Genomic DNA, 144,179 nt, shown 5'->3' on the forward strand with positions numbered 1-144,179 from the left:
AATTTTGCCAGTGTATATAATGGGACTTGAGCATTCATAGATTTTGGTAACTCCAAGGGTTCCTGGATACCAAGAGTCCACAGTACTTTAAGCACCTGAACTCTCAGTGAAACTTACATATAGTGATATGAAGTAGATAAAGATCTGTAGCAGAGTCAGTGTAGGAAGCACATACATTCTCAGTAGTTAGAATAATTTAGTTGCTAATAATGTTGAAAAGCTAATTCATTATTAATTTCCGTCTCAAAAATTAGATTTTCTGATCATCTGCAAATCCTATGGCTTTAGGGGCTGTGGGGTGGGAATGTGGGGGGATGGGTCTGTTTGTGATGTGTGCTGGGGAAAGTATTTAATTTTGTTGTACAATGCACAATGACAATAATGTTTTCTATTATATTCTATTAAGAATAGACCGGTTTTATGGTGGGATGATGTGGCACTTTAGACTTCTAGTTTCCCACAAACATACCTAGAAGCAAGTCCTGCTGAAATCAGGGATGCTTACTTCTAAATAGACTAGGCTACATGGTAAATCACTGGTGCTTCCACTTTGAAATATAAACAAGTGTTCCATATTCATTTGAAGTTTAATTTTCAGGGCTAGTTTTGTTGCAGAAGCTATACATGGCTGGAGACCCACTGACTTTAATACATTTACTTGAGATGGGACTAACATTGGATTTAGACCTATATTCTATTGTTTTAGATACTGAAGTCCAAAGACACCTTAAATTGGCAGAACTGGTTGAGGAGTTCTCTGGACCCAGTTGTCCAACCGAAATCCCGATGTATATACTGGTTATTAGGTTCCTCAATGTCCTAAAGGCACCAAATCCAAGCTGATCTTGGAAACTATGGTTGTTCCATCCCAATGAGTACTTGGATGGGAGACTGACAATGAATACTGGATAATATATGCTATATTTCAGACAAAGGGAATGACAAAACTCCCTCTGAGTAGTCCTTGTGTTAAGAATTCCCTATGGGATCATCATTAAGTTGACAGATGACTTGAAGACACAGAGTGGATAGGTATGTACCTAATTCAAGTGAAATTCTGAAAATAACTGTATTGTCTCCTAAATAGGAGAAGAGGAGCAAAGAAGCATAACTTTATTTTCGCTTGGGAGAAAAAGGATACCAACCTTAGGAGTGCCAATGTGTAGCAGAATAAGTTTGAAGATTTCCTGTCTGATGTTCTGACTAGTGCTTGGGTTTATTTGCTGTGCAAGTACATTGAACAAGATGCTGCTGCCATTTTCCATTAGCATCAAAGATATCGTGTTGCAACTATTTGGAGCTGGAATGTAGCACTGTGCATGCCGTCCATTGTTGCCTAATATTTGAGGAAATTGGGCAATTTGTGTTTATGCAAGGAATAGTCAACCACTTAGCTGTTAGCATCTAAAAGTGCTTTTTTGTCACGATCTCAATGATGCCTGCTATAGGAAACTGAAAAATGTCCTCCCCCACTTTTTTTTATGAGACAGCCGGGGATATTCTCTGCTATTTGTATGAATTCCACATGTTAAACAAAAAAGTTAAACACAACCTTTTCCTAAATGTTAATATTTATTAGAAGCAAATTTTAAAACATCAAATTTCACCAAAATACAGTAGGCTGGTTAGAAAAACCGTTTCTTGATAAAATACACAGTGCGGTGACATTTCCAAACAAGTACCAGAAACCGGAAACATACTTTGTGCAATGATCTTGCAATATCGTGGAATAATGTGTTCCATTTAAATTTCATGCAATTTGATCCTGTGAATGTTTATTTAGAGACAATGCCACAGAGTTCAGTGGGAGTTATTCCAATGTAACAATGCACAGAACAGCAGCCTTAATCCCTTATTTTAAGGCATGAGACACAAAACATTCTATGTATTTCCTACGTATAATCCCCTTCACATCTGCCATGAAATAATCAGGTTTCTTTATCTAAACAGTAGTCATGGTAAGCCCCATTTTGAAAAGTATATTCGTTTTACACTGCATCCATCTGCTAAAAAGAAATAATGTTTGAATAACTCGTAACTGATTCCTGTATTAAATTTATTATCCATGAATGCATGTCAAAATCACCTTCCCTCCCTTTATGCCCTTTCCTTCTCTAATGCATTGCTATCATCTAGGAAAGAAATTTAACAGATGAGTATATATGTAAATTAATGTAACAATGAAACACCACATTTTGCACATCCAATCACAACCCATAAATGTTATTAATCACTTTGGAAAATATATGCATTTGTAAGAACAGCTATTAAAAATGACTTCTAAATATCTTTCCCGCACTCCGGGCACAGGATATCGTCTCTTTCAGTAAGAAAACCACGGCCCACTAACGACAGGGAGCACTTCTTACAATTGAAGCAATCGTTGTGCCATTGGCGTTCCTCAAAGGAGATATATTTGGTACCCCCAAGTCCTGAAAAAGCAAAATAGGTTATTAGAAGGAACCATGATACATCTCCGTCTGAAACCATGTTGGATAATGACTCACCTAATTTTTGTTGATATGAAAATTATGTAATCGTAAATGTGTAGTATTGCAGTTAGGACTGTGTAACCTAGTATTGCACACTTGTGACTCTTAAATACGGTATTTATGATCCCTATGTATTCTTTAGGGGCTATGTAGGGACTGGGAAAGTCCTCCTTTTTTCACTTACTAGGCAGCAGCCACCTCAGTCAACAGTGGTCTGTTTCCCCTGTCATTTGGGAAGTATCTTCCTGTCATTTACAATTTCACATATGTGAAAGAACTCCAGTAAGGGCGAACTGCAACAAGGTTTCTGCCTGTCACACCAGATATTGGTCACTTGGTTGGTATGGAAAAGGTAGCTGCTTCCCAAGTGATGGAGAATGGATCTCCATGCATTACAGCAGTTGCTTCCTGATAGGTGTGAATTTAGGTTAGCTCAGAATCAATGAGTACCATCATAACTGCAGTGCTTACATATCTGTAAATGCAATATAGGATTCCAGCTGTTGTTTCTCAATTAGACACCCACAGAGTATCCATGGATAATAATTCTATATTCAGGATCCTGGACTCCAGTCATTCCCACCCAGATCAAAGTATTGGAATAATCTATTTTGTTAGAAGTCACTGCTTCACATTATATTAAGTCATTCTAATTTTGATCATGGAGGTTTCCAACAGAATTTGAGACACAGTTTGCTAATAGTGCCAAATCTTTTAGCCTTTTTTGGGCTTTTGTAATTTTTGGAGAGTACCTCATATATTGGTGCATCATCATCATTCCAAGAATAACAAAAAACTGAATAGAAATAATTTTATAATTTAAAAATATGGCATTCATAAAATGTCATATTTTGATTGCTAAACATATCTACCTTTTTGTTTGCCTAATGTTTTCCTCAGGCTCTCAGAATGAAGTATCTGCATTAAACAGTCATTTTGACTAGCGATAATCGGTGGCCTTATAAGTTTATTTTACCTCTTTTTAATTGGTAACCATTGCTACAACAGGACATTCTTGAAAAAAAGTAAAACTAACTCAAAAGTTATCCTTGTGGTCAGGTTTTTGCAAAGTCTTGCATCAGCATTTGTAGAACAACATCTGAAGTCTTTTTATTTTATCTGGTTCTTTGAAGTCAACCCAAATTTAATGCACCTTGGGTTTTCAAAGTAATAAAAAATGGAGAGTTTTTGTCATTTTAATTTTTTACACTTTCTTCTGTATTGTTGCATTGTTCTGTATAGTGAGGCTGTGATGACTTCATGACTTAAACATTAAGTGATTCAGCTCAATTTCCTTCTTTCACAACCCTAAACATTGCCAAAGTCAGTTGTAATAATTTATTGTACATTCTGCTCTCTATGTTGAACTGCTTTATTGATTATTTTTTTTGTGATGTTGATGATTCTTTCTCCTTTTGAAGAAGGTGATAGGAAGATACTTACCACTTATTGGATTAGTGCATCCAGCACACTTCTTAGCATAGAGGCTGCAAAAGCAGTTCAGGCAATAGGCAAACTCATCCCGGGAAGTAAAACGTTGTCCGGACAACTGTTTTTTACACCCAGTACATACAAAGCACTCCTTGTGCCATGGTTGCTCCCGGTAAGTAATTCCTCCTGTAGTGATTGGCTGTTTAATTATATTTTTTAAAGAAATAAACAAATTAGTTTGCTGCTTATGTACTGTTCACCTAACCTATCCACTCCGTGCTTCTTATAAGCAATATTTTATAAGATTGCATTCAGACTAAAATCTTGAAGTGGAGTTTTTGGTTTTTTTTTACCAGGTTTTAATCCAAAAGCACTATTCTTGGAGATTTCCAGGAGCATAACTGGATTATTTTTTATGGGGGCAGAGGCAGGAAGGGAGTTACATTAATGCATCTAAGTCCTTAGGTAGAAAATAACCAGAGAGGGGCTATATGTGGCCTACAGTCTGTTTTTTTATTATCGCTTGTTAGCAAATTTATATTGTCTTTCTAATAATCTCAACACAACATCTGAAAACAAATGGCCTTCTAAACAGCTGAAGTGTAAATCATGTACCATAGAAAAATGGCAGCACAGCACTGTAAATTTAAACTTCAGAACTATTGGCTCAAAGTAGAAGTAGATATAGAGTTAGTTTTCAATTTTTGTTCCAAACTAAAGTGGACTATTTTGGTTTAATATCAAAATGGGAATAGATATGGTGCTGCTTATGCCTTATCATAGTTTCCCACATTACATAGAATAAACAAACCATACCTTCTTGCACTGGACACATTGCATAGCAAACTGCTTCTCATAGCAGGGGACGCAGAAATTTTGATTGTCTTTGGGGATGAAACTCTTTGTTCCAATGGGCTGTTGGCACCGATGGCAGATGAAGCAAGTCTCGTGCCAGCTATTTCCTTTATATTCCATCTTGCGTGTACCTACGGGGGGTGACAACAATGTGAAATTCTGATTCAACTTTCATGTTAACTGTCATAAAAGGGGAAGTAGCAATCTGTCTTTCATTCCCAGTTAGTTTTCCAGGAAATACTGGAGGGGGAGGGCTAGAGCTTAGACAATGTCCTTCCTTCCTTCCTTAAATTGGACCTCCCAGAGTGTTCCAGTCAGCATGACCACTGAACACACTGTTTGGGAACTCCTATATTATATATATTTATATTATATTATATTATATTTATATTTAGACAATTTCTACACCGCCCTTCTCACCCCCGAGGGGGGACTTAGGGCAGCTAACACAGGCAACAATTCAATGCCAACAGTATCAAAACAACAATATAAAACAGTAATATAAAATCCCTTACATAACAATTAAACAGTGATATTAATTAAAATTACATAGTCACATAAAACAAATCACATAATCACAGGTCATAAAGCCATTTCCAATTTTCAAACAATCCTGTTGTCCGAGTTCAGTGCCTAAAGTGCTGCTGTGCCCACTAGCCAAAGGCCTGGCTCCAAAACCACATCTTTAGTTTTTTCCTAAAAGTAAGGAGGGGGGACAGCAATCTAATCTCGCTGGGGAGCGAATTCCATAAGTGAGGGGTCATCACCGAGAAGGCTCTGTCCCTCATCCCCACCAGACACATTTGAGACGTTGGTGGGACTGAGAGCAGGGCCTCCCCAGTAGATCTTATATTACAAGGTGGAACGTAGAGATAGATACGTTCGGATAATTAAGTAACTCCTTTCTCCTTGTGGGATGGAAGGCCATTTTCCAAAGAGATGGTCTCTAGGATTTTGCTCGGTCTTCTAACACAACTTTATAGTAACTTGCGGATTATGTATTTCATCAAATCATCTGAAGGTCGTAGCAACTTCTTATACAATATTTTTCCTGGTGAGAGTAAATGAAACCATGGATATAGGTTTCATGGTTACAGGGTCTTACTATTTCTTATATGTCCTTAATCTGCTACTAATTAGGTTCAACAGATTAAACTGGGTTATAATATTCTAAGGGTGGGGAATCCCTTCTTATTTACGTTCTCCCACTATACAATTTTATACTTTTTTCAACACTACTAGTGTATTCTAAGGACCAACCAAACTAAAAATCCCAGAATCCCATAGGATGGCACCATTGCACTTAAAATGAAATCAAATGCTATTATTGCAAAATGTGAACACACTCTTAAACTGTGAGTCCAGATCCCAAATGGGGTCCCTTTAGTTCAATGTAGGGGTCTCAAAAAATCTGAACATCATCTAGTGTCTGTTTTAGACATTTATGTGAATCTGCTGTGCAGTGTTTACCGTGGACTCTGCAAAGGTGCTTTTGTACTTCATAAAAAGAAAAATCAGCTTGTTTAGCAAGCCTTGCAAACCCTGGTTGTTATCAGCAAATGTTAATCTTTATACCTATTTTATGTACTTATATACCCAGGGTAATGTAAATATTTCTTGGGCCAAAAGGGGTCCTGAGTGGAGAAATATAAGAAGCTCTGCTCTATGATCTGAGAAAAAAACAAAGATGTCATTGGCCCTTTCAGTTAGCATGAGCTCCTGTCCCATGAACTCTTGAAGTTATAAAGAGGACACATAACACCTTTAAAAATATTGAATGCATGCTGAAAAATTTAGGCTTGAACTAGGTCAAGAGGTTGGGGAAAAAAATAAAATCAAGGGCAGTAAAATAATGTATGACAGGAAAGGGAAGATGTCTGGAGGGCAGGGAAGAAGAAAAGTCTGTGTTTTCTCCATGTGTATAGTAGCCTAGGGCACGCAAAATCTAGGGCATTTTCTTTCATATGAAGTGAGGTAGAGGAAAGGTCAGAGAGGTTCCTGTCTCCTCCGCAACAACATGATGGATTCTGGCCATCTGCTTTGAATATATTGCATAATTGTGGTTTATACTTTCCTACCTTGTAACCAGAACCTCTCCAATTTTAATGTCATGGCTCATCAAGCATAAAAATTAGCTTGAGGATAAGTGACATGCGAAGCAATTCAAAAAGGTTTTTTTAATTACCAATGATGATCACTGATTACACACCGACTTCCTGACTTGTAAGAGTTGCAAACTTTTTTTGGGAAGGGGTGGGGGGTTAATTTTCATCTCTTTTCTCTAGTTCATCCAGTATAAATATAGAACTAAGTGATTTCATTCTGTTCAACAAAAGAGATCAAAGCAGATTTAATTGGACTTTGAATCCGTGATTTGGAAAGTTGAACAGCTGCTAGCTTTTGATAGAGTATGATTGAAAATGAAGCAGTGGTGCGAACAATCAAGCTTTCAGAGATCAGGAGATCACTTCTTTTGTTCTACTTTCAAAAGTGGATCAGTTGTATGCATTTCAGTATCTGCTCTGCTCCAAATTTTAGAAGTTTCCAAGACATATGAAGAAGATAAAGGTGCCACTATCTCAGCCACCAATATGGACAGTTTTGGATACTGGATTATTTTGGATTTCAGAATTCTGGGTAAGAGATGTTCAACCTGTATCAAGATGCCTTGAGTCTAAGGATTGGGGGAAAAGAATTCAATTCCACATATACATACATAGGGTAAAATCAACACATATACATTAAAATCAAGAATTAAAACATAATCTTAAAACCAATTACTTAAAAACCACGCAGTCCAAAGACATATTCCAGGAGCCATTCCAACCATAAATTGCACTATCCCATAGCTATTTATTGCATTGCAGATTATTGTCCAAAGGCTTGGTCCCATATCCATGTCTTCACTTTCTTTCTGAAGGTCAGGAGGGAGGTAGATGATCTAATTGATATCGGATTGTGGGTTTGACGATGAGACGACACGGAATGGCTTTTCTAGTAATGTTTGATGTTTTTGATGTTTTGATTAGGATGTTTTTGATAATGATAATGTTTTTGATAATGATGAATTATTTTTACACTATGTCTTGTATTTTGCACCTGTTTTTCTATGTTGTACACCGCAGTGAGTCGCCCCTGGGCTGAGAATTGCGGTATATAAGCGCAGTAAATAAATAAATACATAAATAATTTCACTGGGGAAGGAGTTCCATAGTTCCATAGCCAAGGGGCTACCAGTAAGAAGACCCTGTCTCTCGTCCCCACCAGTCGTGTCTGCAAAGGAGGCAAGATCAAGAGCAGGGCCTCCCCAGAGAATCTGAACCTCTGAAATGATTCATAGAGGGAGATACTTTTAGACAGGAGTTGCTACAACCTTGCAGAATGTCACATTGAAAATTGGAGTTGGGTAATGTATAGAATGTTTTATAGTAGAGGAAACTTCAGCAGGTGTTTCTAGCTGTATGAGAAGCAACACCTGCTGAAATATCTCTTCAACATAGCTGTTAAAGGTATAGGAACTGTTTCCAGTTTTCACTCTGGCAACTTCATTCCTAGCCAACATTTATGCCAACAAGAAGTTAGGATAACCGACATGCAAAAACATCTGGAGAAATGTATTCTGCCTATTCCTGCAATTGTCCATTCCAACTTTTGAATCGATGGGATTCCAAAGTATTGATACACCATTCAATAAATGGGCTTTGTTTAAGTAATAGGGTCATCAGGGAAGAAAGAGGATTGTGATAGGAGAGGGGATGAAGAAGACCAAAGGAATATACCCACAATGGAATCAGAGAATCCATAGATGGGAAGAGGCCACAAGGGCCATTTAGACAAACCCTCTACCATGCAGGAATGCACAACTAAAACACTCCTGAAAGATGCCCATCCAGCCCATTTAAAGGCCTCCAAAGGAGGAGAATCCAGCACTCTCTGACGCAGCCCATTCCATTGCCAGGCTGCTCTTAAATCCTTTCCAGTGTAATGTGGATTCATTGGTTCATATTCTAATGTCCAAAGCAGAAAAAAAACTTGCTTCATCTTCCACATAGCATCCCCTCAGATATTAAAAACTGGTTAATAGCAGTCTTCTCCAAGCTAAAAGTACTAGCTACTGGGTACTATTGCAAGTTACAAACACAGTGGGAATCTATTAGAATGTGAAGAAATGTTTAGGAAAACCATAGGCACTCATGTTTTATATCTTGTAGCAGGGTCAAAGGCAAGTTTAAAACAAAAGAGTTTAGGAGGTCTTAGATTGGATGATTTAAAGCCAGAGCTTTAAATCATCCTCAAATACCAATATTTTACAAAAAGCCCATTCTGAAAGCAGACAAGTTCTAACCTGGCATGATGGTCTTCTTGCACTCGTTACACTTGGAGGAATATTCATTTGAGTAACATTCGGTACAGAGAAGTTGCTCTTCTTTTGCAGCAAATGGTTTGTCCACCAAAGAGTTTTTACACTGAAAGCAGTGGAAACAGGTTTCATGCCAGTGTCGGTCCTTGTAAGATAGATCCTGAAGAAAACCCAAAGCACAGAATGTCCTTAGCAAATTGGCTGCAGTGTTAAGAGAACTATGAGAGAATGCAGAAGGACTGAGCAATCAAGACAGAAAAAAATAGTAGAAGCCATATTCAAATAAAATTAAATTCAGTCTCCAGTTTTGCCAAGCCAAAAGGGAAAAAGACAACATAAAACTTAGTGAATGCATGGAGCAGGGCCATGAATCTATCATTCGTCTTGCTTTTTTGAATACACAGTGTGCAGTATTATAGTCCCGTCCTGACACTGATCCAAAAACAGCATGCAGGGAAATGGCATGTGCTAATTTACAAGTTTAGATGTAAATTTAGATATCATTTCTGGTTAGCTGCCATAAATGTTGACTTGAATTATGGTGACCCTATGAATGAAAGACCTCCAAGTCACTCAGTAATCAACAGCACATCTTAAGTCCTGCAAACTCAGGCTGGTTCTACACTGCCATATAATCCAGTTTCAGACTGCAGATTAATTGTTTTGAACTAGGTTATATGAATCTACACTGCCATACTGTCCAGTTCAGTGTAGTTAATCTGCATTCAGAAACTGGATTATATGGCAGTGTAGCTGGGGTTTCAGGCCACCTGTGGCTTCCTTGATTGAGTCTGTACATCTGGAAAGTGGTCTTTTTTCCCCTACTACCTTTTTCATTGTCAGACCCTCATCTTAAAATTTTGTGATTGGGGCCGGTCTTCTAGCTCCAGCGCAACCCTATGGCATTCTTGTGACAGAAATTCTTCATGTTAATGGGGTTTTCTATTATCCATTTTTTGCATATCCACACAAAGTTTGAGACTATATCCCTCATGGATAGAGAGATTGTACTGTATTTCCCATCAGCCTCGGTCACCATAGCCAAATGGTGAGGGATGATGGAGCTGAAGTCCAACAATTGGAGGACCACCAATTGTGCAAACCTACTTCTTGAAGAACAAATGATTACTGCAGTTTCATATACCTAAATTTATTGACAGAAATACTGGCATGTTTTGTTAATGTATGCAGTGTGAATATTTAAAGGGGGAAAAAGAAAAATAAGCAGTGCTTAGAACAAAGAGACAAAAATATCTAAATAGTTTAATCTTGTTCACTTTTAAATGGCATGATAAACACTTGTTTTTCTAGAACTTAGTTTTCATAAACAGCCAGAACCCTTATTATTTGCTCTGTTCTGTATTATCCTTCCTTCTCAATTTCTCTTCCTTCTATTTTTTGGTTATTTATAGAACTCCCAACCCAAATAGTAAAACTTGGTTTTAAAAACATAAACTAAGAACTAGTGCTCCATGCAGGCCCGTAGCCAGGATTTCGATTTTTTTTTGGGGGGGGGGCTGAGTTTTTTTCAGGGGGGGTTCGGGGGGGCTGAGTTTCAGGGGGGGCTGAGTCTGAGTGAAAGAGGGTCTACCCTAGCAAACCTTTTGTATCATTACCCCCATACCCCCATGCATATGGGATATATTGAGTATGGTGATCAGATCACGATATAAATAAACATAACAGTTTAAATAATGCACCAGTAAGGCCTTTTCACGAACCACCATGAGAATTTGGGGGGGGGGGGGGGGGGGACATGCCTGGCTCCATGCCAGTTCCATTTCCTCTTTTTCATGTGTCTTTTGTACACTTGCCCTTTATTTGACTGTTGCTAAACAGAATGTAGGAAAAAGCACACTGTTTTTGGTTCTTTGCATAGGATTTCATTTTTTCTGCCAAAGTGGAGTATCTTGCATTTGTTCAACAGTGACAAATGCAAGATACTCCACTTTGGCAGGAAAAACGAAATGCAAAGATACAGAATGGGTGACGCCTGGCTCGAGAGCAGTACGTGTGAAAAAGATCTTGGAGTCCTCGTGGACAACAAGTTAAACATGAGCCAACAATGTGATGTGGCGGCAAAAAAAGCCAGTGGGATTTTGGCCTGCATCAATAGGAGCATAGTGTCTAGATCTAAGGAAGTAATGCTACCCCTCTATTCTGCTTTGGTTAGACCACACCTGGAATATTGTGTCCAATTCTGGGCACCACAATTCAAGAGAGATATTGACAAGCTGGAATGTGTCCAGAGGAGGGCGACTAAAATGATCAAGGGTCTGGAGAACAAGCCCTATGAGGAGCGGCTTAGGGAACTGGGCATGTTTAGCCTGAAGAAGAGAAGGCTGAGAGGAGATATGATAGCCATGTATAAATATGTGAGAGGAAGCCACAGGGAGGAGGGAGCAAGCTTGTTTTCTGCTTCCTTGGAGACTAGGACGCGGAACAATGGCTTCAAACTACAAGAGAGGAGATTCCATCTGAACATGAGGAAGAACTTCCTGACTGTGAGAGCCGTTCAGCAGTGGAACTCTCTGCCCCTGAGTGTGGTGGAGGCTCCTTCTCTGGAAGCTTTTAAGCAGAGACTGGATGGCCATTTGGCAGGGGTGATTTGAATGCAATATTCCTGCTTCTTGGCAGGGGGTTGGACTGGATGGCCCATGAGGTCTCTTCCAACTCTTTGATTCTATGATTCTATGATTCTATGATCCTTGACTTTTATGAGACTCAGGCCCCATCAATAATGATATATAACCCAGTTTCCGAATCCAGATTATTTGCTTTGAACTGGATTATCTGGCAGTGTGGACTCATATAATCAAGTTTAAAGTAGATAATCTGGATTCAGAAACTAGGTTATATATTTATTTATTTACCTTACTTATATACTGCTGTTCTCAGCCCGAAGGCGACTCACAGCGGTTCACAACAAATACGAACAGCAAAAATTCAGTGCTACAGTATAGAAACAGTTAACAACCTAACACATTACACAATTAATAAACAGTTACTACAATACCCATTCACTGTCGTCTTGTCATCAAAAACATGTTCCAGACTCGTCATCCATTGTTCCATTCCAGTGTTCATTAACCAATCATTGCACTAATTATTGGAACGCCTGCTCAAACAGCCAGGTCTTCACTTTTTTGCGGAATACCATTAGAGATGGTGCTAGTCTAATGTCCGTAGGAAGGGCGTTCCACAGCCAAGGAGCCACCACCGAGAAGGCCCTATCTCTCGTCCCTGCCAGCCGAGCTTGAGAAGCAGGCGGGATCGAGAGCAGGGTCTCCCTGGAAGATCTCAAAGTCCTGGTGGGTTCATAGGCAGAGATGCGGTCGGATAGGTAGCTTGGGCCAGAACTGTTTAGGGCTTTAAAGGCCAACGCCAGCACTTTGAATTCAGCCCGGTAGCAGATCGGTAGCCAGTGGAGTTGGCGCAACAGGGGGGTTGTATGCTCCCTGCGCTCTGCTCCTGTTAAAATCATGGCTGCTGAGCGTTGGACTAGTTGGAGCTTCCGAGCTGTCTTCAAAGGCAACCCCACGTAGAGAGCGTTGCAGTAGTCTAAACGGGATGTAACCAGAGCGTGGACTACCGTGGCCAAGTCAGACTTCCCAAGGTACGGGCGCAGCTGGCGCACAGTGTAGATCCAGCCTCATTGACATGGAATTTTCTAAAGGACAGCGATCGTTGGTGAATTTGGAAAGGGATCTTAAAATGAGTGAGCGATCAAAAATAAGTTGGCCATGCTACACACACACACACACATAGACTGTGGTGGACAACTCTGGCAGGTCACACATTGGAATGCACAATGGAGGACCTTCTTGCAGCAACACCAGAGGCACTCCAAGTGGCCAGCTCCTGATCAAAGGACATTTAATCAACTACAAACCTTGCAAACTTTGTGTTTTGTCTGTCTGTCTGTCTGTTTGTTTGTTTGTTAAAAAATACAATGCAACTGTCTGGTCTGCCCCTGACATGATAAATAAATACACATTGGAATGAATTTAACACCCACAGCAGCTCACTGGTTGCAACAGACACACACATATACACAACATGCCATTAAAAACTACTGAAAAGTGGAGGTGTACTTCCAGCAATGCAACAACACTGAATTGTGTTGTTGCACTGCTGGAAGTACACCTCCACTTTTCAGTACTGTGACTAGCAAGCAAACACCTTGATTTAAAACATAAATTCTTTTAAAGAGGTATGCATTGTCTTGAAAACATGATGCACACTTCCCATGCACTTTTGTTTTAAAATATAGGAGATGTTTTGCTGCTAAATTTGGAAGTAAGATCCACAGAAACCATGAAAAATGGGTGGGCAGAATGCATCAGAGCCATTACCCATTCTTGGTGCATGGTAGCACCATCAGGCATAAAGAGTCTTCCCTTACAACATACATACGCAGAAGAGTGGGTATTTATTGACAAATGCTTGGGTATCACAATATTTTGATAGTTCTAAACGTGTCATTACAAAGATAATAGTATACTGGAGCATATATGCTTTTTATTCTTCCCTTACTGTTATCAGTTTTCTTGTGCTGTGTGAGTCAGGCTGCAAGCAAGCATGTATGTGTGCCGTTCTTCGCACAGGAATATTTTCTTAATCCTTCACAAGAAAAACACCCTCCAACAACTTCTGGCATATAAAAATGCTATCCCATATTTCATCTGCCCTTGTAGAAAACCTTGTTTAAAAACACGGAGACATCAGATAACATTACTCTCCCCAAATCCATCCATCAGAGTTGAAAAGTTCATCTGATTAATTTCGTGCTCTGAGATTTTGTTGAAGTTGGGCCAAGCTTAGAGATTCTTGAGTGTCAAAAAGTAAACTTTGGAGAGAAATTGCTACCTCCTTTTTTGCCTGCTAGCTCCAGGAATTGTTGCACAGTACTGGTTTGTTTCTGGTTCTATTTTGGTTTTCTTCGGATTTACTTCTGTGTAGTGCAAAACATCAGGGAGATGTACAGATGAAGTAGAACCTTCTGCCAGTATTTAGTGTAAAGTCCTTATTTTTGTAATACACAAAATTATCTTGCAAGCTTTGACCAACACAGCTTTCTTTTTTAAAAAACTTGCATAGATTGTGCTTTTCTATTTGCCTTAAGAAGAGCAATGCCACAATATGGGCTTTGGAATTTATCTTGGGCTCCTTCCACACAGCTGAATAAAACCCCACATTTTCTGCTTTGAACTGGAATATATGGCAGTGTGGACTCAGATAATCCAGTTCAAAGCAGATATTGTGGGATTTTCTGCCTTGATATTCTGGTACTAGAGTGTTTCGCTGATTAGTTATTGGACAGATCCACACAAGATATGAGAAATCTGTGAGCAGATTGCCTGAGATTGTTGTTGTTGTTTTTATTTTAAAGGCATCAAACCAAAATTGATGTGGGAGATGAAAGAATTCACACTTTTGCTAGAATTATTTTTCTTGCTCCACCTTACCCTTCCAAACCAGTTCCTAAACTTGGGGTGGGGGTTCATTGTTAGTCTTGGAGCTTTGGAGGCCAGTTGACGTAAAGTACCTTGGAGTTCAGTTTTAAAAAAACCTCAGGGTGCTTCCACACTGTAGAAAATGTGAAGTGAACCAGAATTGAAATATCCAGTTCCCTGCATATTTGCTGTCCACACGGGGCCAAAACCTCACCTTTTGGTGAGGGGATGACCATATTCCCATCTGTGCCGATTCACAATACTCACCAGGCCTCTGCCCTCCCTCACCCTCATTTAGTGTTTAAAATATTTTGAAAAATAGGCTCCTTAAGCCTGGAGTTTTTAGTTTTTAAAATATTTTTAAAAATAGGCTCCTTACCAACCCTTTGCCTCTAAATGATATATGGAGCTTTCAAGGGGGAATTTCCCCCTCCACTCTCAAAACCTCAGTTGTGTCCTTTAGAATGACAATAGAGTAAAGAGAACCCACCAAGCTTGGTAAGCAGCCTATTTCTAATATTTTAAGGCTAAAGGGGGAGAGAAGAATGGAAGGATAAAACCCACCATTCCTCCTCCATGGGTTTCATGAGCCCACAGAGACAGGATTTCTGTGTGGACTGGTCCTGGGATCATGGATGGTGATCCCATGGGCAGTCCACACCTCCCACAACTGCAAAGATCCAGACCTTACTGAAAAGTCTAGATCTTTGGAGGTTTTTAAAACATAAAATAAACCTGGATTTCCAAATATCCTACATGGGTAATTGAAATAGTGTAACCAATGCTTTCTAATGGTTTACTGTACCCAGACTTTTTTTAATACACCAAATTATTTAAATTATTGTATATAAAATTACCATTGGGATATGTGTATAAGGTATATAAGAACCATAAATGAATGTTTGTGGATTAGTCTTGGGTCCCGTCTCCAATAAATCTATTTATGTATGTGTAAATATTCCAAAATCTGAAAACAATCTGATCCCAAGCATTTTGGATAAGGGATATTCAGCCTGTATTTGTGTTTCCCAGTATTGATGGTGGCAGTCAATAAATTCTTTGAGGCCAAAAATTCAGAGCAGCAAATAAATTATTCAGAGAGAAGGGGAAAATCCAGAAAGAAAGAAAGAAAGAAAGAAGACAAGAAAAGAAAAGAAAAGAAAAGAAAAGAAAAGAAAAGAAAGGGAGAATATTTTCACCAACAAGATTATCTCAGTGTAAAACAAGTATACATTGCAATCCCTATACCCGTAGGACCAGTACCTGTGGTTCTACAGACCCAAATCTGAAAACATACATCTTCTCAATGAATTTTCTAGGTCTGTAAAAACACCCAATAAATCTGCAACATCACATAGGGTTGAGTTGTTCCACAGGTGATTTAGCCAACATGTGTGCAGTGTAAGACATTTGACCAAAGAATTAGTTCAGTGAAAGGCACATTCCAGGTACCTTACAATCACAGCCAATTGGCTTTTTACATTCCTCACAGGTGTTGGAGTACAGGCTCTCGTAGCACTTGATGCAATAGGGGTTGTCCTCCCTCAGGATATACTTCTTGCCAAACAGAGTCTCCTTGCAGTAATGGCAGTCAAAGCGTTCTGTCATTTTGACGTCTAGGATTTCGCCAGCCTGTCACTGAGAAAAAGAGGCAGCCACAGGTTAAAATGATGTTACCCTAAATATATCAAGAAAAGGTATAGAACTTTTATGCATGCAATATCATTATCCTTGGTATGCATGAAAGAGAAACAAAGCAGTTTTTGTAGGAGTAAAAGCTATTGGTGTTATGTCACATTTCCAACTAATGGTGACCTTCCTTCAGGAGTTGGCTATTGCCTTCCTCTGAGGCTGAGAGATTCTGACTCGCCCAAGCTCACCCAGTGGATTTCCATGGCTGAATGGGGATTAGAACCCTAGCCTTCCAGACTCCTAGTCCAATAGTCAAATTAACACACCAAGTCAGCTCTATACTATTAATACTGATGATTCTGCGTATAAGTAGGGGTAGTCCTCCCCAGCCCCCAATTGTATAGTATTAATGAAAAAACAGCAACTTCTAACAGTAAAATGTTATCTTCAGATATCATATAGTTCTTGTAGTTGTGCACCCTCAAGTCATTTCTGACTTATAGTGACCCTAAGATGAACCTATAAAGGGATTTTCTGGGGCTGAAAATGTGTGACTTGACCAAAGAACTCGGTGGATTTCCTTAGCCAAATGGTGAATTGAACCCTGCTAAAGATTTTGTCTGATGCTCAAACCACCCTACCATTGTGACTGTTAGCATGTACTTTTCTTCTCCCGTTTACTGAATCCCACTCCAAAACAATAAAATGGAATTGTGATATATCTGCTAGTGTTAATAAGATGAGCTGATTGTGCTTTGCTGAACTGACATAGTACAGTTTTATCTATTACTAGCCACCCCCTGCCACGCATTGCTGTGGCTCAGTCTATGTACATGTGTTTTCTGTGTGTATATATGTGGGTTAGTGCAAGCGTTGTAATGTATTTTTTTTATTTTTTAGCTTATTAAGTCTCTTCCTCTGTGTTTTTCAGTGTTTTTATGAGTGATGGTCACTTGCTGGCCTGATAGGTGTATTGTGTCAATTCTCCCAGTGGTTTTTGGGTTATGTTAATCCCACATCTGACATTACATTTTTATTTATATAGATTTTTACCCAGAGCTTGGATACTGTAAGCAAGACAAATCTCATTAGAGCTAAGTGACACTTTGGATGAAATATATCTTCCAGCCAGTCAGGCTCACATCTGGGTGCAGAATCCAGCTTGCAGCTAGAAAGTCATATGGTAGGCAGTCATATGAAGTAATATCCAGTGTACTTGCTGGCTTTCATTAACCATATAATGGCACAGAATTAATGCACGTTGACACCATTTTAACTGCCATGGCTCAATGCTATGGAATGATGAGAGTTGTGGTTTAGAAGGTCTTTAACCTTTTCCACTGGTGGTGCTACATCGAACTACAGCTACCATGACTGCATAGCATTGAGCTATGGCATTTAAAGGCGCATCAAACTGCATCAGTTCTCGAATGTAGAAGGACCCGGAGTGTTGGACTTGACTCATGAAAGCCAAGGTTCAAATTCACTCTTGGCGGTGAAACTCATTGTTTGACAAATTCTTCATATCTTCCCAAATTTTAGAATAGAGAGGACATTACTGAAAGAATAAAACTAACTAAAGGGAGACTTAGGTTTTCATCCAGAGTTTTGAAACAAAAAATCTGCCTTGGTTAGACTACATTTATTTATTTATTTATTTTATTTACATCACTTATATCCCGCCCATATCAGCCCGCAGGCGACTCAGGGCGGTCTACATATCGGCACAATTCGATGCCATCAATACAATACAAAAGCAAAAACAGTTAAGTGCAATTAGACAAAAAAGACAGTGCAATACAGTGCAATAACAATTTAAAAAGAGCTATATCCTCTCATTCCAATCCTCGTCCATTTCATCGTCTTGGCCGTTCCTGGGTCATTCTCCATCTCAAGCTTGACTATCTATTCCGGGGTTCCGAATGCCTGCTTGAAGAGCCAGGTTTTCACTCTCTTATGAAAGGTCAGGAGGGAGGGGGCTGATCTAATATCCCTAGGCAGGGAGTTCCACAGCTGAGGGGCCACCACAGAGAAGGCCCTGTCTCTCGTCCCCGCCAAGCATGCTTGCAAAGCAGACGGGATCGAGAGCAGGGCCTCCTCAGATGATCTTAACTTCCTGGAGGGTTCGTAGGAAGAGATGCGTTCGGATAGGTAGGCTGGGCCAGAACCGTTGAGGGCTTTATAGGCTAAAGTCAGCACTTTGAATTGGGCCCGGTAGCAAACTGGCAGCCAGTGGAGCTGGTGCAGCAGAGGAGTTGTGTGCTCCCTGAGCGCCGCTCCTGTTAGCAACCTGGCTACTGCACGCTGGACCATTTGAAGCTTCCGGGCCGTCTTCAAAGGCAACCCCACATAGAGCGCATTGCAGTAATCTATGCGGGATGTAACTAGAGCGTGGACTACTGTGGCCAAGTCAGACTTCCCAAGGTACGGGCACAGCTGGCGCACAAGTTTTAGTTGTGCAAATGCTCCCCTGGTCACCGCCGAAACCTGGGGTTCCAGGCTCAGCGATGAATCCAGGATCACACCCAAGCTGCGAACCTGCATCTTCAGGGGGAGTGTAACCCCATCCAGCACAGGCTGTAACCCTATGCCCTGTTCGGCCTTTCGACTGACCAGGAGTGCCTCTGTCTTGTCTGGATTCAGTTTCAATTTGTTAGCCCTCATCCAGTCCGATACAGCGGTCAAGCACTGGTTCAGGACCTGAACAGCCTCCTTAGTAGTAGGTGGGAAGGAGTGACAGAGTTGGACATCATCTGCGTACAGATAACACCGCACCCCGAAACTACGGATGATCTCCCCCAGCGGCTTCATGTAGATGTTAAACAACATGGGGGACAGTATAGAACCCTGCGGGACCCCACAAGGCAATGGTTGTGAGGTCGAGCAGTTGGCCCCCAGCAACACCTTCTGGGTACGATCCTCTAGGAAGGACCTGAGCCACTGCAAAACAGTGCCACCAAGGCCCATTCCTGCGAGGCGTCCCAGTAGGATACCGTGGTCGACGGTATCGAAGGCCACTGAGAGGTCCAGCAAAACCAACAGGGACACACTCCCCCTGTCTAGCTCCCGGCGCAGATCATCCAGTAAGGCGACCAAGGCTGTCTCGGTACCATGTCCCGGCCTAAAGCCAGACTTTGCCGGATCCAGATAATCCGTGTCTACCAAGAATACCTGGAGTTGTGAGGCCACCACACGTTCCAGGACTTTGCCCAAAAAGGGGAGATTGGAAACAGGCCGATAGTTGACGAATTGAGTGGGGTCCAGTGATGGTTTTTTCAACAGCGGTTTTATTACAGCTTGTTTTAAGCTCGCTGGAATGCTGCCTTCCCGAAGGGAGGCATTAACCACCACCTTCACCCACTCGGCCAATCCCCCTCTGGCCTCCTTTAGAAGCCAGGATGGGCAGGGGTCTAGGATGCATGTGGTTGCCCTCATTCCTCCAAGTATCTTGTCCACATCCTCGGGTTTCACCAATTGAAATGAATCCATCAAAATCGGACAAGCAGGTGCTCGTGTTACATCCTCATAGATCGCCGTTAACATGGTATCCAGGGCAGAACGGATCAAAGCGCAAAGAACCGAGCAAATGCTTCACAGCGGGCCGTCGAGTTGTCAGGGTTCCCATCCGGAACGGTGGGATTTAATAGACCTCTGACAACTCGAAACAACTCAGCCGGACGGTTCTTTGCAGACACAATATTGGCCGCAAAGAAAGATTTCTTTGCCGCCTTTATTGCCGCGGCATATGCCCTTAGAAGGGCAACAAACCGTGTTCGATTTGACTTGCTCGGGTCCGAACGCCACATGCGCTCTAGTCTCCTCTTCCTTCGCTTCATCGCTGCCAGCTCCTCGTTGAACCAAGGAGCTGGTTTAGCTCGGCTACTTGAGAGGGGACGTTCCGGAGCAATCGTGTCTATTGCCCTAGTCATCTCCCCATTCCAGAGGGACACCAGGGCATCAACAGGATCACCAACCGAGGTGGCGGGAAAATCCCCAAGAGCCGTCAGGAATCCATTCGGATCCATAAGTCTCCTAGGGCGGAACTTCTTAATGGGTCCTCCACCCCTGCAGAGATTATGGGGTGCAGTGAGTCTAAACCTGATCAGGTGATGGTCGGTCCATGGCAACGGAGTAATAGATAACTCCTCAATACCGCCACTGTCCTCCCATCTGGATTACTGTGTCCAACTCTGGGCACCACAATTGAAGAGAGATATTGACAAGCTGGAGTGTCTGGAGAAAAAGTCCTATGAGGATCGGCTTAAATAGCTGGGCATGTTTAGCTTGTAGAAGAGAAAACTGAGAGGAGATATGACAACCATGTATAAATATGTGAGGGGAGGTCATAGGTCGCCTGAGGGCTGAGAAAAGCGGTATATAAATAAAGTAAACAAACAAACAAACAAACAAATAAATAGGGAGGAGGGAGCAAGCTTGTTTTCTGCTGCCCTGGAGACTAGGATGCGTAACAATGGAAAGGAGATTCAACCTGAATATTAGGAAGAACTTCCTAACAGTGAGAGCTGTTCAGCAGTGGAACCCTCTACCCTGAAGTGTGGTGGAGGCTCCTTCTATGGAGGCTTTAAAACAGAGGCTTGATGGCCATCTGTTAGGGGTGCTTTGAATGCAATTGTACTGCTTCTTGGCAGGGGGTTGGACTGGATGGCCCATGAGGTCTCATCTATGATTCTATCTGAATAAGCAAATTGAATCAGAGTATATCTATTTATTTATTAGGGAATCCCAATACTCAGATTTGGTAGAAAGTTTATTTTCTGTTTTGCTCTCTCTGTGCATGCACGCATGCTTCTTCAAGTAATCTATCAATTTGTGGGAACTCCATGAATTTCATAGGGTTTTCTTAGGCAAGAAATATTTAAAGGCAGTTTTTCCAGATCCTGCCTCTGAAATATTTATTATTTATTTATTTATTTATTTATTTACTTCACTTGTATACCGCTCTTCTCAGCCATCAGGCGACTCAGAGCGGTTAACAACCAGTATCAACAATACAGTACAAAATCATTAATCATTTAAAACAGTAATATCCATTAATTAACATCAGAACATCAATACAAAAATACAGGAAAACAACAATCCATCACGACTCATAAATAGAATCAGCATCTGATATCGTTGTCCATTAATCCATATTCCAATAATCAATAAATTGTACTGCTTAGTTGAAAGCCTGTTCAAAGAGCCAGGTCTTCACTCTCTTCCTGAATGTCAATAAGGAGGGAGGGGGGCGATCTAATGTCTGTAGGAAGGGCGTTCCACAGCTGGGGGGCCACTACTGAGAAGGCCCTGTCTCTCATCCCCGCCAGGCGTGCTTGTGAAGCCGGCGGGACCGAGAGCAGAGCCTCCTCAGACGATCTTAACGTCCTAACTGGTTCATAGGAGGAGATGCGTTCGGACAGATAGGTCAGGCCAGAACCGTTTAGGGCTTTAAAGGCTAAAGCCAGCACTTTGAGTTGTGAAATATCCCTACAGTACCTGGGATTCATAGGTGGTCTCCTAGCCAAGTATTAAACAGGTCTGATCCTGCTTAGCTTCCAAGATCAAACAGGATCTGGTACCTTAGAGTACTGAGGCCCTCTCTAGAGGGAAAAAAGTATATTTATAGGAAGTGAAAGCTCAATATGTTGTAGTGTGCTGCATTTGGTGACCAACCTGTATTATGATAGAATTTTACAGCCAATAGCTATAAAGTTGGCCTTCCACAATTGCAGAGCTGACTTTTACAGATTTGATTATTTACAGATTCACAGATTTGATTAAAATGTTCTCCCTAGGAATCACAAGGTCCTCCAATATGATTTTATGGTAATTGACCTCTGAAGGACATAGGGCGAAGACCTCTATAGGAAACTCTAGATTTTCAGTCCAATTCTATACTCAACTTTTACCAAAACACCTCTGACATATGTTTTCCAAATTCATGTTGGAGGACCTATAGATTTGTAGGGAGGTGTTTTCTCAGGTCAACAGATAGCTGGCTTTTATTTGTGGTTTTTCACATTTGCAGAAGTCCAGTGTCCCTAACCCCAGTGAATGTGAAAGGCACATTTATGGCAAGCATCAATGAAAAATGAGACTTGATCAATACCTGATGACTTCAAAATGTCAATCAGTGGGAAGAGTATGTGTTCATTTTGAATATTTTGTAGTTGATACATAGAGTGTAGAGATTTGCGTACTTCTGTTTCAGGGTCAGATTTGTAACTTCCCTGTGGTTTCACACTGCTTCAGCTTTTTGTTTTTGTTTTTTTTGGACCAGAAAAAGGTATATACTGACCAGGCTTTTATTGAACCACTTCACTTTAACTGTAGCAAGTGCTTTTATATGGTGAGGGCCACCTATAGGAATCTAAAGCAAAGTTGGAAGTAATGTGAAACAATCTAAAGTAAAGTTGGAAGGAAAATACTGTAGTGTAATATCTAAAGTAAATGTAGAAGCAATATATTGTATTGTAATGTAATTTAAAGCTGGAAGTGATTAAATCTAAAGAAAATAACACAAAACTAACAAAGAGGTAACATTATTTTTTCAAATAAAAAGTTGTAGCATTGTTGTTTTTTCTAGCGTAACAATTAACATTTACTTCTTATTTCTAAAACATATTTGTAGACTTTTGCAATTGGTTTCTTTGAAATAATTGCATAGCAATGCATTATATTTTAAAAATAATGTTTTGGTCAATGTCTTCTAACTTGTTTACCCATCATACGGGAAAACTCTAGGAAAATTGTAAGAGCAATATAATTCCTGTTAATATTTTCCACAAGGAGTCCTTATTTGAAAGCATCCTGAGGTAGTTGACTGGAAATGTAATTCTTGTATTCAGGGCCCCATCCACATAGCTGAACAAAATCCCACATTTTCTGCTTTGAATTGGAATATATGGTAGTGTGGACTCAGATAACCCAGTTCAAAGCAGATATTGTGGAATTTTCTGCCTTTATATTCCGGGTTATATAGATGTATGGAAGAGCCCTAACAAAGCACAAAATAGATAAATTCATATAGATTTAAATGATCATTTTGTCAGATTTTTTTTAAAGCCAGGTTGATTTCAAGTGGTTTTTTTGCTTTGCATACTGTTTTTGAAATGAGGGAGTAGCAAACACTTGAAAATGGACAGAGCCCAATTGGTCAGAGGAGTTTCCCAAATGAGCCAAAGAATAGGCAAGTCCTCTTCCTTCCTTCCTTCTTTGACAACTTGCTTCACTAAGAGTAAAGATATCCAGGGGCACTTCTACACAGCCATATAACCCAGAATATCAAGGCAGGAAATCCCACAATGTCTGCTTTGAACTGGATATCTGAATCCACACTGCCATATATTCCAGTTCAAAGCAGATATTGTGGGATTTCCTGCCTTAATATTCTGGGCTGTATGGCTGTGGGGAAGGGCCCCAGGTGACATGAGCAACAAAGGGAATTTTAAAATGCTAGTTGTGTCCTGTCTACTAGAGGAGAGGTCTGATAACCCTGCAGTAAAGATTTGCCTGGCCTTGGAGTGCATGCCTGGCCATGTTGGGCAACTTGACCTCCAACATGATCAGAATGTATTGTATATACTTCTGTATAAGTTGATCTCATATACAAGTTAAGGGAGGTTTTTGAAGCCAAAATTATGAGTTTTGTTATGACTTGTGGGTAAATCAAGTGCCATTCTACAGAGGGAGGGAAAAGTGTCAGCATCATCCATGGTGTCACTCCCTCGTTTTCCTACCCAGGCCTTTCATCTCTCTACTTAGACAAAGAGGCGGTTCCTTTTTTATGTGATAACAATTAAGGTATGGTATTAACTCTTTTATTTAAAAAAGAAACCGTATCCTTCTCTGAGAAAAGTGGCAAAAGATGAGATTAAAGAAGCAAAAACCTCCTTTATTCTTTCAATCCGCCTTTGCTTAGAAGCGCCAAAAAGTCACTGTTGCAGCCACTATTGCCCCCACCCCCCAAGGCATTCAAAAAGACCAGAAGCATTACCAGGGAAGAGTGTAGAGGCTCTCAGTGCTTCTTCTAGGTTATTCCAGGATGGGGTGAAGGACCTTATCAACCCCCCCGCCCCCCTCGGAGCCCTTTTGCTAGCAAGTGTGGCGAGACGGCAAGTACGTGGGGAAACTCTGTCACCCCATGCACCTCTGCGGTGTAGCGATGCTTCCCCATCACACAGGGGAAGTGTCACCCAACCGTGGTAGAAGTGTGCTCACTCCGTTGGAGCTAGCACAACATGAAACTCCTCCCATGTTGTTATTTCACATATTGTTTGATGTATTTTGTTATTGTGTGTTTATTATGTGGTATGATTTTGGACCTGGCCTCATGTTAGCCGCCCCAAGTCCCCTCTGGAGAGATGGTGGTGGGGTATAAATAAAGATTATTATTATTATTATTATTATTATTATTATTATTATTAATCATAATAAATAGTGGAAAATTGATAGGAGAAACCAGTGTCTAATTTAAGGTTATTGTGTATGGGAATGATGAACGTCGTAGTCTAATATACATGAAGGGCTGGAGGAACACTGCTGCACCAAGTATAGCACCAAGATAATTTAATTGTGACTTTATCTCACTGAGATAAATGAGAATAGAATTGGACATTCTTATATAATTAAAAAAAAACCTCTATGGCCTCAATCCTATATTTGGTGATCTAAGAATAATTTCCATTGAAACTCCAACATGTTTCTTTTTGTTTAGCTAGTTGTTGTGTATCTTCAAGTAGCTTTCAATTGATGCTGACCCTAGGAAGAATCTATAAATGGTTTTTCTGGGGCTGACTCACCCAAGTGGGTTTCCACTGCTGAGCAGGGAATTGAACCCTATTCTCCAGAGTCACAGTCCAACACTCAAACTACTGCACCATGCTGGATGAGTAGTAGACATATTTCCTATACCTCCCACTTCTCCAGAATGTAGCTAAAATGGATCCAATTTCATGCATGGACCTAGTGTAATTGTAGTAGATGGTTACTATGGTAACTATTCAGCCTGGAATAATTAATAAATTTGAGTTAACAACCTCTAGGAAGTATTAAAAAGACACGGTGAATGAAAGACAAATGTATTACGTTGGAAAATGGGAAAGGGTGAAGTTACCAGCAAGCATAGTAAAGCATGTAAAGTCACCTTGGATATCCTTTTAGCTAGAAAGCAGTGTCATACATATTGAGAAATAAATATATAATAAATATATAATAAACAAAAGTAATCTACATGAAAACTGGTGTTGACTGACATATGTATTTTATCAGCTGTATACATTCTCTCTCTTAATTATAGAGAAGAAGCATCGCAAACAATTGGTATATTTGGGTAAATATCTTTAAATAAAAATCCAATTTGGAGAGAGATGTTTCTTTTCGCTTTTTGAAAGGGGAATGTGTGCACGCACTCACAACTACCATAGGAAATGGGCAAAGCTATCTTTGTTTTTTGTCTTTCTTCTACTGTCATGTAAAAAATACTAACAAGGTCCTTTGTTGTTCTTAGGAAGCAGGAAGTATTGACAGAGGCACAAAGAAGCAAAGAGCTGAGCTCTCATTTATTCATGATCTTTCCAAGGATTTATCCAGCATGGCATTTAGAAGCAAAAATTGTCTCAGTGTGAATTGACACAATGCCATGTCTCTCGCTTACAGTGCTATTCAGAAATAGAATATTTTCCCCCAAAGGTAAAAATAATTATTCCAACACAATTTCTTTTCATTGTTCAATTTTGGTAGGGCGTGTTAAAGGGCTTAGTCCTTATTCCCTTACTGTACTGTGTATTTCTTAAGCAATGATAGATTTGCTTTATCCTATTCAGACATTGTTCTATTTGGCATCCTATCCTAACATCTCATTCTTTGTTAGCTCCTGCAAAATCTCCAAAGGTTTATTGTTGAGTCTTGGGGGATAAAAAGGGATTTTTACTTACAGGTAGGTAGGTAGGTAGTTAAAGGTACCCTCTGGAGTTGGTTTGGGGAGTCACATCCATGAATAAATGGGCAACCCAATGAGCTGCAGGCAGGGAGGAGATGCACAGCTAGCCGGGGAATCCTCCACACTCTGCAAGCAGCTCTTCGGATTTCTGTTCAGCCGTCTCTGTTGTGTGGAAACAGGCGTCTGCCTTCACAGCCTAGTGAAAAACCCCTGTGTATCATTTTACCATATAAGGAGACAAAGCACTGAGAGACTCACTCTTTGAGGCTCACTGCAGCTGGCATCTAACACTATCCTACGGGAAAGAAAGCCTCTCCACACACCTTTCTCCCCTAGTCATCACACAACCACTTCTTCCTTGCATCCCCGGGTGTGGTGTTATCTAATTAATCCATTTGCCTACTTAGTATATCAACCTATTTGCAAGCTTATGTCAGTCTTTTAATTCTTGCTGCCTTTGCTTTAAAGTCTTTATTCCTTTCTAAGTAATGCCATTCAATCTTGGGCAATTGGTCTTTGTACTAGGAAAACGTTTCACATTTATATATTTACTTATGCAATTACTCACACATCCACACCCATCCCCACTTTCATCTTGTACCTTTTCACCTAGTTGCAGTCACAAACAAGAAGATTATGGTGTTCCCTGCTTCCTCTCCCTCCCCTGGCTGCTGTCAATTTGACCTACTGTGTAAAGAAAGGGCAATCAAAGGTGATAAGATTCAGAGTTAAGCCACTAACCCACCTAGTTCAGTGCTGTCTCCACCAACTGGTACCTGCTCTTGAGGGTTTCAGGGGATATTCAAGGGTATAAATACATGGTAGGAGGGGATGATGGCATTGCCCCCAAAACCCTCCCCCCCCCCATGCCCTGGCAATGAAAGTTTCCTTCAGTCCTCAAATATCTAGGACTGCAGCAAATAAAAGCTTCAACTGAGCATTTAGAAATATTGTTCAAGCATTCAAAGGGTTCCAGGTGTAAATGTTTTTTTTTTTTAGTGTCAATGTGGGTATATAAGGAAAAATTATTGTTGAAGGCTTTCATGGCTGGAATCACCGGGTTGTTGTGAGTTTTTCGGGCTGTATGGCCATGTTCCAGAAGCATTCTCTACTGACATTTCGCCTGCATTGGATGCCTGCCATAGATGCAGGCCAAACGTCAGAAGAGAATGCTTTTGGAACATTACTATACAGCCCAAAAAACATGACTATACAGCCCAAAGGAAAATTTCATGGGGGGATGGACACAATGCCCCCTAAATTTCATTACTAGAGATGGGATGATGGCTTTCTTTTGCGACCCCCAAAACTGTAGTTCCCCTTCAGGGATTCTTCCACGTGTTTAGATGTAATGTCTCAAAAGTAAGAACGAAGATGGCGGGGAGCCAGGCACTTTAGCGCTCTGATAGTGCCTCCCTTGCTAGGCGATCGGGTAGAGCGTTAGCTCCCTTCCCCTACCGCGGATTGGAAACGGGGGGAACAGCGGAACCGGGGATGCCGCCGATGGTCTAGAAGGAGACCCCCCCCTCAAGGGAGGGCCACCAAATAGATCCGGCAAGGCACCCGAGGTACGGCGGATCGCGGCGAGGTGCTCGGGCATAGCCCGTCTTATCCCCAGCCACGTGCATTTTAATGGAGAGAAACAACTCTTGGAAAGAAAAAGTGAGTAAATAAGCAAAGGATTCGGAGAGGAGGGAGGGATCCCTTCCGGAAAGGAAGGAAGGAAGACCCAGATAAACAGAAAGCATTGTAGAAACTTGAGAATAAAGTGAGGAAAAGAAGAGGGAGAAGAAGAAAGAATTAGACGGTCAAAATATACAAAGCTAAAGCTCCTAGCGTATGCAATGGAAAGATAGTACTAAAAAGGTACATTAAGCAAGGCATATTTAAATAACAAGCAGCAATTGATATTAAATTAAGTTAAATAAATAAATAAAACCCAAGGTAAAAGAAGGAAGAGCAGACTGACCTTGAAGCGAGCTTGTTTTGTATACAGCGAATATAAACAAAACAAGAGGAGACAACGCGAGACAACGCAAGGCAGGACGTGATCGGGACGTGACTGGAGGACCGGAAGGGTGCAATTGCCGCGAGAAGAGAGAGAAAGAAGGAAGAAGGAAAACGCGCGAGAACTGGACGAGACCAAAAGAATAAGCAGGAAGGGCGCAAATATCGCGGGAAGAAACGTGAAGATTCGAGAGGTAAAGAAGACAGGAAGACAGGAAGTAAACAACGGAACTGGGGCCGGAGAGGAGAGGAAAGCGGAGAGGCAAAAAGAACGGAGAACGGAGAAAGGAGACACAAGAAGGGAATAGCAAGTGAGTAGCAAACAAAACAAAAGTAAAGGTCAAGAGAGAGATAAAGGAAGAAGGAAAAAAAAAAAAAGCTGGGAACAGCAAAGAGAGGAGCAAAGAAGGAACGGTGAGTTATAAGGATAGAAAGAAAGAAAAAGTAAACAAATAAGTGCTAAACGCTAAGAGACAAGACTGAAATTGAAACCACTGGGCAAAAGCAAGAAAGGCCAAGAAAGACAAGATCTATAAAGGATAGATAATAAGAGAAAAGCACAGGAGAAGGGGGAAAGAACTCAAAGAGCCAAGAACCCAGGTAAAGCTTCACATATAAATAAGTAAAACAAACAAATCGCATTTCCAGACTTGACCCCAGAAACAAAAATTTAGAGTAATACCACGTCTTGTAAACCAATTTGGAATCTTAAAAAAAAAAAAATTATTAATAAAGATTAAACATTAATAAACAGGATAAATAAGGACAAAACAAAATATTCAAAACAACAAAAGGGAAAAAAACAAAAACAAAACAATAACAATAACAACAAACAAACAATTAAACAAATAAACAAATTAACAATAAATAAGGCAACAAATAAATCTTGAAACCACTTCCCAACAATAAAGACAAAAGGATACGCCCACTCAAGCTAAAGCCCCTTGTGGAGTGAAAGGGAGAATAAACAGGAAAAGGCGAAGAGGGTAGAGAAACAAATATAGCAGAGTCAGTAGGGTGAAACTATATACAGATAACAAAAGCCTGTACAGACCTTATTGATAAACTATTTACTTACAGATACAAAATTTGGCCCAAGAAATTCAAATGGCAGCAGCAATGAAATTGAAGAGTGGAAAGGAGATTGTAATACAGACACCTAAAAATGGAAGAGAACCCAAAGAACCCAAAGATACAAAAGATGCCAACAAAGATAAAGACAAAGATAAAGAGAAAGAGAAAGACAAAGAAAAAGAAAGCAAAGAAACCCCCACCAACACTACTGCCAATGGAGGGAACACTACAAATAGAAGATTATCTATAGGAGAAGATACAAGAATGAAGGAACTTTTAAAGGAAATAAAAGCCATAGGGAAAAAACTAACGGAGATGAACGAAAAACAAGATGCTTATCAGAAGATAGCTCAGGTACAAATGGCAGACCTGAAAAAGGAAATCAAGGAGGAACTGGGTGTGATGAGAAAAGATGCAGATACAATGAAAGAAGAAATAAAGCAGCTACAGACAAAGAATAAAGAAGATGAGGAAAGACAAACCTTGACCCATACGAGGCTGAAGACACTAGAAACACTAAACCAGAAATTGACAGTTAGACAAGAATTTTTGGAGACCCGAGAGACAGAGTATCAACTACGGCTAAGAAACATAAAAGAAGAAGAGAACGAAGATATAAGAGAAAAAACCACGGAGATATTAGCAGAGCTGCTTCAATGCACAACACAATATATGGAAGAACAAACGGACAGAGTCTTTAGAGTAAATACGAATTTCGCCAGGAGAAATAAGACAGATCGCGACGTGATAGCCCAATTCACAAGAAAAGTGACACGAGACGAAATCCTGAAAACTAGCAGCAAAAGAATAATATGCTACAAAGATAAACGCGTGGTGATACTCAAAGAATTTCCGGGCTCAATTATCAACAATAGGCGAAAATATGCCTTCCTTACGGAAGAGCTGAAAAAACAAGAAATTAGGTTCCGATGGGAAAAAGATGAAGGGCTGATGGTAACACACGAGGGGCAGAGACGGTGGATAAAATCAGTGGAAAAAGCCAGAAGATTTTACAAAGAAATAGTGAAAGAGAGGGAAGAAGAGAAGGAGAAAAACGAAGTCCAGAAAGGAAAAGAATCAACAAGGCAAAACACACTATTGATTAGAAGAGATAACTCCTACCTCGGATACCAAGACCAAGAGAGGAAGAATGCCAAAGAAATAACAGGACCCAGACCTGAAGCTGACTCAGAGGACAAGGAGGAAGGAGAAGTTGAAGAAGAAGGACAAGCAACAAAAGAACAGTAACAGAGAATATAGACAAAGAAATAAATTTTTTGTGCCTTTTACACCTTAATTGACAAATGGATCTAAAGATCTATTGTAACAATATTAATGGTTTAAATTCAGCTAATAAAAGAAATAAAGTTTTTACTAACTTAAAAAAAAGAAATTGTCATGTAGTCGCTTTGCAAGAGACACATATTAATCATAAACACACCCCACACTTAGTAAACAAATATTTAGGTAAATCCTACTTTGCGTCTGCTAGTGAAAAGAAAAGAGGGGTGGTTATATATGTAAAAGAGTGTTTAGAATCTGAATTGGCCTTCAAAGATCCCGATGGCCGAATCTTAGGGGTCAAGATAATATGGCAAAACTCAAAAATTTTAATTTGCAACGTCTATGCGCCAAATGAGACAAAGGCCACATTTACAAAGACTTTAGAAAACTACATAACAAAACAAGAATTCGACAAAATAATTATTTTGGGCGACTTTAACAGTGTCCTAGACGAAAATAAAGATAGAACATCGGAAAACAAATATAAAAAGAATGGGGGGGAAAAAAGGATAGGACTGATGCCAAAATCACTTAAAAGACTATTGAAAGAGATGAATACAGAGGACGTATGGAGACAAAGAAATGAGGACGCCAAAGACTATACATATTTCTCGGCCAGACATAAGTCTTGGTCGAGGATAGACATGATCTGGGCATCAACATCTATCATTTCCAAAATCAAAAAGATAAATATTCTCCCGAGAACAGATTCCGATCACTGCCCACTCGAGATGGTAGTAAAAGGAGGGGAAAGACAACGGAGATGGAAATTAGATGAATTTTTATTATTAAAAGAAGAAGACGTTGAAAGAAATAAAAGACTCCTGAAAGAATACTTTGAGAATAATGATACAGAAGACATAAAAATCTTCACATTATGGGAAGCATGCAAAGTCGTCATGAGGGGTCATCTAATCCAACAAAAGGCCTGGAGGAAAAAGGAAAACACACAAAAAATGAATGCAATAAGAGAGAAAATCGACAAGGAAGAAAAGAACCTTAAAAATGATCCAAAAAACAGAGAGACAATAAACAATTTAGCAAAACTCCAAAAAGAAAAAGAATTCTTGGAATTGGAAGAAAGAGCAAGACAATTGAATTTCATAAAAGCAGAATATTTTCAAAACGCAAATAAACCTGGGGCGTGGCTTGCAAGAAAACTAAGAAAAAAGAAAGAAGCAAGTTTCATAACAAAAATTAAAACGGGGGAAAACACATACACTGATGAAACAGGAATAAAAAGCCAATTCGAAAAATACTACAGAACACTATACCGCGATGAACAAATAAAAAATGAAGACATCTTGAAATATTTAGGGAAAAGAAAAATCGAGAAAATAACGGAAGAAGAGAGGAGAGAACTGAACAAAGAAATTTCAGAAAAAGAGATCATCGAGGCAATAAAAAAACTGAAAATGAACAAAGCCCCAGGACCTGACGGGTACACGGCAGTCTTTTATAAGAAACTACAAACAGAACTGACACCATACTTAAAAAGAGTCATGAATGAAATACGAGAAAAACAGGAAATTCCGACAACATGGAAGGAAGCCAACATCTGCGTAATCCCGAAACAAAATAAAAATCAAGAAAAAGTAGAAAATTATAGACCAATATCCCTTCTCAATCTGGACTACAAACTATTTAGCAGCATTTTGGCAGAAAGGTTCAAAAAATTCCTGATAAATTGGATAAAAGAAGAACAAACAGGCTTTCTGCCTGGAAGAAACCAAAGTGAAAATGTTCGAACAGTATTGGATCTAATTGAATACTATGACAAAAAAATACAAAATGAGGTAATGTTTCTGGCTATCGACGCAGAAAAAGCGTTTGATAAAATTAATTGGAACTTTTTTAAATTATTAATTAGTGAGATGGATATGGGCTATTATTTTCGGAACTCGATTGAGGCAATATACAAAACACAAAATGCCAAAATCATAATCAACGGACAAGAATCCCAGAAAATTGACATAAGAAAAGGGACGAGACAGGGGTGTCCTCTGTCCCCACTAATATTTATACTAAGTATGGAAATCTTGTTAAATAATATCAGAGAAGACCCAAAATTGAAAGGCGCAAGAATAAATGGCCACTCTTATAAGTGCCGTGCTTTCGCAGATGACATCATCTGTTTTATTGAGGAACCAAACAAAACGCTGAATAATTGGATGGAGACGATTAACGATTTCGGAAAGGTAGCAGGCTTCAATTTAAACTTAGAAAAGACTGAAGCAATAACTAAAAATATAACTAAAAAGAAAGTAGAACAAATTAAGGAGACATGGAAAATAAAAATAGTTTCCAAAATAAAATACCTAGGAATTTATATCACGCCAAAAAACTCACAATTATTAGAAAACAACTATTCAAAGACTTGGAAAGAAGTAAAACAAAATTTAGAGAATTGGAAACACTTAAAAATATCATTATTGGGAAGAATATCCTGCATAAAAATGAATGTATTACCAAGAATGTTATTTTTATTTCAAAACTTACCGATAATCAGGAACCAAAAGGGATTAATAGAATGGAATAGGGACATAAAGAAATTTATTTGGCAAGGGAAAAGACCTAGGATAAGTTTCAAAAACTTGACAGATGACAAAAAGAGGGGAGGATTATCATTACCAAATTTAGGAATTTATGCGGAAGCATGTTCACTCGCGTGGATCTCAGATTGGATACAGCTGAAGAAAGAAAAAATATTAAATTTAGAAAGCTTCGATTTACGTAGAGGCTGGCATGCGTACATTTGGTACGAAAAAACTAAATTAGAGAAGAATTTCGGCAACCATTTTATAAGAGCTGCAATAATAAAAACATGGAACAAGTATAAGAACAGAATGTACAATAAGACACCGAAGTGGGTATCCCCCCTAGAGTCCTGTCAAAGAAAAGAAATTGGGTGGATAAACTGGCCGAACTATAAGGAATTAACGAAAGAGGAAAACAAAGAGATACATCTAAAATCACTAACAGAACTTAAAATAACATACAGAAATATGACCTGGCTTCAGTACAAGCAGATACAGGACTTCTTTGGGAAAGATAAAGAAATAGGCTTTGAGACAAAAGAAAACATTTGGGACAGAATCTGGAACTCCCAAAAGAAAAAAATCTCCAAAATATATAAAGAATTGCTGAAATGGAGCACTGAAGAGGAGGTGGTGAAAGAGTGTATGGTGAAATGGGCCAGAAATATTGGAAGAACGATAGGAATGGAAGAATGGGAAGAGATCTGGAAGAAAAAAATTAGGTATTTAAAGGCATATGACATGCAGGAAAATTGGATAAAGCTATTTAATAGATGGTACAGGACACCACACAAATTAAGTAAATATTACAAAAATGTGAGCCCAAAATGTTGGAAGTGTGAGATAGTAGACGGCACGCTTTACCACATGTGGTGGCAGTGCAAAAAAGCGAAAATATTTTGGAAGGGAATCCACAGCATATTACAAAAAATTTTAAAGACACAAATCCCGCTGAAAGCGGAAATATTTTTGTTAGGAATCACTAAAGGAAAGCTAGACACAAACAAAGACAAACTACTATTTCTCGCCACTACAGCGGCGAGAATCTGTTACGCAAAACTGTGGAGGAAGAATGAAATTCCTACGGTAGAAGACTGGAAAAGAAAACTAATAGAAGTAAGAAATATGGATAGACTAAGTCATCTGCTACAAAGGAGCAAAGGGATAGCAGAGTTAGAGACCGACTGGACATACTTTACTGAATATCTCAAATGATAAGAGAATGAGAGAGACAAATCAATAAATAAGTAATAGGAAAAGAAATTAAGACCAGATATGTGACATAAATATAATTTAGAACAAACAATCTAATGATGAAAGAGAAAAACAAACTAAATGTGACAAAGAAGACTCTCCATAAGGAGAAAGAAGACAAAGAGAAATAAAAAGGACCTATAAGAAGAAAAGAAAAGGAAAAACCATCCTCGAAGACTCCTGGAAGTCAACCTGAAGTTTCACCCCCCCCCCCCCTCCTGAACATGCATTTCTCTCTTTTTAATTTTACACCTTACCCTTTGATACCTCACTCTTCCTCTATCACTTCACAAACACAACCCCCCCCCCTCTCTTCCTATTCCCTTTTCTGCCCTCCTACCCTTTACTATCTCAACCCTGGCTTTTTAACTATGTGTATTATGAAAACCAATAAAGATTTAAAAAAAAAAAAAAAAGTAAGAACGTCAGTAAGAAAGAAAGGACTTTATCACACAAAGAAGGCAAACTGGCATTGGTACTGTCAGATGAAGTTATCTGTATCCTGCTGTTGATCTGTCTTTTCCCAGCGATTATTGTATGACTCATCAATAGTTCACAATCCTTCAACATTCCCATCACATTACCTTGGTCTGATGAGTCCATTCCACTGCATTGCCACCATATAGGCAATAAGGTGATGCCAAGAGCAGATATCTCCCTGCTCCTCTTTGCTATTTCCAAGCTGTCTATTTTCTGTTATTTTATATTTTATAGTTATATTTACTTGTTTTGTTTTTCAAAGCTAGAATTGCAAAATTGCTCCAAAAAAATAAATAAAATCAAACAGCATGGTTACAAGGGTATGCAGAGGTACAACTGCTCAATTGTTGAATCGGTGCAGTTGCACGATTGACAGAGAGATGTGGTATCAGTGGTGCTCAATCTGGTGTGTATCAATTATCAGTGCAATTGCAGAGGAATAGTGGGTGCAAGTGATAAAGTGCTCAGGAATTTTTGTTACCTGGGACATGGTAAAAAGGCCCAATTAGGTGTGATAGGAGAGGAAAGGAGGCTGCCTGACCCTTTCACATTTTTTTTTTTTTTGCTTATAACTCCCTTCCTTTCAAATGTTTTTGTAGCTATTGGGTAAAGTTAACCCTAAGGTTGAACTCATCCAGTTCTAAGATATTACACAAACACCCAAAAATTACTTGTATAGACACAATTTTTGATATAGAATATGGCATTAGACTAGTTGATTAGGAATGACTTATATTTGACCTTATTTTCATATTAAGAATAACATGCATGGGCCTAAGTAATTTTTTAAAACATGACATAGTAAATAATAGGGAGTGCCTCATGAATCTAGAAATTGAATTGATAATCTTCTCTTTATGCTTAAATAACTCTAAATTGTCATAGAGGAAACAGGAGCAGAGCTTTGAGAAATTACTTTTTCTGAATTGTATCTTCCCAAATCCCCCTGAAGATTCTATAGAAGGCATGGGCAAACTTGGGCCCTCCAGGTGTTTTGGACTTCAACTCCCACAATTCCTAACAGCTGGTAGGCTGTTAGGAATTGTGGGAGTTGAAGTCCAAAACACCTGGGGGGCTGAAGTTTGCCCATGCCTGCTCTATAGCTTTGATCCTCCATATATATATATATATATATATATATATATATATATATATATATATATATATATACACACATACACACACACACACACACACAGCTGGCATGGTGTAGTGGTTTGAGCATTGGACTATAACTCTGGACATCGGGATTGGAATCCCTTCCCATTCATGGAAACTCACTTGGTGACCTTGGGCAAGTCAGTCTCTCTCAACTACTGTGGCTGGCAAATGCAGCTGTTGTGAACAAATCTTAGCAAGAAAAGAGTTAGGGTTGCCATAAATTAGAAATGATTTGAAATCACACAACAATACATATATCAGAACTGGGCATTTGTGGAAGGAAGACTTGGGAAATAGCTCCTGTCTCCCAATTTTTTGTGGGTTTAAAGAGCACATTGCAAACTTTCTATCTTACAAACCAAGAAAGATGGCATAACACTCTGGGTGACCTCTTCCAGTAGTTTAATGTATGTGCACAAAGGACAAAGCAAAACCCTGAGGGACCTCACAGATCAACAAACAGGGAGTTGAACAGAAGTCGCTCAACATCACTTTTTGTGTTTGGCCCTCCAGGAAGGAACAGAGACACTGCAAAACACTATCCCCAGAAAAGCAACCCAGAAGGATACTGTTGTCAATGATATCAAAAGCCATCGCGAAATCCAGCAGAACCAAAAGGGATGCACACGCGCACGCGCGCACACACACCCTTTATAGGTCATCCACCAAGGTGACCAAAGCTGCCTCTGTCCCATAGCCATGCCTGAAGCTAGATTTAAGGGGATCTAGATAATTCATTTCATCCAGATGCCCCTGGAGCTGGCAGGCCACCACAGGCTCCAATACCTTGCCCAAAAATGGTAGGTTGGATGCTGGCCAATAATGATCCATTACAGAAGGATTTCGGGATGGCCTTTTCAACCAAGGCCTTCCAAATGCCTCCTTTAGGCAAGTTGGAACTCTGCCTTGAAATAAGGAGGCCTTGGCCACCCCTTCACCAGTCCTCCTCTGGCCTATTTGATAAGCCAGGAAGGGTAAAGGTTTAGCACATATGTGTTTCTCTGGCTTGGATGCTCCTCTCTCAGCATGAAGACAGTTGGCTAGATGGACGCATTCAAAATACATTCTTTTGTGAGTCAGACTCAGGACTTGTTGATTCAAACTGACTCTGCAAGACTTCAAGCCAGTGATTATTGCGTTGAGATAATGGCTTTGCAAGATAGAAAAATGGTTTATCATAGCCTTGAAACAAGCACAGTTTTCCCCAGCTGCTTTACCACATGCAGAGCAAACTATAAACAACACAAATATTTGAAACTTCCCACTTTCATCAAAAATAGCAAACACAGATCTCTTTTCTCCCCAGTGGCGTGGAGTTTAGCAGCAGGTCTAGATGGAGGAGGTAGTAGAATGAGTGATGGGAAAAAAGGATGAGGAGGGGAAGAAACTGCGAGTTTTTTTCCTTGCAGAGGGGTAAAAAATGTAGTGTGGCATATGTATCACTACTGTTTGTCTCATCCGCAAACGGAGAATGAAAGACCAAATCTATTCAAAATATAAATAACATAAGACAATATGTTAATTAGATTTCTTTAAAAAAAAACCCTGAGGTGAACATTATGACAGAAGTTATCTACAAAATAAAGTAACTGAGAACCAAACTCTTTGTTCAGCATCATAGCCTGGTTTTTTGAATCTTTATGCAAAATTTTTTCAAAGTAAACAATTTTTTTTAAAAAAACCAGATAATTTAATTGCAAAAAAGGAATCAGGGTGCTTTTTTTTTTTTTTTTTTTTGAGAAATGCAAATTGTGGTCTATAAATCTGATTGTTGGGTGGTTGAGTCAGATACGATGTTATACATGCCTTCAGCTCTGAGGTCACAAGCTCGTAAAGAAATTATACAAAGCAGTTTTCCTGCAGGACATTCTTTGGAATACTATAGAACCATAGGATAATGGAAGGGACTCCAAGAGCATCCAGTCTGACCCCATTCTGCCACAAAGGAAAACACAAACAAGCTCAAAAGATGGACATCCAGCTTCTGTTTAAAGAAACCCCAGAGAAAGAAAAGCCACCATACTCTAGGTGCCCTTTATGCAACCCTATATCCTATATCAGAAATCCCACAATAACTTCTTTGAACTGGGTTATCTGATAATGTGGGATTTCCTGCCTTGATATTCTGGGATATAGGCTGCGTGGAAGGACCCTGAGGTAGCATTAACCAGCAGGCTGCATATGGATATCGTTGCACATTTGAGATTGAGAGTTTGTAGCATAAACATTTGTAAACTGACAGCAGCTCAATGCTGGATAGTTTAGCCTGGTGTAAAGTTGTTCTCAGAGCATCCTCTGAGAACAGCCATATAACCCAGAATATCAAGACAGATAATCTAAAATGCTTTGAGCTGGGTTATCTGAGTCCACACTGCCATAATCCAGTTCCATTTGAGTTTTATACAGCTGTATGAAAGGGTCAGATTCAGCATTTATGTTCTGAATCCGAGACCATTGTCTAGATAACAGCTTCTGAAATTGTGAATCCCAACCCCAAATAGGGTCCCCTTAGGTCAAATCTGACATCACAAAAATTGACAATAGTGAAAGGCTTCTGAAATTTATTTATTTATTTACTTTGCTTATATACCGCTGTTCTCAGCCCAGGGGCGACTCACAGCAGTGTACAACATAAAAAGAACAAGGTACAAAATACAAGACACAATATAAAAAATCCACCTATTTACACAAATCTGTTAGCTAAAACATGCAGGGTTTACAGGAGACTCTGCAGAAAATACACCTGCCATACACCAAAAAAGAAAAAGCAGCCTATTTAGCAAGTCTTGCAAATGCTGATTTATTTTAAATAAATGTTTGATTTTAAAACCTATTTTATATCCTTATATACCTGGGGTCATGTAAACTTTTCTCAGGCAGAAAGGGTCACAAGTGGAGAAGTATAAGAAGCCCTGATCTAAATCAGGGCTTGTTAAACATTTTCCACTCACTAGCCCTTTTTGCCCAAGATATTTTTACATGATCCCAGGTATATAAGTATATAATGTATCAAAATTAACATTTGCGGATAATAAATCAGCATTTGCAATTTGTAGATCAGCTGAATTGGACTCCAGAGTTATCCGGAAATTTTGAGGTATCCCCTGACTTTGGAAGGCTGGAGTACAGCTGAAAATCCCAGGACACTTGGTGTCACTCTAACACTCCAATGTGTTTGCTGTCAGATGAATTATTTTAATGTATGGTGTATGCTGCTTTGGGCACACAGTTCATAAGGTGAAATAAAATTGAAATAAAATCAAAATATAAGCTAAAATCTACTTCTATGAACTAGTGCTCACTCTGGAATTGCAATTTGTTTTTAAGAGCAGTACTTCTGGAAAGCCAGGCCTAAATTGTACTCTATATATCTCTTATTCTGAATTCCAAAATCCAAAATACTCTTAAATTCAAAATTGTCCAATATGGGTGCTGTGAGACACTTTTGCTTTTGGATGGTTCTATGTATACAAACTTTGTTTCATGTACGAATTATTAGTAATATTGTATAAAATTACTTTTAGGCTATGTGAATAAGGTATACACCAAACATCTCCAATATCTCATTATATATGTATATTCAAATACAGTACAGGTCTTCTAAAATCTCAAAAAAGTACAAAATACTTCTGGTCCCAAGCATTTTGGATAGGAAACTCAACATACACCTCCTTCCCAGTCATTCAAGTACCCAGACAATAAAATCAGCTTCACGTCATGGAAAGTTTGGTGTGGAGAGAGAAGAAGATTGTTAGTTGTGAGTTTCCCAAAAGAAGAAATATTCTTGGGCATCTAACATTCTCCCACCTCCATGAGGCTGAATAAGATCATTAAGTTCACCAGGGTAAAAACCTGACCTACTTTCACTGCTGTCCTTAGTTAGCTGCCCTAGCCCTGTATTTTCTGCAGTGAGTGTGGAAGTAAACACATGTGCATGCTTCAATCAGATATTCCCAACCTATGTAGGTGCAGATTTTGCTTACATATCTTTAATGTTTTCTGCAATAAAACTTATAAAAATGGAACAGTACATGTGAAAAAGATCTTGGAGTCCTCATGGACAAGTTAAACATAAGCCAACAATGTGATGCTGCAGCTAAAAAAGCCAATGGGATTTTGGCCTGCATAAATAGGAATATAGTGTCTACATCCAGGGAATTCATGCTATCCCTCTATTCTGCCTTGGTTAGACAACACCTGGAATCACACTGTGTCCAATTCTGGGCACCACAATTGAAGGGAGATATTGACAAGCTGGAAGGTGTCCAGAGGAAGGTAATTAAAATGATCATGGGTCTGGAGAACAAGTCCTACGAGGAGTGGCCTAAAGAGCTGGGCATGTTTAGCCTGCAGAAGAGAAGGCTGAGAGGATGATAACCATGTATAAATATGTGAGGGGAAGTCATAGGGAGGAGGGAGCAGCTTGTTTTCTGCTGCCCTGGAGACTAGGACACGGAACAATGGCTTCAAACTACAGGAAAGGAGATTCCACCTGAACATGAGGAAGAACTTCCTAACTGTGAGAGCTGTTCAGCAGTGGAACTCTCTACCCAAAGTGTGGTGGAGGCTCCTTCTTTGGAAGCTTTTAAACAGAGGCTGGATGGCCATCTGTCAGGGGTGCTTTGAACACAATTGTCCTGCTTCTTGGCAGGAAGTTGGACTGGATGGCCCATGAGATCTCTTTCAGTTCTATGATTCTATGAACATGAAATCGTACATGATCGTAAGATTTTCCAAAAATGCACCTGCCCGGTCCCTGCCATTCTGGGTGTGATAACAGAAGAGGCAGCCTATAAATAAATTCCAGTTATCATATTTGTATTATAAAGGGGAAACCACACTCTTCATTCATACTCAATTTCTAAAACTTATGAACCATGAAACTGGCTCAGCCAGGTTTCACTTAGCTAATCATCACTGTCAGGCAAAGCAGTACTCCTGGACTATGGAGGAGATTGATAGTACAGCAGGTCAATATAGAGGCAGACTTTTAAAAAGAAACATTCCGCTAATAATTATTTGCCCTGTACAAAATCAGAAGTTCTAATAAGGATGTAAGAAAAAAGCAGAAGGTCTGCAAAGGGTATAAGAAACTCCAAGCAATTTTGTGGACCTCCTAGCATCATGGGTATAAAAATTTAGTTTTGGGAGTCGAAATGCCTTCAAATGCCCTCTACAAGAGTGGGCGTTTTCACTAGGTTTTTTTTTGTTCCTAGAGTGTGTTTTGACAGATGGGGCAAGAAATATGATTTCTGCAAGGGGTTCAGGGAGGAAAATGTGGCTCCAAAGTTTCCTGGGAGCTAATATTTCCACATAGCCTTCTACAGTTGCCAACTCCCAGATTAAGATATAACAACAACAACTGCTTTGCAACTAGAATATTGGTTCTCTCTCTCTCTCTCTCTCTCTCTGTGTGTGTGTGTGTGTGAAAGAGAGAGAGGGAGAGAGAGAATAGGGCTGTCATTCCTGTCCAGATAGTTTTCCATCCGCATGTCCAATTAATGTAATGGCATTTGGGTCATGGATCAGACAAAGATCAAAAGAAAGTGACATTCATCAGGGACACATAATAATAATAATAATAATAATAATAATAATAATAATAATAATAATTTATATTCCACTCTATCTTCCCGGAGGGACTCAGGGTGGATTCCAAGCATAAAAGGCAAACATTCAATGCCCGAATACAACAATACATCCACACTAACAAAATTTAACCAACCCAGCATATAAACACAAATTATGACTTAACAACTAAAATTAAATGAAAAGCACAGCCTGTTATAGCAGACATAAGACAAAACATCAAACATTGAATGGAAACAATAATTTCCGAGTTCCTTGGGGCAAATCTGTTAACATCAATTGTCCCAAAGATTTACTTCTAAACTATTTAACTTATTGTATATACTCATTTATAACCGTAACCCAAAACCTTCCCTCGATTTATACATGAAATAGACTTACATATGAGTACATATGATACTTCTATTTTGAACCACTATACTGGACATAGGTTTGGAAATGGTTAGGTTGCATGTTGGCTCCTCAAACTAAAATAACATATTTTCCCATTCACTGATCTTCAGCCTTTGGGGTGTAATAGAAACTAAACAGTAAACGAAAACAATTGCCCATATTAATTTACACAATATACAAAAATTCATATACAATCCCTCTAACTCCCTTGTGTATGCATGCTTTGCAAACAAAACACAGCACTCCCTTGAGATCACTTTAAAAGGCAATTTGGTGCGATGAACGCTTTATAATGGGTGTTTGGCAGCTGTAATTGCTACTTCGCATGATGGTTATGTAGTCTCACACAGATTACTGAGCCCACTGTCTCCCTTTAGCATAGTCTTCACTACTTCAAAATATATAGCCAGGATCATCTAAGGCCTCAGAAAAACAACAAGAAAAGAATACAAAAGGCTATATAGAGTTTTGCTACCTTTTAATGACCCCGTTTCCAAATACACAGCTGCCAAAGGAACATATAAATATCTGAAATCATTTCCCCAAAACAATATAATTCCATCTCCACATATCGCAAAAGACTTCTCCTTTGTAATTGTTTACTTTGAGAGAAGAAGAAAAAAACCCATGACAAATGTGATAAACTCCACAAGTTGTCAAGCACACACAGGAGGATTGCTGAAATTCCACAAAGTTAAAGATTCCCACATACTTTTCTAGAAAAATATAGAGTTTATTTAAACAGGGAACATTTCTTACTTGCAGGTGTTCCACTTTAGTATGCAAAATTGTAGCCTCAAAGACGATAAGATAATTCTCAGTTTTTAAAACAAGCAATTGGGAGGGGTGTCTTTTGAAAATTAAAAATATTTTTTCCAGATCTACATACAGAAGTCAGATCATACAGTTATATTAAGGAACCCCCAAATGACAGGCAGTCTCTCTCTCTTTGTGATAAATGAAAAAGACAATGCATTTCAAGACAAATCATGTTAAATAATTGGAATAGCAAATCTACCTGCTGTCCCATTGAACTTTTTGTGTGGTAGACTGGAATAAGATTGTACTATTGTAGTGTAGTGGTTTGAGCATTAAATCATTGAACTGGAAGAGACCCAAAGGCCATACAGTCCAACCTCATGCCTTGCAGGAAAACACAATCAGATCACCCTTGATGGCCATCTAGTCTCTACTTAAAGACCACCAAAGAAGGAGACTCTAGAAACCACTTTGGTTCTTTGCTCAGCCTTGGAAACCCACTGGGCAGCCTTGGCTGAGTCACACAGTCCAAGAAAAGCTCCTGATAGATTTGCCTTAGGCTTTCCATAAGTCACAAATGTCTTCAAGGCACACAATAGCAATGTCACCCTATATTCTCTTCCCTTATCCAGTGAAAAGATAGTAAGACACTGAACTCTCTTGACATTTTAACAACATATAAGCATGTAAAGATAACCTCTGATGAAAGGGAACACCGGCTCTTGATTACCTGGTGTGAGGTGTGGGTTCTCTTTAAACTCTGTGGTGTATGCTGATGTTCCTTGCAAATAACAGAAGAAAGGAAATCCTCAACATTCCTTTAGGACTCTTCAGGTTCTCCCCAAAACAGCACTGCAGGGTGACAAAAGGAATGGCTCCTGAACATGAAAGCACTATCCTTTTTGCGCTTACCTTGCTGGATGGCGTCTGTGTGTTCCAGTCAGGGAGTGAGGCGAGACAAAGGCCGGCACGGAGGCTTACTGCTTTATTGGATTACCCAAACTATGTATTTAGCAATTAGACTGTCAAGAGTTCCCTTGCCAGATGAGCTATAAATACAGTTATCTCCAAAGAAGCAGCCATCCTGAGCGATAAGAACCAGAGCATCTCCGCAGGAGACGGCCTTTTAAGGAATCATTTGTTAATGGGGCCATGCATTTGTGATGGGAGCAAGAACAACTTTGCTCCCTTTATTCGTGAGGCCATTCCGTATCTTCCACAGGGCTAAGCATGTTTCTCTCTAGAACATTTTTACAACCAGTGAGTCCTATACAAAGCTTAGACTGATTTTTTTCAGGACTGCAACTCCAGAATGCCCAGTAGCCATGCTAACTGGGGTATTCTGCATACTACTACCCACAGAAATAATTATTATAAATGTTGACCACCAATTGGTTTCTGTTTTTCCTGCCTTCCACCATCCTGCATTCAGAAAATGATCTACACTTCAATTCCAACAATGATATACACTCCTGATTTGACTGCGACAGTTTTGATTAATTCTCTGTCAGCCCACTTTCGCAGTTGCTTTGAAAATGTTCCAGTTTCTGACTTCTCCTCCCACTTTTCCCTTTTGTCCTTCTTCAAATGATGCAAACTAAGGGGCCTTCTACACATGCAGTAAAACCTGGAAGTAACTGGGATAAAAGGGAGTGGGATGTCTAAAAGATGTTTGTAGAAAGTGCAGAGAGAATCGGATTAACAGCTGAAAAGCACGTGTTTAAAAAGTGAGCTTAAAACCCGATTCTGCCCAAAAAATGCAAATCTATGTGTAACAGTATATCTCTGCAATCATGGAAAACACATGACTTCCTTCCCATCCCCTGTGTGGACTGCTCCAGCACATGTGTTTTAAAAGCCCAAAACTGTCAAAAATTGAGTCATGGACACATGGGTAGCTAACAGGAAGCACAATCAGAAAGCAATTAGAACTCTCTGCAACCATGCCTTTCTTTCTTATAATATTAAACAAAGCTTGAATTAACAGTTGGGTGAAAAGAGAGATTAGAAATCTGCTTGTGTGTAGTAGATCTCTGCATGTGTGCATATGAGATCCAGCACATTTCTGAGAGAATTTCTTTTTTCAAAAACTTCTACTGGATGTTCCTCTTCCCTCCCCCATCTTGATTTGCTTCAAAGGAAGGCATAAGGATGGTGAGGGACCATATCCTGGGACTGACAGGTCTGTGTGTGAACTTGCTCTCAGATCCAGGATTTTTTCCCCAGTTTTTAAACTTGCATTTTGAAGCTATCTGGAAGTGCCTTAAATTCAAAATGCAAAATTTGCTTGCAGTTAAGAGGCCAGAGTCCTGCCCTTCCCACTAGACTCAGGCAAAGTCAAATTGCTGTTGCTTCTCCCAGCTTGCCTGTTATTCACCATTATATTAATGGGAGTTGCTCTATTGTAGCTTTGCTCAGATGGCATTTCTTCGAGTCATGATAAGTCTTCCTGTGAATAATAGTGTGCTTATGAGTAAGGCAAAAAAACTGTGTTTAGTAAACCACATATACAAAGGGAAGATACCGAGGAGAAAGGAGTGTTTGGGTACCTTCCAGGTGATGGTCTGAGCTCTATCAGTCAAAAGGCATATTCCTGGTATATTGATAAATGCCAAATAAAGGAATGCTTGAATAGGGTCTTCATAGGAATGTTTAAAGAGGTCAAGGCCTCCATACGCACTCAGTACTGCTATTTAATCTTTTATTCCTTATTGGCTTTGTGTATGTGTGTATATCAAGGGGAAAAAATTGAAGAAGCACAAGAGGATTAGAAATGAAAGATCACCCAAGCAACTGTGGCTTTGGGTTGGAAAGACCATAGAAAGTAGAAAGTTAAAAAATGGTGTGAATATTTAGCAGATTATATGCTTCAGGATTACATCTATGAAAGAAGAACCAAATATACAATAAGCAGATTTAAGAAGACCTGGGTTCAGAAATGGGAAAAAGTGATAGAAAAAGTCAAATGAAACAAAAGATATAAAGAGCTGGACCATTCTCTTTTCACGATTGTTCAATTAAATTAATATCTGCATAATGATAAGTACTGTTCCCTGAGGGTGGGGGAGGGGGGAGGAGGTGAGGGGTCTAAAATTGTTAGACAAAAGGGGAGGTAAAGATGAGATTGATAAGATGAAATCTGACATTGTCTTCTCTCACCACTACATCTCTGTGCTCAAGATAAAGAATGTAGCCTGGTCAGTGAAGGAACATGATGGGAACAATCCTCTTCTTGAAGCTGCTACCTAAGAGCCCTTCCACATACCCTATATCCCAGAACATGCACTCAGATAAGCCAGTTCAACTATGGACTCAGATAAGCCAGTTCAAAGCAGATGTTGTGGAATTTTCTGCCTTGATATTCTAGGATATAGGGCTGTGTGGAAGGGTTGGGTCCTATAACTTGTCCCAACCTTTTCTTCACAATGATAGGTTCCAGAGTTTGGAAAATGTATTTTTGCAGGTTCTGGAAGTCTGGGAATTGAAGAAAGGTGGCATATCTGAAGTCTTGGGATGTGTTTTGTTGTATGGTACACCCACTCAGAGAGCTATCACTCTGCATTGTTATAGAGCTATAATTCCCTTCAACAACCATTACAACATTATATGAAATCCTAGAATTTGCTAAATCCCAAGATTTTGCATTTAGGAAAGGGCATTTAGAATTCTCAGACAGAGACTTCTTGAACCTCACAAAACTACAAAGCTCAGAATGGGAAAGAAAGTTGTCATGGTAGTTAAAGCAGACAATATAACAATATAGTGTGAGATCTCCGTTTATTTTTAAGAGAGTTGTGCACTAACCCATGCTTGCCTTAGTAAGTAGTGGCTCATTCTGCTGTGGACAGAGAACCTCTTTTATGCTCCTGTTGGAAACTGTTTGGAGGCTCTCTGGGTTCTGTGGCCCAGAATGTGAGTTCCAGCCATAACTGAGCTACTGAGCACTTGGCAAAATCACCTCTTTTAAGAGGGAATTGTACAAACTCATTCCACATATACTTACACAATTTTAATGGTAAGCCAACATATTGGTTTCTTTTTTAATTGTCTCTACATGTATCTGGAAGTTCCATCTGTCTCCATGTGTGATGTTACCTGATGTGCTTGAGATAATGTCCTTAGTTTGCTAAAGACAATCCGATCAGATTGGGAGCATGCTGACTGTCAGAGGGAGCCCTGATCTCCTTAACCTTTAAGACAAAAGCTCTATTCGGATGTGCTATTATTTGGCCTTAATTAGCATGCATAGAGCAAGAATGAGTAAGACTTTGGTTGCTTTTCTCATCATCCTCCAAATGTCAGAAGTGTTCAATTTTTTTTGAGCGACAATTCCCAAATACGCCAGCCAGCATATTCAGTGGTTCAGCTTGTAATAAGCTTACTTTTTCCAATAATAAAATATGACAAAGCTTCCCTATGAGGTTGCTCAAACAGATAACAAACTCTGAGTTCCTATCAACTTTGGACTTCCATCTTATGGACTTACATATTTGTAGAGAAGAGTGGAGGTCTGTCCCTATAGCGATTGCAATAAAGCCTTTCAATTGCAAATCACTCCATGAAACTTTTACTCCTTCCCATCCCATTGTTTTCTTGAAGTGTTCTTGACCCCTTGTAGCTTGCCTTCACATTCATCACACTGGGGAAGGCTTGTCAAATTCTCTCTGTTTCCCCCCTCTTCTCTATCAGCCGAAAAATCTCTCTTTTTCTCTTTCTCTTTTTTCTCTGCTGCTTCTGCCACCACCTCCCCAGCCAAACATTGCTCTCCATTGCTCTCTGTCTGCAATAGCTGTCTCTCATTTTGCAGCAATGAAACACGACAGGGGAGTATAGTTTCTATTCCATGTGTTTTAGCCTTAAAAAGTGGATCAAATCACAACAGCAGCTCAAAAGACTTTTACTCAGCCATGGTGGGAGCTCCTTTCTTCAGGCTCATTTCAATGATGGATGGAACACATGGCAGCTGAAAGTAGTTCAACATCATGTGATGGGCTCCATGCCTCTCCATCTCTGAAATGTGCCTGAAGTGTGTTAAGGTTTCTGTAAAGCCAGCAAGTAAGTTTTGTGGGGGATTACTACCTTCCCTGCACCAAGTGTGTTAAGAGAAAAAGGATTCATTCTGGTGGTTATTATATGCAGGTTACATGAATGTTCTCATTAAAGTCAGTAAGTCTGGGCCACTCCTGGTTGGGTATAACTAGGTGCCTATTGGGATACATGATGCACTCCCTCTTTTGCTCTCTGAGTATGGAAGTTGGAGAAGCAATGCCATCTGTGTTGGCATGATTGCATACAAAGACTATGTGCGTTCTGTTGCTCTGAAGGATTGTTATCTTGATGCAATGCCACAAGCTTATCTTACTGTTTTGAACTCTGCTGAACAAGATTTATGTTTCCTTTTTGTGCGTTGCTACTGTGTCTTTGGTAGACAAGCTTCTATATTAACTGCAACAAAGTGTCATTGGATGGGGAAATAAGGACCTTTTCACGCTTTTCACGTTTGACAGCGAACGGGAAAGTGTGCGAGGCGGCTCATGGTACCCTATATGCCCCCTCTCCTTCCCCCATCATATGGTGGGGATGAGACAGGGTGCGTTGGCACCCTGTTCCTATCAGATGGGACAAAGAGTGGCAATGTGCATTGCCCTACCACCCTTTTCCCCATCATATGGGGAAAGGGGAGAAAGGGGAGAAAAGTCCAGGTCGCTCCATTGGAGCTACACAAAACACGCTTTCCTCCCCATGTTTTGGCACATTCCTCACTTTGGGAGGAATGTGCATCATCTGATAATGCTTGGCAGGCTCCTTCCCATCTGTGAATAAAAGTGGCAAAACGGGGCCATTTTGCCCTGTGTGAAGAGATCTTAAGTCAATGTGATAAAGTCTTCATGCTTTCCCCAAGTCTTTAAATGCCACCTTGGATTTATCAAAAGGTGGCTAAAATACTCATCCAGTATATGTGTTTTGGGAATTTTGAATTCTGTATATGTGGCCAATTCTCTTTCAAAATCATCAACTGACTTTCAAAGCTCTCACACAGACAGAGGTAAGTCAACAGTGGTTTATTGAAAGCATACTGTTTTAGAAATCGAGCATGTAAGTTGGTTCAATTTCAATGTGCTAAATTCTTTCTGATTAAATTCCAACACATACAGTTCATGACTAGCTTGTTCCTCTAACCTCTTCCTGAGACTTTAAAGCTCATATGTGTCATTTATTTTTGAGGAGAGAGGAATTATGTTTGGTATAGATTTACTTGTCTCCAAGATCACCAGGACAGTGTTGTATAGTGGTTAGAGTTTCAAACAAGGCGTCCATCACACAGAGAATTAGAAAACTACTTCCAACAGACCTCACTACCTCTGAGGATGCTTGCCATAGATGCAGGCGAAACGTCAGGAGAAAAATTGCCTCCAGAACATGGCCATATAGCCTGGAAAAACCTACAACAACCCAGTGATTCCAGCCATGAAAGCCTTCGACAATACAATTAGAACACTATTATTCTAGTTTAGCTGCTAGGTATCTGTCCTATGCAATCATAAAGCCGTTTCATGCTAAAACACTAGAGCTCTCTTATGAGATTCCTAAATGCCACTACTTGAATTATCAATCCCAGGATTCCATAACACATCAGTTGTCATAACAAAAGGTGCATATTAAGTTCTTTTATCTCTCATTTTATATAAAGTGGAACACCTCTCTTCCCCATACAGATAATTGCTTTTTGGAGACTTTGTGACAACAAGATATGTTTTTGAGAGCTTACTTTAAGCAAGTTGCAGGTGCTTCCAAGGCCTGATCATAAAGGAGGAGAAACTAAAATAAGTAAACTTATAAAGACTTATATATTTAACAAGATACCATAATTGAACACTTTCTCTGTCAAAGAAAAGTTTTCCAGAGGAATACTCCAGATGATCAAAGCAGATAATCTATATAATCTGCTTTGAACTGGATTATATGAGACTACACTGCTATATAATCCAGTTCAAAACAGATAATCTGGATTTTATGTGGCAGTATAGAAGAGGCTTTAGGAATATGACAGCCGAATCCTACCACTCATGAGCAGCACGAAGGACTAAAATCTGTATTTTGTTGGCACTGAACCTTTAATCTAATTTGTGGATTTAAAGATAAGAACTATATATCATCCAAGGAATATATCCCATTAGAAATTTGGTAGCTAGAGAGGCATTAGAATTGTGCTTATTATTTTGACTTCTTCTTTAGCTCTTTGGACTTTGACGTTTTGTAATTTTTAGCCATACATTTAAATTCCCAATGTTTTGTTTCCTCTGAAGATCTCTCTAGGAGATATCTGAATTTAGGACATGATAGTTGTCTCATTTTTTTGCATCCAGGTTGGCGCATATATTGGTCCATGGAAGGAGTGCTGTGATGTGGCAATCTATGAAGCAACAGAAGCTGGGAATCGGACTATAAATGTCTTGGCCACACACCACATTTGGTTATGGAAACCCACTGGGCAACCTTGAGAAAACCACACTGCCTCTACCTCAGAAGGTGGCAAAACAAATCCCCTCTCAACAAATTCTGCCAAGAAACCCCTGTGATAGGTTTGCCTTAGGGTCAACCATAAATGGCAAATCAGTTGAAGGCACACAACATCTCATGTGAAAATGGATAGCTAAAATACACAGGGTCCTCTTGGGTAGGTGGGGGTTTATAGACTCATAATTTTTAATTCAACGTATTATTTTTGACTTTCACACACCAGCTATCATATATCCTTCAACTGTAGCCATTTCCTTTGCCCCTTTCTGCTAACAATAAGATTTACAAAGGCTTCTGGTTTTGCAGCTGCTTTCTTCCTCGCTTCTTTCCTAACCTGACCATAGTGTTTGCTTAGCTGTTGTAAGAAATCATACTAAAACTATTTTACTCCATATTTATATTCGTCTCCTAACCTACCAGTTCAAATCCTCATTAATCTAGACAGATTTTCACTGAGCAACATGCTTAGATATAATTAGCTATATTTTTGACAGCACATGTCACTGGTTGCAAAATAAAATAAAGTTTAAATGTCAAAAAACTTCACCTGAGTGAACTGTTCACATTTCCCACTTTATACCAACTTGTTGTCTTTAATTTATGCATGTGATCCTGATGAGCTTACAAGTACTTAACGACCAAAATCACATTTATTTCATTAAAAAGTAACATACTTACCTGCTTTTAGGCAATTTATTTTTATTTAATTAAGGAAGACTGCACTTCTTTGAAACATTATCAAATGGCTGCTAGAACTGATCTTTTTTTTAAGTAGATGGAGTGCATTCACACGAATATGCCTCTCTTATAAAATGTATTCCAGCCTTCTCCAACATGATGCACTCTTCATATTTTGGAGTATAGTCCTCAAAATCATTCATAATTGGCCACATTGGGGCTAATAATACAAAACAATTGTCTGGATAAAGTTCACTCAGGGTGCATCTACACTGTAGAATGTACATTTTGAAACCACTTTAACTTCCATGGCTTAATGCTGTGGAGTCATAAGAACTGTAGTTATACATTCTTTATTGATGGAAAGGTTGGCAGTTTGAATCCGGGGAGTGGGGTGAGCTCCCACTGTTAGGCCCAGCTTCTACCAGCCTAGCAGTTCAAAAACATGCAAATGTGAGTAGATCAATAGGTACTACTTGGCGGGAAGGTAATGGCATGCAGTCATGCCGTCCACGTGATGTTGGAGGTGTCTATGGACATTGCTGGCTCTTCGGCTTAGAAACTGAGATGAGTATTACCCCCCCCCCCCCATTTTGTTCTTACCTCCTCCTCACTGTATGCTTGAGACCATAGGAAAGTTTTAAGCTGTTTTTTAAAAGAAAGTAAGGAGGGGAGTATTTTGATCTTCTTGGGGAGGGAGTTCCAGAGGTGGAGGGCAACCAAGGAGAAGGCCCCCTCTCTTGTCCCCATCAGCCATGCTTGAGATGGGGGTGGGACCGAGAGCAGTGCCTCCTCCGCCGATCAAAGAAGAACATATCCCCCAGTAGATTTGTCAGATGGAGGCTCTCCAGTAGTGTTTGCATCTGTATAAACCATTTTAATCTTGGGTGGCTGATAGTTTGTATCTTTAACTTTAAATCTCTACCTACTCTTTTCACTCCAGTCCAATCCTTTTCACTCTGATAATTGATTTTTTTTTACAAAGAGTCCCAACTGCTGAGGCAATATCTGGTCTCATGGTGATTGCCAGGTATAGCAGCTTTCTTACAGCAGATCTGTGTTGTTTATTTTTGTGATAGCTCAATATGTTTATCTTCCCCTGTTTATTGTGGCATCTCTTACTACAGGGGCAAAGGTCTCATTATAGCTCTTGCTATATTTCTGTAAATCAGCTTTGGCTATAAATCTGGCTTTGGATTGCTGGATCTCCCTTCTCTATCTTATTTTACTTTGATGACCCATTTGAACTCTTCAGTCGTCTTGGCACCCCTGTGATTTTGATTTTTATGGTTTGATTTTTATGAAGGGCCTCTATTTCATCTTGTTCAGCTTTTCTTTATTTGCCATATTCTGCTGCAGGAAATATATATGTATTTTGAGGCAAGAGGCTGTCCTTATAAGGTAGAACAGGTATTGGGATGGTATGCTTTTATTTAGCTGAGATGAGCATATGAAATCAGTTTGTGCATTGATTTCCAGCTCTGAACCTCCTTCTGTATTTCTCCTTTCCTATATATTTCTGTGTTTACTTTTATCTCTTAATTATTAGCAGGTGTTTGAGGCAGGCAGACGTAACCTCTGTAGTTAGACCAAAATGCTGTTTGCGTTTCTGTATTGAGATGATGTATGGTTTACATTTGTTCCCTATGTCTCATCAAAGTAATTCTTCCTGTTTTGGATTCAGAGTTCTTTGCCTCCTGGCTCATACTCTACCATAATGGGTTCTTTAGAGCTGTCATCTAGTTTTGAACTTTTCTCTTTTGGAAGATGCACATAATCCTTGGATCCAAATGCTCTGATACAGTCCTGTAGCCAAGATTTTGATTTGAGGGTGGGGGGCTGAGTTTGATTTGGGGGTGGGGGGCTGAGGATCTACCCTAGCAAACCTTTTGTATCATTATCCCAATTCCCCCCATGCATATGGGATATATTGAGCATGGTGATCAGGTCATGATATGAATAAACATAACAGTTTCAATAATGTACCAGTAAGGCCTTCACGCGGACACCCTGAGAATTTGGGGGGGGGGAGTCCGTCCCCCCCCCCCCGGCTACATGCCTGCTCTGATATGTTCCATACTTGACTGTTTCCCATGGACAAATTGAGTTTTGGGTTGGTCCTCTTCTATAGATATGTAACCCACAGGTATGTAACACCACAGCCAATGCTGATTGATTTCCACAGCATTGGTTGGTTAACTCAAAATTCCAGCAGCATATATCTCACTATTTTTTTCTGATTTATTTTTTCACTCCAAAACTCTATTTTTGTCAGGTGTGTAGGGAATTATGTGTCTACTTACAATTATCTGCTTGTTCATGCATGTTTGGGTGCAGTGTGACATGTACTCACCAGCATTGTTGGTCTAAAGAGCTTAAGTGTTTCTACCAAATTTATTATTCATAAAGGCAACACATGTCTTCACAAGTGACAAGTTCTGACCTTTCTCTTTGAGCAGACAGGTCACACAGCATCTAAAATAATCATCTAGAAGTGTTAGTAAACAACAATTAGTTGATGTGGGAGGTATCCAGACAAGTCAGTGTGCATGAATGCCACTTTGCTTCCAAAACGTGGTGCGTAGAATTATCTAATATATTGCCTTGAACCACAACATTGAGACTCTCCTGGATTCCATAAGATGAAGCCATAGCAGTTGAGGTGGTATCAATGCCACAATAATGTTGTAACAGAGATATTCACAGTTTTTTAAATACTCAGCACAAGGGAGGAATCCAACAGTTCCTTTCCAACAGCTACATTTGGTGGCAGAAGCAAGAACAGAAACAAGGTGAACAAGACAGCAGGGAAGTAGTTTTGTCCATACAGACCAGAAGAACAGCTAAAACTTCTATAGCATACTACTTGCCTTTGTTAATATTACACTGGATTTAGCTCAGGGTCTTCAAAATCCAGAACAGTATTAAAGCCATCTGTTGCAGCTGTTTCTTTTTCCTTTTGCTTTTTAAAAAAGCACTAGCCTCTGGTTATTTTGTAACACAACATGTATTAGATAAATATTTTTTTTCTACAGAACATTAATTTCAATCAAGAAGTCACCAGGATACATAAAGTATGTCTAGTATGTCTAGTATCAATGGGTAAGGGCAGATTCTGAATATAATTAGAAATCCCAGGGGCAAATATGTTCCAGCAATGTCCGTTGTTATTATTTATGTAACAACTGAAATAAATAGCTTGACATGCTGACCATGGTACCCACTGACACACAACACAGGTTTTTCCCACTTTCCTCCCACCCAAATTGTATTTCTTTTTTCTATGACATTGACTTGACTTGTCAGCATTCGGTGGCAAGACGTCTTAAGTCCATTCGAGTCTCCCTCCCTCCTGTTTCTAATGTCTTCCTATGTTCTTTTGTGGTAATTCACCTGGAATACTGAGGAAATGTCCCTCCTTTCTTGATTACAAGTATAACTCTAAAAATATAATGTGACTGAAAACAAACAAAGGATATTTTAATTAATTTGTTTTTTTATCAGAAGATAGCATTGGGCTATTTGGAAAGTATGAGGACAGATAATTGCATTAACAAATGAATCAAAGTTCAGTGTAAAACTAGAAAGGCAGCTTGTACAGTGGCTTCAAAGCTCTCAAATCCTGGGATTATGACACTATTTTTGCCTTATGGCAAAGTGCTGTTAAATATGTTATACACATTTGCTTTAGAATGGTATTTTCCTAGCTTTCCTTTCCCTTTAAAAAAAACAAAACAAAAAAAAACAATGTGGTTATCCGGATGCCATTAATATCAGTGAATGTGCATAATGTATTATTCTTTTTTCCTCCTCTTCTTCAGTGAATATCAATGAATGTGCATAATGTATTATTCTTTTCCCCCTCCTCCTCTTCATAAATACAGCAGGCACAAAACTGTTAATGTTAAACATAACATGTATAGATTATGAAGACACTTTCCTTGTGCTCCCTTCAGAATGTATTGTACTCAGTGAGCCTGTACCTCAGCTACGTTCTTTATCTCTGCCATATTTCTTGATGTTGTTTACAATTGTGATTGTTTTTATATTTTCATATTTGATGTTTTTAATCTGTTGTGTTTTATTGTAATTTTTGGGCTTGTCCCTTGTAAGCCACCCCAAGTCCTCTTGGGGAGATGGTTGGTGGGGTATAAAATATAATAATAATAATGATGATGATTATTATTATTATTATTATTATTATTATTATTCGGAGTCACCGCAGAGAGGTCTTAAAATATCTTCCTTGTGCTTAACTCACTCCCTCCTTTCCTTTTCATATTTACCCTATATACTCATGTATAAGTTTAGAAATTTAGTCAGAAAATCAACTCCAAAAACTGGTCAATTTATTCATGAGTCTATGTGACTATTTCTTCTTTCTGTCTTTGCCAAGATTGAAAATGACTGTGGATATTCAGACAAGAATATTTCCTGGAGTTCTCATTTCCAGAAAAACAAAGCCTTTTCACTGAGGAAATCAGTTATCAGAATGGGAAACACTCCAATTTGATTCTTACAGTCCACCCTAGATAGCAATTGCAATTTGTGGTGAAGGTACACAGTACCACATTTACCATTGTGCACAAAGTCCTGTTGGCCAGGAGGATCTTTCTGTCAGAAGAAATTGTATATGATGGATTTTTCTTATGTGGTGAAATTCTAACTTTGAAGACATTCTGTTTCAGAGCTATTCCAGACATAATGATAGAATTAATAGTCTATAGGAGTGTGCCACAAAGCAAGCAGTGCACCTACCTCCTTCAAGGCCCAAGGGAAGGGCCTCATAACTTCACTAACACAGGACCTCATTGGTCCTAAATCCAGCACTGGAGGTACAGCAAAGTAATAGAATGAATACTGGGTTAAACAAGATGCTGTAAACATTTCTTCTGCCCAAACCAAAGAAGCAAAATGAAAATATATAGTCAAAATTGTCCATGTTTTAAAGTTATTGGAGGATGCATCAATTGATTTATTTTCCAGTTTTATAGTTGCAGTTAAAAATCTGACTTTTAAGTCAGTAAATCTAAAACATATAATGAAATATCTCAAAATAGCAGAGGTTTTTAATTTTTTTTAAAAAAAAAAACTGCAGTGATTTTTCAGTGCCCTGTATGTTGCAATGCAGAGCAGTCCAGGGGGTAGCTAATATCCAGATTGACATTTTTTGTTCCATACAACATCTTTCTGGAATGCTATTATCAAGAATTCAGACTGAAAAGAATGGCAGCTGGTTCCAATTAGATATTATCAGTTTCTCTCTTAAAGGCTCCCGCTAAAATGATTTCTGATGCAAGAGTCTAATTCCTAATCCTAGCAATTTCTTGCACAGCTTGCAGAGTAGAAATTTCACAAACTATTTCTAAATAATCAGAAATTATAACTATTTGGCCCTACTTGAAGTTTTTTGACATGGCATGTCAGCATCTTCTCAGTGTTTTAAAACAACAGTTTGGAACACTAGACAAATATTTGGAGCATCTACAATTCTTTGCTGAAAGGAAAATTTCAAGACATCAGTGGCAAATGTGGATGAAAGTAGAGGGAAGAGAAAGAGAGCTGTACATATTGTATCTTGTGGTTTTAGTGACGCACAAGTCATAATCGAAACCAGCAGTAGTTTCAGGCAAGGGGCCAAAATGAAGATAAAGCCCAGTGAGGAATATTTCTGACATTTAATTTATTATGGCCAGCTCTTTTAAACAAATTGATATCAAATTGTCTTCTGAAGGAACATCACAGTGTTGATATTTTTGACTATTCTATTGTTCACACTAACTATGCAAATGACAGCATCAATGCATTATGACAATGGTGGGAAACCTGTGGCCCTCCACATGTTTTGGACTTCAGCTCCCAGAATTCCTGACCATTGAACAAGCTGGCTAGGGATTCTGGGAGTTGGAATCCCACGCACCTGGAGGGCCACAGGTTATGTGTCATTGTATTATGGTGTAATCAGACTGCTATGACTACTTGTCCTTCAAAGAAAAGATGGGATATCTTCTCTGGGAAAATCCAATACCTGGCTTTCAAGCTGTGTTTTCAACTTCAAGAAAAGCAGAGCTTCACATTTTGCTTCAAGATCCTCTTTAAATCTACACTCATCTAATAGTTCCTCACATCTTATAAGATTAGTAAAGGTAAAGGTTTCCCTGACATTAAGTCTAGTTGTGTCTGGGGAGTGGTGCTCATCTCCATTTCTAAGCCAACTCATGTTTTCTCCAGCAGGTTCCGGTATCTGCATAATCCTGTCAAATCATCTTTTGGATTTTTCTTAGTCTCCCGCATTCCTTTGCTACACACCTAGAGGTTGTCTTGACCTCTAGGGACCTCTCCACCCCCAAAGCCACCTCCGCCAGCCCATCGGAAGTGCTGGGGCATCCCTACCTAGCTGGGAGGAGATCCCCAGCTATGTCATCAGCACCTTCTCCAATCAGGGCGCATGTAGGCTTGGACCTGCCTCCTGACCATTCAGGAGCCTGAGGGACATCGGCCAGCTTCTTGGCGCTGGCCAATCAGGAGAAAGGGAGGGAGTTTCAAAATGCAGTAATGTTAATGCATGAGAATTCTTATGTATACAAATGTCTGCTTATGATTATGCTTTTATACTTGTACCCTTTGAGTATCCATGTTGTATGTGTCTCCCTTTTGCGCAAATTGAATAAAGTCTGTCATCTGCCTTTAACCTGGTGAGATTCCTGACTCAAAGCATTTGCAGTTAGCGAAGCTTGCCAGTCATCCCTCAGTAATCACGGGACTTAGAAAAACTTCAAATTTCCAGCTGCACTGATCATGCCATGAAGCATGGTGAAGCAACCTACATCCGGCAGTGGCACCAGTGAAACAAGAACTAGTGCCTGCAAATCTTCTCAGACTGTTGGCTCTTGGCAGGGACTTAGCTCTCTTTGGATCTTATGAAGCTAACTGTCTTGGATCAGTTCTAAGACTGATTAAAGCTATAATAGTATTTTTTCCCCACTGAGGTCTGACCATTAACATCCAACTGCAGTAATTCACTTTTAATATTTGTTGTTGTTTGTGTCCATCTCTATCTCTTTCTATTCCTCTGTCTGTCTTTCTCTATTTCAATTCTGTTCTTGCAGTAAAAACAGAAACAATTGACCTTCTGCAGTTAAACTGATGGTTTTTGAGCAACCTACTTGTAGTTTCAAGAGTCAGTGGATTAATGCTTGTGGCCCTCTTTCAGTCAGCACTAAGTACATCTTTATATTTACTGCTTGTTGCCCTTTTAAAGTCAATGCACAGCAGTGTTTCTTATCAGGGTTACATTTAGACATGTGTCTAATCTTGAGAATGACGGCTTCTGCTCCTGCTTTTTCAAGGTGCCACTTTCACGTATTCACAGTTTGCCCTCTGCCCTTTTCTCCTTTCTCAATCTATACTAAAGAAAAAACAAAACCAGATTCTGAGAACTGCCTTGATCTCTTTGCAGTTCACTGATTCATCTGCAGAGGTGGTGAATTGCTATTGATGGACTGTCTTCAAGGTAATAAACAGTTCCATGAAGAACCATGTAAAGCATAGAATCCCCTTCAGAGTTTCCAAATATAAATCCACCCAAGGGATAACAGTTGTTCTGATGATATAATCCTATTATACAGTGATGTATCTGAAATAACCTTCCACTGAAAGGAATACTGATTATGTATCCCTTATCCGAAATACTTAGGACCAGAAGTGTTTTGAATTTTGTCACCCCACTCTGTATTTTGGAATACCTAAATTTGCATATATGCATCTAATGAGCTATATTGGAAATAGGAGACATATCTCACACAAAATTCAGTTATGCTTCATAGACACTTTAGAGTGACATGTAGCCTGAAGGTAATGTTACACACATTATTTTTAATCATTTTGTCCTTGAAACAAAGAGTGTATACATTGAACCATTAGAAAGCAAAAGTGTCATTATGCCAGCTATCTATGTGGACAATTTCAGATTATGGAATATTTCGGGATAAGGGATGGTCAATCTATAAAAGAACACAGAAGAAGAGTGCCAATGATTCAGACTACATAAAAGCTGTCTAGTCCATCCATTTTTCACAGCAGCTAATTAAATGCTTCTGAGAAGCCCAGTTCTGTAAACATAAAGGGATTGGTGGTGGTGGGTGTCTTTAGTAGATCTGCAAGAGTTATTTGGGCAAGTTCAGCCAAGAAGTTCCATGGTTGAATGGAGATCTTGAACCTGCTACACTGAGCCTATGTACATAAGTCTTTTCATATGCCAATACTGATCACAGAAATTTTATTGTGTGCAACTGGGCCACAGAAAAAAGGTTTCAGTGTTAGCAACTCAGTTCTTGTGTATAAAGAACAAATGATGGATATTTTTTCATGTCAGGAGTGACTTGAGAAGCTGCAAGTCAATCTGGTGTGAGAGAATTGGCTATCTGCAAGGACATTGCCCAAGGGTCGCCTGGATATTTTATCATCCTGTGGGAGGCTTCTCTCCTGTCCCCACATGAGAAGCTGGAGCTGACAGATGAAAGCTCACCCCACTCCCTGGATTCGAACTGCCAACCTTCAGGTCAGCAGTCCTGCCGGCACAAGGGGGCTCCTACAAATGATGGTACAGAGCAGTGTTTCTCAAACTGTGCTCCTCCAGGTGTTTTGGTAAATGGCCAGTTTACCAGCTGTTAGGAATTGTGGGAGCTGAAGTCCAAAACATCTGAAAGAAGCACAGTTTGAGAAACTCTGGTATCATGTTGTGCCCCAAATTTTGAGAAGTTTCTACTCTTGAGTTTTATTAGAGCTATCCTAGGTACTGACTATTTATGTCAAGAGATGCTAAGTGGTTATTTTGCACAACCCAGCAGAATATAGCATTTGCATGAATCATTTAAGTAACTAAAAAAGTAACTTCTTCCTTTTTCCATTACTATTACTATAACTATAGGGTACATGTCAGGTGGCCTGTAACGAGAGTTTGGTTTTAAAATAAGAATTAATTCACACTATAGTAATAGAAAAGGAATTCATTGTCATAACTCAATCTGATCGTTATTAATTTCTATTGCTTTTCATTCTTTTATTTTTACTGAAAAACGTTTGAGATTAATGAGATAATAGAATTATACCTGAGAAAGTCTCATCAGAATGCCTTTAAAAGCCTTTAAAATGCTAATTTTAAAGTACATACAAATATTGCATTGGCAAAGTAATTTTATTCCCACTTATTATATTGCTTTCAGAATGTAACTCATTATGCTTTCATTAGTGAAAATTGGGAAATGGTTTTACTTGTTAATTATTGCTTCTAAGCTCTTGCTAGAACTTCAAAAAATAACTTTCCAGATTCTGGGGTGTTGTGTGGTTTTTGGGCTGTATGGCTGTGTTCTAGCAGCATTTGCTCCTGACGTTTTGGCTACATCTGTGGCTGGCATCTTTAGAGGATCTGCTCTGAAGATGCCAGCTATAGATACAGGTGAAACGTCAAGAGAAAATGCTACTAGAACACGACCATACAACCCAAAAACTACACAACACCCCAATGATTCCAGCCATGAAAGCCTATTACAATACATTTCCAGAATCCGCTTACCTTTGACACATTTTTCTTTTCAAAACTGTAAAAGTACTTTGCTTGGATTTAGACTGTCTGTTTTGAAAAGCAGGTTCCTGGAAAATTCTTTCAAAAAGTTATTCTCAGAAAGGATTATATGCAAAGGAAATAATAATCAATTAAAATGACTTGGTGTGCTTAACATTCAATCAAAGAACTAAATAAACTCTTGTGATACCTTATTAGGAAAACTATCCTTTAAAATTCTTCATATGTTTCCAGGGCAGTGAACTAGAATCCAATTCTAAATTCCAGATAAGAATGCATTATTTTTCAAAATAATATTTTGTATATAGGTTAAGGAAACCAGTGTGGTATAATGGTTTGAGTGCTGGACTAGAATACTGGGTTCAAATTCCATTTTGTTGGAAATAGCAACCTTCCAAGCCTCCACTGTTTGTAAATGTGTATAATTGTTAACCTATATTGTATGTACATTTTGATTTGCCGTTTTGCCAGTACCTCTTTGGTGTGGAAGGGGCTTCAGACACAGGACTTATTTCAGATACATCACTACAGTTTGACTTCTTTCAGACTTCAGTGAGTACAGTTATACAGTTGGACTATATCTATATGCTTAAAGACATTGGACTATGGACTAGTGTGCTGAATATATACAATACATTTGTTAGTAAACCTGAGATGTTATTTTTAAAGAAGACTATTTTGTTTTTATTTCTTGAATGCATGTTTTAAACAAGAGGTTTTAAAGGAAGAGTAGATGGGCAACTTCAACTTCAACCATCCTCTGCTAATCCAATATATTTTGTAGTGGCATGTCTTTATCCTTGGCAGTTTAAAGACATGGTTCTTCAGTTTAACAGCTGAGTTACCCGTGTGCAATTACATTAATGCTTGTGAATATCATTTGTTCAAAGGGTTGACTTCTAACAAGGTCATGCTTTTCTTGACTAGTGGTTTTCAAAAGGTAGTCTCCACATGTTCATGGAGATTCACATTTGCTGAATGAATGTGACATCATTTTTACCTTTTCAATAGAGTTATGGTGCAGCTATATGCAGGTTATGGAATTTCCAATACATTCACCCATGGAAACTCACTGGGTGACCTTGGACAAGTTATTCCCTTTCAACTGCAGAGGATAAGAAGAACCAAATACTGAACAAATTCTGCTAGGGAGACCCTATTACAGGTTCACCTTTGGGTCACCATAAGCCGGAAATGTCTTGACCAAACCAGGCAATTTCTTGGGGAGGTGGAGAGCATTAGGATTTTCTCAAAAGGGCTTGTCTCAGTCATTCCAATAAAGTCCAGGTCACCAAGACCTCAGAAACACTACTGTTTTGGACTGCATTTCCCAACAGGCAGCATGGCCAACACAGACCCAAATTAACATTTCCAAGCTCTGAGGCCAACACTGAAGTAACAGTTTCTTTACTTGAAAGATTGTTTGCATCAGAATTGTCAGTGGTGGAAAGAGACTGAATTAGGACATAATTTTGAAGAGCTTCATTGCAGCTGTCCACAGCTGTGGAAGAAAAGAAACGTAAGAGAGAAAGAAAAATGGGGAGGAGAAGGAAGGAAGAGAGAAAGAGGGCAAAGTTGGATAGAAAGGAACAATTCCCCTATTAACTTGAAGTGATTTTATTTTCAAGAATTTTGGATGCAGAATTATTAAATGAATTTTGACTTGTAAGAAGCAGACAATGAGGCCAACTCTGCCTAGGACATAGCCTCTTGAAAGTACAGGCCAACATTCATTGCACTTGTGCTTATCTTGGCTATTTTGTTATCTGAATGCATTGATGTCATGCAAATGTATTCGGTACCTTGGTATGTGCTAAAGCAGCCAAGCACATAAGTGTATGGCACATATGACCAATGAGCACATTTTTGTGGCCAGAAGAGTTTGCACAACACAGTGTCACAAAGCACTGGCTTTGTTTTGAGAATGTCCTACGTTCAGTTCAGCAACAACTTCTGGTAGGACTGGGAAAGACTCCTGTCTAAAACATGTTGGCTGAATGAAGACATGGCCTGAGCACAAGCCAGCTTGTTAAGTTCCAATGAACCCAGTAGGCTTGGATAGAGTTTGGGAAAAGTATCTGTTAGTCTACACCAGTGGTTCTCAACCTGTGGGTCCCCAGGTGTTTTGGTCTACAACTCCCAGAAATCCCAGCCAGTTTACCAGCTGTTAGGTTTTCTGGGAGTTGAAGGCCAAAATATCTGGGGACCCACAGGTTGAAAACCACTGGTCTACACCTTCAGTATAACTATTGACACTAAAAGGCATTTTAACATACCTTCTGTGAGTTTCTAACATATATTCCATTGCTACCTTCTTGTTGTGCAATTAAAAACCTAATAAAATTATGACAAAATATATGTCTCTGATATGCATAGGAAAGTAGTGATTACTACACTGAGGAAATGAAATACTCTCAGCATATGTGTACAGCAGGACTCTTTCCGTTAATACTCCAGATAATCCTGGAATCATAATGCTGGTTCTAGGACCTTTACAGTAATGAAACAAATTGTTAAATTGTCGTCAGTCATGTACATAACACTAAAATGTCAAGTAAACAAGTGACAATCCAAACTATAATTGCTAGGCAAAGGCAACAAGGGTTTTGTTTTTCATTGCTCAGAGGAATAGGCTTTAGGCTCTGTGAAGGATGTTTTTGGGATTTCAACTAAGGGATTTGCAAGCAGGGGGGGTATAAAGCCCTTCTAGCAAGTCCAGGCATATGTGTATGTGTGTATGAAAGGAAATGCCACCAGTGACATTCTGATGCATTCAAAAAAGGAAACAAGAAAGTCTTCACAATTGTCTTGACAGCATCTGTTAGAACAGCTTTCCCAAAATGTGAAGTTGTACACTTTATTGAAACTTTTAAAGGTGTCCATCCATATATAGTCACTTTTAAATTTTAAAGTTAAAGTGTATTTTAACTTTACATGTTATTAGTACTGGTGTCAATCTTTGTTCTGTTTATTTTAATATATGCATTTTAATAGTATTATATTTTATCTTTATGGTTTAACCATATTGTACCTCGCCTTGAGCTCTGAAAAGAGTCGGGTAACAACAACAACAGTTGGTCTCTGTGGCTGAGTCTACATTGGCTGCCAAATCCTGAGCCAGAAGCTGGACTGAGATCACATTGACCCAGCTGGACCATCACCTTGTGTTGCCTTCATCAGCCGCTGTTCCAACATTACAGTCCAGGCACTCACATGAAGCTGCATGGTAAATGGAGAACAGTAGCAGTATCAACCCCCTTCCTCTGTGCTGTTTGGTGCAGGGAAAGAATTATAGTATGATGTGCATATAGACCCGATCCAGTGTCCATACTTTGATGAAGCTCCGGGATTTTCTGAAGCTTCAGGCAAGTTCCAGAGTGTCCCCCCACTTTGCCAAAAATGGAGGAAAGTTGGAGTAACGCAACAAAAGATGTGATACTCAACAGAAGTTAGTGAATATTGTAGCAGAGGATTTGAGGCAGGTCCTCTTTTTCTTCCCTATGCAGATTTGCCCTAAGAAGGCAATGACCAGCCAGGATAAGTCTTCTGTAGCTAGATCTACACTGCCCTGCTATATACCAGGATCTGATCCCAGATTATCTTCTTATCCAGATTATCTGGCAGTGTAGACTCATATAATCTAAAACAGATAATCTGGGATCAGATCCTGGATCTGTTTGGCTGGATCTACACTGCCATATAATCCAGTTTCAGATTAACTGCATTGAAATGGATTATATGAGTCTACACTGCCATGTAATCCAGTTCAATGCAGTTAATCTGCATTCTGAAACTGGATTATATGGAAGTGAGGATCCAGTCTGTGAAAACCTACAGCTGGATGCACATCTTTTTGCAAATTAATATACTCTTTGTATGCCATAGGAGAAAGAATGCATGGACTGATAACTCATGACTCACTGGTTCTTGAATTATTATTTTGAGTAGCCCTGCACAAATGTGCCAGGATCCTGCATCAGAATTGTGTAGCATAAATCTCCATGTGGGGAGCTCCACATTGACATACAAAAGTCCTATAAGCAGAGGAATATACATAAGCCACAACAGGATTCTGCTTGGTGTTTTCCCCCCTAAACTAAAATGGCTCCTAAGATAATACATCAGTCCATTAATTTTAGTTCAAAACATTCTCCTGTTTTATCTATCAGTTGTCTGTGTCCATGTGGCCCTGAATGTGCCACATGCCTTCCAGCATCTGGCAGATAAAAATAAATTCTTCTATTAGAATGAAAGCTTGCACTGGCGCCAACAGAATCTTTCCTCTGGGTGAAAGCAAGCATCACTATGAAGAGAAGAAAATATATATAAAACATAATGAAGAATTAGTTTCCATGTTCTGGAGCACACAAAGACTGTATCCTGGATGAATAAATAGATGTGGAAAATTAACATAACAATCAACAAAAATATACACTGCCAGCAATGACAATCTGTTTAGCATCCCTGTCCAAGATGATGTGTTGGACTGTAATGCCCATCATACTAAACCAGCACTGCCTGAATGATGATAATTATAGTCCAACACATCCACAATGGGCAGGTGGGAGCAGATTTCTAGACAATTGGCATCTTTAGAAGTTGTATTATTCAGTATAATTTAATCTACAGTTAGCGACTCCATAGAATAATGATATCTGAAATGGGAGCAAATTTGTGAAACAGCATTACAACATTCCTGTATAAACAGTATGCAGAACCAATTAGAATTGAGATTGCCATATGATTAGCTGAATACGAATCATATGTCAGAGGATTAAGACATGATTGAGAACTTGGAAAAGAAAGGAAACCAGTGCAATCCAAGTACTGTAGATGGAGGCCAGATATTACTCAGGAATGACATTTTTTAGGAAATTCTGCACTGTTCATGTTAAACTTCTTACATAACTCAAAATGCTTTTCCTAACGATGCATTTATGACGTAAAGACCCTTGTAAAAGATGAATATTTTCCACAAGCACCATTATTTCCCCCCCTGTTTAGTCCAGCTGGAGTGATTTTAATGGGTTTTTGTTTTTTTGTTTTTTCTAGATCCCAATCACATTTATATGGGTATTAATATTATCCACTCATTTGAGTGCAGAGGAAGTAAATGCCTCTGAAAACAATTGGACATACTTCCTAGCAAATACAGATCTCTTAACCTATTAGTTACTCTACATGAAATGGAGGGCCCATTAAGACAGGTCTTTGACCCAAGACTGTCTCGGTTTTACTGGAGGCATCCATCAGGCAAACTTTGCTTTGTCTCAAATTAATTAGATACCTGGTAAAACCTGGATCTTTGTTAAGATCCGGGTCTTTCCAGGTGTGGGCCCAGTATAGATTGGGACTGAAGACCACATCACATGGTCCCCGGGGCAAATCCACATAGCCGTCTTGGGTTTCCTGGGCTTCATGAGCCCAGAAAACCCAGAGGGTACCCACTCCCTCCCCAAAACTCCCCAAATAAGCCCTTAGAAATTAAACAACTTACCTAGCCATCATTAAAGTTCTGCTTGAGTCCTCCTGGTACATAGAAATGATGCGCCAGGAGGGGAGGGGGTCAAGGAGAACACCAGCAGTACTTTAATGGTGGCTGGGTAAATTGTTTTAATTTCTAAGGGCTTATTTGGGGAGGGGCTTCTGGGTGCCTTCCTGGAAGGTACTGGGAGGGCATCTAGACACCCCTTAGGGAAAGCGCAGGTTTTGGGGAGAGGTGTGCATTTATATGAAGTCTGGAGGTCCCAAAGGTGTAATCCAGTAAGATCAGGAAACCATGAGAGCATGATCTACCTCAGTTGTAGATCACTTCAGTGAGGCAATCTGTAGTAGGCACAAAATATTTTGTATTGCAACCTTTTAAATCCTGGTTCCTCTAACAGTGTGAGCCTTATCATCTCTAGCTGATATGGCCACTCTGTTTACAAATGACAGGAGCTCTACTCCAATAAACTCCTGTGCTGCCAAGTTGGAAAAGACCACTATTTGGTATTGTTTCAAATTTACCCATGGATGAACATGAGATATGAGTGAATGGAATGCTCCCATATTGAGACATCTGCACAGTAAGTGCTGATAGTATCTAACATTTGTAATGATACGTCTAGATCAATTGCTTCCAAACTGAATTCCAAACAATCTCAGATGTCTTTGGAAGCTGTTCAGGAGTTCTTCACACAGAGGACAAGAGATGGTGGACACATTTTGCTTGACATCATCCAGAATGTTGCCAATGTTCTGCTGCAATGAATATGCATGGAAAGTTAATACAGAATAATGTTAGGCCCTCCTATGTGTTTGGACACTGTCAGTGTGAAATAGATGTGTGTTCCAGCAGCACAGAGATGAGTGAAAAGGTAAACCAGGAATTCAAGATCAATTAGTAGACCACTGGATGACAGGCAGCAGATCAGCAAGGGTTAATGACTCAATGACAGAAGCAACCCCCTCTATAAAGCCCTCTACTTCTAAATGGGACTATTTGAGACTTTCTCATAGTGCAATTGTTCTCTCCAGATGTTTTGGCCAATTCATACCACTCCTAACCAGCATAACCAATGGGGAAAGATTTTTAAGCAAAGGGCCGGTTCACTGTTGAAAGGTAGATGGGACTATAATTTGATTTTTTTTAAAGAAAAAACCATGAATGAATTCCTATGCACAGTGTACATATTTTACAGTAATACTGCCATTTTCTACCTGGCTCCATTTGGTGGACCTCAGAGTTCCAGTATGAAAACAGAAGTGGAATTTTCTAGGCTGAACACTACCCATGGCTGCTCCACAGCATGTTCCAGAGTAATCTCTGCAACATGCATAACTACTATTGTGGACAAGTTAATGTGAAGAGTGTTTACTTCAGCTAGAAAGTTGGAAAACCACTGGCCTACACTGAAGAAAAAGGATGTGTGAATTCCCAGGAAATGGGCACTGTATATACTTGTGTTTAAGTTGACCTAATGTATGAGTCAAGGACAACTTTGGGGGCCAAAATTAGATAAGTTGAGAGTCATTCTGCAGAGAAGGAAATGCATCCATACTGCTGGGGTGGGGGGTGGGGGGGCAATTGCCCTGGCCACTATCATGATTTCTGTGCCCAGAAATTTAAAAAAGTGTAGATGTGGCATCGTGTCAGGGAGTATGTAGATGGTTAGCACATATTTTTTTGTCCTCCCAGGATGCCAAGTTCTTGACTTTTGCCACTGTACTCAGAGAAGGGAATTGTTCCTTTTTTGATAAGAGTTAAGGTACAGTAGTCACACTGATCTGTAGATAAGTCTATCCAGGTTTTTTGCGTTGCTTTTTTGACTAAATTTTCTAGACTTATACATGAGTATTATATGTACTTTTATCTTCTACATGAACTTTGGTGCCTCTGAACTTTGCCATCTCTGTTGCTACCATCAAGAAATGCTTCATCTGTAAAATGCAATGTTATGCTTATATTACCATTCACTAACAAATAAAACCATAGCACATAGCACTTTTTCCTTTTTTCCCTTGCAGATAATTACATAAGGAAAACAGCTTCCTTACCAAGTTTTTGATGTAGCGTTGGATAGAGCTGCAAAACATGGAATTCCGATATTCCATTGGATCCATCCAATCACAGACCCATTGCTGTCTGATATGATATCAGGTGTAACGGTATTTTAATATTATAATAGTGTAAAGGGCATGTTTAAATATTATGATGGAAGCAGAAACATGCCTGCCCTCTTGTGTTCAAGTGCAATATTTCTTTCTCCTCAACTTGTTTGGAATGTATAGTTTTATAAAATGAGACCCAGCTGGATGCTTTATTAGGTTTACTGGAAAACAAATATGCAATAAACTGAACTTGCGTAATTTCAGTTTAGCCTTTAGTGATGAAATAACATCTATTGGTCACTGTTCAATTTCTAAACAAAGAACTTTTAGTTTACAATATGATTAGACTTGGTCAGAGGTTAAGCTTAGTGACATGGTTATTTTATTGAGGGCTGCAATTCAGGATTTCCTCCCTGGTACAAGAGCATAGTTGAAATCCCAAATTCCTTTTAATATAAAGGATATACTTTTTTAAGGGTCTGTAATTCCCACATCAAAGATCACTAACCGAATACATGTTTAATGTGTTCTTTTGCAATGAGCCTTGTAAAGTGACCTGTGTTCTTTTCACTGTTTGTTTGTCATGCAAATGTATTGTGGAGTGATCTTCCTACCTAAGCCACTTGTATATTTCACTAGGTTTGCATTTTGTCTATTTGTCTGTCTGTCTGTCTTTCTCATTTATATGCACACACACAATAGTAAACACATTGTTGGATCCACACATTTTTGATTCATAAGGCAAAACATAAAACGATACTACTTTTGCCATCCCATGTTCAAAAGCCAACCAGAGTGGCCACTGAACAGTAGCAATAGGACAATAGCTTCTGAGAGCAAAATTCTAGTTTCAGAGGCACAACTATTGCAATCCAAGGGGTTGTTTATATTCAGATCTGTGTTCCCTGTTGCCTACAATTCATACCTCCTTCCAAATCATCCAAGCTGTTATCCCAGCATATACAGCTGTTCTTTCTGACAGCATCCAGCTTTGTGAGTTTAAAAGTACTACATCCTGTTGTGGTTCATTTCCCACCCTGGGTTTTTTGTGCCATAAATGGTTACTTTCACCATGGGCATGTTTTGCTGGTGGCAGTAAAGTTGTAAGCGTGTTCTCAGGAACAGCTCTAATGTTCCACCTGTTTTTCCCTTCACCTGTTTTCCTGCTGTTATTCAGATTGCTTTTCAGTTGTTTTGCTCTATTTGATTGCAGGGAATAAGGCACTAGGATGACAAACAAACAGTGGCACCCCATCTAATAGCAGTATTGTGGCGTGTGCCTAAAATACATTCATTTTTATTGCTTAGACTAAAATTGCCAGTCACCTGAAGCACTGGCTTAGATCTAAGTTTTAATGATTTAAGTTGGAAATACAAAACATTATGCAATTTAAATGTAAAATAATGGAAACTGTTAATAAAACTAAAAACCTGTTTCCTTTTAGATGTAGCAATAAACACATCAGTGTACAGCAGACATGCAAAAGAAGCTAGAAACATATATGCAAGAGGGAAAGAAGAGAGTTTAGTGGGTTTAAAAGGATGAAAAGTATGTCTGCCCAGAGGAAAAGGACAAGGAACAAAGTGAGGTGATCTGACACAGATCCACTCCACAAAACGGGAGGGGTGGGGGAAACAACCAAAGGATGTAAAGTGTGAAATAGTCCATTAAGACTGAAATACTAAATTAAACATAGCTACATGTCCACTATGGATGTGCTATTTTTTTGTTAGTCTTTGTTAGTTGAATCAAATTTATTAAATTTGTACTTATGAGGTGAAATCCAATGCACAGGGGTGGCCTGCGCCAAAAACTTAAGTATCAAAACTTACCCAATACTTTTTCATTTGCATTTTGTAAAACTTGGAAACTTCCCAAAGTCATTTTCATTATTAGTGCAATGAAGCAAAGCAAAGCGAAAAAGTCTGCCTTTCCTCTTTAAATTAATGGCCTCTCACCATTAGGAGAAGGAAGCAGCAAAGAAAAAGCAGAGTTCGCTGGAAAAGAGAGCACAGAATTCTGGGAAATGTAGTTTGGGAAGATGAGGAGCCCTATGGCAGAGGCTGAGCGAAGGAAGATAGATGCTTTTGAACTGTGGTGCTGGAGGAAAGTTCTGAGAGTGCCTTGGACCACCAGAAGATCCAACCAGTCTGTACTTCAGGAAATAAAGCCCGACTGCTCATTGTAGGGAAGGATAGTAGAGGCCAAGATGAAGTATTTTGGCCACATAATGAGGAGACAGGAAAGCTTAGAGAAGACAACGATGCTTGGGAAAATGGAAGGAAAAAGGAAGAGGGGCCAACCAAGGGCAAGATGGATGGATGGCATCCTTGAAGTGACTGGCTTGACCTTGAAGGAGCTGGGGGTTGTGACGGCCGACAGGGAGCTCTGTCGTGGGCTGGTCCATGAGGTCATGAAGACTTGGAAACAACTGAACGAATGAAGAACAAAATGGCAGAGATTGCAAAAGGCCCTGCCCTAAACTACATTTCTCAGAATTCTGCTCAGCATCAGAAAGCCACAATCAGGAGAGAGGTTTGACCCTCTGTAGCAGCAGCCAGCCTGAGTTCCAATAAATTGCTGAATCTACAAAGAAGAGGACTGTCTGATACTTCTAGTAAGTAAATGTGCTGGCTGGGAATAAATCCCTAAATGGAAGTTCTGTTGGTTAATATGAGAGACATTCAATGAGATAGCGATTCTTGCTTTTTAAAAAACATTTTTGTCAACACTTTAAAAAAATCCCTAAAATAAGTAGATGTATGAATATTTATGAAAGTTGGAGGGAATGATCCCCTGCTATCTTGTGTCTTTGTATAGAAAATTCAAGGAGATAGCTCTAGTAGCAAAGATAAAAGTTTCTCTTGACATTAGGTCTCACAGTTGTGTCCGACGCTGGGAGTGGTGCTCATCTCCATTTCAAAGCCGAAGAGTCGGCATTGTCTGTAGACACCTCCAAGGTCATGTGGCCAGCATGACTGCATGGAGCATCATTACCTTCCCACATAAGCAATACCTATTATTCAATCATTCAGATGTTCAAGCTGGGTTTAGAAAAGGCAGAGGAACGAGAGACCCGATTGCCAATATCCGCTGGATAATGGAGAAAGGCAGGGAGTTTCAGAAAAACATCTACTTCTGCTTCATTGACTATTCTAAAGCCTTTGACTGTGTGGATCATAATAAATTGTGGCAAGTTCTTGGTGGGATGGGCATACCAAGACACCTTGTCTCTCTCCTGAGGAATCTGTACAAGGACCAAGTCGCAACAGTAAGAACTGACCACGGAACAACAGAATGGTTCAAGATTGGGAAAGGCGTCCGGCGAGGCTGCATACTCTCATCCAACCTTTTTAACTTGTATGCAGAACACATCATGCGATGTGCGGGGCTTGAGGAATGCAAAGCTGGGGTGAAAATCGCTGGAATAAACATTAACAACCTTAGATATGCAGATGACACCACTCTGATAGCCGAAAGCGAGAAGGAGCTGAGGAGCCTTCTAATCAAGGTGAAAGAAGAAAGCGCAAAAGCTGGGTTGCAGCTAAACGTCAAAAAAACCAAGATTATGGCAACAAGAATGATTGACAACTGGAAAATAGAGGGAGAAAATGTGGAGGCCGTGACAGACTTTGTATTTCTAGGCGCAAAGATCACTGCAGATGCAGACTGTGGCCAGGAAATCAGAAGACGCTTACTTCTTGGGAGGAGAGCAATGTCCAGTCTCAATAAAATAGTAAAGAGTAGAGACATCAGACTGGCAACAAAGATCCGCCTAGTCAAAGCCATGGTATTCCCTGTAGTAACCTACGGATGTGAGAGCTGGACCTTAGGGAAGGCTGAGCGAAGGAAGATCGATGCTTTTGAGCTGTGGTGCTGGAGGAAAGTGCTGAGAGTGCCTTGGACTGCGAGAAGATCCAACCAGTCCATCCTCCAGGAAATAAAGCCCGGCTGCTCACTGGAGGGAAGGATACTAGAGACAAAGTTGAAGTACTTTGGCCACATCATGAGGAGACAATTATGCTGGGGAAAGTGGAAGGTAAAAGGAAGAGGGGCCGACCAAGGGCAAGATGGATGGATGGCATCCTTGAAGTGACTGGACTGACCTTGAAGGAGCTGGGGGTGGTGACGGCCGACAGGGAGCTCTGGCGTGGGCTGGTCCATGAGGTCACGAAGAGTCGGAGATGACTGAACGAATGAACAACAACAACATTATTCAACTCACATTTGCATGTTTTCGAACTGCTAGGTTGGCAGAAGCTGGGCCTAACAGCAAGAACTCACCCCTCCCCAAATTCGAATTGCCAGCCTTTCAGTCAGCAAGTTCAGCAGCTCAGTGGTTTATTCCACTGCGCCATCAGGGGGCTGGATAGCTCTTGTAGTTATTATTTTTAAAAATGTTGTTTATAAATTTTTTTGGAAATTCCACAAAAATCCATGGATAAGTGAAATGTTCTGAAACTTGATGGGCTAACAGTAGCAAATGTATTATACCATTGTTGCAAGTGTCACCCCAATAGCTGTAAAAATGAAGGAGAAAGGAGCCCCTGCGTTTTCTCCAATTATCATATGTATGCGTAATTACTATAATGCCCTCACCCCATTGCTGCTGCGCTATTTACCAATCTTGCTACATGTGTCTTGAAGAAAAATACTTGGGAACCTGAACTTGGAACTACAACTTCCAAGATTTCAAAGCACTGGGCTCCATTAAAGTGGCAGTTAAAGTGGCTTTGAACTGCATTAATCTACAGTGTAGATGCACCCAAAAAGTGTGGGTGCATCTACAGGTTTCCCCAGCCCCATTGCATGCAAATATATATACAAATATATGTATGTCCGCATTCTATGCATATGTCTTAACAGGACATTGATTATCCTATTAAGCAAAGTGAAGCAGTTGGTATTTAAATACTGATAGATGGAAGTGAACAAATTCTGGTATGCAAGTATCCACACAAGCACACCGCCAAAAATAATGACAATTGTATCTGTACATGTGCCCAATTCCACCCCCACAGCAATATTTCTAAACTGGGATTTAGAAATATTCCACCCCCACAGCAATATTTCTAAACTGGGATTGCTGTCTTTGCTAGGCTTGGGCGGGGGCGGGGGGGGGGGGGGGTCATTCTTTCTTCTCCTGTCAAAACACACAGCTCCAGATCAAGGGTTTATCCATAGGCAGTTGAATTATTTTGCAAATAGGAAATCTCTCAGAGGGTCAGAAGGCTGCAAAATTTCTAAGAATTATGTTTCTTAGATTACAGGAAATCATCTTCTCCTTGTGCTCTCTTTGTGATACATTCATGCTTCATTCTGTATATCCTGGACATGCATGCACACAATTTCTTCACTGATTTAACCAAAACTGACAGATCTGTGACTTTCCATGACCCTTACATTTTACTGTCTGCTAACATGTCAGGCACCGATTTTCTTCCACCCTTACCCTAGAGCACGCTTTGCAATGATCTTCTCCCAACCTGACAAGGGCAAGGACTTTTAGCCAATGAAAAGGCATCATCTGTATCTCTTTAGGACAACTGAGGTCAGGGGAGAAGGCTGGTGGAAATAATACGGACAAGCAGGAACTGATCTGGCTTGAATAGACATAATATGCCGCTTTGGGCTAGCTTCACTCCTGCCCAGTTGCTTTTTTTCTATAGAGACTTATTTATGAACATTGTTCAGGACCACAGTGTTGGACACTTCAACCATGGGTTTCACATTTTCCTGAAGGTACCCGATTTTATTGCCACTCTTATGTTAAGCAATGTCCCTTGGAAATTTTGTAGGATCTGCCTCCACTCATGCTATTTAACATATTCATGAAACCTCTGGGACAGGTTGTCCAGAGTTTTGAGCTTCTGTGCCATCAGTATGTGGATGGCACCCAGCTGTTTTACTCCTTTCCCTCATAAGCCAAGGAAGCTGTTTTGCTCCTAAATAAATGTCTGCCATCAGTAATGGACTGGATTTATTTATTTATCGTATCAAAAGTGAACCAAGGGTACAGTTGTAATATATATATATATATAAAACATAGTTTAAAACCTTGGCATTATACTAAATGTCCTTTGACCAGTAGCTGGCCACTTGGAGTGCCTCTAGTGTTGCTGTAAGAAGGTCCTCCATTGTGCATGTGGCCAATGCTCAGACTGCATTGTAAGAGGTGGTCTGTGGTTTCCTCTTCTCCAAACTTGTATGTTGTGGACTCCACTTTGTTGCCCCATTTCTTAAGGTTAGCTGCACCTCATGGTGCCAGAGTGCAGTCTATTCAGTGCCTTCCAAGTCACCCAGTCTTCTGTGTGCCCAGGGAGGAGTCTCTCATTTGGTATCAGCCATGGATTGAGGTTCCAGGTTTTAGCCTGCCACTTTTGGACTCTCGCTTGCTGAAGTGTTCCTGCGAGTATCTCTGTAGATCTTAGAAAACTATTTCTTGATTTAAGGTGTTGGCATGCTGGCTGATATCTGAACAGGGGATGGGCTGGAGATGTCACTGCCTTGGTCCTGTCAGTATTGGCTGCTACTTCCCGGCAGATGTCAGGTGGTGCAATACCGGCTAAACAGTATAATTTTTCCAATGGTGTTGGGCATAGACATCCTGTGATAATGCAACATGTCTCATTTAGTGCCACATTCACTGTTTTAGCATGGTGAGATGTGTTCCACACTGGGCACACATACACTGTAGCGAGTAGCAAAGCGCAAGTGCAGATGTCTTCACTGTAACACTGCAACTTGCAGCAATGGACTGGATGATGGTGAACAAATTGAAACTTAGTCTAGATAATATGGATGTGATCTATCCTAGTCAGTCAAAAGGCAGATAGGGGGATTGGGATTCTGCCAGTGATTAATGAGGGCATACTTTCACTGTTGACCCAAGTCTACAGTTTGGATGCTCTCCTGGATTTCACTGTGAGTCTGGAAGCTTGGATTTCAGTAGTGATGAGGAGTATATTTGCACAGTTAAAGCTTGTGTGCCAGCTTCCCTTATTCTTTGAGATATCAGAGCTGGCCATGGTCACACACACCTTGTTACATCCCAACTGGAGCACTGTAATGCACTCCACATAGGGCTACTTTTGAAAATTGTGCAGAAACTTACATGGGTCTCAGAAGCTGAAGCAAGATTTCTAACTGAATACACAACTCCTCTTTTGCATCAATTCAGTTGGCTGCTGGTCCAATTCTGTATACAATTCAAAATGCTGGTTTTGACCTATAAAATCCTTCATGGTTCAAGTCCAGATTATCTGAAGAATCATATTCTATCTTATGAAGGTGCCTGTGTTTTGAGATGTGCTGGTGAGGGCCTTCTCTCTATCCCACTAACTTCATAGATACATTTAGCAGGAATACAGGTCTCCTCAGTGACTGTTCCAAGCTCTGGGATTCCCTTCCCAGGCTGGCATCCTCCCAACTTTCTACTCTCACAAAAATGATTTAAAATGTTATATAAAATTATCTTCAGGCTCTGTGTATGAGGTATATATAAAACATGAATGAATTTCCTCTTCAGACTTGGGTCCACAATATCACATTATGTACATATATACCCAACACCCCAAACACTTATGCTCCCAAGCATTGCTGATAAGGGATACTCAACAATCCTAAAATAAAATATGAAGAAACACAAGAACAATGAAAACATGTGATAAACATAAACAAGAGATTTTGAGATATCGCCTCTTTATCAGACACACCTGAAGGAATGGATTATATTAAATTTGCTACTTTCTTCCTTTGTATAAGGAAGCCGGCAGTGCCTCAAAGGAAGGTGCAAAATGCTTGCTAATATTTTCTACAGCAAGACAGATTTCCTCCAAGGGCTTTATAAAGAGCAGGAACCTGAGCTGTTAGACTCCCTCTCTGCATCTCGTGAGCTAACTTGGACTTCATGGTTCCATAGAGATTCCTAAAGAGCAGGAGTGTGGTACAAGATCGTTGCTATGGCAACCTCCATCTGGCTCCAAAATGACAAACGTGCTTCATTTTGCTGTACACTTGACGACATCTGTTTCAAAATCTGCCATGTAAATATATGAGCACCTTATCTGGTGGGCAATTTGCACCAATGAGACAAATGCTTAGTAACCAGCAGTCGTCTAGAAAATCATGACCATATGAAGAAAAAGTTGGATTTCCTAACATTATTGCATCAAATCTCCACAGGTGTTAACAAAGTTTGGGAAAAATGAATTTTTCTCCTGACAATAACCAAAACATACACTTTTGCAAGCACAGGCATAGTAGTAATACATTGAGAGCAGAGTTCTCTGATAAAGTCACTCTGGCTCCCTCTTGCCTTTTTCTCCCTCTCCCCTCTTTCATTCAGTGTAAGGGGATGTCTGAAACTGCTCACTAAATCCATAACTGACAGCCTGAATGGGAAAAGAGAAGGCCTGGCTCTTAAGATACTAAGCAGAATTGATGTAGTAAAACAGGAGCCTCCGGGCATTGTAGTCTGATGCATGGATGTGACATGCACTCCCTGGCTGACCTTGAGCAAATCACTTCGGCCATGTTTGTACTTGACGTCTCCAATGACCCTCCATTCAGCAGTAATCGTAGGGGCAGGGAAGGAAGTGTGGGCCTTTTCCACAGCCGCTGAAGTCTCCTTTGTTCTCTTGCTCCAGCCGTGCCTGAATCAGAGAGAAATGTGTACCTTGGCCTTTCCCCTTCGGGCTTAGCAGTGGGCATGTTCCTTCAGCGGTTACCTTGCTCATCATAACACTGACATTGGTAGAAGCCTATGCGGGGGAACAAAGGTTGTTACAGCTGAACAAAAGATGCTATACTGAGGCCCTGGGGTTATAGATGAATCCATGATTGCAGGAGGCATCACAGGTTGAGCATCCCTTATCCAAAATGCATGAGACCAGAAGTGTTTTGGATTTGGGAAAGCCTGCATTTGCACATATGTACATTATAAGATACCTTGGAGAGGGCCCCCCAAGTCTAAACATGAAATGCAGTTATGCTTCATGTACACCTTATATAAATTACCTGAAGATAATTTTATATACCATATATATATATATATATATATATATATATATATATATATTAGGGCTGGGCAATTCGTTTCGTTAATTCGTAATTCGTTAAAAAATTCGTTAATTTTTGAATTACGAAACGATTACAAAACTTTTTTTTTAACCTGGAAGTGTTTTTAAATATCGAAACGGCAGGCGCCAAAAAATTTTGTATTTCCGTCCATTTCGGAAATACGTAAGATGGCCGCCTGCCGATACTTGCTGAGAGGGCGAGCTTTTACTTTTCCTTGGAAGGGAGAGGGGCGAGCGAGCGGCGAGCGAGAGGGGCGAGCGAGCGGCGAGCGAAAGGGGCGAGCGAGCGGCGAGTGAGAGGGGCGAGCGAGCGGCGAGCGAGAGGGGCGAGCGAGCGGCGAGTGAGAGGGGCGAGCGAGCGGCGAGCGAGAGGGCCCGCCAGAGTGAGTGCCTGCCTTCCCTCCTTAATAATAATTTTAATTTCTCCTCCCTATTCTACTAAATTAATAATTAAATTTAAAAAATATTTTAAAAATATTGAAAAAAAAAGGGCGCCATCTTTACAAAATGTTTTGTAAATATTTACGAAATTTCGTAAATACCGAACTTTTTTTTTGGAAAATTTTGTAATTATTTTAAATATCGAAACAAAAAAAACCCCCAATTACAAATCGATTTTAGAAACAAATTTTTGCGTTGTTACCCAGGCCTAATATATATATATATATATATATATATATATATATATATATATTTGAATATGCACAAAACAAAGGTTTGTCCACTCAGCAAAGGTGGCACTCATGTGGATGCTTCTGGAGCATTTTGGATTTTAGTATTCTGGATAAGGAGTGTTCCACCTTTATATATTCTTGTCTGTCCCCAGGTATGTTTGAAAATTCAGCCCTGGTGCCAAAATCAACCTACTCCTGTATGTAATTGCTACTACTTTACAGGAAAACTGAGGAAAGCATTGCAGCTAGAATTACTTCTCTTTTTTATTTATTCAGTATATGTAAGACAGCAAGGTGTATTGGTTTGAGTGCAGGAGCAAGCCAGCATAGTGTATTAATCAAAATATCACACCCCCCCCTTTCCCAAGATCACACATATCTGGACAAATCCTAGACCTCACATCTGGACAATGGAAGCAGTTTTCCTATTGAAGGATTTTTGTACCTTGTGGGATGGACTGCTGCCTTATTTCCAAAGTTGCCCAGTGATAACCAGGATATCTCCAGAGCTCCATGACTGCAGTGACAAAACATGGAAAAGGTAAAGGTGATCATACTATGGAGCCAAACTGGGTTCAGCTCAATGGGACAAACAGCACTCTACCCGCTGCTGTGGTTTGGGAGCAGAGTATATGAATAACTTTGCAGAATTCAGAGCCCATATAGATGGGCCCAGGAAAGAGCTGGATATATCATTACTATCCTGTTTCCAGGGTCTTGTAAATAAGTTTGTGGTGTGACCAGGATATTATCATTTGTTTTAATCTGCTTTTGGTCCAATTGTGTTTTGGGTTAGAATCCAGTCTACAAAGCTCCATTTACCCCACCACATCCACAAGAATAGCATCAGATAGATAATAAAAAGAAGAGATTAACAAGGTAGACTTTTGTGTGAAAACAGGTGATAGGCACACATATTTGGGGTTACGAATTCTATAGCTTGATTACAACAAACTTTGAGCTTGTTCAAGTTCAAAGAGATAAAGCCCATTTGGTCAGGACAAGAGATAGGTCCTTCTTAGTGGCTAATTGTGATGAATTGCCTACCTTTTAGGCCAGGAAAAGCTCAGGAAGTAGACCCAAGTATTTCGGCAGCCATTTTGTGAGATGGTGCAGGGAGGCAGCCATCTTAGAATAGCCATTTCCTAGAGGAGGCGGAGCTTAGGAGCAGCCTGGAGGGAAATGTGGAGAACCTTGGCTGGAAGAAAGTGGGCGGAGCTTAGTTAGAGTGCAGAAAAAAAAATGCCTGAATGGGTGCGTTTTAAAATCTGACAGTTTAGTCAGGGTCTGAGGGCTGAAGAAGAAAGTTGGGTTTTGAGAGTGTTAGGAGAAGAGAAGTTAAGAGAAGCCAAAGTGGTTAGTTAGTGAAGACTGATAGCTATCAGTCAGAATAGCTGGTATAGAGTATAGACAGATCCAAGGGAAAGGACTGTCTGGAATTTTAGGAATTCTAGTCAGAGGGAAGTCTGCTAGTTTCCTGAAGGAGAGAAGAGTTGTTTTTGGAACCAAGTATTTAACTGTTTTAAAGTATCCATAAGTTTCATCTCTTTTTTGCAACCGTTACGCTAAAGTGTCTGTATTTTTAAAAGTTCACACAAATAAACAACTTTGTTCTTTGTTCATCAACAACTATCTCAGTGTGCCTCTATATAAAGAAGTATTCTTAACAAGATAGGGAAACAGAGATTCCAGATTGGTGGCAGCAACATTTTAAAAGAATCTCATTGTTATTTACCTCAGTGTTCAGAGCCCTGAGTGCAAATCCAACACATTTCAGCCTACTCAAAAGCTCTGGTTAAACAAGAACTGAAAACTCCTTTTAATTTGGGTGGTTGCCAGTTTCCACATTAAGGTTACCTCAGAATATTGTATATTGGGGTGAAGTCTCTGTAGCCTCCACACACTTGTCGTTTTTAAATAATAATCTATGACAATTGGTGACACAGCGGTGAAATCTCCAAACTAATGGCGATCCTCTTCATGTAATAGATTCCCGCCTCTCTCCCCTCTCTCTTACACTGATCCTAGACTTTGGAGCTCCCTCTTTAGAGAGGATAGGATAGTTTCCTCTCTTTCCATGAACAACTGAAAATGTTCCTGTTCTATCAGGCTTTCATAAATTTACCTTATTTGGCTTTCAGTTGGTGTGCTGTTTTTTATTTTTGTAGTATATTTGTGTATTAAATGGATTGACTATATGTGTGTGTGTATCCATATAGATATCTATAGGTGATCACTCATGGCCGAGTATGGTTGTCATCCAAGGACAATGACTATCCAGATGTATTCTGGATCCTCATGGACTATCACACTGAGGACATAAATTTCCAGATGGAAGGCAGTCCCAACAAGGATTTGCTTGATGCGCCTTCCTCTTGGCATGTTTCTCCCTTTTGCCCTCTATTCATGCCTCTCCAAACCCACAGCAATGTTAGTAATAGCTCCAGTTATAACATGCAAGAGCCAGGGCTTCCTAATTCCCTGTGTTTGTTCCACATTTTATTAGGTTAATTTTAAACTCATTTTAAAATCTTGGGGGAAAGGCAGAATAAAAATGAATATAATTTATAATACAGCTACTACTGCTACTATTACTGAAAGAATAACTGAAAAGAGCTTTGTTTCTATCAATGCGAAATGCATCCCCGCTGTTTGAGGAAACACCTGGAAGGGATCTCTAAAGAAGAATAGCAAATTCCATTGTATGAAATTTGTACTCCAGGATTAGTTAATTATGTTTGATTCATCTCAGTTTTGAATATTTCTTTTCTGCGGCAGGCCCACCTGGACAAGTTGGGTTATAATTATAAATAGAGTTGGAACACATAAAGCTTCTCATTTGCAATTATCTTTTGGTTCTGCTCAGCAATAAAATTAGCATTATTTTCTCGAGAGTAATATGGATTTCAAGGCATAGCAATATACCCAGTGTCACCTATGAGACAGTTTAGACCAGAAAAGGGAGGCATCCATTTTACCATCTTGCTTCACCAGAACTGTACTGTATTGTACTCATTTTAAGAAGGATGTAGACAAGTTGGAGCAGGTTGAGATAATAGTGTTGAGGATTATAAGTACAGTAGAGTCTCACTTATCCAATCTTCACTCATCCAATGTTCTGTATTATCCAGCGCAGTGTATTCTCCCACCCAGATCCACAGCTGTTTCAATACAATGTTATGTTTTAGTGCTAAGATGGTAAATACAGTAATTACTACATGATGTTACCAGGTATTGAACTGTTTTACTGTTGATTTGTTGTAAAACATGATGTTTTGGTGCTTAATTTGTAAAATCATAACGTAATTTGACATTTAGTCAAATTACGTTATGCTTTTGCTTAATCCCTCCTTATTATCCAACATTTTCACTTATCGAACGTTCTGTCAGCCCATTCATGTTGAATAAGTGAGACTCTATTGTATTGTGAACAAAACTTATGAGGAAAGGCGAGAAAAGCTGGACATGTTCAGCTTTGTCAAGAGAAGACATGATCACACTCTTTAAATACCTCAAGGGCTGCTACACAGAAGAGGGGGGGGGGGATACTCCTGTTCTGTATTGCCCCAAAAGGGCAGTACCAGGTCTAAAGATTTTAAATTAAAGTAGAGTAGATTTTGAATGAACATTAATATGAACTTCCTGACAATAAGAGCAATTTGGCAATGGAATCAATTGCATAAAGCAGTGAAGGGGGTCTCCTTGTCTGGAAGTCTTGAAAAAGAAGCTGGATACCTACCTATTGGATATGTTTTAACTGGTAATCCTGCATGAAGCATGAATGAATGAATTTTATGATTACGGCTGCAAAAATTTTTTTATGATTATGGTGCAAAACATTAAAACATTACAACAAGAGGTTTTTTTTTTAAAAAAACCAGAAATTCAAAACATTAAAAGCAGAAAGTCCAGGATATGTAATCATCCTTGTTGTTTATTCGTACAGTTGCTTCCAACTCTTCATGACCTCATGGACAAGCCCATGCCAGAGCTCCCTGTCAGCTGTCACCACGCTCAGCTCCTTCAACGTCAAGTCTGTCACTTCAAGAATAACATCCATCCATCGTGCCCTTGGTTGGCCCCTCTTTCTTTTTCCTTCCATTTTCCCCAGCATCATGATCTTCATTATCTTCGTACTGATCCATTTAGTTTTCATGGCAAGAATGTTGGGGCAGGTCCCCAGGGATCGTATTTAGTCTGACCTCTCTGCCATGACCTTCCCATCTTGGGTGTCCCTTCACGGTTTTGCTCCTGCTCAAGTTCCAGCACCACAATAAGGCAACGATCCTTTGCAGGAGGAACCATCCTAATCAGGGTCATATATGATATTTATAAAATTTGTGAATATAGATATTAAAATTAGTAAATTAAAACATTATCTGCTAAAATCATCTGCAATGCATGAAGCATGCAATTGGACTAGAGAGTCTGTGAGACCCCTTCCAATTCTATGACTTTGTGACTAATATGCCTAGCCTATTCACAAATGTTTGAAAATGAACACATGGCTTTTCTGTGATGAGTAGAAAATTACAGAGATACACGAGGACATCATTTCCTATGATTTACCCTATTTCAAGCAGCTGATAATAAAAAGTCTATCAGGATAATGACAGCTGGTTGACCATCATTTCTTCCTGGCCGCTCTTTATGCAACATGCAACCAATGAACTGTCATAAGATGTTGTGATGGCTATCAACAGATGTGTGTTTTAGACCTGTGCTTACCAGTCTTTAAGCTCCCAGATTTGTTCAACTACAGTTCCCAGAATCTCTTCGCATTGGCTATTTTGGCCAGGACTTATTTGGGGACTTAAGTTTGGTAAGCACTGTTTCAAACAAAGTTTTGTCTATCAGTAGCAATTTGTTATTACAGCTAAAATCATTTTTTTGTGATCAAAGATATCCTTATGAAAATCAGCTACTAATGAAAAAGGAGAGATGATAACTGTCTCCATCACAAGTTCCTTTCAAGTGTTCCAGGAACATTTGATTGACTGATGGGGACTGAGACAGGACAGGATAAACTTTTGATCTCATCCAGCATAATCCTTGTGAGTCATTAGTTATCTGCCACTGATCTTATTTGGGGGCAGGCAAGGTTTTCAGGTCAAGCCATGTGAATGGGATAACTCGGTCATGACATACTAAGTCAGATAGCTTCAGGGTTTAAAATACAAAATGTTTTTTTATGAGGGCATTGTGTTCAGCTAATATTTGAAGTCATTTTTTTTTAAAAAACGAGCTTTACTTGCAAGTTGCACCCACATTCCTGTTGAATAGACACTATTAAACAATATTGTAAACAAACAATACTTCACAATATAAACAGCCATTTTTCTTTGCGACTGTCTTATAAAGGTACTGTAAGATTGATATTTATTGAGCACTACTACACAAATTCTTGGTATCATCTCAAATTACAGAAAATATTTCATTTCATTCAGAGTCAAATATTTTCAATAGGTAGCTAAATAAGAAGTGGCTGTAGCCTGAAGCAGAATTGCAATTGATAGGAAAGCTGAATACACATTTTATCAACAAAAGCTGGTTGGATAAAAGCCCTTCTATGTTTTGTGGAATCTAAGTACCTATAAAGAAATCAAAGACGTAAACATGTTAGTTTGGAATATTGTGTGCAAAGTGATCTTATAGTACTTTGAGACTGAAAGAAGTTGGTAGTACAAGTCCACCAATCCTGGGCAGTCCCATCACCTTGTCCCTGTACCCCACTGCAACTCCTTTTTGGCCACAGAAATTTCTGTGAGCAGCTGGACATTTTCTGTTCAATCTGTTGATGTCAGAAGGGGGTGCTCATGAGATCTCCAAGAGGGAATAGAGTGACACCTTCCTTCTTCCTGGTTACACAGGCACCCCATTTTGGCATCTTCAAATATTGGTGCTTGCAGTAATCTCCAAGGCTAAGAAGGAATGAAGGCAACAGCACAGCAATGAGTCATTCTCTTCTCCATTATGATGTAGTGTCAAATGGGAAAGTGAACTGGGCTGAAAGGGGCAAGATCTAGCTGTCCAGACAGCCATAAAGCCCCAGGATACTCCTGTTCTTCTTGCAAACTCTGGAATATTCATTAATTGCTTACAATGGAGCAAAGTGGGCAGAAACCCAAAAATACTCATCAGAACTCACCATGCATCATGTAAACAGCCAGTACCTGTTTTGAAGTGAATCCAGTTTTTTTAATTTATGTAAATAACCCTAAAGTCTACCTTCTCAGGGCCCTTCCACGTAGGGCCCATAAAGTGGGAGCTCCTGCGGTTTTGCCGAAGGCATCCAAATGACATCTCCAGTAAAACCTAATTAATTCAGACAAAACAGGAAAAACCTGCATTGTCCCAAATTAATTGATACTGCATTAAACCCGGGTCTAATGCAGTATGGGCCCTGGGGGTACTGACCTCTCAATAGTCCTGGAACTAATGAGGGGTCAGTCCACATGACCTCTCCGGCTTTCCAGGCTGAATCAACCCTGAAAACCCCGAGAGCACCAATCCCCCCACCCCCCAAAAAGATTTGAAATTACTTGCCTGGCCATCATTAAACTGGTGTCAGAGTACTCCTGGTGCATAGAAATGATGCACCAGGAGAGGGCGATTTTCCTCCTCACCCCCCACCTTTCCTGGTATGTCATTTCTAAGTCTTTTGGGGATGGGTGGTTTGGGTGTCTTAGTGTTTTCCTGGAAGGTACCGGGAGGACGTTTAGACAACCCTGTGGAAAGTGCGGGCTTTTGGGGCTGGTGTGCATACCCGGTTTGGTACAAACTTTTCCATTGTGTGGAGCCAATCTCAGATGTCATCCAGCATCTGAACGTGAAACTACTTTTCATGTACTGCCCTGCTTTGGCCACTAGAGGTCATGTGCCAAACACGCTATTATTTTAATTCTAATTAGAGGTAGTAATAAGAACACAAAAGAAGCAACTACAGGCTATCCATTATCAGATACAAAATTGTAAGGGCCTGGGGTAGTGTGTTTACACCTTTTTTAATGATTCATAAGGGAGAAGGAGAAGGAGGAGGAAGGGGAAAAGGGCATGGAGATTAAAACAGCACCTGTGAAAGAAGAAATGTAAGATTAATTGACAGTGAAACACACAAACATTGCACAGTCCCTTAGGGCCTGTCTGCTTTCTTTGGATATGAGAATTCATAAATAAAGGTTCATATTTGGGTTCAGATAACAAGTCTCTCTCCACTCACCCAACAATGAAACAATACATGGAGATGTTCTAGTCTCATGGCCAAGAAACCATGCTCTTTGCTGTTAATGTGACCCCTTCCTATGCCTTCCTAATACAAAAATTATCACGAGAGCTTGCAGAAGTAATCAAGGTGTTCCAAAAGAGAACTAACTGAAACCATTTATCTCCTGAGAAATCACTGTGTGTGCAGTGTAGACTGGGCAGTATAGACTGATGTAATCCAGTTCAATGCAATTAATCCACATTCTGAAACTGGATTATAGGATAATATAGATCCAACCCCAGACCCTTTATTTAAAACAGTATGATTTCTGTATTCACAGGATTGGTATCCATAGTTTCATTTATCCACATCTGGCAATATATGTCTTCTAGGTCCACAATATTCTAGGGCCATTCACTTCAATAGACTTCACTATTATTCATGATTCCATGTATCCATGTATATTCCTCATGCATAAATGGATCATACTGTAATATTTATTTATTTATTTATTTCCAGTATTTCTATCTCGTTCCTTCTCAACCCCCAAAGGGGGACTCAGGACGGCTTACATTTGGCAGCAATTCGATGCCAATACATATAATAGAGCAATATAATAATTAAAACAATAAATAAAACATTCATTAAAACAATAAAAAACAGTACTAATAGCCATATCACCATTCCAGTCAATTCCATGTTCAATTCCATGTCCAAAGTGCTATCTATATCTGTTGTCCAAAAGCTTGGTCCCAGAACCACGACTTCCATTCCTTCCTAAATGACAGGAGAGATGGAGCCGATCTTACCTCAGTGATAAGCGAGTTCCACAGGCGGGGGGCCACAGCCAAGAAGCCCCTGTCTCTCATCCCCGCCAGACGTATTTGTGACACTGGCGGGAGTGAGAGCAGGGCCTCCCCGGATGATCTTAAACTGCTAGGCAGGACATATTGCTTGTTGTGATAATACTTCTACAATACTTCTTAGTCTTCCATTTTCCTTCTGAGCATAATGGAAGTGCTGAGGGGAAACAGATTTTCTTGATAAGAATATATTATTGTGAGCCATCCCTCTTTAATATAAAGACTAGTACTTATGAGTGTCTGTGTGGTGGAGACACACTCAGCCATGGAAATGCAGTGAGTGACCAAGGACAAGTTACATTCTCCTGGTCTCAGAAAAGCATAGGTAACCTCCCCTGAGCAAATTTTGCCAAGAAAATCCCATGATGTGCTTGCCTTGTGGTTGCCACAAGTTGGAAATAACTTGAAGGCACACAACAGCAAATTTGGCAATAGTCTTAAAAGCTGGGATGGGATCCATTCACTTAAAAAAAAAAACTTCTGGATGACACGAAAACTGCCAAAATAGGTGCATTAATTTTTGATACTCCTTCTGGGTCTGGCTATGGAGTAAGCATGTATTGGTAAAAGCCATTGTCGTGGTTTTGATCCTAGAACTTCATCTCCTCTCTATTCGGTTGTTCTTTAATGCTGCATTGATTTCCCAAGGGACCTCTGTCTCAGGCTGGATCTACACTGTCCTATAATCCAGTTTCAGAATGTGTATTAACTACACAATCTATACAACCCTATAATCCAGACTGATGTAGTTAATCTACATTCTGAAACTAGATTATAGGGCATGTAGATCCTGCCTCAGATTTTATGGTTTCTGGGTTTTTTGGTTGTGATCATGGGATTTGTAGTCCAAATGATTAACTTTCTCAGGCTTCTGAAGAAAGTGTAAACTCAAGCTTATAAACAAAGTAAGGTGGATTTCTTTGGGAGGCATATATGGCTAGGGATCAGTGAGGGATTATTCCAGTGTTATGTTTTACATGCAATTTAGTTAGGAGCTTATGCATTCTTTGCATGTGCTCTGATTTTTAGCCTGGAGCCTAATGAGGCTGGAGCATGGGGGAAATGGGATCATACCTGTCCAGCTCTGCAGCAAGAGGAGCCAGATTTCAGAATTAATCGCACAATCTTCATTAATTATTGACCAAAGTAGTTATTTGTACTATCACTACACAAGTTCATTACATAGGAAAAATCACAAGGGAGGTAGTTCACAGAAACAATAACAAGCTGTAAACCCAAATTCCTTCCAACCACTGCCTCATTTTTTTTTAGATAAGGAGATTAAGAATACACAGAGGTTTCCGCATAAGTAATAAAAGACTAATTAAAAATTAAAGAGGAAGAAAACCTTGCTTCAGCCCCCTTTTACCAGTTGGAAATTCTGTGGATTTTGATATGAACAACACAGTCATTGCAGACAGCAAAATCCAGGAATTGGGGTTTGAGAGCAACAGATAAGCATGACGCTTTCAGCCAAAGAGTGAATTATTGTTACCCTTCTGAGCCGAGGGGTTTATTACTGCCATCTTGACAGGTCATTAACTACATTAGCCTGAACGGAAGTGGAATAAATTGTCTGTCACACCATCATCTTTACAGCAAAGCAAAAGTAAAACCAGCTCTTTATGTCTCTCACACATTATATGTTACAGTAATTAAATGTCATCTGCTATTCTCAATACAGGTTCTCAATGTAGCAATGGTGGTGTGGCCCCCAAATTCCATGGATAGACCTTCAATCCTGTTGGCCACATATCACTTGAAGACCCGTAGCTATGTTTTCTGATAGCCATAAAGATGTTACTAAGGACCTGTTCGCATACCACAATTACATAGAATCATAGAATTACAGAGTTGGAAGAGACCTGGTGGGCCATCCAGCAGGAAAATCACAATCAAAGCACCCCCGACAGATGGGCATTCAGCCTCTGTTTAAAAGCCTCCAAAGAAGGACTCTCCACCACACTCAAGGGCAGAGAGGTCCACTGCTGAACAGGTCACACAGTTCTTCTTAATGTTCAGGTGGAATCTCCTTTCATGTAGTTTGAAGCCATTGTTCTGCGTCCTAGTCCCCAGGGCAGCAGAAAACAAGCTTGTTCCCTCCTCCCTGTGTCTTCGCCTCATATATTTATATGTGGCTATCATGTCTCCTCTCAACCTTCTCTTCTGCAGGCTAAACATGCCCAGCTCTTTAAGCTGTTCCTCATAGGACTTGTTCTCCAGACCCTTGATCTTTTTAGTTGCCCTCCTCTGGACATATTCCAGCTTGTCAACATCTCCCTTCAATTTTGGTGTCCAGAACTGGACACAGTATTCCAGGTGTGTTCTGACCAAGGCGGAATAGAGGGGTAGCATGATTTATTTATTTAGTACATTTCTATACCGCCTCTCTCATCCTTCCAGCGACTCAGGGAGGTTTACAGGGCAAGAATTCAATACCACCAAGGACACAATTACAATATACAATATAAAAAACATCAGCAACAATAAAATCAAACATTATAATGAAATATACTTCAATCAATAATCATTAAAACAATGTCCAGTTCCGCCATATAGTTATTCCATTATTATATCTGTTACTCCGTATTTTCAAATGCCCGCTCAAATAGCCATGTCTTAAGATTCTTCTGGAACGTTAGGAGCGAGGAAGCCAATCTAATCTTCCCTGGATCAAGACACTATACTCCTATTGATGTAGGCCAAAATCCCATTGGCTTTATTTATTTTATTTTTTTTGCCACCGCATGACATTGCTGGTTCATGTTTAACTTGTTGTCCATGAGGTCTCCAAGATCTTTTTCACATGTACTGCTCTTGAGCCATGCTGTATCTTTGTATTTCATTTTTTTTCTGCCTAAGTGGAGTATCTTGCACTTGTCTCTAGAATCATAGAATCAAAGAGTTGGAAGAGACCTCATGGGCCATCCAGTCCAACCCCCTGCCAAGAAGCAGGAATATTGCATTCAAATCACCCCTGACAAATGGCCATCCAGCCTCTGTTTAAAAGCTTCCAAAGAAGGAGCCTCCACCACATTCCGGGGCAGAGAGTTCCACTGCTGAACGGCTCTCACAGTCAGGAAGTTCTTCCTCATGTTCAGATGGAATCTCCTCTCTTGTAGTTTGAAGCCATTGTTCCGCGTCCTAGTCTCCAAGGAAGCAGAAAACAAGCTTGCTCCCTCCTCCATGTGGCTTCCTCTCACATATTTATACATGGCTATCATATCTCCTCTCAGCCTTCTCTTCTTCAGGCTAAACATGCCCAGTTCCCTAAGCCGCTCCTCATAGGGCTTGTTCTCCAGACCCTTGATCATTTTAGTCGCCCTCCTCTGGACACATTCCAGCTTGTCAATATCTCTCTTGAATTGTGGCGCCCAGAATTGGACACAATATTCCAGGTGTGGTCTAACCAGAGCAGAATAGAGGGGTAGCATTACTTCCTTAGATCTAGACACTATGCCCCTCTTGATGCAGGCCAAAATCCCATTGGCTTTTTTTGCCGCCACGTCACATTGTTGGCTCATGTTTAACTTGTTGTCCACGAGGACTCCAAGATCTTTTTCACACGTACTGCTCTCGAGCCAGGCTTCACCCATTCTGTTGAACTTCATTTTGTTAGTTTTGGCCCATTTCTCTAATCTGTTCAAATTCTGCTCCTGTATTCTGATTGTCTTCTGGAGTATTGGCTATCTCTCTCAATTTGGTGTCATCTGCAAACTTGATGTAATCACAGCATTATGATTCCATAGTTTGTAGTTAGAGAAGTATTGGAGATGTTATCTGATTGATGATTTTCAATGTGTCTCCCTAAATTCCCAAGCACAGGATTCCATGTTATGGCAATTAAAGTGGATTCATGGTGCTTTCACAGTGCATTGTGACCAGGCATTAGTCCCTAAAAGTCTTGGCTTTAGCCTCTTGCAGTTCATTCAGAGTGTAGATGACAGATTAACAATGAGGTTATTTATAATATCTCATATAGAGAGTGTTTAATTGGGCAAAGACCTACAATTTCAGGAATTAGGCATGATAATTTAACAACAATAAGATTACTTCTGCAACAATGTAATTTTTTTTTACCCAAGAGTGGTTTCATTCTTTCATAAATCAGGGTATTTACTGATCCATCCATCATATAGTGGCTTCAAAATATAGATCCTTAACAAATGTAATATGTGTTCTGCTCAACCATTTAGGAAGCTGATGCCAAGGTGCACACTGCTTCACTCCTTGCAGAAATACAAACATGATTCCTGATAGGAAAATATAAGTATTGAAATAAATACCACCCTAAAATACTATCAGGCTTGACGTTTCCTTCTAATACTGGACCGCTCTAAACAATGCATTCCTGGCCTTGTTTTATTGATAGATTGTTTTGTGCATAAAATCCATGAACAACAGGGTGCATATGTCAAACAAAAGAATATATATGGCACTGCTTTTATGATTAGCTTTTATTGAATTTGTTTCAGCCATTAGAACAGAAAGGTGATTTATACATAGTTTAATAATGATTCATTGACTGAATGAATGAATATTGAATGTGTTTGTGAGATTATCAGTATGATAGTACTGGTGCTTATTTATGTATTTATCGTCTCAGAAGCGAATTAAGAATACAGTATTGCACTAAATATCCTTTGAAGCTGGCCATGTGGGGTGTCTGTGGTGTTGCTGTGAGAAAGTCCTCCATTGTGCATGTGGCAAGGCTCAGACTGCAATGTAGTAAGTTGTCTGTGGTTTGTTCTTCTCCGCACTCGCATGTTGTAGACTCCACATTGGAGCCCCATTTCTTAAGGTTAGCTCTGCATTTCATGGTGTCAGAGCATAGTCTGTTCAGCGCCTTCCAAGTCACCCAGTCTTCTGAGTGCCCAGGAGGGAGTTTCTCATCCAGTATCATCCACTGATTGATGTTCCGGGTTTCTACCTGCCACTTTTGGACTCTCGCTTGCTGAGGTATCTTTGTAGATCTCAGTATCTTTGTAGATCTCAGAAATCTATTTCTTGATTTAAGGCATTGGCCTGCTAGCTGGTATCTGAACAGAGGATGAGCCGGAGATGTCACTGCCTTGGTTCCTTCATTACAGGCTGCAAATTCCTGGTGGATGTCAGGTGGTGCAATACCAGCTAAACCATATAATTTCTCCAGTGGTGTAGGGTGTAGACATCCTGTGATAATGTGGCATGTCTCATTAAGAGCCACACCCACTGTTTTAACATCCATCACATCCACTGATGCTCATGACTGTTAGAGACAAACATACTATTTCTCTATTTTGATGTTATTCCAGTCTTGTAAGTTTTTAAAGGTACTGGATTGGCACTATGGGATCGGCATCTACCTACATCTGAAAAAAATAAATATTTACTAGGATTTTTCTAAGTCCTCCAGAAAATTCTATGGTATGTTTTCACCTGATGTTACCAAAGGGCCATGCTGGCAAGTTTGTAAAAAACAGGAATTTTCTAGGTTCTCCGGGATGACTGGAAATTCCAGCAATTTCAATGGGGTTCATTATTATTCATGGCTTCTTGTATCCACAGTAAGTTCAGGAAGGCATCCCGTATGAAAATAGGGGATCATACTGTATATGATGAGAAATAACATTCAGACTAACATGATATCCACCTATTTGGAGGAAAATCTCACTGGTTCAATTAGGTAAGAATGTAGAGGACTGGTGGGAGCAGGGAAATGAGTCTGAGGAAAGATTGTGGAGATAACCAGGCCAACCAAATACCATTTAATTCCTAGCTCTTCTAGCCCTTTCTGTTTTGAGTTTACCTGCATATTCATGGCTTTGCAGCCAAACTGGATTTCCCACACTCCCATCTTCCTTGAGTTCTTCCAGCTTCCTCTCCCGTGGTTGTATATCACAGTTAGACTCAGGCCACACTTGAGAAACCATTTCCCTTTCAGTCTTTCTAATAACAAGCTTTCAATGAAAAAACTTTTTTTTTTAGTATTGTAGCTGTTTTTAATGTTTTTGAGTGCTGGATTTGAAAAAAATAATGTTGTACCACACACGGCTATTTCATGAATTTCATTACTCATTTCATTCATGCACATCTTACATTATTAAAACATCAAAGCAAATTGTGGGGGGGGGGAGGGACTTTACCTAATGAGGCAAATCTGAGGTCATTTTTGGATTTAGAATATTAAATTCCTATAAAACTAGCGTGTGTGTGTTTACAAAAGTGTTTATGGCTTCCAATTTTGCAGGCCACTAATGTCTTTTAGTGCTGGCTGGGGTAAAACAGATAAAACATGTATGGTGTACTTCATTTTGGGAAATACTAAGTTAATTTAAACTGTCCTGTGAAGTGGGAATTAAAAAGTCCTTGTAAGTACTGAAAGTTCCCTGGGAATATGTCAAGATGGGGAAAATGTCATGTAGATTATGGTTTTCCCAGTCATTCTAGATGGACCTTGTTTTAAAAATTAATCCAGTCTCCTGGCAACAATGGGAGGGATCAGTTATGGATTCAAGGCTGGCAGGGCTAAGCACCCCAGATTAGATCCAGATTATTTAAAATAGATCCCTCTCTGACCTGCCTTGATTTTGGAATTGTCCAGTTTCCATTTGTTGTTGTGTGCCATCAATTCATTTCTGACTTACAGTGACACTATCATGGTATTGGCAAGATTTGTTCAGAAAGCGTTTGCTCTTGCCTTCCTCATAAACTGAAAGAGTGTGACTTGCTCAAGGCCATCTAGTGGGTTTCCATGAGTGTGGGATTGAACCCTGGTCTTAAGAGTCGCCAACAGCCTTCACACCAAAAGCCATTGTCCCATTCCAGCCAGGCAGGAACATAGCCATTAAATCCAATACAGCCACATTTCTTCCCACATGTACCCCTTCTCTGAGCAAACCAAGAATCGTCTAGACTTCAAATGAGCTTATGACAGTTTATTGAATTTCCCACCATACCCAGAATCAATTATCAGCAATGATGGAGAGTTCTCATCCACCTAATCAGGGAGTAAACAGTACCAACCTGGACCAATCAAAGCCTTAGTATTTTGAATAGCTCTCATAAATAAATCGGTGTGTTCGCAATTGCGGTATGTCAGCCGTTTGAGCACAGACTACAGGCATCCTCTCTTTAGCCAAAGGAGAATAAAGCCTCTGATCTTTGCCTTCTTCCAGTCTGTGTCTCATTTGATCCTTTGGGAGCTGGACACATTGGGCTTCGAACCTGTAGATCTAGTGATAGCTGAAATCACTCAACACCACTGGACCCCAGTGGATCTCCCAAGAGCGGCTTTCTACCTGTCCTGGCCAAGCAGAGGGGCCCACAACACCTGAAAATCCCGCAAATATGTTCCAATGTTGGTAACATTATGTTCTAAAATGTGTAAAATATACCAAATATACTCGAGTATAAGCAGACCCGAATATAAGCCGAGGCACTAAATTTTACCACAAAAAACTGGGAAAACTTATTAACTTGAGCATAAGTTCAGGAAGGGAAATGCATGTGCTGCTAGTAAATTTCAAAATAAAAATAGAATTACATTAATTGAGGCATCAGTAGGTTAAATGTTTTTGAATATTACACAAAACTGTAATTTAAGATAAGACTGTGTAACACTGATTAATCATTATTCTAACCTTCAATGTAAATGTGCTTACGTATCCTTCCAATAATCACCATCGTTTATTTTCACTATACATCTTGGGGGAAATGCTGTGTGTACATAAATAAGGAAAAGTGGGAAAGGCTGGCGCTGAGAAAGGTGGAGAGGAAGATGTGTGCTGCGCAAAAGAGGAGGAGAGGAAGGAGAGTCGGGTTGCTGTGTGGAGAGGTGAGGATCCTGGCCCTTCTTTCTTCCCCAACCCTTCCCGCCAGGACCCTCACCCAAGTATAAGCTGAGGGGGGCTTTTTTAGCCCAAAAAGGGCTGAAAAACTAGGCTTATACTTGAGTATTTACATTATCTTGAAATAAACATAGTGTGTATATGTGTTTTTCCTATCTGGGGTTCAGCCTTGGGAAAACACATGTTCCTTTTCTGTTTATCTATGTGGGAAAGAGAGTATTAGATAGGCTTTTACCCATAAAGGTGTATGTGGTTTCTAGAAAAAGAAATTGAGATTTTAAAAAAAGATTCTATAGTTTTGAGTTTCAAGATGAATTGATTCTCCGACCTGAAGCAATTTCCAATTTTTTCACATATACAGGATCCCAACAATAACAGTCTGCTCACAGCCCATGTTCCATCTGTTAAAGTCACAAGTAATTAAGGCTAGGACATTATCTTTTTGCCAGGAAAGCAAGCACTGGAAGGTTTTGTGCTTAAGGTAATTCTATAAATCCATGGCAGAACTAAAAATGGAATAGTGTAGACTTCAAAACTTGACTACTTCTTAATTTTTGGCAATGTTATTTTTGTAAACAAACCTCACTGATCCACTGCCAAACCTATTTTTCTGTAGGAAAAAACAGTACTATAATAAGCTTTCCCTGAAGGACAAATGGGCAGTTAGTTGAAATTTAATGAACTGGGATTTCTATATTAGCTGGTACAAGAAGTACACTAGTCAATAGGCAATCAGATTAAGGAGATTAGGGATCAGGAGGAAAGTGTATTTATTTCCACACATTTATTTTCTTCACTGGGCCTTTCACTAAGAGTAATAGTATGGACTTCATTTGGAGCTGTGGACATCACTAAAGTGCTTTGGCTGTGTTATTTTGCCCATCTATTATGTGGATGAGCAAAATAATTTAGCCATATGCACCGGTACAAAAACACAACAAAGATTTAATGCCCTGCGTGTTTGCTGACGATTCAAGCTGCAGGCTTCTACCTCTAGTCGTAAACATATCTTCTTCACTTCTTCTGGTAGGATTTACAGAGTTGTATATACACTTAAGCCACTGAGCTCTGGCTTGGTTGGTTCTTATTTTTAAAGAACCATAAACATTAATTCTGAAAACCACTTCCTTTTTATTTTATTTTTCACCAGCATAATAGATCTCAAGCTGCCTCAGAGTCCCAGCCACCTGACACCCCAGTCACAGTTGTTGTGGGCTAAAGAACAACCAACTCACACTCTCACAGGTGCAACTACATACAGTTGGTGGAAAGCTGGAGGGCAAAGTTCCCAGCACTACAATTTCTTTTAGAACAAACTGTTCTAGCACTTTGATTTCATTTTAACTGCCATACAACCTCATCATATGGGCTAATTTGCCCGGCGTATGCTGCTTGTGCAGCAACCCTTTTGCAATGGATCCCATCACATGATCATCCCTTTAAGAATAGAGAATTGCTCTTCTTATATCGTTAGCAGTCCCATTTTGCATCCCCATCACACTCACACCAGGAAACTTAAGAACTGGCAATACATTCATCTTACATTCATCACAAGCAGAGGCAGCCCTAGGTAATTTTCAACGGTAAGCAAACAGCATTTGCACCCCCCCCCCCAACCAATCATTGATATATATTTTCTCTTCGTCATGGGAGTTCTGTGTGCCATATTTGATTCAATTCCATCATTGGAATTCCATCAGAATGCTCTTCAATTTGATTTTTGATTGTAGGTGAACTATACATCCCAGTAACTACAACTCGCATATGTCAAGGTCTATTTTCCCCCAAGGCACCTCAAGAGCGCCCCTGGGCAAAATCAACAATACTGCGAATGCTTAATTTGCGTAATGGGTTGAGCCGCCCCTGATCACAAGGTCAGTATTACTTTTTGTTTTCAATCAGGAGGAACAATAATATCCAAAAGCCAAGAGATCCCTTGCCCTGCCCAAAGCCCCTTACATTAAAGGAGACAGACCATCACATTAGGCAGGGAAGTGTGTGGCAGAGGAGAGGAGAGAAGAGCTCAGGATTACTCAGTTTTTCAAATGAAACTGATTTTTTCCCTACTTTCTATCACATTGTTAAATGTCTCTCAGTTTCCTTTCAGTATTCTTTCACTGCAGTTACCTGCACAGACAGAAATTTGTCCACCATTCTTCTCCCTGCTCATTGTTGAAAACTGGGTGGGAGGGAGGGAAAGCAGCGATGCTCACTCTGTTTCCCTCCCTCTCCCTTACTCTCCCCCCCTCCTTCCCTCTCTCTGTTGGCTGTCCGACAGAGAAGGAGGCAGACCTTGGAAATCTGTAACTCCCAAGACTGCATAGTATGGAGCTATGGTATTTAAAGTGGGGTCCAAGAGCATTTTGATAGTGTAAATGCATCACGAGAAGAGTATAGACCTTGGGAAACTATAACTTCCAGGAGTACTCCATTGCATGCAGCCATAGAATTTAAAGGGTATGGACCTTGGGAAACTACAACTCCCAGGACTGCACAGCATGGAGACAAAGGATAATAATAATAATAATAATAATAATAATAATAATAATAATAATAATAAATAACCCTTATCTCCCAGCTTTCCCATGCAACACAGGGCACAGACATATCACTGAAGGAGGAAAGGGAAGGGGAAGGGGAAGGGGAAGGGGAAGGGGAAGGGAAAGGGAAAGGGAAAGGGAAAGGGAAAGGGAAAGGGAAAGGGAAAGGGAAAGGGAAAGGGAAAGGGAAAGGGAAAGGGAAAGAAGAAGGGAAATGGAAAGGGGAAGGGAAAGGGGAAGGGGAAGGAGAAGGGAAAGGGGAAGGGGAAGGAGAAGGGAAAGGGAAAGGGAAAGGAGAAGGGAAAGGAGAAGGGAAAGGAGAAGGGAAAGGGGAAGGGGGAAGGGGAAGGGGGAAGGGGAAGGGAAAGGGGAAAGGGAAAGGGAAAGAAGGGAAATGGGAAATGGGAAATGGGAAATGGAAAGGGGCAGGGGAAGGGAAAGGGAAAGGGAAAGGGAAAGGAGAAGGGAAATGGAAAGGGGAAATGGAAAGGGGAAGGGGAAGGGGGAAGGGGAAGGGGAAGGGGAAGGGGAAGGAAAAGAAAGGACCCGAAAAGACTATTTTTTAAAATGACATTGTTCTGGCAAAGTAAAAACTCGGCGAGCAAAAGGTAATACTTTCCCTAACAAGGGTAATTTGGGCTCCACCCACAATTTCCCCTATCACAAATTAGGGAAACTTTTCATTGTAAACCTGGGAGCAATAAATGCCATCACATTACAGAAGAGGCCAAACATCCAGATGATTTCAAAAAAATCACTTCCCCACTATCTCATGAAACGTTTTAAAAACTGCTGGCTCCCTTGCTTAAAATACACAAAGAATACTCTATTCCACATTTGAAGGCAAACTAATGTGATGACAAGAGTAGTTTCCCAGATTTTGAGAAGAGTAGCACTCAGTGAAATTTAGTAAATGTGATGAAGTGCATAGTCTGAGTGGTTTAAAACCACTTATTTCCATGGGATCCTATTTTTCTGCCTCAAATCCTGTAGGAAGCAAGTGACAGCGATCCAGGTTAAAATCATTTCTTTCCATGGGAACATATTGTTCTGCATCAAACCTCATAGAATATAAGAGACTGCTGGTGGCTGGGCAATGAAACAGGACGAGCAACTTTAATGGTTCCCATCCCAGCTGTTTTTCAGTTGTAAACATGGGAGTAAAGTGTGATAAGAGGTTGGAGCTCTGAATACGATTGCTGGCCCATGTTCAGAGTTCTCTCCTTTCAGGACATTTCTGCCTCTTTTCAACCCTGTAACGCGATGAGCTTTGTGCCTCTCCATGCTTGAAAAGAGGCTGAAGTGTCCTATGAGGGGAAAATGTTTCAATGTGATGAGATTGATTGCTGGAGTTCCTTCTTTTCAGGTCACTTCTGGCTCTTTTCAGCCATGCATGACAGCCAGAAGTAGTTAGCATTCTGGCAAGCTCCTTGCCCTACCAGAAGCACCAATACAGGGTTATGCCTTTGTTCTGGATCATCTCATGGGTTTTTCATTCTCTCCTAGGAGTTCCAGAGTAAAATGGGAGATCAGACAATATAGTGTAAAAGACCTTCATTTGTGTGACTTTCAAAATTCTCTTCTCCGAGAAGCAATCAAGGCTTGAAGAATTCAACACTCATTCATTCATTTAATATTTAATATCATACCTTCCTCCCAGGACTGAGACTCAAGGTAGCTCAGAGCATGAATAAAAAGCAAATACAGCTAAAAGCAAAGTTAAGTTATAAGATTACAACACAAACATGAAGAGCATATTAAAACCACCAATGGATTAAAAGCAATTTCGAAAAACACATCAGAAAAAGCAGGGAGAGCATAACCGGATTGCCAGGGAGAAAGCAAAATGAAGGCATTTCCCCACCCAAAGAAGAATTCTCTCCCTCAATGACATTTTTCTTCAGTCTCCAAATCTCTTAACATTATAGAGAGACATTGAACATTGTTCATACCTAAAAGTCTTGCATTTTCTGTGTTTGCATTCCCTTGGTAATTTTGACTGGCACTTTTCTTTGCATTGCTAAACTGTATTTTTAGATGTTCAACTGAGATTTTAAGAACTGTAGTTATAGAAATGTGGGGATTGAATGAATATTATATTGGTGGGGTTAGATTTCTTATTTGGGAGGAACAATGCCCTTATTTTGTGGCCCATAGTTACACCCCTGAAGCTGTGTAAGGTACAGATTACAAAGTATTGTACAACCATTCTCTGCTAGACTAGAATACTGATAAGTAAAAGGATTACCTAGCAGATAATGAAAGGTATGTCTAGAATGTGTTGTTCTTTTATTTTCAGCCCTGGAAGCTACTACAGCATTAATATCTTATCTATGGCTCAGGAGTTAATTGTCATTAAAGCATTATTGCCTGTTTTAGAAGGGATAGATAGATGGATATCCAACTAGATCAAGATATGACATAACATCTGCATATCTAAGAAAAAGAGGGAAAGATAAAGTATTGACTAGAACTCAAGCTACAAAGAAGAAGAATCCAAAATACAATATCTTTGATTACAGCTAAACCTCCTAGCCATAAACAGCTCAAAATATTGGACAAAGGGTCAACCTTCTTTTGCAATTGTTGTAAGAACTTAAGCTCCTCTTTAAACAGGTTGGTGCTTATTGGAGAAATGCACTATCCCATGTCCCCCCTCCCAAATAATCTTTATTGAAGGGGGGGGGGTTCTAAATATATAATTACATAGAATGATTATATAAACACACATATAAATAAAGCATACTATGACTTACATAAAATAGACTTACATAAAATAGAGCTAAACTAAATAACAATAATAAAAAGCAAAATATAAGTCAAAGGGTAATAGGTCCAAAATTGCAGATTGTGATATGATTCATGGATAAGGCTGGAAAGTACAGACTCCTTGCTTTTTTTTTAGATTCCCCCAGGATGAACTAAGCTCTCACCTTTCACCACTCTACTCAGAAAAGGGGTTGGTTCCTTTTTTCAAAACAAAGACTTACAGTACAATTATTACATTGACTCATGGATAAGTCCACTTAGGTTTTGATGGTTGATTTTTTGACTCGAACATCTGGACTTCTACATGAGCATATACAGTTAAGTGTTCCAGTCACCTACTTCCTTTAACGTCTACAGATTACATAATTCTATTTCTTTAACTCCTTCACTATTCTTCAAAAGTTCAAACCTTTAAACCACATCCTTTCCCACTGTTGAAGTTGTATATTATAGCTTCCTTATACAGTCATTTACTGCTCTCCCTCCAATTCCATTTTCAGCAACTATTTATACATCTGTGCAATTAAATGTTCCTCATCTATTGAATGTAACTGCGTTTCAAAATCAGATTTAATCAATTCAAAACCATATAACTTCTTATCCATGTTAAATCTCTCACTAAATGGTCAATCTGCATGCCAATGTATGTTGCATCAATTCACTTACATACCCAATCTATACAGCCATCTCGAGATTTCCGGGCTGCTGGAGCCTGGAAACCCCAAGACAGCACCCACCCTCCCCACCAGAAAAACCCCCAGAAAAGGCCTCAAAATGAAAAATTACTCATAGAGCTGCCATTAGCATGCTGCTGGAACTCTCCTGGCACATAGAAATGATGTGTCAGCAGAAAGGGGGGGGGGAGTGAAGAGTGAAGGCAAGACATCTAGATAGACCCCCCCCCCCCCGCTTCCCAGGAAAGCATGGGTTTTGGCAGTAGGTGTGTGAACTTAAACCCGATTGGGTGCAGGTTAAAGTAATGTGTGGAACCGGCCTGAGTTAACCAAAGCCAGAATTCAGAGCAAACCATGTTTTTGGGCTCATGTAAATAGTTGCCCCAGTTCTAAGTGCTGCAACTGTTTACGAAGCCATCCCATACTACCTGAGCTTGGATGGCTTGGGAAAATAGGATGGCATTCCCCTTCCATTTGTTTTGTCACCATGGCCAGTGAGTGTGACATGGCTACCGGTTACTCATTGCCTGGACTGATTCTAGACAGAGCAAGGGAAGGGGAAAGAAGTAAGTGATTCACCCTCTCCCCCCTCCTACATCTCTGGTTTTCTGGCTGACAGTATGCCACATGATGATTGATCAACACAAGCCATTTCACATCCACTGGCCACCATGACAAGGAGAACAGGAAGGGCGGCTGTCCAGCAGTACTAAATTGGACTCAGCACCAGTGGGTGGTCATAATTCCTTCCCACCTCTGCAACTGCTAGAGGTTTGGTGGACAAAAACCATCCCAGAGCCAATCCCCCACCATTTGCTACTCTGGATCAGCCCCAGGATAAGTGATAAGTGTACATCCACCCATAGTTTCATTTTATATCTACTTCCATTCCTTAACAAATAACTGACATAGTTACTTGTTAAAGATCCAAGATTTGCCATCCAAATCTTAAAGCAAAGCCTGCCAGCTGTAACAATTTTCTTTTTTTCCAAATTAATCCAATATTTATCCCAAACTTGACAATATGCTATGAAGTACAGTTTCAAATCTGGAAGTCCCAGACCTCCTTTTTTGCTTCACATCTTGCAAAATCTTAAGTCTAATTCTAGGTTTCTCCCTTTTCTATTTATTGCATCTTGTATTTTCTTGTAGCAATTATAATCGAAGATATTTCTCTCTCTCTTCTTAAATTCTACAGTACAACAAAATTCTACAGTACAATAGCATCCAGCTCTTGTTCTCGATCCATAGCTAGCTTTCCTGTGGACTGTTGTAATTTCTGAGTTTTCTCTTTCAATGCCTTTATTTTTTGCATTAATCCATTTCATCTCTATGGTTATTTGGTTCGATTTATGCTTAACACCCCTAAACTCATCTTTAAAATCTTACTGAATTTTGCTCATTAATTTCGCCTTCAAATTGGGCCCTATTGGGCACATTTCCAACTTGTCTCAGCTTTTATCCATCTCAACTATTCTGTAATCACTAGATGTGAATCAATTTCCTTAAAAGGCTAGTTAACAGGGATTCTTCTGCCCCCTGTGGAGTTGTCCTTGGGAGATTTGTCTCTTACTCCACTTGCTATTTTAGCAGTTGTCAAATTGCTAATCTTCAGTAAAAAAAAAATTCTGTGCAATTATTCCACTTGACCACAAAGTGCCACTATTTCACCCAGCAGCACTTCTCAGCCCTTCATTCACTACTTTGCTCATTCATTGTTAAAGTTCATTCAGAGTTCATGCAAGGAATTGCTTCCCCTTTCCCATGCTGCTGGCCACCATGATCTTTAGCTTATCTCTAAAAAAGTTTTTTTAAAAACATCTTTAAAGTTCCCAGACCTATGTTTACATTTATTAAAGTTTGTTACAATTTTGATTAAATTGTGGGTTTTCAAAATAAGGTTTTTGAAGTTTCTTGGTGCTACATCTTATGCTTTAAATCACACTTTAAAGTTTTATTTTTTCAAGGCACTCCCTCTCAGATACCAAAGGAGCCAATTGTTTTAATTAGTCATTTCATTCACTAATTGAATTTAATTTTCTAAAGACTTTATCACATGAGGCTGGCAAATCAGCATGGTTACTGGATTGCTGCTTTTGGTAATGATCCTTATCACATGGCACTGTGAACATCCAGGGTCTGGTCTCCCTCCTTCCATGATTCTCCCATCCCTAAATCAATAGCTCCCAATCCCACAACGTTTCTGTTTTATATCTTGGTGCAATGGGTCCTTTCCACTTCTGTGCCAGTATGCCAGCAGCAAAGTAACATCTGGAGATGGGAATTCTGCCCCTCTCTCCCTCACTATTCCTACACAGGCTGTTTTTATTTTCTTTATATTCATATTTTGGGTTTTTTAAGTGCTAGAATTGTGCAATTACTACTACTACTACAACCACAACCACAACAACAACAAGACTCTAGCATAAACCAGTACAGATGGTCCCAGTGGTAATTGGCACACTGGGTGCCATGCCAAAAGATCTCAGATGGCATTTGGAAACAATAAACATTAACAAAATCACAATCTGTCAACTGCAAAGGCCACCGTACTTAGATCTGCATGCATAATTTGAAAATACATCACACAGTCCTAAATTCTTGGGAGTCTTTGACTTGTGATTTTGTGATACAAAATCCAGCACATATATCTAGTTTGCTTTGTCATACTGTGTTTTTGTGTCAGAATAATAATAATAATAATAACTGCAGTAGTGCAGGAAGACAGGGATGTGAGAGTGTTGAATACACAATATTGGGACCACAGAATGGTGAATCAGGGTCATTGCAGTAATGAAGAGAAGTGCAATAATGAAGGTGCTCAACATGGTATGTATCTAGTTGGATAGCAAGTTAGTGTGATAAAGTCTTCAACTTCCCGGTGTTTAAGAAAGTTGCTAGTTGCTTTACTCAGTGTTAAAACTGAAACCAGTGGCTATAATGTGATGGGGCCTGTCATTACCTGCACAGTCCCTTCTTCTATATCTAAGCAATTCTATAACTAAGCAATTCAACTAAGCAATTCAATTCAGCTACTAGGAGTAAGATTCAGGTCTTTGAGCCTGATCCTCCAAGTCAGGTGCTCAACATGGTATGTATCTAGTTGGATAGCGAGTTAGTTAGTCTGGCTAATGTGACAAACTGCATCATTCTCTTAACACAGCCATTAAGGGAAAATACACATACACGTAACTACTCTCTTGCCTATTTTTCAAAAGAAAATGTTTCATGTTTGTTTGTTTCAATTTTACTTCTTAGAGTTAAACTTTTATTAGGTGCTTTTCTCATGTGGTTAAATTGCAACCCCCATCATATGTGGAACCGTTCAATAATGTGTTCCATGCTTTTCTTGTGAGATTAAAATAATAGTAAGGAAATGTCATATTGTTAGCTCAACAACTAAGCCAAGATGCATCCCTGTTTTTGGTGTCTGGAGTTTGTTCCTCTTGCCGTTTCAGCCCTGGAAGCTATTAAAGCATTGCCTAGTACTAATATTAGCATTTATCCTGGCACTGATTAATAAGAAAGGGAGTATAGATCAACTATAATCTGGAAGGATGAGGATTCCTATCCCTGTAATGCACTAAAAGAAGAAATATGACTGAACTTTCTTGAAGACATCACATTACAGTGATGTACAAGACCTGCTTATTCCAGTGTGCTATTACCCAAGACAGATTCCATCTAACACCTACTCCATAATCTATTCATATCCTTAACATCTTCATCACAAGAAGGAATGTACCTACAGACCTGTATATTATAATTTATAAGTCTTCCTGTTTCCCTAGCCCTAACTGTGATTTAAATCCCAGGATAACTGTCCTCTTTTTCTTGAAAGACAGCTTGGACTTTTAGCAGAACAACAGACAGATATTCCCAATGAAGCTGACACCTTTGCTGTATTGTTACCCAAGACATTATCCATTGAATTCCTGTTGCACCAGAACATCTCCTTGACCTCAAAGGAGGAGAGCATTGCTATTTCAAATGACCATTTGCAATTCCTTGCTCATCTCTGCATATACTGATAGGATTGTCAAATCTAAAGTCCTGGGCCTCAGTATCTTAGAGCAAGGGAAGTATCTTGTTGTTTTAAAAGAAAATTATATAGCCTGCTTATATTGGCTGCTGTAGATTCTTCTGACCTTGCTTTTCCACTCTGTTTTATGGCATTTCATATATTTGTGTCCTTTATTTGAATGATCTGCTCTGTTATTGACATTTAATGTATCATGCTCGATGATACCATGAACCCTTATCATATCACCAGGCCCTATTCCTAGGCTTCAGGATTTGGCTGTGAAATTCCTAGACCTGGGATTCTCCTCATCAACCAACCCTATATACCGTACTTGCAGATGAGCCTGGCTTGCATGAAAGTGTTTTGTGTACCAATGAAGCATTGCTTGGGCACAATGTTAGGACATCTCATAAGAGATAATCTCCCAATAGTGTGGTCATGTTTTCTGCATTTCAGACAGACAATGCTGTCATCAATTGATCCTTTCTCATGGAGATGCCAAGAGGTTAGATTGTAATCACCTGCTTTGAAAATATGTACTCTACCACTGAACTAGATGCTCTGCCCAATTTATCTGCCAGTCTTAGGAGGCCTAAGTACATATGGGAGTATTCCTGCCAGTAGTCACATTCAATACCCCTTGACTGGCCCAATTTGGCAGGCAGTCCAAAGTATCCTCTGTCATCCACTGTTTCAGATGGAAACAGGATTCCATGGCATCTTAAATCCAACCTCAGTTAACTCAAAAAGAGAGGAGAAGAGAGAGTGAATTTTGCCCTTCTTAGTAGGCTCATGCAAAAATGAAAATCATCACATTATCTCAGGGGTATCTGTTGGGTGGTTGGCAGTAAACTCGAGGATATCTGATGGCAGTCAATAAAGTTGAAGCTGGTGATAGACAGGGCCAGAACCAAACAACCCCCCAAAATAAGGGAGGCATGGCTGGCTTTTTGCTTCTTTCTTCCCACCCCTCTCCAGCCTCCCCAGACAGTCAGATGCTAGAAAAGGAACATATCACTTGGGGGAGGCAGAGAGGAGGCTTTGAACTTAGGCCAAAGCCTGCATGAAATCAAGACAATAGCCACCCATGATTTCCAGTCCCCATGTCAAACCTATAGCCATGGAAGAAAGACCCTCTTGCCTCTCTCATCATAGCAGAATAACAGACACAGTGTTTTATTTCCTGGTGGAATGTTTAATAATGTATGTAACATGCAATGATGCATTTACACTCACATTTCATTCCTTTTTAATTTTAAGTATGATATCTTAGGGTTGCTAAGCTAGGAACTTCCCAGGCCTTGAGATTTTAGGCATCGAGTTGTTGCCATTGTTAGCCGCTCTGAGTCCCCCTGCGGGGGTGAGAAGAGCGGGGTAGATAAATAATTATGCTGTAAATAAATAAATAAAAGAGAGGACTAAGAGCAAGTAACAGCCCGGGATGCTATCATTACAAGCATACTTCATTTAGCTCTAGCCACATTGTAGCTGCTTAGGACTTGTTATTCAAAAATATAAACAACAAATCTATCAAGTTAAAGAAATAGTTATCGGGTAGGAAATTAGGGTTTCTAACTTCTGAGCTGAATGGGGAGAAAGCCCAGCATTTTCTACCTCTACTTTCCCTATATTCTTTATATAGAGAAGTTGCAGTCCAAAGGTTTTCCAAGCTCTGCTTTGAACAGCAAATAACCAGCAACAGCTTTTCTGTGGCAAAAGGGAACCAAAATCATACAGTAAATGTGTGAAATTTTCTAGGCAGTGCTCTTGACATGAGAATTGTTCCCCTTGCCCTGAAGACTGGACAAGCTCTGGAAAACATTTTCATGACATGGACTTATGTGTCCTCGATATACATTTTCTGGCTTCAGATCCGCTCCACATAGCAACAGCTGATAAGATTAATTTACTGCAACATGATCTGCTTGAACCCCATCATTACTCCAGTCTTTAAAAGTATTGAGAAAACTATTCTATAAATAAGATAATCTGCTATGGAAGCTGTTGCCCCAAAATGGGTTTAGTGTAAATGAATGGGAAGGGGAAAGGATGGCATACCATTAGAGCAGTGGTTCTCAACCTGTGGGTCCCCAGATGTTTTGGTCTTCAACTCCCAGAAATCCTAACAACTGGTAAACTGGCTGGGATTTCTGGGAGTTGTAGGCCAAAACACCTGGGAACACACAGGTTGCATTAGTGGGTGGAGGGATTTGGCCATAACCCATTCATCCACATGCCATTGTGTTGCATGTTTACAAATTAATTATTGAATGGAGACATCATGTAATTAACAATGGGGCAGGTAAGCCTATAACAAACTAGGCCTTGGCTCAATTTGATGAAGGTCTCAACCTGACACACCAGTCATAGTATATAAACTGATTGTCACCCATTTATTTTGATAGAAACATGGATTTGGCCAAAAGAACCCCAATTAAAAGAAGTCATCTAAAATTTATATATTAATATATGAATCCCTAAAATGCTATGCTATGCCAGTGGATAGTGAGGGTGATTTCTCCAATGACTTAGTAGTACTTTAAAATAAAAACAATCAGTGACATAAACTTTACACATTGGTAACAATAGATACAGGGCATCATAGAGCATTGCTTTCCTACTGTTTTGGGTATAATGATACTTGTATCTAGGACTTTAAGCAAATGAAATACTTGAAATGAAAGTAAACTTTAGCAAGGAAAATATCTTGGAATTCAGAAGACTGATTATAGGTCAGTCTTGGCCCTTTCTAACATGTTGCTACAAACTGCAGGAGACTGCAAAATGAAATTCAGGTAATAGCATAGTCTTTCTTCAAGTTAGGCTTAAGAAATATATTTACCATCTCAAAACATGCATATAAAGTGTTCAGCCCAGCACAAACAGAAACCAGACAATTAATCAAATATTTGCTTTTATAAATTAGAACGTGTATGTTTTATTCAAAAAGAGGCACCTGCTACAAAAGTATGTAAGTGTATAATGAATCCCAAACATTTAATTTTTGTAGTAGTGCAGAAGATGCTCTGCAATCATGTATTAGTATATGACAGAAATGGTATAGTGAAGTCCACGCAATTACATACGGCATGCCAAAGAAACACGGAATAGTATGACCACCACATACTCACAGGGCTGGTACCCACAGTTTCATTTTTCTACATCTAACAAAATATGCCCTCTCTGGGCATTTTTTTGTCCTTTGGCAGGACTCTATGGTATTCTTGGGCCAGAAATTTGTCATCTCAATAGGGCTCACCATTAGGTGTGGTTTCATGTATCCACACTCATTCTGTGAATGCATCTCCTGCGAATACAGATGTTGTACTGTATTGCATATATAAAATTTATTATTCTTTGTATGGCATTGACTTCAAGTGAATTTTTAAATCTTACAGATGTAATTAATGTCTTTTTAATTGTAGTAAGCCAGATCTTGGAGGGGGGGGGGCACCAGATACAGGAGGAAGAGACAGAGCAAGAGTAGGGGGGGGGGGAGGAATTTGTACCATTAGAGAAAGCATGCAGCTCTGATATCTCATTAGTCATCTAAAATATCCTACTCCCTTCAGGTATGATTAAGCAAGACTGTCTTACCACTCTAGTAGTTCTACGCGTGGAGCAAATTTTGTCCATTGCCTCTCCCAAAACACTTATGAAGGAATATATCACAACAAACATCTGAAGCATGTTGCTACTCACGTGGATCTGGTTCAGGTAAAATCAATGGGAATTTTCCCAAAGACTTGTAAAAAAGGTAGATCGGATTGTCTATGATACTCATAAACAAGAGCTTTTAGCTGCTAGTTACCAGAGACTTTTCATTGTTTATATTTAGCCTCACAGAACAACTTCATTTTAAAAGTTTGCAATGTCTTTCAAAATGAAAGACAGAATTGAAACTATGATTAATAACATCAGATAGAATGAAAAGTTTACTGTTCTCCCAAATGTTTTGCTCAGAATCCATCTGGATTCATGCTCTTTCCTAGGAGTGCTGAGTGTTTCTGACCTATGGATAACACTGGGGAGCAGATGTGGGAGCGTAACTCGCTGCCAAAGAAGATGCATTTGGAGGAGTGGCTGAGCAGAAAGACAGTTATCAGATGGAATAGGATACTGTCAACATTGGGGTGTGGGTGAGTAGAATGCCTTGTCCTATAAATCCCATCCATACCATTTGCAAAGTTATATACATGATCTTTCCATGATGCATTCCTCTTTAAAGCAGATAAAAGAGTATTTCATTTCCCATTGTAAATTTAGTACTTATTGCACAATCTTATTTGAAAGGCTATACTGTTTAGAGAAGGAAATGAAAGGTATGTCTGCACTAGTCTGTCAGGATATTATACATCTCAGATGAAAACAAATATCCTTCCAACGGATGGCAGAAATGTCTAAAAAAAAACTTCCCAAGGGAAAGAAAAATTGCTTTCTGTCTCAGTCTCTCTTCCCATGTTTCTCTGAGTTTGTGTGTGACTGTGCATGTGTGTGTAATATCTCATAATGTTAGGCCTTCAAGATATGTTGGAATACAACTCCCGCTAGATGCATGCTCATGGAAAGTGATGTGAGTTTCAGTTCACAAGAACAGAATGATACCATGTATGCCTGTGTGTGTATGTATAATTTATGTTTATCATTACTGCCATATATCATATAATCTCCAAGCAGTTTACTATAAAAACATGTCAGCGAAGGCTGATTCTCATAAAACTCTCCATATTTAAAGAATAGCGTACTAATCACAAAGTAGCCTTTAGCTCCGTAAGTGCAGAATGTGTTCTATTTTGCATACACTGCAGAATTAATACATTTTGACACTGTTTTAACTGCCATGGCTGAGTGCTTATGGAATCATGGGAGTTGTAATTTTACAAGTTCTTTAGCCATCTTTAGCCCCATCTATACTGCCATATAAACCAGTTTCAGAATGTAGATTAAATGCATTGAACTGGATTATGTAACAGTAAAGACACATATAATGCAATTCAATGTGATTCATTCTGCATTATATGAGTCTACACTGACCATTATAATGCAGATTATATGGCAGTGTAGATGGAGCCTCTGCCAAAGAGGCCTGGTTCTTCAACAAACTAAAACTCCCCAGGAGAAGACAAAAGGCTTGTCTACACTGGCAATCCTGATTTCAACAGAAGACATTCCTGGACATTAAGATGACATCCCAGGATATCCAGTCAGTAACATGGGGTAAAACCAGTTAACCCAGTTTTACCTCATGTTAGGATAAATTGAAGGATGTTCTGGAGTTTGAGCAAAATAGTATTCTAGAATAGTGTGTACAACTGGACCAGTTCTGATTCAAACTGGTCTGCTGTCCACACAGCCAGGTGCTTCTATCCCCTTTTCCCAGGCTCTGAGATGCACAGATCATGGCCGCATCATTCCTGTCATCACAGAAGCCATCCCTGGAGCTCCGGAAAACTCCTGCCCATTACCAGGCACCTTTGTGCTTGTGTGACCATGAAAAACGATGGGAGAATGACTTTTTGCTCATCTCAGTAAAGGCATTCAAGAATGACCAGGTGCTCTCCAAAACTTCATGGCTGTCTACTACAGTGATAGGGACCAAAAGTCCAAGTCAGAGAGTGACCATCCATCTTGCAATACTAACCTGCCGTCTCACTAGGTTGTAAAAAACTGGGTATGATCTAAATGCAATTCTGAGCCAGCTCACACCCTTTTATGTTCCTGACACTGTCTGACATATATCAGTAAAACTGGGGAAACTATATGTCCCCTACCTTCTGTATATCTGTTTTGAAGTCAGTAAAAAACTTTGTCCCTCACACTGCTGCCACTTCTATAGCAGGAAGAAAGGTTACACATTGAAGATTTATTTCAAAGACTGAAGATTATTGATTCCAAATCAGTGTCCTGAATCCATTCCATTTAAATTGCTACAGGAAATCATTCCATATGACATAGCCACGCCTGCTTGGTCATTCTTGGCTTCATTTTTAGCTTTCCCTGAATTGTGAAATGTTATGATCCATATCAGCAATAATGACTATGTGTTTTTTGGTCTGACATTGCTCCACCCTAGTTGCTCCACAGCCTATAAATCTGTGAAACAAAGAAGTCAATGAGTGATAGGGAAGGGTGGACCATGGACTTCTTCCTCTAAAGAAGCCAAAAAGAACTTTTGGGGCTGCATTCACTGTATTTGAGGTGAGCATTCTGAAGCATTGATAATTACACCTCTGAGCAAGGGATAGTAAATTGGGTAGCATCATAATTGATCATGAGAGTGTGCATTCCAGCACTTGAACAGGAGTGAGACAATCCCGAACTCAATAAATGTTACAAAACTACACGGAGATTCTTCAGTATAAACCAGTGGTTCCCAACCTGTGGTCCGTGGAACTGTGGTCCACAAGAACTAAAATATGGTCCGTGGTCTCACCGTTACTACACCATTGCAACAAGAGTGACTGGTCTCACAAAACCCTTTTATAGTACTGAGCTTATTAAATACGGTTTTCTGTGTGCGAGCAGATGGCAACTACTGGATGGCTTATGTTCTGTATCAGAAACAAGAGCTGCTGTAGTCTAACCAATGCCATTTTCTGACTCAGCACCACAAATAACCAAACTGAATATAAAGTTGATCAAAAACTGATTCAAGAGGTCCCTGGTCAAAGTGGTCCCTGGTCAAAAAAAGATTGGGAACCACTAGTATAGACTTTCAGCTGATCTGCATATTATATGTGGGATCTAGCACATCTACATCAATGAGAGCTTTATAGACCATAACCAGCACTATGAATTGTGACTGGAAACAAATCGGGAGCCGGTGGAATTGTTGGACCAGGAGGGTTGTATGATACCTGTAACCAGATCCACTTTACACTCTGGCTGCAGTCTTTTGGACCAACTGATGTTTCCTCTTCCATTTGTTTGCTCCCAGCCAGTCCTTTGCTGCAGCTAGACTTCCGTTTAGATCCTAAACATAATTCTTAGATGGAAGGAAAAGACAGTGTGCACCTACATTGTAGAATTAATGCAATTTGACACATACTTAACTGCCATGGCTCAATGTTTTGGAATCATGGGGGTTGGAGTTTCACAAAGTCTTTAGGCTTCTCTGCCAAAGACTGTTAGTATCTTGCCAAACTACAAATCCCAGAATCCTATAGCATTGAGCCATTGCTGTTAATCAAGTTAAACTGCATAGAGTTGGGTATCATCACCATACTAGTTGAGAGCCCCAGTGGTGCAATAAGTTAAACCCTTGTGCCGGCTGAATTGCCAACCTGAAGATTTGAAGGTTGGCAGTTTGAATCTGCGAGACAGGGTGAGCTCCCATCTGTCAGCCTCAGCTTCCCATGTGAGGAAATGAGAGAAGCCTCCCACATTTGAGTGTCCTCTGGGCAACGTCTTTGTAGATGGCCAGTTCTCTCACGCCAGAAGCGACTTGCAGTATATTCGCAATTTGCTTCTGACACAACAACAACAACAAAAATCATACTATTTGCACCAATCACTAATCTCCGGAAAATGTTGCTCAGAGGTGTCCTGTAGAAGAAACTGTAGTTTGAATTGTTGAATAGCATAGGAAATAAAAAAGTGCCTTGAGGTGCCACTGTTTCTACGATCAGAGGTTTACTTCATTCTGGTCTCTGGGAAGATTAACCCTCACCACCCAAGGGTTCACTGTGAGCTTGCATAACCTTTGCAGATTTTCAGAAACAAAACAAAAGAACTGTCACATATATTTATTATGTATATTTATTTGTTATGCATTACAACAAATAGTCATTGTAGATACAAAAGAAAAGATACAACATGTTAAGAACGGCAACACAGTGAATGTCTTATGTGGGTGGTGTGGGTGTATACTTCGAGGGCAGAAGGAACAGTTTCTATCTTCATCTCTTTGAAAATATTTCCCTTGATTATATGACCCATGATATGTTATTTCTATCTCAACTGGAGGTATTTTTGGTTAGCTGTAACACTTAGTCCTGATTTAATGTGTCAGGTTTCATTTTCTCCTGTTTCCCCACCTACCATGTATTTATAATCATAATTAGCTTGTCTCAGAAGGATAGGTAGCACACAAGTATAATTAGGTGTGCTTGGCTCCAAGGTGTGTTTCTTTAAATTAAACCGGGAAGTGAATAAAGGAGATATAGGTGTGTGGGATGAGAGCTGTGCTTTGCTTTGTGAGGGCGGGCAGGTAATGAGACTGTGTTACATGTTGTGAAATGACAGCTTTGCCTTCCATTTCTGGAATGTGCGTGGCAAGAAAGACATGAGGCATCACCTTCTCAGACAGTAACTATCACATAGGTGATTGAAAGGTGCATTAGAGCCAGCCTGAAAGGAACATTTACTCACAAAAATCTAGGGAAACTGTATTCCTGTGTAGCATTCAACTGAACTGAGCTTGCCTATTTATTCCAAGGGACTGTGATCATTTGCCCCTTTGCTGACTATAGTCCTCTCAGTTTGTTACCCTAAGGGTCCTTCCACACAGCCCTATAGCCCAGAATATCAAGGCAGGAATTCCCACATTATCTGAGTGTGGACTCAGATAACCCAGTTCAAAATGGATATTGTGGGATTTTCTGCCTTGATATTCTGGGCTATAGGGCTGTGTAAAAGGGCCCTGGGATATCTGAGTCCACACTGCCTTATATTCCAGTTCAAAGCAGATAATGTGGGATTTTATTCAGTTGTGTGGAAAGTGCCTTAGATTAACTGAACTGGGTGGAACTACGGGAAACAATAGGCCAAAAAACTGGGAAAGCCACATGTCTTCCCCATCTGATGGGGATGTTTGTAATGACACTTCAAGGTTTCACACAAAAGGCTTCCCAAACCATACTTGGACATGGCACACTGGTGATTGAATCTGGGGCCTTCTGCAGGCAAAGGATCTCCTCTTTCACTGGGCTTCACAAGCACCTTTGAGATGCAAGTACTAGAATGCACTAGTTCTGGTTAATTAGAGCATTAGAAGATAGCATTTAAATTTATATCCATATCTACTTCTCTGATAAATGTAACACATAGCAATTAGCAATGAATCACTGGGTTTCCACACATGACATTTCACAGATACGCATGACCAAGCAACATCAGAGAAAGGTCAAGATGGCAAAAATCATATGAGCTAAAAGGGAATGCAGCAGTTTGCTTTTGCCTGAAGATTTTGGGAAGGGCAAGATTCTACCCCTTTATTCCCCTCTACAAGAGATCATACACTACTTTTGTACTGTGAACTCAGTTTGCAGCAACTGAAGTACACTGAGGACAAAGGAGGTGGTGTATGGGAAAGAGAGAAAAAGTGAGACATTTTAGGAACTGCTGAAAAAGTGGGATTAACAGGTATAATCTCTGCCAAATCAGAACAGTAGTTATTTTCTTTTAAATCAGATTAAACTTTTCGCAACCCAATGAATATGAGAACTTCAAGAGCACTTGTCATCAACTGGCTTTCCCAGGGTCTTGCAAATTCAGGACTGTGGCTTTTCTGACTGAGATAATTTACCTGTAATGTGGCCTTCCTGTAATTTTCACCATGGTGGAAAAAATGTCACTAACTTTCCATGGTGGTGGGGTTGCATGTGCCAGATAAAGAGGAAGCTATACTAATGATAGCATTGCTACTGGTAGGATTTCCCAAGTCAGATAGACTTTTCCTGAGAAGTTGGACTAAATGTGCCAAATAGCTGCTGGGCAGAAATACTAGTGGCTGGGTGAGTGGGTGGGGTTGGCAGTTGAAGAGACAACAGCAATGGTACTTTACTAACTCTTCGAAATACTGTGCAAAAAAGGCAGTTAAAACCACTCCTAAATGTCTTTAGCCTTGAAAGTGCCACAATGAGAAAAAAAAATGTTGTTTTTTGTATGCCTTCAGTTTATGGTGATCCAATCAGTGTTTCCATGGCAAGATTTGTTAAGAAGGGGTTTCCCTTTGCCCTCCTCTGGGGCTGAGAGACTGCAACTTGTCCAAAGTCATCCAGTGGGTTTCCATGGCCAAGCAAGGAGTCGAACCCTGGTCTCCAGAGTCATAGTCCTCAAATATAGTCACAGTACTCAAACCACTACACCACACTGGCTCGTATACTGATTTTAAAGTAGACTTTTTGTCATTGTGTCCTGGTGTATATAGTTAGTGATTATGGAGCATTTTTTTGTATCTTGTCACAATGCATGTCAAAAGGTTTGCTGGATTTTAACTCACCTTTTTGAAGAAATGAAAGCTGTTGCATCTTACAGTAATATTTGGGGGGGGGGCATAAAATTGGAATATGAAACAAATCCAAGGATTAAAACATCATTAAAGAAACATTTTAAAACGATTAAAAACACATTTTTAAAAAGGAATGAGTGGGTGGACAGAAAGCAATTTATGTTCTCTTCTGCTCTTATGTCATCTGACAGGAAACAAAATATCTATCTTATAAAAGCTTTGTTGCAGAGAGATGGAGGTAGGGAATGAGATCATAGGACTTGGTCACTGCCTTTCCTATTTTGTTTACCTGGCTCAACTGCTTCTTGTCACCAGCTCCTTTGACTCCTGTGACGTTAGAAAGGCACACTGGCAAATATTGTCTGATTCAAAGGAACAATCTAATGCCTGATTGTATTATATGCACATATACTAGTTATTATGTAGTTGCATGGCTTTCCTGTTCAGAGGTTCTGCCTTCCTCTGTAAGGACCTCATCACATGGAAGTCCTCAATCTGGGAGACAGCAGCAGTATTGGTTGGGCAGTAGGACAAACCATCGAGCAGCACCCTGCTTCATCACTTTACCATCACACGTGGTTGGTTTCCCATCTTACCTCGGCTTGGTCCCGCACTATCCTCAGCTTAGGCAATGACAGCATGGGTGACTGCCCGTATTTTCAGGGTGGTGTCTCAACTCACTGCCAAGGTGCAGTCAGGAAGGAAGTAGCCCTGTGTCATGTGATGTGCTCCACCTGCCTCCGTCATGGATGTGTCTCTGCAGCGTCCTAGGATGGGGCTTTTTGCCCATGTGATGAGGTCCTACGATCTTCCAAAGTAACTTTACTCTGCCAGGGTAATTTCTCATAGGCCTTTTTCAGTCCACCAAACTTATCTTGTTTGCTAATGTTCACAGGCCAGGCAGGTATAGATTGCTGATATCAACACCTGATGAAGATAAGATTAAAGTTTCTCCTGCTGTGCAGCTGTAGATACTGAAAATGCAGCCTCCCTCAGGCCAAAGTATAATATAGTCCACTATTTTAGTGGAGCCAGGTTGAAGAATCAATAATTTTCCTTTACCAAGAATTATATCCTAGTGTATATATATGTCATCAGTTGGGGACCCCTCCCCTCAGCACCAACTGCTGCTCTAGACCAGAGTGAAGAGAGAGGGGGCCAGAAGGTAGTTCCACCTTGTCTCCTGTGCTATGCTAATAATATAATATAATATAATATAATATAATATAATATAATATAATATAATATAATATAATATTTATAATATTATAATGTAATAGAATATAATACTAATAATAATATGATATTATAATTATATATTTATACTACATGTAATATTACTAATAATATTACAATATAATGATATAGTACAGTATAGTAATATATAATGCTGATATTGTACTATGCTAATAATATAATATATTGTGTGTGTATGTGTGTGTGTATGAATGTATATATGTGTGTGTGTGTGTGTGTGTGTGTATATCTTGTAAGCTGCTCTGAGTCCCCTTTGGGGTGAGAAGGGCAGCATATAAATGCCATAAATAAATAAATAAATAAAGTGATCATCTCCCACTGGTTTTAAACTTTCCTGTTAAGATGTGACACACAAAAGCAGAAACCTTTGAAAAGGAAATGCAGGTGATGGCAGAATAATTTTATCTGTGTGTATTGATAATAGAATGATCAGATTGTTCTCTTGAATTACACAGTATGTATTTGTTAATGTGCAGGAGCTGGTGACAAGAAGCAGCTGGATTTAGTGCAATCTAAGAAGTTCAGGAGGATGTATTGTCAAAGACTTTCATGGCTGGAATCACTAGGTTGTTGTGAGTTTTCCAGGCTATATGGCCATGTTCCAGAAACATTCTCTCCTGACATTTTGCCTGTTTCTATGGCAGGCAAGCTCTGAGAATGCAGGCAAAATGTCAGGAGATAATGTTTCTGGAACATGGCCATACAGCCCAGAAAACCCACAGCAACCCAGTTTAGGAGGAGATTATATATTTTTCCAGTAAGGATATACTGTAGTTAGGTCTTCTTTGTAATGTATAGTTGCAGTGGCTTGTTTTTGTATTGGCTATTAAATCTCATTAGATTGACAAAAGACCTGCCAGTGGAGAGAAAACTAGCAGAACTAGTTTTGTTGATAGAGATCAGCACAAGTTCTTGGATTTTGATTCTCCTGGAAGGCAGGCACGGTACTGAGGATTATCACTGTGAATGCCTACAGCACAAAATTTACCACTATAGCATTGGATTAATCCCAAACAAATGACTCATGAAACATTTCAAATGTCTGATGTTCATGATTTTTCTCTCCCCGATTGTGGGTTTTTTCCGTGTGCTGCATCCCACGTAAGGACTTTGAGATCAGCAGTCTTCAGAGAGCGACCTTTCTCCACACTCCTGCTGACAGAATGCTGGTTTATGTGAAAGGAAGCCCCAGTGACTTCACAGACGTTTAAAACACTGTGAGAAAAGAAGACAGATGGTATGTCTCATTCGAAATGTGCCCTGCCCTGCTACTGCAGTTTAGTGCCATATCAAGGAAGAACATAACAGTTGAGTTGGCAGGGTCATCGTGAAACTTAGAGGGAGAATAGCAAAGGAAAGACAATATGCAAAGAATGTTAGGGGATCCAAGGTTGTCCCATCCATATATAGAACTAACTTTCAGTATCCGTGAAAGCTAATAATTACCTATTTTTCCCCAACTAGTAGAGATTGTGATGAGAACAAAGGAGTCTGTAATTATGTGTGCTATCTGTAGTGCAAATCTACATAAGAAACAGAGATGCAGAAACAAGCATCCAGGCTAAAAAAATGCCCACAAAGAGAGGAAACAACAAGGAGTCGTTTCCTACCAACAAAGGATCCCTCTGGCAGGAATCAGACAGGCTTTGAAGCTACAAGGCCATTCAATGCTAATCAAGATGGCCACTTACAACATTCATACTTGTATCAAGCAGACAAGAGTCCTTTCTCCCACCCTGGACGTTATTCAACAGGTATATAAACCCAACTTGCCTAGTTTCCTACAGACCACACAACCTCTGAGGATGCCTGCCATAGATGTGGGTGAAAGGTCAGGAGAAATTGCTTCTGGAATATGGCCATACAGCCCAGAAAACTCACAGCAACCCAATCTTTAAATTACAACAATAATGCTAAAAAGCTGAAAATATTGACCAAAAAAGTGAAATAAATAAGAATTCATTTATGACACGGGCTTCATGTTTCAAAACTTCACTCTTAAATCTTGTTGGTGAATTTAAAGGTGATGAATTGGATCTACCTGCCATCATACTTAAAGCAGATTCATTAAAATCAGTGATCTTTGGCATGATTAATGCAAATTAAACTGATTTCCAAGTTTGCTTCAAAATAGCAAACTTTAATCCATGCCTGTACTTGAATACTGCTTATAACAACTCCTCTTCCTAAGTCCATCAAACTCTCATGTCAGAAAATTGAAAAAAATAGTTTGGATAATAAAACCTGAATTTTAAAAGGCTAATTTGATGTTGTTAGGAAATAGATTCCAATTTAATTCCTGCCGTATATAATACCTACTTTTCAAGGCCAGGTTAAAATTAACTGGCGGGTGGGAGGAGTAGAGTGTGCGTGTGTGTGTGTGGCAGGCCGGTGGGGGGGGGGGTGGGGTGGCGGCGATGCAGGAGGAACACAGAACTGTAAGAAACTCTTTTACAGCAAATGCAGTACAGCCAACTCAGCTGATATTTAAACATGTCTAGAGATGTTCACTGTCTGGTTATCTGATACAGGATAGCAGCTACATTACCTGCAGTAATCTTCCACAATTTTTGAGCCTCATAAAGCAAACAATAAAATAGTCATAGCAACACTGAACAAGCATGAAGCACTCACATATTTAGAAGTGGAACTGTCCAACAGGTTTGGATACCTCCAACGCCTGTTTACTGTTTTCAGTGGAATATTATGTTTCTAAAATTAAAAATGTGGGCTGGTCTTATGTGTATGCAAAATTGAACTGAGCAGGTTTGCTATGCCTGTATTCACCCAGGAGCTGTCATGTTGTTAGAATAGATGGACATCTGTTGCACAATTGAATTGAATGGCTGATGCATCACGAATCAATGTTCAGTGGGCAATATGTGTTCATTAGGATGATCTCTAGTCCCATCCAGAGATTGGCTAGGAAGTGCCAGAGCACAACGAGAATGCCAATGCACAACGCAAGTGCCTAATGCACATAAGTGCCCAGTGTGGATTGGAGCAGTCATTCTGTTGTTGAGTTGAAGATATTTCCCATTTAACAACAAGGTTTCATTGCTTTTCTGCAACGTAACTACAGAGACCAGTTTTGCAGAAAGCCACATTATTGCCTTTCTTCTTCTGATTGACTGATAAGAGGAAAAACCAGCATGCAGCTGCCCTTGTCTATCACATCAACCCCCATCCCCTCCCACCCCAAACAATTGCAAATGATTGAGTATGTTTTACATTGAAAAAAAGTTCCAAAACAACAAATCTTTACAAATCTCTCCGAAAGTTTTAGAGGCTCGTGTTTTGATTTGTAAGTGCTTTAGAGGGTCCCTTTCCAATTAGTAATTCAGAGATTCATATTAACAAACTCTGTTTTACCACTTTTCCAGCTGCTCTTAAACGTTCTCAGTTCCCCTCCTCCCCACTCCACTCTCATCTTACTTCTATGGCCCCTTCTACGCTGCCAAATCCAAACATATATTATGATGTCAGATCTCAGGTGGTGTGTGGACCTGGGGATCCTGGACATCAACAAGACGGCGGCAGGAACAATGTTGCAGCAGGGAGCCATGGATCACAATCAGCTGGCCCCCACATTGGGGTGAAAAAGGTTATTCCCGGAGCATAGGAGTCCAGAATGCAAAAAGCAAGAGAGCAGTTAGTCTTAGAATTAGTCTAGGAGAAGAATGGCACCGGTTTGGAAGTGATCAGTTGACCCACAGATACGGGGGCCCAAGGGGTCTCCATATCCACAGTTCAGAGGAACGCAGTTTCGGCCTCCCCGGGACGCTGTAAAAGCATCCCGTGTGAGCCAGCAGCAATTTGCGGCTCAGGAGAGGGAAGGTTCATGCTGGAGAGTGTTAGAGGCAGTAAAAAGACACAATGTATCACTACAGAGAGGAAAAAGTTACAATTAGATGATATTTTATTGGGGGATTTGTTACAATGGCAGGTTGGGGAAAGAAAGCAAGGCAAGAGAAATGGCTTTTGGTTGAGGCTACTGCAGTGGCACACTCCCAGTGGTGCTGGACCAATTGGATGTTCGGGAACTGCAGAACTCTGTAGGTCAGATCAGTTTGAAGGCAGGGGTCTCTCCGTTGCTCGCTATCAATTGGGTCATATTGCTGCTAACAAATACATTTTCTGAATCCAGATTATCTGCTTCAAACTGGATTATTTGTGAGTACACTGCCATATAACCCAGTTTAAAGCAGATAATCTGGATTCAGAAACTGGATATATGGCAATGCAGATGGGGCCTGAATTCAAAGTGCAAAATAGTTTGCCCTCAACTAAGGGCCCATCTGGACAGGCCCAAAACCCGAGATCTGATGTAAGGTCCAGAACTTCCCAGGTGTGGGCTCTTTGGGGATTGACTTCTGCAATCATGAGGGTCAATCCCCACTATGATCCCAGTCCTTTGGGCTCTCTCCCCCAGCTCCCCATGTAGCGCAAAAACTTACTCGAGGGGCCTGGCTACATGCTCAGGCCCCTCCATTGAAAACTCCTGGTGCATCCAAATGCCTTGGGTGAGTTCTGGGGCTTAATGGGGAGCTGGGGGCTGGCTGAATGTAGCCACCCCCATGTAGCTACCCCACCCCCATTGAAAGCATAGGGTTTGGGGGAGGTGTGGGGCCTGAATTCTGGGAGGAACTGGATTAAATATCCCAGTTGCTCCCAGGATTTGGCCCTGTGTGGAAGGACCCTAAATGGGAAATGAGCAGAATCACAGCCTTTGTAATTGGCTCAGGCAAAAACAAGCTGCTGCAGTCTCTACTAACTTGAGCGGTTTTCCTTACTGGTTACTCTGGCCATCTTGACCGTGCTTTGTTGTTGTTTGGTTTCTGGTTTCCATCTGTGAAATGTTGGAGGATATTTTGTAGAATTTTTAAGGAGAAAACACACACAACTTGTCCAGACATTATTTTTTGTAAGGGCAATGCTCTGCTGGCTAGTGTCCTAGTCATATGATTACTGCAAGACCTAGCACATTTCAGCCTCCCCTTTTGGCTTTTTAATTTCTTACCTTTTACATGGTCAGATTAGTGAGCATACAAACTAGGAGTAGAGAGCCCATCCAGTCCTGTTTTTCTATTTCAAAGGAAGATAAGGGGTCCTTTATGCAGGGTTTAAACCACTCCCTCCCCCCTCTTATAGGCTTAGTCCTAGTTAGGGATCATATAGTAATTATAGTTTCTCCATAACAATACATTAAGTTTAATTTTGCTCCAATTCTGCATGAGAAGGCAGGGAAGGTGGATGGGGTCCTATTCCGTTTCTTCACCTTTATTAACACCATCTGCTTTCTGTGAACTTTCCTTTTTTATATAACTGTACACTTCCTTTCTATCAACACCTGTCTCATTTTCCAATCAGTTCTAAGTCAATGAATAACCTAAACAGATAAGCTATGTGGTGCCTCGGCTTAACATACATACAGCCATGGAGATCTGCTAAATTAGACAAGGATGAGTCGTTAGTTCCTTTGCTAAATGCTTGGAAACCTTAGAACTGTCCAATCTGTTCCACCCTGTGATGATTGTATTGTCAACAACAGTTTGCCCTAGAAACAACGGTATCAGTGTATTCAAGCGCAGGTTCATTTTAACCCAATTGCTGGTGACACATTGAGCCTGCATAATTTGTTGAAATTCTCTGGTTGTTAGCACGGCATCCCCTCCAACTGTCCTGAATGCATAGAGACTGTACACATTAATCTTTTACCATCCCACTTTTTCAGCTGCTTTTAAAATGTACCAGTTTCTCTCTGTTTCCTGGCATTTCGGAGAGAAACAATCATTTCCCTAATGGAACAGCAACAAGAACAGCAACAAGAACAACAAGAACAACAACAACACTTTATTTGTATTACGTCCTATCTTCCCGAGGGGACTCGGGGTGAATTCCAGGGTACACAGACATATACAAACACAAGTCAAACATTCAATGCCTCAAAACAATAAAACATAGATACACAAAAAAAGGTAAAGGCTTTTTCTTCATCTCCAGCTCTGGGGGTGGTGCTCATCTCCACTTCAAAGCCGAAGAGCTGGTGTTGTCTGCAGACACCTCCTAGGTCATGTGACTGCATGGAGTGCCATTTACTTACCCACCAAAGCAGTTTCTATTGATCTACTCACATCTGCATGTTTTTGAACTGCTAGGTTGGCAGGAGCTGGGGCTAACAGCGGGGCTCACACCATCCAGCAGATTTGAACTGGCAACCTTTCGGTCAGCAAGTTCAGAAGCTCAATGGTTTAACCCATTGCACCATCGGGGACCCTGGAAGCTGATTCTGGAAGTGCCCTATGAAGGCCATTTTCTTCCAATACTTAGAAATTGGCAGGTTATTTTTAAGATGAACTAAAGTAACTTACAAGGCATCCTTTGTGAGTAATCAGCATGTTATTATAGTAATTCTTCCAGAATGTAACAATCAAATATTTGCTTACATCTTAATCCTATGCAATCTTATTCAAAAGTAATTGCTATAGTGTTCAGTTAGGGGCATTTGCTCCAGTATTTGTGGGTCTATTAAGGCCAGAAGGAATAGAAGCTGCATTTTAAAATCTTTGTCAATGAAGGAAAAGAATGCCTGCTATTTTCTAGATCAGGGGTCCTCAAACTTTTTAAACAGAGGGCCAGGTCACAGTCCTTCAAACTGTTGGAGGGCCAGATTATAATTTGAAAAAAACATGAATGAATTCCTATGCACACTGCACATATCTTATTTGTAGTGCAAAAAACACTTAAAAACAATACAATAATTAAAATTAAGAACAATTTTAACAAATATAAAATAATTATTATTTCAGTGGGAAGTGTGGGCCTGCTTTTGGCTGATGATATAGGATTGTTGTTGTTGTTGTTGTTGTGTGCTTTTGAGTAGTTACAGACTTAGGTTGACCCTGAGTGAGGGCCGGGTAAATGACCTTGAAGGGCTGTATCCGGCCCCCGGGCCTTTGAGGACCCCTGTTTTAGATGATGTTACAGAGGGCCCTTTAAAAGTCCAGTTGTAAGGCATATAGATAAACATTTGGAAAATAAAAGAAATAATGAGTCGTGTGAGCATTCCCACCTAAATGCAATTTACAAAAGCAAGGTTAAGTATTCCTTGCAAAAGAGTACTGTTTTGAATATCAAATACTGATTCATTCCCTACCTAGCATCTAGATAAATTACCTCTTACCTATGCATAGTGTCAAGAAAACATTCACTTCCTCCCACACTGCAGAAAATGGTGGGAAAGCCTTCATGTCATTTCAGAGAAAGAGGGAGGGGGAGGATGGCTTCATATCAGGCTAAACACATTTCTCCATTTAAGGCAATGACAACGAATGCTCTCATTACATTTCCCTTGCAAAGCAGCATTGCTAACTCCTTATAGTCAACTTTGCATTTGGTGGTGTTATGTCAGGATAGTAAACCATTCTGGGACTGCACCTGCTTTTATTGGTTTATGTAAAATTATTTTATGTTAGGGGAAAGTTGGAGCACCTGTAGTTCTTCAGGCCCTGCTGGACTTCAGTTTCCATTGTCATAACTAGTGATCCATGATCATTGATATTATGGGCCAACAACACTGGGGAGTCATAGATGCACACTTTCTTATACTAGATATACAGTATAATCCATATATTTGTGGGACTGACCTCCACAGTTTTATTTATCCATGTTCAACAAAATATGTCCTCTATCTAGCATGATTTTATGGAGTTCTTGGGACAAGAAAAATCATAATACAATTTGCAATTATCCATATTTTTTCATATCCACACAAAGTTTGGGAAATTATCCCCCATGGATATGGGTCATATTATGAGCATCTATTGGCTTTCTATTCCATGGGTTTCTGATCTATTTTATTTATTTATTTATTTGCCCTATTTATACCCCACCTTTCTCTACCCCAAGGGGGGGGGGGACTTAAGGCGGGTTACATATGGCAATTATTCAATACCTCAAACAGACACAACATTAAGCTTAAAATTAATTGAATTAAAAATTCATACATATTGAAATTTTAAAGTCCATATCTTGGTATTTCTAGTTCTGAGGGCCTTTTTGCTTATGTTCTTTAGCTGTCTTCTATGTTTTCTGCTCTTTAAACTTTCCTTTTCATGTACCATAGTATAATTCAGACTGCAGGTCAGTCAACTGCTCATGTATTATGTCCAGACTGAAATTCTGATTAGAATGTACCAAATACTCAGAATCTAGTTTAGATGCTACTACCATCTCCAGAAACTTGATTAGGAACAGAATATTACATACTAGGTACTGAATCATATGTTCTAAATTAGATCCCCCTTCATATTGATCACAATGCTGCCTTGAAAAAAGAAAATTGCAAACATGTTCTATCACAAGGGCTTTTATTGTCCACACAACTAGCCCAGGAGAGGAATTAAAAAAAATACTCCAGACAAGTTCACAACAATCTGTGGCTGCCTTTATCTTCCACTTGCTAGTTCAGAGTCTGAGAATGTTATTTTACTCAAGCTGGTGACAGAAATTTGGCACCGGGAGAGCTCGTCAGGGCTTCTGATGGAGGATAGGTAAGTTTTTCTTAATTTTCTAAGGGGTCTGGGGGCATGGGGGGGGAGGGGGGCCTTCAGATGTTCTCTTGAGCTGGTCGCGAGAGAACGTCTGAACACCCACCCCAGAAAGCATGCATTTTCCGGGGTGGGTGTGGACAGGTCCCCAGGAAAATCTGCATTTTTCAAACACAGGATTAGGGCCTGTCTGGATCTGGCCTAAGATTGCTGCTTTGCAGCTTTTCTGTTGTGTTTTGTTTCCACTTATCTCAGCTTTAACCAATTGAAGCCATGAGGCAATTTTCTTTCTTAGACTGAGGTACTCATAGGCACTATTATGAGCAAAAAGCCTGATATGTATGTGTGTCTTCTTTAGTTCTTTAGTTCTTAAATTCTCTTCCTCCCCTGGTCCCCCAAACTCCAAGCTGAAATTTTTCTTCTTTCCTTTCTTTCTTTTCCTATCTCTTTTTATTCTTCTCCAGCATAGTTATGTAATAAAATAATAATATAAAAACTTTATTTATACCCCGCCCTTTCTCCCCGGAGGGACTCAGGGCAGTAGTTACTGATGGTAAATTCACATTTTCCCATCTTCCCTAACACCTCTCATTGTTGACCTCTTTGTTGCCTTCCTTGAAAACTCCTTTGTCCTCTTTCTTCCCCTTTCCATCCTCTTTCTTCTCCCTCTCCTGACTCATCATTATTTCCTTTCTCCCTTGCTCAATTTCAAATTTTCCCATTTCCCTATATCTCTAAATTGTTATGTTCTCCCTGCTTCCTTAATAGTTCTTTTCCGATTGACCTTCTTGCCTCTTGTGAGTTTTACCAACTACATTTGTTTTATTTCTCCTTGTCCATCCCTCTCTTTCTCTCTTTTATTCTCTTTCTTTTGCCTGTCAATAGCAGGGACAGATAACTTATGCAGTGAAGCCTACTGGCAACAGGATGCATATGGCATCATACAATAGGGTCCAATGTCAATACAGGTTTGTCCGTCTTGTGCAATGAAGTCTTGTGTGTTTTTGAAAGTAGTGCTTGACTGACTTGATGTGTATCTACACCACAAATTCACTGCACTTTGAAACTACTTTTACGGCCATGGGTCCATTAAAAAATAATCCTGGAATTTGTAATTCTCCACTAGTGCACTTCCTTGAACTTCCTTGAAGGCCAAAAACATCTGAAAGTATGAACTGACTTTCTGCATAGTGGTTGAATGTTCAGCTAGAACTGAGAAAATACGGTTCAAATCCCTACTCAGTCATGCAAGCCTGCTAAGTGACCTTGGGCAAGTCATGCTCTCTCAGCCTCAGAGGAAGGCACCATCATTAGATTTATCTGACTTTCAAGTTGCTTTTGATTGTAAGGTTTCAGGCAGCTGCAAATATATTCAGTCACTTAGCACCTCAAGATGTCATATCTTGGACAATGCTTCTGATTTAACTATGTTGGGCCTCTCTCTCGACTGCTGAGATTTTGTATCAGTTTTCAAAAACAGATTGATAGAAACCTCCATCAGTGAAAAATATAAAAGAGATGCTAGAAAAGCTGTTGATATTCTGAGGCTGAACTAACTTTGTTACTCCTGCAACGCTTCCTTTCCATCTATGCTTTTACACTAAGCACAGAAATTCAACCACCCTGTGAATAAAGAGTATTTTACTGATATTGTACTATGTGATCTTGGTTTTAGGCAATATAAGATTAATTCCAACATTTTATGAGAAACTCCCCTTCCCTTTTTTTCTCTTTATTCCAATCTTTATTTCTCCAATCCAAGAAATGGTCTGAGACAAGAATTATTGTTCATTGTCTGAAATTCTAAAAGTATGATGAAATCCCAGCTTCTGCAAAGTCAGACCAGTTTATACTAGAATAGATAATCGGGTAAATCAACATTTATATAAGCACCATTGATTCAGTGCATTCATTATTCACAGAATTAACAATAGTCTTCAGGCCCTTATGTACTTTATCATATAGTTTCTAACATTCTTAAGTAAGGAGCATATAGTGTTTCAAATGTTGTTGGGTTATAACTCTCATTTTCCCTCATTATTGGCATGCTGACATATGACTTTATCATAAAGGTCAGGCAAAGTGACCCGCTTCACCTGGCTTCCAGGGAGGAAAGAGGGACTGCGGAGCCAATCTTGTCAGAGTAGTTTTAGTGGCTCATAAAATGTCTCAGCCCCTTTTACTCTCAGTGTGATAAAAACTAAAAAAATACACATGAGTCTGTTGTAGAAATAAAAATATAGTTTTATTCACTGTAGGTCAAAAACACAAAGCAAAGCAGAAGAATTGTTCTCACCAATATACAACAAACAATATCTCCGGTGAGTCTTCTTTTTTACATGACGATATGCAAACACATAGCAAAATAATATAGTCTCTCTACTTAGGTATCAGTAGAATGGCTTTATCTTGCCATAAACAAGCAGTTTCCTTGGTATTCCAAATGACTTCAGTCTTCAGCTTCAGGATGCTGCATAACCGCTCCCAGCAACAGCCAAAGGTTTCTTCAGCTGAAACGAGCCATCAAACTAAGCCAAATGCAAAGCTCAAAGCTTGCAAATCTAGTGCCTTTTTATATGCTGAAGCAGATAACACATCCAATTAACTTGTGACAGCTGTAACAGAAAATGTTCAGATCCTCTCTGTTACTTAGAAAAAGCCTTTTGTAAACCTCTAGTAGCAACAAATCTGTCATCCTGTGCACAGTTCCCTCTTGCGATAATTCCCTGGTTGGAGGAGGTTGAGGGCGGAGCCACAGTCAACATCGTCTGATGGCTGCAGATGATGGCTCCGTTCCCAAAGCTGGCTTATATTATAGGACACTTATATGTGATGAGGTCATATGACTGCTGGGAATAAGTATCTGGTGGATCACAGGCTCCTCTTGGAAATTTGCCATCATGGTATAAAGGTAATCTCATTATGTGTACAGAGAACATAGTTCAGCCAGCCTTCTGTAACCATGGATTCTGCATCCATGAATTCAACCATCCACAACTTGATTTTTTTTTTTATAAAAGGTCCAAAAAGAAAAGTTTGACTTTGCCATTTTATAGAAGAAACACCAATTTCCTATGCTACTGTATATCATGGGACTTCAATATTGATGGATTTGGGTATTTACAGGGGGTCTGGAACCAAACCCCAGTGGACGCCAAGAACCCACTGTATATTTGCTAAATATATTGGGCTATAATGCCTCCAAAGATAGGTTTTCCTATAAGAAAATATAATGTTTCCTATCCAGTACCTAAAATTTGAAAAGAGAGAAACCTTTATCAATGCTATCTTTACCAATGTTCTTTTAATTCAAGAACAACAAGATTCCTTATGAAATAGCACTGACCATGACAAGGAATTTTTTTTTAAAAAAAACCTCTTTGTGAAACATTTGTCATGGAGCCAAACTCTTCTGCAGCATTGAATTTGTGAAATTCCCACTTGAAGGCTAAGGCTCTAAATTACACGAGTCAGTTCCAGGCCTTAAAATGACCATTACTCATAATGGAATGTCACTACAGGGGTGTATCTGCAATTGAGAGCTATTTCTATTAGGCTTTGCTCCACAACTGTTTAATATCAATGTCCTTAAGACAAACATCTGCCAGTGTGGGTTCAGGAGATCAACCAAAGGAAAACCATAGACCGAAACAGAAAATACCTTCAAACTAAATGTAACCAATTTTTAAGCCTGATCCAGGGAAGCTCTTTGGCCTAAAAGCAAAGAGCAGATGGTGAACTAAAATATGATTTTCAGGGACTAAAACAATAACTTGCATTCTAATACCAATTTCAAATTTTAAGTCACTGCCTTTAGAAAAGAAATAGTCATACTAATTTAACAGTTGATTTAGATAATCTTATTTGCTCAAGCAAATTAATGTTTTTCAATCAATCCACAGTCAATCTGCAAATAATTTTTCCATTAATGAAAATTAGATAGGAGCTTATATTGCCCATGACATGGACGGAAATCTGTAAATATCAAAAAATCACTCAGAATAATGTATCATAGTTGCAAGGATCCAGCTTGGTGTGGGAGTTAGTTACAGGTGTTGGACTAGGAGCCTACGAGACAAGAGTTCGAATGTGTGCCAAACCTTGAAAAAGTCCTGGGTGAACTTGGGTAAGTCACACTTTCTCATTCTTACCTGAAGTCCATGTCAAACCTGATCCGAACAAATGTTGCCAAGAAGAGATTATAATTGGTTTGTCCTATGATTTATGATCTTATGATCAGAAATGACTTGAAGGCACACAATAAAAATAACAAAACTATATTGGCCTCTATTCAGCATGGCATAAGGATCCACACATAGATCTTATACTACAGAGACACATATCAACCCCTCCTGATCTACTTTACAGCACTGAAGCTGCTTCACAGCATTCCATATTTCAATGTGAGTACAGTGGTCCCTCACTTATTGTGGGTGTTACATTTCTGGACCACCTGCAATAAGTGAAATTCCATGATGTAGGGAATCCCCCTCACCTTCCCTCCTTGCCTTCCTTTTCCTCCTCCTCATCGTCACATGGGGCCTCTTGCTGCGATGCCGCATGAGGCTCAAGTGGCAGCAAGAGGCCCCAGGCGGCAAAGAAGAGGAGGAAGAGGAAGGTAAGGAGGGCAAGGACGTGGCTCTTCTCTCTCCCCCTCACCTTCCTTATCTTCCTCATCCTCCTCTTCACCACCTGGGCCTCTTGCTGCGATGTCGCATGGGGCCCAAGCATCAGCAAGAGGCCCCAGGCAGTGAGGAGGAGGAGGATGAAAAAGGTAAGGAAGGTGAAATTCTTTTTTTTTTTAAAAAAAAAAAACCCAACAAAACAGTGAGTCTGCGATAAGCGGACCGCAAAGGATCGAGGGGCCACTGTATATAAGATTGGCTATCTGGCTATCTCTCCCATAGCCAGGTGCACAATGATGATGTTAACACTGAGCTTTGTGGGGGACCTCCAGAAAGTCATGATTTGGATCGAGCTTGAGGAACAGGATTGCCAGCACCTTGTTTGATCCTATCTGCTTACCTTGAAGAATGGAATACCTGTATGATATGGAATCAAGGCTTTGAAATACTGTATAATATACCTGTGTACAAGATGACAAGATTTTGGGCCCATAATTATGGATTTTGCTTTGATAAGTTGAAAGTAAAACTTTGGGTCTTGTAACAAACAAATATTTTCCTCTCCTTTTAAAACTGCATCCAGGGAATATACTTAGGGGAAAATAAAGAAAAAATAGCATGTTTTTATTTGAGGGACTAACAAATTATATTGCTGATCCATGTGTACAAATATAGATATGGAAAAGAATATAAATAAGGAAAAAGAATGAAAATTCAGCCTGAAAAAAGGGGGGTAGAAGAGCAACATGGGGGAACCAGAAAAATGCAGTAGACATGCAATTGTGGGCATTCGAGATGGAGTGGAGCAGTGGTGGCCATATTTAATAAGAGCTTCCTACATAAGTTTCCCTGCTAAGACATTTCAGCATGCAAAGAGCTGGATATTCTAGGATTATCCTAATATCCGTGGGTGCTCTGGTAGTGGAGAGTCATGTGAGATTGCCATGTGTGATCCCAGGTGGCATCCCCATATTTATTTATTTATTTATTTACTTTTGCTTCACTTTTATACCGCATTTTTCAGCCCTTAACAGGCGACTCATAGCCATCCCACACTCCCTGGGCTCACTCCAAAGCTCTGTCGTGTCATCATTGAGGGCAATCCAAAAAGATGACAACCTCCTACAATTATAAGGATGATCCCCTGCAAATTTTGTGGGGAATGAAGGGGGCAGGGAGTACAGGGAGGCACTGCTCATGCCCAGTCATGCCAAACTAGCATTGGCACAGCTGCGCTATATGGACAAGCCCCAGCCAATGAGATAGAGTTTTGAAAGCAGCCAAATGTAGGCACAATGGTGCTTGGAATTAGCATTTTTTGTGGTTGTGCAGAACAACAACGACAACAAAACTTTATTTATATACCGCTCTATCTCCCCAAGGGGACTCAAGTGACATAATCAATACTCAATACTCAGAAGCACTCTAGAAATCATAATCCGTACGAATAGCCAAGGATGTAAAAGTTTTTCTTCTTAGATTTAGTGAAAGCTGATGTTTGGACAAATGCCTGTCTCCAACTATGGACATTTTTGTTACAGTACTACAAATTTGGAAGAGAAGAAAGAGGAGGGTTTCTGCTGATGGATGCATGATTAAAAGAAAGCGGAAGAGATGTGTTAGGGGAGGTGAAATCAAACCTGAGAATATAAGTCTTTAAGTGAGGTAGCAATAAAGTAGATGGAACAAAGAAGGGACACACCAGGTGTCCTAGATATCTTTTTGAATCACTGTTGACCCCTGTAGGCACATAATCACTTATGAAACCACGACTGCGTGTTTCTAAACTTCCAACTGTCGTCACTCATTTTTCTACTTAAAAAGGCTTTGTGCTTTTGTAACAACTGTGTGACAGGCTGAAATTCCCCCATCAGGCAGCTTGCCACCCATCACAGGATCTTTGTGCCAGGAAAAGGAGAATTTTTCTACTTATGCACCTGTTAAAAGAACTGTCTTCCTTTCAAGACAAAAGGCATATATCCTAGAAATGAACTGCTTAAAAAACTCAATTTCAATTTACCCTAATAACTAGCTATGTCCCTTAGATAGCCTCCAGTCCTAAATACTTACATATTGCCATAGAAGCTCCATTGCCTAGAATATTTTAAATGGCAATCTGCATTATATTCCTCTTTGCATAATTCCTCTCTAGGTTGTTGGGTAACAAAAGCTTATTTATGCCTTTGTCCTGACCACTTTTAGCCATTCTCTGTAGTGAGGCAGCAGGTCAACCAGGAGGTTTGGTGTTGTGTGCTATCAGGTGACATTAGTTTAATTGAGTATGTTACCTCTGCTGTTAGCATGGGATGATAAATGTAGATGTATATTTGGAAGCTTTGTCAATTACCCCATTTTTGGTCAATTGATCTATCTTGGGCAGTTCAGACGACTAGATCCATCAATCGCCCCTGGAAAAAAAGAGGGAACAGCTCTTAATCAATTAAACTTGGAAGTACTGCTTGACAGTCCCCTCAGGGATGCCGGCTGTTGTAGACACGGCTGTAAGAAGAGGAATTAGCGGCTTCGGAAACGAAAAGATTGACTTTGAACAAATGTACTGTAAACCTCTGTCTGTAAATACCAGTGAAAAAATGGGAGGTTCCAGACCAGAAAATAGTGGCATTTCAAGGGGTATGTTGTATAGAGGTGTCCACACTTTCATAATTGTAGCAAATTGTTGCCACTTTTACTGATTTCTTTCATCCCATGGAATCTTGAAATTTGTAGTTTCATGAAGTGCTTAGAATGCTCTGCCAGACAATCTTACTGTCTTACCAAACTAGAAGTCTCTGGACACCTTCGGATACAGTGATGACAATTAAAATGTTCTCATCCCTGGAGACTAGGTCATGGAAACTACAGGAAAGGAGACTGAACATTAGAAATAACTTCCTAAGTGTGAGAGCTTTTTCAGCAGTGGAACTCTCTGCCCCAGAGTGTGATGGAGGCTCCTTCTTTGGAGGCTTTTAAACAGAGGCTGGATGGCCATCTGTCGGGGGTGCTTTGAATGCAATTTTCCTGCTTTTTGTCAGGGGGTTGTACTGGATGGCCCATGAGGTCTCTTCCAACTCTATGATTCTATGAGTCTTTGATTCAAAGTGCTGTAATTCTGCAGTGTGAAAGAGACCTGTCTGAAATCACATCATACACTCCTGTTTCTAGATCCAGCCTTCATTTCAGTTATGAGCAAATCCTATAGAATTGGAAGAGACCACAACAGCCAACCAATCCAACTTTCTGCCTTGCACTGTCAATGGCCATCCAGTCTCTGTTTAAAACCCCCCATAGAAGGAGACTCTAGCACCTTCTGAGGCAGCATATTCCACGGCTGAACAGCTCTTACTGTCAGGAAGTTCTTCCACATGTTTAAGTGGAAAATCTTTTTCTAGGGTTTGAATCCATTGCTTTGTATCATTGCCTCTGGAGAAGCAGGACGGAAACTTGTTCATGCGACATCCTTTCAATATAATTTTCATCCCAGAATAACTCTGGAAATTTTTACTACATTGTCCTGAGCCCTTTTCTAAATCCTGCATGAATTCATTACCACCCTGGCCGTGTCATTTACGAATTATAAAAAAACAGGATTTCTATATTCTTGTACAACAAATGCTGTTTTATATCCAAATTACCCCCCTGAAAATTTTGTACAGAATGGATTTCCAATTACAATCTTTCCTGACCGGGGAAATAGCTTTCCTCAGTCTACCAGCCCCCCTATCTTTAGCTACCTGTTACCAAACCACACGTTCACATCTCCTCTTTCTGCATTTGTGGGACTAACAGTCCCCTAGCAATCATTTTTGAAGGGGAAAGTAGGCATCTCTAAATTAGAATGCCTTATGGAACAGAATAGGAATATGGCTTTTAACTTCATTTGCACAGTTCAGTGTGGTACGGTGTTGTATTGCGTAATAATGATTTTTAAATGATTGATTTGCTGTTGTGTTTTTTACATGTTTTATTAAGTTATGTATGCACATATTTATTTGCTGGCATTGAATATTTGCCTTTTAAGATGTTAGCCGCTCCAAGTCCCCTATGGGAAGATGGAGCAGGATACAAATAAAGTTTTTTTAATTATTATTATTATTATTATTATTATTATTATTATTATTATTATAACCACAACAACATGAGTCCACAGCAGACAAGATCACTGTGCTGGCAGTTGTATTGGATCACAAGTCGGACACTTCTCAAGTGTCTAGGACTGTGTGATGTATCGGCAGATCCCAGTAAGGTGGCCTGCATCTGGCAGATGGTAATTTTGTCAGCACCAATTGTGTTTAAGTGCAGGCCAAGGTCTTTAGGCACTGCACCCAGTGTGCCGATCACCACTGGGATCACCTTGACTGGCTTGTGCCAGAATCTTTGCAGTTTGATCTTTAAATCATCATATTGTGTCAGCTTTTCCAGTTGTTTCTCTTCGATCCTGCTGTCACTTGGGATTGCAACATCAACGATCCATACTTTGTTTTTTTTAAAAATGATCGTGAGGTCAGGAGTACTGTGCTCCAAAACTCTGTCTGTCTGAATTCGAAAGTCCCAGAGGAGTTTGACGTGTTCATTCTCTGTAACTTTTTCCGGCTTGTGATCCCACCAGTTCTTTGTCGATGGGGGGTTATTATTATTTTTAAATTATTATTGTTGTTGTTATTATTGTTGTTCTTATTAAATTTCCAGAGTTCCTTCATGTGGTTTGACACAAGAATCCTGTGAGCTGTAGTATGTGGAGGCATGAGCTCTCTGGTAGAAGAGGCTGAAGACCTTGTAAAACTGCATCGTCCATGATTCCATAGCATTGAGCTGTGGCATTTAAAGTGGTGTCAAACTACAATAATTCTACAGTGTAGATGCATTCTTCAGTGGAAAACACAGCAAGCAATCCTGTAATACCTTCCAAACTGTCTACTGTGGCATGACTGTTCTTATAACTCTCTGATGTGTTGCAACGAGAGGGGAAATCCTACAAAAACCAGGGGGGAAACAGGAATCATTGTGTGCCTTTTAAAGTGGTGTTTTTATCTAGCCCCTTCTACACTGCCATAGATTATCAAAGCAGATAATCCATATTATCTGCTTTGAACTGGGTTATATGAGTCTACACTGCCATATAATCCAATTCAAATCAGATAATCTGAATTTTATACACCTTTGTAGAAGAGGCCTCGGGCTGGATTACATTTGACCGACTGAGGCTGGATCTACACTGCCCTATATACCAGCATCTGATCCCAGATTATCTGCTTATCCAGATTATCTGGCAGTGTAGCCTCATATAATCCAATTTAAAGCAGATAATTTGGAATCAGATGCTGGTATATAGGGCAGTGTAGATCTAGCCTCAGTCGGTCAGATTTTCTTGCCTGGAACCAAACAGATTTAGAATTAGAGATGGAAAGTGATGGCTGATGGCTCCACAGGATATTTTTTCTCCCCAGAGAGATATTTTCTGCATTTAGAGAGCTGCATCTTGATATTTAGTATAATGTCCAGTTTAAAACCTTTGTTTGTGTTTTTAGATACATTACAACTGTGCCCTCGGTTCGCTTCTTAACATGATAAAAATGTCTTAAAACAATGATCAAATGTTCAATGAACAGGAATCACATTCATAAATGGCAGAAAAGTTTGAAAAAGATGAAGAGAGGGGTTGAGGAAAGACGGGAAATATTATTTCCAATTAAAAAATGCTTGTGCGTGCACATGAAAAACAATTATGCATGAATTTTACACAGCATAAATCCAAAATTGTGAATAGGCTTTAGAAATGGAGTGGCTTTCAAAGATTTCCTTACAGCAAGAAGTAAAAAAAGATGAAATTACTCACTACTTCTTTGGAGAAGAAACTTAAGAGAACAATTTCATCCGTGCCTGAAGGAACAGTGTGTCTTATTTTGTGAATCCTTCTTTGATTTCTGTGTACAGAAATAAAAACATTTGGTTATTGCCAGGTAAAATGACTTTTCAATGTTACTGTGGTGAATTTTGTAATAACACCTTTTGCCTGAACCTAGGATGGATCACGGACTGAATCTGAAATGTAAAAGCACCAATGATGAAGGTGCATCCTATTTAAAGTCAAATGGCACTTTTCCCTGTCATCTTGCAAAGTGCTGCTGTTATAGGAAGAAATATGTGCACATGCAGTTCATGTCAAATATATTTATTTGTTTTTTCAACACCACCTAATTTCCAAATGAGATCTTTGCCCATCCCTCTCTTTATCTCTGCTTTCTACAGTACAATCCAATATGTACTTAAACATAAGACCTGTTGACTTAAATGTCAGATAAATGTTGACTTCAATCCCAGATAAATGTTCAAAGGATTGTAATTTAATCTTGATGGAAGTACGGTTTGAAAAGCGGGGAAACCCAATGACTTCAGTGGAACCCTCCTCTGCATCAAGCTGCATCCCTAGTCATATCCTATTACCTATCACTTGGTATCAGTTTCATTTCCCCCTCAGTTGGGAAAAAAGATTACTATAATAAAGTTAGCTAAAAGTGAAGAACTAAATAAATTACTTTCATAATACTATTTGCAGTATTCTCGGAGCCATCTCATCCCTCTGCTGTATCTAAATAACATGTTTTAATCCAGAGGACTGAGAAATTTGCATATGATTTGTACACTGTCTTGCTAAAGCAGCAGAGTGCCATGATTTGGGTAAGAACAATCCTGTCTTGCCAGGCATCCAAACATGATGAATGCCATGTAAGCACACTTTATTCTTACATTACTTTATATCCCACCTTTCCCTCCAAATTGGGATTCCAGCTGAGACTTTTCCAGTGCCACTTTAAGTTTTATGTAAGGCACTGTACTATGTTTCCACCCTACATTTGCAATTGGAACCAAGTAAGCTAAATAAATCTGTATCTGATGTTAGCAAGATCTATATCCCAGTGAGTAGAAGTGGTGCTTCTGCAGCTACTACATTTTTACTTATGTTGTCCACTCATAGGTAGTGCCATCCATAAGTTAACTACATATTTTTCAACTACTGAGGTGTAGACGTTGCTAAAACAAAAATCTCTTGCTACAGTTGGTACAATACCACCAATTTAACCACCTTTGCCTGGCTTTTGGCAATGAAAGAGAGTGCAATAAGGTGAATCTGTCTAAAAAAACTCTGAAAATGACTCTTAATTGGTAATTTAGTAGTTACAAAAGAGTACCACAACATCTATTGGAAACACTTGAAAACTGTGAAAATATAGTTTGACTTAAATCAGGCTCCATTGATAAACTCGGGTGGACACTCAAGAGTGCTAGTCCAGTCAGTCTTTCTTGCCCAATTGTGCTTCTTATGTATGTTTTCAAATGTTTAAGTTGTCACATTCAGGAAAAACATGTCTATCACATACAAGATATGCTTCCAGTGCATTTGATGTTTTTTCTGCAGATGTAATCTTTTTCTGCTTTTTATACCATAGGTCAAACTTTTCCATCAGTGTCTCAGTATCTTGAAAACATTCATTGTAAAGTTCTGTGCACTTGTTCAAGTTGGGTTTTAAATGGACACAATTAATAGGGGGGAACATTTGAAGTTTGTGACCTACTTCCCTGTGCCTTGTAAACTTTTATTGAAGCTGATTGCAAAAAAAAAAAAAAAAAAAAAAAAAGTCCAGAAATGGGAAGTACACATTTAACCTACAATTTTCCGTTGGTGTTGGTGAAGTTGCCTGGATATTGTTTTGACAAGTCCGTCTTGAACTGATGCGAGGAATCCTAACTTCTCCACCCATAGACTTCCCCACTGATCTTGCTGTGTCAAAGATCTCCTGAAATTCTTTTATAGATTCTACGCAAATCACTGTTGCTTTTCCTAATAGACTGTCAACATGTTGCAGACTACAGAAAATGTCCATTACTACTGTTGTAATGTTTTGCTAAACTGAAGGGATTATGACAGAAGCTTTCTTAGGATGTGTATGATTACTAAAATTCAGCATTCTGAACAGCTAAAAGAAGGTGTCCAGCTTGGGAAGATGCCAGAATACTGCCCTAAAATACATTTCACATATTTTAATTTTCTTTAGCAAAGAGTTTGCCTCTAATTTAATAACTGCTCCATGTTTGGAATCACTGCCAATTGGTTACTAAGGTTTCCAAAAATACAATCATGCCAGATGACAAGATTTTGTATGACATCTTCTCAGCAGGACCATCTTGTTCATGACAGGTTTTTCAGTGACCTTGGTGTACTATTTTTGGAAAACTAGTAATTAATATCATATTGAAACATTTTCCATCTGTGATAAGATCCTAAAAAGGAAGTGTGTAAAGCATCAAGAAATTTGATGAAGTTTGTTTTTTATTGTTTTTAGATTTTTCTTTTGCAGAAATGGCTATCATGCATGCTGGGTCCCTCAGTTAGGTTCAGGAAATGGTCAGCATAAGGCACAAACACATCAGGGTTGTTCATTCCACTGCTGAAATCATGCAGACAATAATATTGGCCATGCATTTGTATTTTTTTAATTATTATTATTATTATTATTATTATTATTATACCAGTAACTACAATTAATGATACCAATCAATACTTCAGAAGAATTTTGGTTGCATTTTCACTTATATTTTTCCCCAGTATGGCAGTCATTTGGTGAATAATGGTTTCCTGACTCATCAAGGAACCCATTTGTGGTTTGCAGTAATGAAGCCTAGGTATCATTTCTGCATTACTTCTTTCAAAAACTGTCTTTCTTTTTGCAAGAAGGAAATGTAGTTTGTTTCAGGCTCTGAGAGAAAGATGAGAAGACCAGCCAACAGAGCTCAATAGATGAACTAGAAGTTTCACTTTGATCCAACCCTGGAGCATTTAAACAAGCTCCATATGTGTGCTGACAATCAGTTGGCTCTGAACTTCTTGAGAGAATTATGAGGAAGTAACAAGAGTGGTGGTAAAGTGGTGGTAGAGATGATTATGAGATGATGATAAGAGAAACAAAAACATCTGCAGCAATGGCAGTGGCATGAGCTGAGAATTGGTAACAAGAGTTGGACTGAGAATCTCGGCCAGGACTTTCAACATGGTCTGTTAATTTTGAGGAAAGCCCCTTTCAGGGCTTTCAGAACATTGTTCTGCATCATATACCAGCACAGAAATCTTTGCAACATGCCTTTCCTCCATTTTCCCCCTTGATTTCTCAATTACTGGTCAACAAAATGCTCAAAATGGCAAGCCAATCCAGTATTACACATTAACTTCTATTGCGTGGTGATCCCAAACTTTGTCTGCCACTGTAGAATGGAATATGGTACATTTTTCTGCCAGAAAGATATTTGCAGAAACAAGTTTTTTTTTTCTTTTTAACACATCTTGCTTTGAAAATATGATTCCACTTTTTCTTCCTTAAATCCAGACTATAATACACTTAGGATTTAGCATTGCAGTATATTTTAATCCTCTTTGATTTTTCCCACTTCTTTCCTAATTTGAGAAATCTACTTCCAGAAAAACAGTGGAAAAGGTTTGTGGGGAAAAAAAACACGATTTTCTCATGATAAAACCTAAAAAGAACTATTTCATTTGCTGTAATACATATGAATGTGGATGACGCTGATTTTAAATAAATTCAAAGCAAATGTTAATCAATCCTCTTTTAAAGGCACACATTAACAAAGGGAGTGTCTCATTCACAAGTTCACTCACCTACAAGATACCTTCACCTTAGTTAGAGTTAAGAAAAATCAGTGGACTTTAGAAAATTGTTTATAATTCTATCATTTTGATTTATAATTTTGCCAAGAAATTCTAGATGGAAACAAAGGTTTGCATGAACACACCAATGGCTTTAGTAACTGGATGGAGAATTTCTGTCCTATAATTCATGTGTAGTCAGTGTGGTGATTAGATTGTTGGGAAATTTTGGTTGTAACTTTATCAAAAAAGAAATGACCTTCTTCTCTGAATAGAGTGATGAAAGGTATTTTAGAACACCTGGTGAGGAAAATTATGGTAACAGTAGCTAAGAATGGCTGGTTTCCTAAGGCGGCACAGGCAACCTTTCCTCTCCATGGAATGATTCTTGACTTATCCATAGGTCGTATCAAAATCCATCATTTTGGCCACCAAATGTACCCTTGACATATGAATGACTTTGACATATACACTAGAACATACAGTATGTGTTATAAATCAGGTTCAAATCTACATTCAAGCATGAGATTCACTGGGCTCTGCTTTGTTGGAGGGTGTGGAGATTGCCCCACCATGGGGGCAATCATGGGAGGGGGAAGTATGCAGCACACGTGGAGCATGCGTGGAGTGTGTGGCTTCCCCTCATTGAGTCTAACGGCAACACAGGAAGCTTTCCATGTTGCTGTGGTGGCAGCATGCATTAACTCTGCCCTCCTTCACCCACGGAGCAGCGCCAGCATCGTCTGATGGGAGCTGGCCAACTCTGTGGGTGACCTGGGCAAAACCAGGACATGCCGCCAGATTTGGTGCCATGTGAAGAGATCCCTGTTCCAGTCATTCTCTCTCAATCTGTTTTGCAGGATAGGTTTGTTTTAAGGATATGTCATCTTGAATTACCTGGAAGAAATATATGAATAAAAAGAAAATGAAGTCCCACATTTAGGGCGCAAAGAGCTCTTGTATTTGTTCATGTACTGCAGGTCAATTAAATAATTTCAGTCACAACAAATTTCTCCCTAGACTCATCACTCCACCTTTAACCACACCTAATTCCGGTTGTTCAGGCTCCTTTCTTTCGAGTACACACCTTTGTAGGTAAATAACCAATAGACTTTTATCCTGATCATAGCTCAGCCTGTTTTGACTACTTTACTCTCCCTTCTCCTTCTCAGGACTCCTAATCCAGGACCTATCCTGGCCCAATTTGATAAATGTCAGCTTTAGTAATAACAGTGATGTCACCCAGCCAAGAAATCTTATCACGTTCATATATGATCCTAAGGCTTTACCTGACTTTGGCTTCCTACATTTCTGTGGATAGCAAAAAGCCCCTACCTATTAATTGGACTTACTCTCTTATCAGGCTTTTGGGTGTACAGGCCCAGCAGCTATGCCCTCCCCATTTTTCTGCAAATTGGTTGTCATAGAAACATGCTACGTTCTCAGAGCCTGAACTCCTCTATATAGATTAGATTCTCAAACATACATTTTGAAACACAGAGAAAAGCAGCCAGAAAACAATGTTTAAAATGCAAACTGCTCATAGAAAGTCCATAGAGACTTTGTAAGACTCCTCCCGGACAGTGTAAACCAAGTAGACTCCTGAGGCTACATGATCATACATTATATTTCTGCACAGGGAGAATGTTCTTGAGTTCTGTCACACAATCAATAGCACACGGGGATGTTCTTGTAGCCTCATGTAAGACAGAAATAATTTAAAAATGAAGCTAGGGGAGGTATGAGCATGCCAGGTGTTTCTGGCTGGCACCGTTCCACCTCCATTTGGTGTATGCATTCATGAGTGCCTTTGCTCAAAAAAGGTTGCATATGTCCAGGTGAGTTCACTAGACCATTATAAGCCACAGCAAAAGTTTCACCTAGAAATATGGATATAAAAGATCCAGAAAAATTGTCAGAAATAACAGGTTTTAAAATAGATGGGAGAGATATAGATTAATCTTATGCCCAAAGATGTGAGTATCTGTGCAAGACGCATTTTACAGAAAAAAGACAGAAGGTAAGAAGAAACTTAACAAGATTTTCTAGAAAATTTACAAGGAGAATATAGAATTAAAACACGAGAGTAATTGATTGCACAAGGTTTGGTTTCAGCTGATTTCTTATTTGCAGTAAGTGGAGAGATTTAGGCAAAGCAAGCAATTACTTAGTTTTGAACTGAGTAAATCAGAATTTGAGTTGCAACTATGAGTTAATGATGAACTGTTATTCACTTTTTGCATGAGGAAGAGAAGGACTTGCCAATTTTAAGTTTTGAAAACTCATTTAGGAGGAGGGGGTTGGTCGAGAAAAGAGTAAATACTGGGAGGCCTACATGGTGAAGCTTATGTTTTCTTTTAGCCAGGTGAGAATAGTTGGAGATCATCTCCTTTTTCTTTTTCTTTTTCTTTTCTTCTTTCTTTTTTTCCCCTTGGCATTTCTTGTGCTTTTACTCTATATTTCCTTTTTAATTCATTTTTATACTTTTAATTTATTTATTTATTTATTTAGTACACTTGTATACCGCTAATATCTCAGCCTGTGCGGCGACTCATTGCGGTTTACAACATATTTAAAAATACAATATTCACTTTAAAAATATAAAATAAAATATAAAAATACATACATATACATACATAGTATTGGGCCACCAATACAGACCGGAACATCTCATAGTTAAAGTCGTAATCCAATTCGTTATCCTTGATTGCTAGTCCATGATCAAAACATCATCACATCGGAATTAGTTGAAAACTTGCTCGAACATCCAAGTTTTCAGTTTTTTCCGAAATGCCATTAGCGAGGTGGCTGATCTTATTTCAGTAGGGAGGGCATTCCAAAGCCGGGGGGCCACCACAGAAAAGGCCCTATCTCTCGTTCCCGCAAGCCGCACTTGTGAAGCAGGCGGGATGGAGAGAAGGGCTTCTCCTGAAGATCTTAGGGTCCTGGTGGGCTGATAGGCCGAGATACGTTCGGATAGGTATGTAGGGCCAGAACCGTTTAGGGCTTTAAAGGTCAAAGCCAGCACTTTGAATTGGGCTCGGTAGCTAATCGGTAGCCAGTGGAGCTGGTACAGCAGAGGAGTTGTATGCTCCCTGCGCCCTGCTCCTGTTAATACCATGGCTGCCGCCCGTTGGACTAATTGGAGCTTCCGGGCCGTCTTCAAAGGCAACCCCACGTAGAGAGCGTTGCAGTAGTCAAGGCGGGATGTAACCAGAGCGTGGACTACCGTGGCCAAGTCAGACTTCCCAAGGTACGGTCGCAGTTGGCGCACGAGTCTTAACTGTGCGAATGCTCCCCTGGTCACCGCCGAAACCTGGGGATCCAGGCTCAGCGATGAGTCCAGGATCACACCCAAACTGCGAACCTGTGTCTTCAGGGGGAGTGCGACCCCGTCTAACACAGGCTGTAACCCTATACCCTGTTCGGCCCTGCGACTGACCAGGAGTACCTCTGTCTTGTCTGGATTCAATTTCAATTTGTTCGCCCCCATCCAGACCGTCACAGCGGCCAAGCACCGGTTCAGGACCTCGACAGCCTCCTTAGTAGCGGGTGGGAAGGAGTGACAGAGCTGGGCATCATCTGCGTACAGATGACACCGCACCCCGAAACTCCGGATGATCTCGCCCAGCGGCTTCATGTAGATGTTAAACAACATGGGGGACAGTATTGAACCCTGAGGAACCCCACAAAACAAAGGTTGTGGGGTAGAACAGGAGTCCCCCAGTGACACCTTCTGAGACCGACCCTCGAGGAATGACCGGAGCCACTGCAGAGCAGTACCTCCGAGACCCATTCCCGCGAGGCGTCCCAGAAGGATACCGTGGTCGACGGTATCGAAGGCCTCTGAGAGGTCGAGTAGCACCAACAGAGACACACTCCCCCTGTCGAGCTCCCGACGGAGACCATCCACTAAGGCGACCAAGGCTGTCTCGGTACCGTGTCCCGGCCTAAAGCCAGACTGTGCCGGGTCTAGATAATCCGTGTCTACCAAGAATGCCTGGAGTTGTGAGGCCACCACACGTTCCATGACTTTGCCCAAAAAGGGAAGATTGGAAACAGGCCGATAGTTTACCAATTGAGTGGGGTCCAGTGATGGTTTCTTCAACAGCGGTTTTATCACAGCTTGCTTTAAGCTGGCTGGAAAAATGCCTTCCCGAAGGGAGGCATTAACCACCACCTTAACCCACTCGGCCAATCCCCCTCTGGCCTCCTTTAGAAGCCAGGATGGGCAGGGGTCTAGGATGCATGTGGTAGCTCTCATTCCTCCAAGCACCTTGTCCACATCCTCGGTTTGAACCAATTGAAATGAATCCATCAAAATCGGACAAGCAGATGCTCGTGTTACATCCTCAGAGACTGCCGTTAATATGGTGTCCAGTCCAGAGCGGATCAAAGCGACTTTGTCTGTAAAGAACCGAGCAAAAGCTTCACAGTGAGCTGCCGCGTCATCAGGGCACCCATCCTGAATGGTGGGTTTTAAAAGGCCTCTGACAACTCGGAACAGTTCAGCCGGACGGTTCTTTGCAGACGCAATAGTGGCCGCAAAGAAAGTTTTCTTTGCGGCTCTTATTGCCGCGGCATATGACCTTAAAAAGGACACAAACCGTGTTCGGTTTGGCTCGCTCGGATCCGAACGCCACACGCTCTCTAGTTCCCTCTTCTTTCGCTTTAACACCGCCAGCTCCTCAGTAAACCAAGGAACTGGTTTAGTTCGGCTACTTGAGAGGGGACGTTCTGGAGCGATCGTGTCTATTGCCCTGGTCATCTCCCCATTCCAGAGAGCGACCAGGGCATCAACAGGATCACCAACCGAGGTGGCGGGGAAATCCCCAAGAGCCATCAGGAATCCTTCCGGATCCATAAGCCTCCTGGGGCGGACCAGTTTAATAGGTCCTCCACCTCTGCGGAGGTTAGGGGGCGCAGTAAGTCTAAAGCTGACCAGGTGGTGGTCGGTCCATGGCAACGGAGAGATGGATAACTCCTCAACACCGCCACCTTCCTCCCATCCCTGGCAGAAAACCAAGTCCAATGTATGTCCAGCACTGTGGGTGGGGCCAGATACTTGTTGGGACAGACCCATGGTCGCCATGGTAGACATGAAGTCCTGAGCCGCTCCCGTTAGGGCAGCCTCGGCGTGGACGTTGAAGTCCCCCAGCACAAGCAGCCGTTGGGACTCCAATGCCAGGTCCGAGACTACCCCCGCTAGCTCAGGTAGGGAGACTGTAGTGCAGCGAGGTGGACGGTATACTAGCAGAATCCCTAATCTGTCCCGGTCACCCACCCTCAGGTGGACGCATTCAAAATTTGTTGACTGCGGGATGGGGGTCCTGGTCAGAGAAATGGAATCTCTATAGACTACTGCAACCCCGCCTCCCCGCCCTCCGGATCTCAGTTGATGCTGCACAGAGAACCCGGGTGGACAAAGCTGGGTCAAGTTTACACCTCCAGCTTCGTCCAGCCAGGTCTCTGTGATGCACGCCAGATCTGCCCGTTCATCCAGGATTAAATCCTGGATGAAAGTTGTTTTACCATTGACAGATCTGGCGTTCAACAGCACCACTTTCAATCCTGAGGGACCGCCATCCTGGTTACACCTACTTACCGTATCAGGAGACCGATTTGGGATTACTAATGTTGTTCCACGTTCCCTAGGCCGAATTAAAGGTCTCCTTTTCCCGTATCTCCCCTTCCCCACCACGACTTCTATGGGGGCTCCTCGGTTAACGGAAGCCTCTCCCTCCTCCATGACGCATTTGATGCTTATAATAATAAACCAAGGATCATTGCGGTTTGCATGCCATGTTACAGTTTCAGTTTGCCATAGCTTTGCCTTCCAAGTGGTCTTCGGTCCTGTTAGGCTGTATTCGAGTTCCCTCGTGCTATTCCATTTCTTCTTACCCACATATGCAATTAGCAACCAAATTAACAGATGCCAAGAAGTAGATGGTGGCATGAGTAGTAATTGTTAAGCACAGTCAGGGCAGGGTTAAGCTGTTGAAATACAGATGGAAACTTATTTCAGCACAACACAGTAGAACAACAAATAAATGCGATGGCTTAAATTAACCCAAGGTGTTAACTAAAGTGCGTCATGGAGGCCTGATTCAACACTAGCTGTATCA

The 144,179-nt window shown here is 40.0% G+C and overlaps 2 protein-coding genes across 5 annotated transcripts; one reads left to right on the forward strand and one right to left on the reverse strand.

Annotated features, from left to right (window-relative positions):
* Positions 1-1,553: 1,553 nt before the first annotated feature.
* FHL2 (four and a half LIM domains 2) lies at positions 1,554-43,721 on the reverse strand. Of its 4 annotated transcripts, none has more exons than XM_060769717.2 (6): positions 43,617-43,721; positions 16,047-16,232; positions 9,124-9,298; positions 4,740-4,909; positions 3,936-4,122; positions 1,554-2,432 (listed from the first exon to the last, which is right to left on the reverse strand). In XM_060769717.2, exons 2-6 carry the CDS (start codon positions 16,200-16,202, stop codon positions 2,281-2,283), a joined length of 840 nt encoding a protein of 279 aa, XP_060625700.1. In that variant the 5' UTR covers positions 16,203-16,232; positions 43,617-43,721; the 3' UTR covers positions 1,554-2,280. The 4 variants fall into 4 exon arrangements, with proteins under 4 accessions (XP_060625700.1, XP_067322938.1, XP_060625699.1 ...); XM_067466837.1 differs by lacking the exon at positions 43,617-43,721 and adding an exon at positions 43,435-43,608; XM_060769716.2 differs by lacking the exon at positions 43,617-43,721 and adding an exon at positions 26,162-26,370.
* On the forward strand, positions 29,293-30,495 carry LOC137096570 (uncharacterized protein PF3D7_1120000-like). Its single transcript, XM_067466241.1, has one exon. It carries the CDS (start codon positions 29,293-29,295, stop codon positions 30,493-30,495), a length of 1,203 nt encoding a protein of 400 aa, XP_067322342.1.
* Positions 43,722-144,179: the final 100,458 nt, after the last annotated feature.

The sequence above is a fragment of the Anolis sagrei genome, chromosome 3, assembly GCF_037176765.1.
Source record: "Anolis sagrei isolate rAnoSag1 chromosome 3, rAnoSag1.mat, whole genome shotgun sequence".
Lineage (NCBI taxonomy): Eukaryota > Metazoa > Chordata > Lepidosauria > Squamata > Dactyloidae > Anolis > Anolis sagrei.

What these genes read in the sequence shown, in the direction of transcription:
- FHL2 (XM_060769717.2), bottom strand. Translation starts at nt 16,202, where the DNA reads ATGACAGAACGCTTTGACTGCCATTACTGCAAGGAGACTCTGTTTGGC. An exon ending in CAATTGGCTGTGATTGTAAG is followed by an intron (nt 9,299 to 16,046) that starts GTACCTGGAATG and finishes GGTTTTCTTCAG; the next exon opens with GATCTATCTTACAAGGACCG. An exon ending in CAAGAAGACCATCATGCCAG is followed by an intron (nt 4,910 to 9,123) that starts GTTAGAACTTGT and finishes CACCCCCCGTAG; the next exon opens with GTACACGCAAGATGGAATAT.
- LOC137096570 (XM_067466241.1), top strand. Translation starts at nt 29,293, where the DNA reads ATGAAATTGAAGAGTGGAAAGGAGATTGTAATACAGACACCTAAAAAT.